The 144,179-nt window shown below is 41.1% G+C and overlaps 1 protein-coding gene and 2 long non-coding RNA genes across 3 annotated transcripts in view; 2 read left to right on the top strand and 1 right to left on the bottom strand.

Annotated features, from left to right (window-relative positions):
• LOC138819224 (uncharacterized) overlaps positions 1–6,189 on the top strand; it is a 12,793-nt gene extending 6,604 nt beyond the window's left edge. Inside the window, exons 2-3 of the long non-coding RNA XR_011369371.1 lie at positions 5,634–5,763; positions 6,016–6,189. This is a non-coding gene — a long non-coding RNA (uncharacterized lncRNA). The remainder of the gene's footprint in view (positions 1–5,633; positions 5,764–6,015) is intronic.
• Positions 6,190–37,739: 31,550 nt separating this feature from the next.
• On the top strand, positions 37,740–63,752 carry LOC138819047 (uncharacterized). The gene is made up of 3 exons (XR_011369290.1): positions 37,740–37,810; positions 39,931–40,056; positions 63,608–63,752. It is a non-coding gene; the product is annotated as an uncharacterized lncRNA (long non-coding RNA).
• Positions 63,753–68,446: 4,694 nt separating this feature from the next.
• On the bottom strand, positions 68,447–128,036 carry Ibtk (inhibitor of Bruton tyrosine kinase). Its single transcript, XM_070010815.1, has 29 exons — positions 127,872–128,036; positions 123,780–124,472; positions 122,203–122,299; positions 120,643–120,767; positions 116,801–116,911; positions 115,000–115,170; positions 113,171–113,288; positions 112,904–113,084; positions 110,577–110,700; positions 106,850–107,027; positions 104,710–104,884; positions 103,376–103,981; positions 102,597–102,683; positions 101,297–101,379; positions 101,180–101,217; positions 100,625–100,721; positions 99,794–99,895; positions 96,362–96,479; positions 93,210–93,270; positions 92,256–92,377; positions 89,156–89,268; positions 86,062–86,219; positions 84,596–84,759; positions 83,927–84,019; positions 83,032–83,169; positions 80,242–80,391; positions 71,786–71,854; positions 70,391–70,520; positions 68,447–69,696 (listed from the first exon to the last, which is right to left on the bottom strand). The coding sequence occupies exons 2-29, from the start codon at positions 124,098–124,100 to the stop codon at positions 69,565–69,567; spliced, it is 4,062 nt and encodes a 1,353-aa protein (XP_069866916.1). The 5' UTR covers positions 124,101–124,472; positions 127,872–128,036; the 3' UTR covers positions 68,447–69,564.
• Between the last annotated feature and the right edge of the window lie 16,143 nt (positions 128,037–144,179).

Below are 144,179 nucleotides of genomic sequence, written 5' to 3'. Positions count from 1 at the left end.
TCCAGTTTTCTGCTGGTTTATTGGAGATAAAAGTCTCATGGGCTTTTCCCATCCAGGCTGGCTCTGAACCACGATCATCTGATCTCAGCCTCCTGCATAGCTAAGATTATAGGCGTGAGCCACCAGCACCCAGCTAACTCCCCCTTTTTATAATGACCATAGCCATACTGGATCAAGACCAACACCAGAGACCTTCCTGATGTTCTTGATTACTTCTGCACAGATGCCAATTACAAATAAGGTCAAAATTTGAGGTCCTGGTACTCAAATTTTAATGAATTGCTTGGAGAGGATACAGTTAAACCCCTAACAAAGAACTCAGTTCATTAACAGCAACGTACTTCCTTTGAAGAGCATGACAGAATTAAGTGGTTAGGAGTTAGGGAAGAGCTCTGTCTCTCTGGAAAAGACTACTGCCTGCAGAACTTAAGGCAGCACTGGGCTGTTGTGGGGAAAAGGGTAGAGATGGGAGGAGTTTGTTCTCAAATGCTGAGAGCACCGTTTACAGGAAATGGGAATGTGCAGCCTGGGGAGGAGCAGGTTGGGGAAGTGAAAACTGCCTCAAATGCAAGATCCACGGGCAGAAAGCGGAAGCTGAGCTGTTTTCTACGGCTCTGAGACCAGAATTGGATGACTGAGAGAGACTGATTCCAGGACACGGAAAGAGGATTCTACAAAAGATTCTAGTGAACTCACAGGCAGTTAGGATTCATTGGAAATACTAAAATCTCTGCTTCGGTATGTCTTCCAGAAAAGGTGTAACAGAGAAGGAGGAATCAAAGCATTGACAATTAGCTTGGATCATGAATGAGTCTCTGACCATGTCATCAATAATTTTAGGAAAGGAGTTCTTTGTAGCAAAGTGTACGAATGCCCAAGTAGCCCATAATATTTTATAAGGAAATGGAACGTGCTAGCCAAAATTTAGACTCATTTTCTCTTAAAATGGAAAGAAAAAAGACAGAGAGAAAAGGATCACCTATTTTAACTCCACAAATCAAAAAAAAAAAAAAAAAAGATCTAAAAACCACTAACTATAGGCAGTAAGTATACAGAAAATCCACGAGCTCAAATAAAGGAAAATAGGAATTATTCATCATAGGAATTATAAAATGAAGTCATGTGACCAGTTTTAAAGGAGAAATAGGAAAGATCAAGTTAGCAAACAGGGACCCACAACCTTCCCTTAAACCCCAGGGGCACAGAGGAAATAGGAAAAGCCACTGCGGATCTGAAGTGATTCTGGTTTCCCTGGAGGAACTTGGAGAGTGAGAAAGGGATGGGGTGAGGAGGAGTCCACAGAAGGTGACTCCACGCGGAGTGGTCAGGCCACCTCAGTGGGAGGGCCTTGGCTCAGCTGCTCACCCACCAGCTGCACAAGATTTCACCAAATGCTGCTCTGTCTCGCCGCGTCCTCTGACTTAAGGGAAAGAAAACAAGGAGTCCGATGATGTTTTAACGATTTCCTTGTGCTGTTAAGTGGTGATACTGATGGACATCCACAAAGGGACTTCAGAAATATTTTAGTACCTTGCAGGCAGAGGAAAGTTCAACTTGACTAGGCTCAAAGCAAGACATGGGCAGTGCAACCACTAACACATTAGAATCGAAAGTGGGAAAAAGTGACATAACAAATAGTTACTGCAAAAGGAGATAGGTGCTGGTAAGCCGAAAGACCTCATACCAAGATCATCTCATAGGAGGTGGGAGAACACAAAGTCATCAATTAGCATCCATTTATTACATGGCTCCCTGCGTTAGCAATAAAATGGTTGGTGCTGTGTAAGAGGCTATTTACCAGTGTCCCTATGGACACACTCAAGTACCTAGCCTGGTATGATCTGAAGTTTAATATATTCCTAAGCCTGAGTCTGTGTGTGGAGCTTTGAGTTCAAAATAAGTCACCTCTCAGGGAACATGATGAAACGAAGACTCAACACACAGAAAAACATGTGAAGAGGCAGAAGCACCTGGAAAGAGTTTCAACAGATACAGAAAAGTTGATGCAACTCAAAAAAGGAGAACTGCCGAATAATGCTCAGAAGCCTAGACACAAGAAATAAAAGATCTGGGAAATTTAAAAGTGTCTAAATTCACAAGGACCCTCCCTCATGTTACAAATATACATTACTTTAAAAGAATTTGGCTGAGTATTTCAGAAACAAAGTGCTAAAGGAACAGAATAGTGAGAGGATAAACAGAAGAGGGGGAATCTCTGGGTCCTTGTAGTAGCAAAGGCTTTTGCCTGTGGACACCTGTAATCCTAGCTACCTAGGGAGGTAGAGACCGAGAAGATTGTGGTTCAAGGCCAACCCAGACAAAATCTTAGCAAGACCCTATCTCAACCAACCAGAGGCCATCGTGATTCAGACCTTTAGTAATCCCACCTATATGGGAGACATAAGTAGGAGGATCACTGTCCACTGGACCTGGGCAGAGATATAAGACCCCATCTGAAAATTAATTAAAGGGGAGGTAAAAAGGAGGCTGGAGGCATGGTTCAAGTAACAGGTCACATTCTTGCTCAGCAAGAATGAGACAACCTTTGAGTTCAAACCCGACACCATCAGAAGAAAAACAACAGGCTGGAGGATTTTGAGCATTTGAGTGATAGGTTCAGCTTGGCTTTGCAGCTGCAGGGGGGAAGGGGGAGATGTGAGCCAGAGCACTAGAAGATGAGCAGCGCAAGACACAGCCAAACAGAGCGAGCACAAGGAAGGAGCCTGCAGGGCTGAACAGGTAGAATGTGGTAACCAATGCGGCATTTCCAGTCCACTGGAGAGATAGTCACAGGGAGGGAGCACAGGAGGAAAAGTGGGTTTGGGGCCCAGGTAGAACAATTTGAGATGATCCCGGTGCGGGTGGCTCACGCCTGTGATCCTAGCTATTCAGGAGACTGGGAGCTAAGGATTGTAGTTCAAAGCCAGATCAGACAGGAAAGACTGTGAGACTCTTATCTCCAATAAACCACCAGAAAAACCGGAAGTGGTGCTGTGGCTCAAGTGGTAGAGTGCTAGCCTTGAGCTGAAGAGCTGAGGGACAGCGCCTAAGCCCAGAGTTCAAGGCCTACAATGGATAACAAAAAAGAAAGAAAAACTTTAAGATGACATGCAATCCCACTCCTGTCCACTAACTCTGCAACTTGAAAAGCCTATGTTTATAGAAAAGAACTCTGACGTACGTGGTTGTTTAGTAAATATCTTTTTTTTATGCTTTTATGTTTTTTTGGAGACAGTATCTCAATACATAGCCCATCCTGACCTAGAATTTACAGTGTAGACTAAGCCGGCCTCAACTTCATAACCCTCCTGCCTCCACCTCCTGAGGGCTGGCATTACAGACGTCTGCCACCACATCTGACTATAAATCTCTCTTAAGAGCATGAGGTAAAAGTCTGACTGAAAGAGAGCTACGTCGACAATCAACAAAGCACACAAGGCCCTAATGAATTCCCAAGTCATCTGCAAAGGATGTTCTAACCGGTGTCCTCTAAGCAGAGACTCCATCAAATGCCTTATGGGAGCAAAATAACTCTACATGTCACTCTTGGGTGATGAGAGTTCAAAGAATGGAAAGGCAAAATGAATTAATGGATGGATGAAAGCACACATGCATATTCCAGGATTCAGATTCCTAAAGTGTGCTGACTTTATCCACCTGGCTTCAAAGCCTTCCCACGTGTCGGTCTGTTCCCTTGCTTGTGGATGAAAGAATCAGAGCGTGACACCACTTGTAAAAAGGCCAAGTTCACTTCCCATTTGACGACCTAAGGCCAGACTCACCAGTGTGTGGGAAAGACATAGCCCTTGGTTTCACACTTATCCCACATCTTGGGGCTAAGAAGGCCCTGGAGTGGCTGCAGTACACATCGATAAGGCCAAGGGAGAAAGCAGACACTGTCACCAGTGTAATGCGCATTTGCAGAAGGCATCCGTGGGCAGGCTGATGGATGCTAACACATTGGGGTTGCAACAGCCCATCCTAAGTTGTCTCACAAACAGATTCGACAGTCTTGCCAAAGAACTTTATCCAAGCAGAACTGACTTTTGGAGAAACATCTTCCTGCCAGGTCCCCAGGGAGATGCCCCTCCCACCCCACTGCACCCCTCAGTTTTCACTGTCACTACCTCGGACTCATCTCTCAGATTTAAAGTTTGAGTGTTCTTACAGAGTGGGGGGATAGAAAAGGGTCAAAGGGTCTCAATGGAAAATGTCTGGGTGCCTCCACATGTCCCTAGTTCTTCAAGTTTCACGTGGCTTTGCTAAAATTCCTATTTGATCATGGCAACTCTGGGCTCCTCTTTGGAGAGAGAAGTCACGAGGTGAGCCAGAGCTCCAGACTGCTCTTCAGAGAAGCGCCCTTGGGACCCACTACTGGTCCCTGAGATCAAATGCTGTCATCTATGGGAGTAATGACTCACTCTTGTTTGTTGTTTGTTTCATCTTTAAGTCATTTTACAAAGGAGGTGCCATGTTACACAGCAGTTTATGACACAACGCATCTTGACCATCGTCACCTCTTCCACCATTCTTACCCACCCCTCCCTCACCCTTCTTCACTTTATACAATAGACATCGGATTCTTCACTGCATTCTCACCTTCTACTCCATCTTCGTTTGTGCACCCTCTCCCCTCTATCCCACCCCTGTCATTTATCCACTTCCTGGTGTTTATTTGCTGAACTTTGATTTTGCCTTTCTAGGGGACTGCACTATTTGAGTTCTCCTTTGCATCTACCATATTTCAGCTAATACATTTGTATACACTTGCATACCACCCACCATATTCACTTATACATTTATCAGCTAAATCTAGCCTCCACAAATAAGAGAAAACACGTATCCTTTGTCTCTCTGGGACTGACTTACTTCACTTAACATAATTGTTTCCAAGTCTTTCCCTTTCTTTACAACTGGTACAATATCATTCTTTCTGATGGATGAGTAAAAGTCCACTGTGTGTATATATACATCACATTTTCTTGATCCATTTATCCAGTGAGGAGCATCTGGAAGATTCTCTGCCTTGGCTGTGGTGAACAGTGTGGCAGTGAACATGATGTGCTGGTGGCTATACTGTAGCCTGGCTTGTCATCTTCTGGGTAAATGTCCAGCAGGGGAATTGCTCATTTATTCTTAAGGGATGAAATGGAGAAGGAGTCCTGGGCAGTGAGAAATAATAAATCAGGAATGGCAAGAGGAGAGAAGGACTATCCAGACACGTTAAGGAATGACTAGAAAATAGCAAGCAAGCTTGGGTGGGCTTCCTGACTCTTAGCTCTCACACAGTTAGCTAACGAAGAAAACAAATGCTGTCCAGATAAACAAGCTTGTACTGGCTTGGCCTCTTGAGGGAGAACTAATTGAGCCCCTGAAAGTTCTGTGGCTAAACTCTAGATAGATAGATAGATAGATAGATAGATAGATAGATAGATAGATAGATAGATAGATAGATGTGTGTATGTGTGTGCCATTTGTGTTCATTTGTTGCAGGTGGTTACTGTTAATCTTTCAGTTCTTTGCTAGTTTCTTCTCAGCACCGGAGCATGAAGCGATCAGAGCATAGATTGGGGGTACAGGGGGAGGCCAGGGGGTGGGCACTGACACTGCTTCATGTTTCCTTTGCTAAACAGAACCCGCATTGCTTGCCAGCAGATGAAGAGGCCAAGATGTTCTTAGGCCTCTGGCTCAGTCCACCAGTGGTCTCACAGGAGAATGCATCTCTCCCAGAAGCTCACAGGGGCAAAGGAAGTTTCCTGAGGGGTAAGCCTGAGAGCGAATGGCCTCAGAAGAAGGGGCCATGTCTCCATGTTGACAGCTTGGAAGTGGGGAAATGACACAGAGGAAAACAAAATGCCTTCTTCTCTGGAGGTTAAGATTTTCCAATTTTTCTTTTCCTTTTTTTTCTGCTGTAAAAACATTTTACTGTTCTATAAAAGTTTCCTATGGCCCTAGTTATATTTTAATTACATATATTCATCCTCATTTTTTTCTTCCTCTGCTAAACCTGGGAAGTCCTGAACATTGAGAAGAAACCACACATGAAACGAAACCACATCATTGGAATGAAGCCCCTTGAACGAGCATGTCTGTTTCCTTGGATGATGTTCACAGCGACCCCACGCACAGATCTCTGCAACTGCAGCTCTGAGGGGCTCAGGAGCCGAGCCTGTCTTTCTCTTCTGGAGTCTCATGCCCTCCTCTGCTCAGTGGCCAGGTAGGTGCATCTATGGTGCTGAGAAGAGGCAGCCGGTTTCACGACGAAATGGAGTAGTGACAGCCCAGGAAAGGTCTTCAATGAAGGCAAAATCCCAGTGAGAAGCCTAGTACCAAACATAGCACAGTGGCCAAGATGATAGACACACTCCAGCCCAGCCCTAGTGGCTCACACCTGTAATCTCGACTCCCCAGGAGGCTGAGATCCAGAGGAGTAGAGTTCAAAGCCAGCCTAAGCAGTGCTCTGAGGATCAAGGTTTGAAGCCAGGTGGGGAGGGAAAATCCATGAGCCACTTCTCTCTAATTAACCAGCAAAACACGGTAAGTGGAGCTGTGTCTCCTGTGGGAGAACACTAGCGTGAGCTTGCACGCATGACCCTCCTACAGGAGACAGTCTGTGTCTCCCAGGAGGCCACCGCTGCATCCTGCCTTCCCTGGCCTCTGCCCACAGCGTGGGTCAAGACGCCACTGCCCACTTAGAGCACTCTCTCCTTTAAAGTCCCAAGGGGATGTGTGACACCACGGGTGGGGATTGTGGGGACATGTGCTGCCGAAAGGGAGCAGAGAGATTCAGAAATAGTAAAACAATAAAGCCCAGCCAACAGCCAGGATTCCTCAGGGGGAAAGTTGGGGAAGGGGGGGGGATAATGGGAGATATAAATAAATCCTCGAGTACTATCACACCCTTCCCAGCTTTCTAAGTCCTAAGTACAACTTCACCCTTGTGACGTAGTGGGAGCAATCCGTTTCTACTGTTCAAGGCACCTGCATGTTTCTTCTTCATCTCTTCACTCTGTTCTCACTGCCCTTGGCCAAACTAGATGACCCCAGGCCCTCTGTGTTTCTTGCCTGCAGCCAGTACTACAAGGAAAGAAGTTGATTGAGCACATCTGACTCCCCTGGTCTGCATTTCCACACGTCTGAGCTCTGCCCAGCTTTCCTAGGGCCCCTCCACTAGAATTCCCCTGTACCCAGCTAGTAGAAACAGTATTTCCCCAGAGAGATGTTAAGTTTCCTCTCCACCTGTTCCCATATATCAGCCTTACATGATGATCATTGATGTCCTTATTAGTCAGAGTAGACGTCCTTGAGCCCAGTAACCATGTCTATTATATCCAATTTACCTTTTTTCATCTTAAAACAGTGCCTGGAACTAATGGATTTTTTAATATTAAAAAAAACTTCAAAAACATATGTTGAATACAGTCAGGAAGGACCCTTGTAGATCACTGACTCATGGAAGATGCCATTGATCATAGTCGAGAAACATCCAGGCAGGTTTTGCAAGGAGGTGGAATTTCTAACTGAAAAACAAGAAGGTGTTCATTACTTCATATATTATCATTTGATTTGGTTTGGTTTGGTGCCAAGGCATAGTTCTTGAGAGTTTTTTTTGCTCAAGGCTGGCACTCTACCAGTTCAACTTCCACTTCTGGCTTCTTGGTAGTTCATTGGAGAGAAGAGTCTCACCCACCTTCCTGCCCAGGCTGGCTTCAAACCAGGATCCTCATGCCTCACCCCCTTGAATAGATAGGGGCACAGGTGTGAGCCATCAGTGCTCGGCTGTACAATTGGTTTTACCATTAAATGTGGTGTGGTTTTGCCCCAGGTAGGTGCAGAACTCTTCTGTTTCTGCTATAATGATGGGACAGTTGAGAGTAAGACCTCTGTGAAGGGTTGAACTGCATTTGTCTGTCTCTGATCCAGAGGCTGCAATTCCAGGGCTGAGGCCCTGAAAAGGTCAGGAGGCTCTCCCAGCAGCATCCACGCTGAAGGAAGGGCCATAAAGGCCCAAGCAGGACAGTCCAGTGCCCAGTCACTTCCTACGAGACCCAGCACTTTATCCTGTTCAATGGGAACTGAAGGAATAAATCAGTGGGTAGTCAACGCAGATTCTGAGAAAATAACATTGCCCTGGAAGATAATTAAATCTAAGAGTAAGTCTTTTCATCTTCTTTTATTATCAAGGGGTTGCACAAAGGGGTTACATTTCCATAGGCAGGTTATGAGCACAATGTTTTTGTGTTTTTATCAATGTCACCCTTCCCTTCGTTCTCCCCCATTTCCCCTCCCCATCCATAAGTTATATCATTCAATTTTCATATAATGTATGTTGTACATAGTTCATGCATTGGTTCTCCCGTCCACCCTCCATTTCTGTGAATCTTAATAGAAAAATAGAGGATGTAGTCACACTATCCAATGCATGTCCTATGACACTAGGAAGATGGAGGGGGTGGGCAGGGCTGGGATAGACGGGAAGAATGCCTGAAGGGGTGATGTCATTCAAGCTGCATTTTCCTCCTATACTGACACGATGAATGGTAACGCCTTTGTACACCTGCTTAAAGATAACAAAAGTTCAATTTTTAAAAAATAAAGGTTAAAGTAAATGGACGTTATGTCAGGGCTAACAAAAAAACTTCTTTGCTAGAAAGAGAACTTTCCAGGCCTGCGGCTCATTGTTGACGGTAGGAACCAGAATGCAGGCTTCCTGGTGCCCAGCGGTGCCAGGACAGACAGTCCCTAACTCGCCCTCCCTGTGTGAGTACAGATAGTCCCTAACGCACAGGTGGACAGCACTTCCCAAGAGAAGCCCATTTCAGACCAGGTGTGTCTCGGAGCCCTAGGGCAGAGCTGAGCCCGTCAATATTACTGGCCCCTCAATGAACAAGTCCATCATTTCCATCCTATTTATGAAAGAAACATAACAATACAATATATCAAACAGCTTTAATAAAAGCTAGGTGCCAGTGGCTCACATTTGTCATCCTAACTCCTCCAGGGGTTGAGATCCAAGGGTTATGGTTCAAAGCCATTCCAGGCAGAAAAGTCCTCATGAGACTCTTATCTCCAATGAACCACCAAAGAGGCAGAAGTAGAACTGGGGCTCAAGGAAGTGGTGCGGTGGCTCAAGTTGTAGAGTGCTCACCTTGAGCTGAAGAGCTGAGGGACAGCGCCCAAACTCAGAGTTCAAGTCCCACGACGGACCAAAAAAAGAGAGAACTGTGGCTCAAGTGGCAAAGCCCCAGCTTCTCTCGAAAAGGCTCAGGGCAGTACTCAGGCCCTGAGTTCAAGCCCCCATACCTACATTTAAAGATAAATCACAGCAAGTAGAAAAATATTTTCCTTGAACCGTCACATCTTGGAGCAACCTATGTACAGGCCCATAGAGGTTTTTATTTCTACAACTTTTTTTTTAATTCATGGAGAAGAAAAGTCATGGATATTAATTGAAGAAGGATAAATGTAGCTGACATTGTCAGTGAACAAATAAAATCCTGCTTTGAAATCTGTGCAGGTTGAGGAAAGTGTTTAATTGCCAGGGAGAATCCGCTGGGTGATGTTATGGTCTTCATCTACTGAATAAAAGCATATTACAGACTGATGTCCTGCCCAGAATAGTCCCTACCTACCATACAGACAGAAAAAAAAATCCCAGACTTTACCAGAGTGAGCCCACAGCTGGGGGATGGGCAGGTCTCCCTGGGGAGCTGAGTTTGGAGGGAGACAATTAGTTGTTAACTAGTTGTGGCATGGTGTACCAGAGAGAGGAGACATTGGTGATGGACTGGAGAGCTGAGTGGCCCTGGGGTGTTGTATGGGGAAGGCTAGGGGGGGCAGGTAGAAATGTCCCCAAAGTCTCATCAATGATTCATATTTTAACAACAATGAATCTTGAAAGGCCCTTCAAGAGCTCATGTGCACAAGGAAAGATGTTCAGTAAAAAGCTCAGAGATAATCAAGAACTGTTTTCAATCTATCAGATTGGCAAAGAGCAAGAAGGTTGCACGGGGCGGGAAAAGGTGGAGAAACAGCCCTCTGCTCAGCTTTCTGGCAGGAGTCCTAACAAGCTTGGAGCTCTCTATTGAAGTCACAAACACACAGCACTGACCAAGCCCTTCCAGTTCCTCTCCTGGGCCCTCAGGGAATAGCACGGTCAGCTCTATTCATTTCAGTGTTATCTGCCACCGCAAAATGTCAGAAACAATCAAATAAGTAATGTCCTTTAGAAACAGGCTGGCTCCATCTATCTTGTTGGCTCAATCAGAGGGAACTACTTGTACATTACCAAGAGGAACTTCCTTATATGAAAAGGTCACCAAGATACACTGTCAGTACAAAACATTGTGTGCACATCATCCTTATGTAAGAAAGGAAGATGTGATTTTTTTCTGTAAGTATAAAATATTTCTGCAGTAACACACATACACATACACACACATACATACACACAGACATAAACACATATGGCTGGTTTGACTTAGGGGTAAGGATTAAAGAATACTTTCCAATGGACATTATCTTTTGTAAGCCTTCCCTAAAGTGTCTCTTGGAGTCATATAAGCAGAGCCAAGGCACAACAGGGTGAGACTGGGGCTGACAGGGAGTTGATGGACATAAGAACTTTCTAGAATTCTGGTGGCAGATAGGGAGAGTGATGAGGCAGAGAGGGGGAGGGGGTGAAGACAGATTCAAAGCCTCTTCCCACTGAGAAACCAACTCAAATTGTTCCTAGACACAGTCACAGAGCAGGGCATTGGCTCAAGAAGGAGCAGTGGACAGTGTGAAGCAAGGAGAAATGGGAGTTTGCAGAGTAGAGCATTTTCCTTTGATGTCTCTTCCGGTGTTTTATTTGCTTGTCTTTGTTTAAATCCACCCTCCATTGAATTTAGAATGTTGGCTTGTCCACGTGCAGCTCTCTAGCTGTTTATTTAAGCTAGCATGGTGAGATCAATGCTCTCTTCTTTCATTTCAGCCTCAACTGCCCAAAGAGTTCCTCTAGCAGTGTATGTCCACACCAATACAGGTGCTTCTCAAAGCAAGATCAGCACCTCGCCCCAAGCCCTGACACACATGTAAGAACTTTCAGGCCTTCCTGCCCTGCTGTGGAATAGAGCCTCACCAATTAGAGCCTCAGGGTTGCCTGTCCACTGGCCTGTCACCCCCCCCCCTCCCCACCACCACCACCACCTTTCTGATCGTCTTTAAGTGAACGGTCTGCCTTACACTCCTCCTAGTGGCAGGCCCAGGATGCCTTCCAGTGATTGAGAGCTGGCGAGCCCCAGTTGTGATGGTTGCAAGAATTATAGGGATATGCACCATCACGTCCTCCACAGCCTACATGGCACACCACCTCTGCCCCAGCCACCCCCGATTATAACCAAAGAAGTCCCTGGCGAGCAAAGTGTGTAGAAATGAATAGGTTGAAAGGAATGAGAAAGATTCATGAAAATGTCACCAGCTCTTCCTGGCTTTGTGAGAGGGAAAGAAAGTGCCAGGATGCAGAAAGATGCTAGACACGTTAAAAAGGAGGAGGGAGAGGAGTGTGGAATGGTCTAGATCTGCCTCTGTCTGCACTGGTGACCCCAAGCTGAGGCAGGTTAAATACTGCCACATTGAGCAGCTTCCATGTCAGGAGATGGAGAGGAAAGGCTCTGGTGGACTGAGAACACGGAGCCCACGGAAGAAACAGCCTGAAGACAGACAGGGGCGGCAGTGAGGAGATCACGTGGGAAGAGCTGGCGGGAGGGAGAGCACCCTGCCCGATTCGGGATAGCTGCAGGGCGTCGGTTTGGACAACTTTAAAGGTCAATTTGAGACCTGAAAGCTCTAGAGGTATTCTCTCAGAAAAAAAAAAAAGTGTCATTAATCCAGACAGAGGAACTGGATATCACTTAAAATTTAGGCTAAAGTAACAAAACATACCATTTTCATCATGCATTTGGGGAAGTTTTGTTTTGTCGGTTGTGGGGCTTGAACTCAGGACCTGGATGCTGGGCCTGAACTTCTTTTGCTCAAGGCTGGTGCTCTACCACATGAGCCACAGCACCACTTGCAGTTTTCTGGTGGTTCATTGGAGATCAGAGTCTCACGGGCTTTCCTGCCCAGGCTGGCTTTGAACTGCGATCCTCAGGTCACAGCCTCCTGGGTAGCTAGGATTACAGGCGTGAGCCACCTGCACCCAGCTGGGAACTATGTTTGTTTTTAAGCCAGGAACACAGCGCTGCCAACAGTCCTTACCTTCTCATGACTGCCTTGAGGTTTCTGAAAATGCAGAATGCCCAACAGGAATTCAAAACCCACTCACAGCCAGGAGCCCTGGGTGGGCACCCTGCCCTGTCACAGCCATGTCCCAGAAACACCTCCTTACCTTCCACCCGTCTACCCAACCTCCTACCACCATTTGTAAGACAAAGGCTGGAAATTCAAAAGTTGCCTGCGCTGTACAATCTCATTCCCAGTGACTTCCCAGGGCCTCTACCCATCTTCTCCTTAATTCTCAGCCTCCAACATCTGGCCTCCTTCTCTAGCTTCTCAGCTACATTTTCTCCTGGCATGGCACCTTGAAAATGCTGTCCGCAGTGACCCTGGCCCTCTCTACTTAAGACCCGCTCAGAGTATAGACTCAATAAACCCCAGGGGGAGGTATGTTTCTCCCTTGCATTTCTTTTTGTTGAGGGAACTATGTCTCCCCCGCCACCCAAGGATCTCATGGTAAATTTTAGTTGTGCCCTAACCTGTGACTATTTCTATGCTCCTTTTTTCTTGCTACTAGACTTAGAACCCTATGGCACCATAGATCTTACATTTCCTAATATGCAATACCATATCTTGACATAGTTAGAGACTGACACTGTGTATCTGTTAAAAAATATATACCAGGGCTGGGAAGGTGGCTCAGTGGTAGAGTGCTTGCCTTGCATGCCTGAGGCCCTGGGTTCGATTCCTCAGCACCACATAAGCAAAAAGAAAAAAGCCGGAAGTGGCACTGTGGCTCAAGTGGTAGAGTGCTAGCCTTGAGCTGAAGAGCTGAGGGACAGCGCCCAGGCCCAGAGTTCAGGCCCCACGACCGGCCCCCAAAAAAAAAAAAAAAAATATATATATATATACCAAAGCAATATACAAAAATATTAAGGTGTATCTCTAAGCTATGCATATTTTCTATTTTTCTGTTTATGTATTTTATGCAATGATGTCTTTATACACAGACAAAATGGGTTACTAGTAAGAGCCTAATTAGCTGAATCTCAAAGAAAATTGTCTCTAGTTACCCACACCAACTATGCATGAATGATAAAGGGCTCCAATTAAGAATACAAGTTATGGGGCTGGGAAGGTGGCTCAGTGGTAGAGCGCTTGCCTTGCATGCCGGAGGCCCTGGGTTCGATTCCTCAGCACCACATAAGCAAAAAGAAAAAAGCCAGAAGTGGCGCTGTGGCTCAAGTGGTAGAGCGCTAGCCTTGAGCTGAAGAGCTGAGGGACAGCGCCCAGGCCCAGAGTTCAGGCCCCACGACCGGACCCCTCTACCCCCCCCCAAAAAAAAGAATTGTACTCTTTATGGGGGGGAGGGGGGAGGCTGGGAAGGGATGTGAAGGGTAAACAAAGGAGGAGGCTGCAATGTTTGGTAAGAAATGTACGCATTATCCTGCCCACGTAATTGTAACTCCTCTGTACAGTATGTTCACAAATAAAATTAAATTAAATTAAAAAAAAAAGAATACAAGTTATGTAAAAGAAACCAAATCCCCTTCAATGCCTATTTCAGAATACAATTAAGACATTTTCAATCATCACTAACCATGTTTTTGTTTCTTTTTAACTGGTCCTGGGACTTGAACTCAGGGTCTAAGCTCTGTCCCTGAGTTCTTTGTGCTCAAGGCTAGCACTCTACCACTTGCGCCACAGCACCACTTCCTGCTTTTTTTTGAGTAGTTTAATGGAAATAAGAGTCTCACAGACTTTTCTGCCCAGGTTGGCTTCAAACCAAGATCCTCAGATTTCAACCTTCTGAGTAGCGATGATTACAGGTGTTAGCCACCAGCACCCAGCTACTAACCATGCATTTTATAGGGGAAAAAATCCAAGATATATTTCAACAAAGTGAAAAAATTATATTTATATATATATATATATATATATATATAACAATAAGCAATATAATTCATTCACTTAAAAGTACTTTGGTTGCTGGATGCTGGTGGCTCGCGCCTGTAATCCTAGCTACTCAGGCAGCTGAGATCTGAGGTTCACAGTTCAATGCCTAGGCAGGAAAGTCCATGAGACTATTATCGCCAATTAATTACAGAAAGCCAGAAGTGGAGCTGTGGCTCAAGTGGTAGAGTGCTAGCCTTGAACAAAAAACTCAAGGACAGTGCCCAGGCTCTGAGTTCAAGCTCTAAGACAGGCACACACACACACACACACACACACACACACACACACACACACACACACACACACACACACTTGTGTTTAATTTGTTTGAATTAAGAACTACTCTAGAGGTTAGGAGTATATGACAATTAACAAAAACTAAATAAATAAGTGCAAGACCCAGAGTTCAAACCTTAATGCCACACACACACACACACACACACACACACACACACACACACACACACACACATTGAAGACAGTACAGAAAACTATTTAGTATCTTCTTACTAGAATTGGAAAAAAGAATCAAGAAAGATTTTTGGTAAAAAAAAAAAAAAAAAAAAAAAAAAAAAAAAAAAACTGAAATAAAATGACGCCATTTGTGCAGGCTGATGGAAAGATCCAGCAAAGTTGGATGATGTAGAAACGGGAAGGGTGAACTTGGGCAAGGTGTTTGGTTCAGTTCGGGGTGTGAGGGTGTGAGGCAGCAGGGCAGGAGAGAGCGCTAGGCTGAGGGAAGCCGGTGACTTGGGTGAAGGTGGGATAGGCAGGTGGGTATCCCGGCTGGAAGACCACTGCATGCTGTCCTCCCAGAACCATCCATGGGAGGGTGAGGATGAGGTGAGGCAGAGGAAGGCGTGACAATGACGTCTGACTCAGAAAACAACAGACTATGAAGAAAGCCAATGTAATCCTCAGACCTCATCGCAACTCAGTTGAGATTTTTTTAACTTGGTTAAAAGGTGGTTCTATTTGTTTAAAAACACATTTCCTTTTCTGTGGGTTTCATCACATTTCTGCTTCTGTAGTAATACAGTTATATGGCAAGATGATATATATAATTTATTGCTTGTGATTTAGTGTATTCTAAGCCTATTCTTTAGTTTCAAAATTTAGAGGTCACATACAAAAAAAAAAAGACTATATAGAAGCCTAATTAAAGCCCTGGCAGAAAGAATGAGAAGAAAGTGGAAACTGGAAAAATTACACCTTTTCTTCCAAGTTAATAGATGCTGTGTGGAATTTATACATCAAAATACAGTCCTAAAGACTGCTACAGGAAAATACTAATAATGTATGACTTACACATTTAAGACCGTGATGAAGAAAAATAGAAGTTAAAGTCTTGTTTTTAATCCCTCATCTTACAAATCACTGGGCCAAGAGATCTTCTCTGATGTTGATAAATCAAGAATTTAGAGCATTTAGGATTACAAAAAAAGCTCAAGCCACAAAACTAACTGGAAGGGATGTAGGGAGAGATGGATCTGTACATGGGAATACATACATTATTTCCATAGTGTTTTTTATAGTTGAAATACTACCTGTCAAGTAATCCTCACAGGTTTTTATAATAAAGCTCTTGGAAAAATCTGGTTCTTTTCAACAAGTATACTCACATAAATGATTGGAAAGACACCATAATAAAATATTTTCTTGATTATTATAAAACATTTGTTGAGATATCTTGTTTGTTTAGGTTTTTGTGCCACTATTGGGGCTTGAACTCAGGTAGCTGGGGACTCTCTCTTGACATTTTTGCTCATAGCTGGCCACTTAAGCCAAATGTCCAGTTCCTGCTGAGTTTAGCTTGAAAATACCTGACTTAGAATTTGCTATATGGAGTTCTTAAAACAATGTCATTCATCTCAGGGCTACATAAGGCTTCTTTTCTTCTGAAAAGCTGTCTTGCTTTCTCCCCTGTAACTAAAATAACTGTTACTCCAAAATACGGCCTTTTTGACTGGAAATCAAGCTCAAAGCCTCATCCCAACCTTTATATTACCATATTTGAATGTTTTATTTTTTTCCTTTTGGTTCAGTTTCTAATCATATTTTTGTTGTTGTTGTAGGTCATGGGGCCTGAACTCTGGGCCTGGCACTGACCCTCAGCTCTTCAGCTCAAGTCTAGTGCTGTACCACGTGAGCCACAGCACCACTTCTGGCTTTTTCTGTTTATGTGGTGCTGAGGAATTGAACCCAGGGCCTCATGCATGTGAGTCAAGCACTCTACCACTGAGCCACCTTCCCAGCCCCTCTAATCATATCACTTACTTTTACTTACTGGTGATTTAATCCATGACAAAGATATTATTTTTGAATTAAGATGGGACATAAAAGTTTTTACATGTTGGGCACTGGTGGCTCACACCTGTCATCCTAGCTACTCAGGAGGATGAGATCTGAAGATAGTGGTTCAAGCCAACATGAGCAGGAAAGTCCAAGAGATTTATTTCCAATTAGCCAGCCCAAAAGCTAGAAATGGCTGTGTCTCAAGTGGTAGAATACTAGCCTTGAACAAAAAAGCTCAGAGAGAGAGTGCCCAGGCCCTGATTCCAAGCCCCAGGAGACACTCACACACACATACACACAGACACACACACATATACACACACACACACACACACACTTACATACTAAAATATATTTATTATCATAAATAAAATGCATAATCCTTCTACTTAACTGGAAAATTCACTTTGCCACTGGGTTATATTAGTTGGCTTTAGATCGTGGATAAAGTACAGCGCAGACTGTCTTCAAAGATTCTCAAGTGAGCTAAGTGAAAGTTCCTCGCTGACAGGCAGAAGGAAAGGTCACACGTGGTGAATGTGAACAAAGGCCAGTGGATAGGAACGTCTGTGGGTACTCAGAGGGTCGGCTGTTCTTCTTGGGTAGCCCCTGCTCGGCTCAAGATCCCATTCCCGCCTATGCTGGCCCCCAGCCCACTCCTGCACATCCCTGCAGAGAAGCTGAACTCCCACACCTGGCCCACCGCCCACACTCCTGCCCCCTTGCTGACCCTTGCTGACCCTCCGTCCATGCCAGGGACTGCTAGGACCACTGGCCTGAAGTACTCTGCAAGGACCTGGAAGGGTGCATCAGCTGCCCCGGGTGCAAAGACGTCTTGGGTTGCCACAAGGAAGGATCTCATATTAAAATGTCCCACCTTGGGCTCAGCCAAAGCTCAGTCTGGCTCCTGATTCCTGCAGCTCTAACACCTGCTCCTGACTCCTGACTCCTGCAGGTCTAATGCCTGCTCCATGGCTCCTGACTCCTGCAACTATAACATGTGCTCTATGACTCCTGCAGCTCTAACCCAGGCTGCATGGCTTCTGATACACAAGACTGCATGCAGGACCCATGCTGAAGCTGTGATGCTCATACCATAGCCACCCACGTTGTGCAACTGCTGGATGTGATCACTGGGTATGACCACTGGGTGAGACTGCTGAATGTGACCGAGTGTGACTGCTGAGTGTGACAGCTGAGTGTGACCACTGAGTATGACCGCTGGGTGTGCCCACTGGGGACCAATGCGGGGTGCCGGCATGGTCAGGAAGGCAGAGAGAAAGAACTCCAGGGAACTCAATCACTTAGGGAAGGATGCTGAGCAGAGCCTTGGAAGGTTTAGAGCAGCCCCACCCCCGCCCCGCAGGGGCTGCAACGAGGGCCCAGGGCCCGATACCCCAGATCTGCTAGCTCAGTTGCACCTCTACTGTTGGGGTGACAGCCTGGGAAACCAAAGTGGCAGAAAGAGGAGCCCCCCCATGGGGGGAAAAAGGCCCTTGGTCTCAGAGCCAAACCCAGATTCATCTCCATCACAGCCAGAAAAGCAATCACCTGTGAAACTCCATCCTTTTCCACGGGTTTGCTCTTTCATCGTTTTTCCTTATCTCCGTGAGAAGGCTGCATAGCTAAAAACAAACATAAAAACAAAAACAAAAATGCGAAATTGCAGGTGTTGCATAAATGATAAATTAGAAACTTCGGCTAAATGCATTTTGCTTGAGGACTCAGCTTCTCAAAAAACAAAGGTCATCATGTTCTTCAAATAACTTCACAAGCCTACCAAAAATGGCTTTATCATTTTGTGTTAGGATCCCAACAGGAAATACCATGCTAAATTATGCCAAATGTCTATTCCACAGTCATTAACTAAGGTCTTTACCTGTGATATAATCATTGCTCTACTAGATGCTGAGTACCATTCTAATGGCCATGACCTTTCCTTCTTTAAAGAGTTTAGTATTTCACAGTGCTTAAAACTTTATTAGGAAGATTAAACATGTTGTATGAGGTCCTAACAGGATTTAACTAATAACAGAATGTTGTGTTCCCCATGTCTAATTTAAACTTCTAAATGTTGAAGTGCATTCTGCAAGAGTTTTAAGAGTCTACAAAACCAATGGAAACTAAAGCTACCTGAGGAAGCTTCATGGAAAAAAATTAAAATAAAAAATAGGAAGTCACTGAGTGGAGGCAGACTATTTGAAAGACAGAAGAAAATCACATTGGAAACAGGTATAGAAATGAACACAAAAACAGACTAATAAAAGTGACTTTCAGGATACAGCACTAGGCTTCTTTTTAAATATGTCACATTTTAAACTCTAAATAGACATAAGCAATGTGATTGAAGTGTCAGTCACCCTCTGTCTCTATTTCTTCTAATAATTCCCAAAACATATGATTGACAATCAAAATCCTAATGTTAGACAGGCATCAGTGGCTACACCTGTCATCCTAGCTACTCAGGAGGCTGTGATCTGAGGATCCAAATTTGAAGCCAGGCATGACAGGAAAATCCATGAGACTCTTATCTCCAATGAATAACCAAAGAATGGAGTGGAGCTGTGCTCAAGTGGTAGAGTACCATCCTTGAATAAAAAAGCCAAGGGGCAGTGCCCATGACTTGAGTTCAAACCCCAGTGCTGGCACACAAAAAAAGTCTAAATGAAATTGAACAATAAGTATTATTGCTATTGGCTAGATAGATGCATAAAACAATCTCACTTGTCAAGAGTCACATCATCCTGTTATTTTTCTTTTAGCAATCAACTCAATCCGGATGGCTATTTGAAACCAACCTACTGACAATTCCTAAGGAGGACTCAAAATGATTTTTGACTTGACATTGTGAGAGTTGAAAAGACAGTGGGTTTGAAAATCCATAAAATTGTTTTTTCATTATCCGTGACAAAAGAGGGGCCTCTCATATTTCCCTTCCCTCAGTGTTCAATCTAAAAGATAAATTTTTTTAAAAAAAGAAGAAGAAGAAGAACATTTTGACCTGAAAACCAGTTACATAAAGCCAGGCTAATACACAGACCAATGGAAGTGAACAGAGTAACCTCAGCTCTTTCTTTCTTCCTCTCACTCAGCTTCCTACCACCTTCCTAACCTCTCATGCTCTTATTGTTTTAGTAGAGGGCTGTGCCGTTTCCGATCAAGGTGAAGCTAACCTTGAAGGCCCTTTGTGGAGTTCACACCCACTGACCTCTCTGAAAGGGCCGGGAGGGAGCCCCCCTGGGCCCCCGCAAGACGCTGCCACAAGTTCCCCAACCTGGAAGACATTCAGTCCTCCGCTCCCCAAGTCTGTGTGCCTCACCAGAGTCCATCTCCAGCCCTCTCCATTTCTGGAGTGGATGTGGTTGATTGGAACTCATCACCCAGAGCGGGTAGAGATTGTGATATTTCATGTAATAAGGTAAGATCTGAGCTGTTAGTGGGTCTTCCATAGTATTCTGTCTCTCCTGATCTCGTTATTCCTCTAGTTCTCAAGCTGGCCACTCCAAGAATAATCTGAGAAATTTATTTTCTAATTATCCATGCCTGTACCCACCCTCATCCCAACCACTTCAACCTGGCTCCCTGGGAGTGAGCTTTGGGCCTGGCACTGGAATTCCAGGATATAATCGCTGCTGGTAACCAACACGGTCAGTCACCCATGTGGCCTTAAGGAGAAAAACTGGGGTGGGTTAGAAGGCGAATCTTATAATGTCCTTGATTTTTTTTATTGGAGCAGAGGTTGGAGCCGAGGGTGTGGTGAGAATCTAAGGCTGTGATTGGTCCCCCAAAAAAGCAGAGATTTATTCCAACCCAATCATCACCCCGGAACAGCTGTGCGAGCTGAGGCTGAGTGCCACTGGCCTTGTATTTGCCAGCTGGTATTCTGTTCGTCCCTGCGGATCATTCCATGTTCTCAGTGTGGACTAAGGCATTCTTATCTTATTTAGTGCATTATAATCCATCAGCGCTCTATTAGATCCCTATTGTCAAATATGGTCCAAGCTGTTTCCTGGGTCTTCCTGACATGATCCCATCTTTTATCTTTAGCACTTCCATACACTTAGGTCCTCTCAGATGTTCTAGACTTAACATAAACAAGTTGCCAGGAATTGCACCTAGTCAAAAGTTCAAGACAGATTTCTCTCACTCTGAAGAAGCTAACTGTGGTATTTGTCCATCATTCTGTCTTTAGACAAGACACATAAACCAAGTGACACAAATCGTCCTAGGAAACTTTCACAATGAACTGATACTGTGCTAATGCCATCCAAAATGTTCTATCGCATATGGAGGCACAATTATGAACAATTATTTCCATTGCTGTAATTGAACACTGCAATTCTCACAAGAAAAGTATAAAGAGAAATTGGCTGATGTGCCCAGGGAATGTAGCTTTTGCCTCTCTCTGCTGCCTCAGATTACTAATCAGTGATTAAGTGTGGGCTGTTATTTTCTGAAAACACAATTATCATATTGCTAAGACACTATCCCCCAAATACCCTTTATTTCCATTAATTAAATGCCTCAGAATAAATATGAATAAAGGGAATGATGATATGCATTTCTTAGATGTAGAAACTAAAACATTAACTCATAAGCCTCATAAAATGCTCTCTTAATCTAAGTATGAATGTTTTAATTCCTGCTTTGATAGCATTCAATTTATTCCTCAATTTGAGTTTTAGTGCAGCAACACTCAGAAAAATATTTTTAATGAATTTTTCTTGCCTCTGTGTGTGTGAGAGAGAGAGTTTGTGTGTCAATCGTGGGACCTGGGTGCTGTCCCTGAGCTCTTTTTGCTCAAGGCTAGCACTCTGCCACTTTGAGCCACAGCACCACTTCTGTTTTTTGGAGGTTCATTGGAAATAAGAGTGTCACTGGGACTTTTCTGCCTGGCCTGGCTTTGAACTGCAATCCTCAGATCTCTGCTTCCTGAAAAGCTAGGATTACAGGCATGAGCCACGAGTACCCAGCTTCTTCTTTTATCCTTATAATTTCCACTCTACATTGAGAGGTCAGAAGGAAGGATTTGAGTTGACAGGGCTATTTGTGGTGGGAAATCCTTCCTCCTTCCTTTTGCTTTTGTTTTAAAATGTGTGCCACTTTTCAGCCCTCTTCAAATATAATCTCAAAGTATGATTGTGTAATGAAGCAGTTTTTTCTGACAAAATTTTTTGTAGCAGTTTTATACCTTAAAGGAACAGAAATAACTTTTAAAGATTCAACCAAGAACCTATTCCTAATTCTGCTACCTAATCATAATCCCACTACAGTATCTTAAGGTGTATCTTTCAGAAGGGGAGGGAACAAGTGGGAAAGAAGGAACAGCTGATGCTATGCAAAACAAAAGAAATGTACATATCACCCAAAGTGGAAGAAATAACTGTATTGCAAAGCTCATAGAACTCACAAATGTTATAGACCGTGATAGACAATTTGCTCCAGGAAAGTTAGAAGGTGTTTGTGACTTTAACTGAGCATCACTATCCCACAATGCTGTGAAATTTGGGAAATTATTTAACCACTTAATCACAATAAAAATGTGGGGAAAAAAATGGTGAAGTGGTATGTGTGTGGATGTGTGTGTGTGTATCTGTCTGTCTGTCTGTCTGTGTCTTTGTCTGTCTGTCTGTTTTCCGCTGTCCTTACCAGCATAGGTGCCTGTGAACCTCAGCCCCTCTGGGGCCAATGCATGTGAAATAACAGCCACTGCCAAGCTTTTGTAGAGACCAAGGTGAGCCTTGGATTTCTGGGACTAAGTGGGCCTACAGTTTCCTCACTCCTTTTGGCTTTCTGTACTCTGTATGACTGGGCACCTGACTCTGCGTCCTCATCTGTGTTTCCTATTTTCCACATCGGAAGCCTGAAAGCCAGTTCCATCTGGACTCCTCAGCTGAGATGGGACCAGCCCAATTTCTGTGGGAGTCCTCCTTCCCCCCCCCCCCTCCTCCTCCTCCTCCTCCTCCTCCTCCTCCTCCTCCTCCTCCTCCTCCTCCTCCTCCTCCTCCTCCTCCTCCTCCTCCTCCTCCTCCTCCTCCTCCTCTTCCTCCACCCCCCCCCCAGTGCACTGGCCTCTGAGGACAGACTCCTGGCCATGCCTCCCACCTGTTCAGAGTACTTCTGGGAACTTCAATCACAGCAACCCACTCACAAAGCCAGACACCCACACCACCACCACCACCACACACAGACACACACACACTGCAAAGGCTGAACTTCCTGGAAGCTTCTGCACTGTTTGCTGTCAGCTTCATCAGGAAACAACTGCAAAGTGGTTTTCCGTGCACATGGGGCCCAGCAGCTCTTCTTCGTCAGCCAGCTCTCTGCAGGCATCCCAACCTCCGTCTCATTGCATTTTACACAAAAGATTTCTATTTTCTGTCACACATTTGCAGCCATTTGCTTTCCTCTCCTCTGTAAAACCAGCTCCCTGGGCGCCCTGGTGTAGCATGCTGAGTTATTCAGACTGCGAGGAGGCACCAGAGACATTGTGATGAGTCACCTTGCAATGCTTCAACGTGATGAAAATTTACATCGAATGGAGAACTAATCAGGGAAGATTTATTAATATTGCGATTCTCCTTTCAAAGAGAAGTCAAAATAAGTAGTATTCTTTCGTCCACTCACGCAAGATGCCCCCTTTCTTGTAAGCCATTTCTCCTGTGTACTGGCACTATTGTGGCAACTTGAATATCAAATAACAATGGCTGTTTGGGATTATACAACAGAACCGTGTGCATTTTACAAGTACCCTTTTGTCCAAAATGATGTCTGTGACATGCGTAAGGAAAAAAAGAGCATACTTGTCTAATAAATAAACTGGGACAAATTCAAGAGGCCAACTTGTTTTGCAAATAGGAAAATTCTCAGGAAAGTGTTTTGTGGCTTGCTAGACCATGGCTGCCCTCATGACACATCTTCCTACAAGAGAAATAAAACTGTCTTTGAGATTGCTTAGCTAGTGAGCACGTTGTATGAAAGCAAGAGGAATGGTGGCCTTCTGCATGGGAAGGAAGCCATTTATTTCTCACAGGCCAGTGTGCCACCATCACAGGTAAGACTTGAACATGATTATCTCTCCTCCTCTTTCCGGCAGCCAGAGTCAGTAGCAGTTGACCATTGCAGAAGAGGATGGGCAATGGGTGGTCTCAAAGCAGGGGCTACAAACTCAGCCACACAGGGCCTGGGCAGGGCAGGGACTGGGGAGCCTTGTGGGAGAGCAGGGTCTGTGCCTCCACTGTACACCACGGACCAGCTGCTCAGCCCCAGCCATGGAGGCCTGGTGGGAATGTCTGCTCTATACTCGTAGAAGCTCTGCATGAGAAAATGGAAGGGAATCTTGATATTTACAAGAATTCCCAAGATTTTTCAATGTTGGCAAGTGACTGAAAGAATTTTCAAACCTCTGGCCAACCCCACAATATACACATGTGTGGGCCAGATGCACCCTCAGACTAATGCTTCGAGAGCTGCATCTCAGGGCATGAAGAAGAGGGGAAAGTGGGGAGGGGGTGGAATAGATGGGTCCTGCAGAGGCAGCCCCACACCCAAGTGACTCATGGCGGGCCAGGCTCAGAGGAGCAAAGACACTGTGACCAGATCAAACCATGCTTGAGTTGTTCTCAGCTCTTTGTTTATGATGAAGGAGGGAAGGAGGGAAGGAGGGAAGGAAGGAAGGAAGGAAGGAAGGAAGGAAGGAAGGAAGGAAGGAAGGAAGGAAGGAAGGAAGGAATGGAGGGAGGAAGGGAGGCAGGGAGGCAGGGAAGCAGGGAAAAGGAAGGAAGGAAGGAATGGAGGGAGGAAGGGAGGCAGGGAGGCAGGGAAGCAGGGAAAAGGAAGGAAGGAAGGAAGAAAGGAAGGAAGGAAGGAAGGAAGGAAGGAAGGAGGGAAGGAAGGAAGGAAGGAAGAAAGAAAGGAAAGAAAGAGAGGGAGGAAGGAAGGAAGGAAGGAAGGAAGGAAGGAAGGAAGGAAGGAAGGGATATAGATACCTACACAGATGATGGTAGATGCTTCTCTACTTACACCTCCTGATAAACCCAACACAAGTAAAACATGCTGAGTCTAGATGCATAAAATGTACATAATCCACTGAATGTCCTAGCTTAGTCTAGGTACCTTCAATATACTCCAAATGCCCATGTGAACATACACTAGGGTAAAATGGTCTATAACACACAGAAGAGAGTGTTTATCCCTTCATGAGCATGGCTGAATGTTGTAGATTGCTACCACAGCCAATATTAAAAGAAACATACTGCTTACCATGTATCTGAGAATAGATGAAAATATGAAGAGTTATTTCTGCTGAATGTCTGTGAGCTTTTCTCCATCATGAAGTCAGGCCATCATTAAATTAGAGACCATCAGTGTACATGATTTTAAACACTCAATGTGCATTGAATATTATATATAAAATATACAAGTCCTGTATACCAAGGAACAGTACCTATTCATATCTGCACTAAAAGATGTGCAACCTTGTTTGTTTCTACAAACAAAATGCTCATATCACCTTACACCTAGAAGATATCTTCTATTTGTTTGTGCCATTGCTGGGACTTGAACTCAGGGCCTAAATATTGTCCCTTGCCTTTATCGCCCAAGGATGGCACGCTACCACTTGAGTCACAACTCAAAATCTGGCTTTTTGGTTGTTAATTGGAGATAGGCATCTCACAGACTTTCTTACCTGGGCTGGTTTGGAGCCACAATCCTCAGATCTCAGTCTCCTGAGTAGCTAGAATTACAAGCCTGAACCACCAGCACCTGGCTGGCTTTCATCACTGTTAAGAATTGTTAGGAGAAAGATAACCTTGAAACTTGTCCTGCAGCTATTCTGTGCCCACATCTCCCCGCCCACAGAGACAGGGCTGCCGCCTGTGTAATTCCAGCCGCCTCTGCTATCTGTCCATCTAGTCAGAAACACAGGCCACAGTAAGAGTTCCAGATGCAGGCCCCAGTGGGAGTCCAGAAGTCATTGCTTTGAGGTTTCAAAACTACTGATTTAATATTTCTATATTTTGCATTTCCTCTATGATGATATAGGTGGTGGTGACAAGACTACTGTTTAAGAACCCTTGTGCGCCACCCAAATCCTGCATCAGGTTAGGTGCAAGACTTAGCCTGCCTATTGCAAAATAAAACACAGATGTCCACCCTGCACTTGAGCTCCTATGAGAAAGAGTTACTATATGGAAGAGCTCTCTGTCAGTTCTAACATACAAAATCAACTCCTTGAAGATAACATCAAGTTCTTACAAGATACCAAGCATGAGTTTTTACTTTGTAAATGTTAATTCCACTGATGCTTATACAGTCTGAGGAAGACTGGGCACTGGTGGCTCATACCTGTAATCTTAGATACTCAGGAGACTGAGATCTGAAGATCGAGGTTCAAAGCCAGCCCAGGGAGGGAAGACTCCCAGTTGATCACCAAAAAGCCCGAGATGGAGCTATGGCTTAAGTGGTAAAGCATAAGCCTTGAGCAAAAAGAGCTCAGAGACAGTCCCAACATTCAAGCCCCAGGACTAGCAAAAAAAAAAAAGAGAAAAAAATCTGAAGAGGTGGGGATGTTTTCCCCCTTTCCACATGAAAAGATTTGATGACCCAAAGCTGTCAATGGCACAGACAGGAATCCCAAAAGAAGGCTCCAGAAAAAAGCATTTGCCACAACCTGTAGACACTGCTGGGTTGTCCATTCCTCCCTAGCCATCATCACCAATATGAAAAGCACCAAGATAAAAGCATGAAAAATGTAGACAATAAAAGAAGAATATGACCAAGGCTGAGTACAGTGACTTATGTCTATAATCTCAACTGCTTGGAAGGCAGAGAATGGGACAACTAAGGTTCAAGACCAGCCAAGGAGAGGGAGAAGAGAAGGGAGAAGATTGGAGGAGAGGGAAGGAGAGGGGAGGGGAGGGGAGGGGAAGAGAGGGAAGGGGAGGAAAACATCAATCATATATAAACTCAAGCTACCAAATCTTTTAAGTCTATTCTTTTTCTTTCTTTTTTTCAGTACTGGGGCTTGAACTCAGGGCCTCATGCTCTCACTTGACCTTTTCTTTGCTCAAGGTTGGAGTCCTACCACTTGAACCATGCCTCCATTTCTGTCATTTTGCTGGTTAATTGGAGATAAGTCTCATGGACTTACCTCATGGACTGCCTGGGCTGGCTTTGAACACCAACTCTTAAGATCTCAGCCTCCTGAGTAGCTAGGATTACAGGCATGAGCCACTGGTGCCAGTCTTTTAAGTCTATTCTGGTAACAAAACAACAGATTAATTGGACCTTGGGGATGGACGGGAAAGCTTCAGTCTGACAATCAAGAAGATCTGTATTCAGAAAGACACTCTACTCACCAGTTTGTTTCTTGGTGAGGCCAACAGCCTCAAATATTAATTTGAATATTTTGATAGGATATTTTTATGCCTGATGTCAATTTTTGCTTTACTCTGAAGCTGCTTAGTGTGCTGAGTCCATTCAAGATTCTTCAAGATTCTCACTCAAATAATTCAAACACTATAAGACCTTGATTACTTTTGGATTTTCATGCCAATACCTTGATTTTGAAAGTCATAGAAGTAGCCATGCATGGTGATGCCTGTAATTCTAGCACTCCAGAGGCTGAAGCTGGACCACAGGGAGCTCCAGACCGTAGCCAGCTACATAGCAAGAACCTAGCTCAAAAAAGAAAAAGCCAGCAATGAAAAGAGGGTACATGGCAGAGATGTTTTGAATCCAACTCTCTTTATTAAAGAATATTTTAATGGAGAATGGACGGTATTGAGTCATTGTACTTCAGAATATTCCAGACTATTTCACCACCTTCTACTTCCTATGATCAAAGATGACCCACCTACTCCCTGTGTCCAGCCTCTGACCTGACAAAGCATCTCCTTACACCCACAGAAATGTATCAGTAGCCATAGTTTATCAGTTATATCATTGCTTTCAAAGAACCTGCTGCTACACTGGTTCTTAAAATAATGTCTCTGATGGTTCTAGAATGGGCGTTAAATTAAAGGTCGTCTATTGTTTAAACTAGAAGGAAAACATGTTTCCATGTTTGCATGGCATTGAGAAATTAGACACTAGTCTTTAACATCCAAAGGTATTCTTTTTTTTATATTGGTGCCACTAAAAAAAAAAAATCACTGCACGTGTCCTGTATGTACTAAACCATTACAAATGACTCTTAGCATTCGTTTCCTCGGTCAGAAGCCTCGCATGGGTCTCATTGGACCCAGGTCAAGGGGTTGGCAGCCCTCATGGGTTTCTGGAAGCCCTCGGGGAGAATGTGTTTCCTGCTCGTTCAGTTCTTGGCAGAGTTCAGTTCCTGTAGTGACAGGGTATAGGCCGAGTTCCTTGTTCTTTTGCTGGGTGGCACCGAGGAGTGTTCCCAGCTTCTACAGCTCCACCTCCAACATCTTCAAAGCCAGAATCTCGGCATGTGTGACTCCATCTCTCTCACCCATCCTTCATCATCTTGTGAGAAAAGCATGTTTTCTATCAAAGTAGTTTGCTTCCTTTCTGTTAATCTTGAGAGAATTGTTTTTCTAGAAAGTTCCTCCTTCACCCAGTTGGCTTGGCCACCTTGTTAATTACATTTTACTTACATCCTTTTCCTGCTGCATTTTGAGTAAGACATCCTGTTGAAAGGCTCCTTGAATATTGGTTGCCTACAGTTGATGAAGCCACCTCTCTGTGAACCCGCAGACTGCGAACCTGAGCTCCACCAAGGAGAGCAGAGGGGCGGGGCCTGACGAATGAGGGATAAAGTAGAAGCAGCCTGCCTGCTCTGTGCACTTGCTTGACAGAATTTCACCTGATGGCGCTCCCTTCTGCAGAAGTAAACTTGGCCTTGCTGAGAGTTCCGTTTCAGTTGTTGTCCTTACTCCTAGGTGATATCCCAGTAGCCCAAACTATTTCTAACAATCATCAGCTTTGGAAGGGCTTATATGAGTATGATGAGACCCCTGGAAAATCCAGCACCATTTCTCCTCTCAACATCACTACCTTCTTTTTTCTTCTTGTGGTGGTGAGGATTGGAACCCAGGGTCTGGCACATACCAGGCAATCACTCTACCCCTGAGCTACATCCCCAGCCCTCACGCCCTCTACCTTCATATCTTACAAATGTTCTCATGCTTTATAAGAAAACATGTTCTTGGGAATATATCTAAAAGAGTGTAAATCCATACACCAGAAAGACACTTTCTTAACTTTATTCCTGTGTTTATTGCATAACTTTATTTATTGTTTAACTCATAACTTTATTTCATATGTTTATTACAGCACTGTTCACAACAGACAAATGATGGAATTAGCCAAGGTGCCAACAACACTGGATAAAGATGTTATATAATATATATATATATATATATATATATATTACACAACCATAAAAATAAATCATGTTATTTGCAGGAAAATGGGTATCATTGGAGGGCAGCACACTGAGTGAGGCAAGTTAAGCTCAAAAAACAAAATACTCATCAGTGGTGACTAGAACTACACATATATTCATGGAAATATACATTCATATGTGTACCCATTTATATATATATATACATATACATATATATGGATAAATGCAGGACATGAATCTAACAAAGGGACCCTAACTGAGGGAAACAGGGAAACGAAGTGAACTGCTATTCTTAGAGGTTAAATAATCAAAATATATTCTGAAAGAAGATGAATAAGGTGACGATGTTTGAAAGTGTTAAACATTTTTCAAAATCTTAGCATATTGCTTGTTTATTGGCTTTATTATAAGATGAGAGCAATGGAATCTTCAATAACAGAGTAGCAGGATGGAACAGGAACAGGCAGAAAAATCAAGATGGCCAGGGCGGCAGGCAATGGCTGCATACGTGACACCAGACACAGAGGACACAGAGGACACAGAGGACATGGAGGAAGGACTTTGGTAGTCACATGACAGTAATACTTGCCTTATAGATGTCACCGTCCCGAGCTGAGAGGGGGGCACAACTTTCCCCCCTCTTGAATCTAGGCTGTCCTGCCACTACTTTGACTTAAAAAAATACAGCAAAAGTGATCATGGTACTTCTGGGCCCAGACTCCAAGAGCCCAAAATTATGATAGTTTGTTTTACAGACTTGTGAGTTTACAAAAGTCTGAGAGCTATATACATTCAGTACAAACTACAAATCAAATTTGGGTCTTTCCCCACACTCACCCTATGTGACAGGATACACTATCCCAATGCTAGCCAGCCGCAGTGAGGCCCAGATCCCAGAGAGTAACTTCGGGTGGGCCACCTGCTGTGCTGGGTGCTGTCGTTAAACTAATGTGTTCAGTAGGCGCTGTGTCTTAAATGCCCATTCCACTTACTGACGCCAGGGCGTGAGGACAGAGATTGGACGATTGCAGGTGAATGAATTGGGAAACAGGAGAAACCCAAAGGAAGAATCTAGATGGTTTTGTACTATAAACCAGCACCAGAGGGTAGGAACTGCCTCACTGGTCACTGGAAGACAATGTTTGAGCAGGACCAGGCCCAACTTCCTTATCCACTATGCCTGCCACTAAAAACGCCTTTTATTTTGAGCCCTCTCTTCTTTGTTCCAGTTGGAAGAACAGCAGGTCCAGGTATGTTCTTGTGCTTTGAGCTAATCCCACTGGCTTCGCAGTACACTGGAACTTCAAATTCACTGTTTGAAGAAATTGGATTCCCTGCCTCCCCCAACCGACAACATGTTTAACCCTCCTGCCTACATCCCATTTTTTAAAACCTTTACTTTTGCTCTCTTATTATTCCCTAATGATTCATCGCTCTTAAAATTTACATGTAATGATAAAAATCAAGATACAATATTAGAGCCTTACTCAGGCCAAGAAAAAACAGGATTATCTTGTGATTTTTGTCACACAGTACTTGATTTTCCATGTCCTGTGAGCGTGGGGTTCCATGTTGTTCAGGAAGCAGATGCCAACCTTCTCTTTGAGTCAAGGTCAAGTGTAAAGCCAGGCCTCCCTCAGCCATCTTGCATCCGGGCATTTCTCTTGGGGAAGAGAGGCAAAAAATAAACAGCAGCGTCCAGGAACTGGGCCTCATTATATTTGTATTAACACAGTAACTCTTTTAACGAAGCAGCATCCAAATTGGATAATGACCTCCCACACTGCTTTCCCTTGACTTGGAAACCAAACACCAGCTCCTTTCTCAATTAGCCATCTGAGCTTTGAGTCAAGCTCCTTCTGGGCTGCATAGCTAGCCAGATGTTGCTAAAGTCCTTCCTAAATATAGCTGTTTAAGCACATTAAAAACGCTTTAAGAAAAGCCACACAGCATTAGTATAAGATTTCACTGAGGAGATAGAGGGGATAGAGTGTATGCGTGTGTGTGGAAACCCCTCTGTAAAAAGGATAATATTAATAATAAGAATGAATCTTAATAACAACACAAAGTTTCACTGATGAGAATCAATGTTGACCACCAAAATGTTCTTTGCAAAATGTAAGTCAAACAGTCTTAACTTGAAACTGTTGACCTGAGGAGTATTAAAAGGTGAAAATCATCAGGGAATAAAATCTGGCTCAAGATCCTAACCCAGCATCCTTTATCCTAAGGATCCTTACACTAAAGGTAATTAACAGCAAGATGGTTACATATGAAATGAGCTATATTGTGAGGGGAAACACAATCTGCTTGTATTTTGCATTTAACCTTGTCAGTATTTAAATAGAAACCAAATATTTTTTTAAATAAAGGAAGAAATACCCTGAAGTAAAAACAGAACTGTGATTTCCATTTCCCATCCACATCACACACGAAGTCAGTCCTCAACAACGACTGGACACACTCCACTGTGAGGAGAGTACACTCACACAGAATCTGCCGCCCAGATCCAAGGCCCTGATCACACATGTACATGTAGGTGCGCGCGCACACACACACACACACACACACACACACACACACACACACACACACACACACACACACACACACACACACACACACACACTGAGCAGATTCACAGCTCTACCAGAACCCATACAAACGTATGGCTAAGTCTTTATAAAGTTCACAAATAAACAATGAGGGCAGCCTCAAGGACAAGTGGCAGAAAACACTCCTTTCATACCGTTCGAAAGTAAATCCCATCCCCGGGGAAACACAACAACACAGGATGCCTTCACAACACCAAGAATAATATCGAAGGATTCAGAAGCCCCCTGGCATATGGATTTGTATCCCACAAGGATTTGTATCTGAATGCAGGTCTTTAGATCTGAATTCAGAGGGCTCTGTCCAGGGACAGAACTCATTAGTGCAGCTGAGACTGAGCAAGTCACCAACACGCCCCAGCTGCTCCTTCCAGACCAGCTGCTCTGCCTGAACCAAATGCTCCTCCTTGACCTTGACCTTGACCTTGCACTTGCTGACCCTGATGCCTGTGCCTCTGTCGGTAGAGAGCACCACCTAATGGAGGGATTAGCAAAGTGGTGGTAGACAGCTCCAGGTGAAAATGGAGAAAGAGCCAAGGGAAGGAGCCACTGAAGGAGAAGCGAAGTTGAATGAGTTAGCCAGTACAGTGAACGAAAGAGGGCCATGATGGCTGGCTGGCCCCTGTGCCAGCTCCTAGCTGGCCGCCCTTCGCCCTGTCTGCAACGGGGCCCATGGTTGGAGAAGCTTTCTTCTGAGCTTTCTGGCCACAAGCAGCCCTCCACACAACTGAAGTACTCTTTCTGGGGCTTCATGGATGACTCATAAATTCATCTGACATTTGAAAGAAAAGATGATGGTGATGCTTTGACTACACAAAGTACTTTCTTGTTTTGTTTTGTTCAGAATAATGAAGATATTTGGACAGACCAAGGAAATGAGTCTAAGGAAAATGGAAAGAGGAGGAAGCTCCCATTAGAGAGGTGGAGAGAGAAAGAGAGAGAGAGAGAGGGAGAGAGGGGAGAGAGAGAGAGAGAGAGAAAAAGAGAGAGAAAGAAAGCAGGGAGGGAGAAAGGGAAAACTGTAGAGGAAAAAAAAGTAAGTAAATTAAAGGAAAGATTGGTAGGCAACCTTGGAATTTGTTTCTTGAAATTCCTGGGCTTCCTGCTAGCATTTCCTGTCAGCTGTCTGGCTCTCTACCAGAGAAAAGAAAAACCTCTTAATACTGTTCAATTGGGAATTTGAATTGTAAGTATGAAAAATAACAATTGTCCACAAGGCAGAGAAGGAAATGGTAAAATTCCTACATGACTACAGTTGAAAGATCACCAACAGTGTAAAAAGGTCATGTTTTTCCACTTCACTGTGTATAAGGCACAAGAATGGTCTGACTGTCCTGAAATACTTGTGATGGATTGAGAAGCAGGAGTGTCACATCTGGAAACATTACATGAGAGTTCAAGACTTGATTCCAAACCTAATCCTGCCCTATGGCACTAGACCAAGAGATTTAATTGATACAAGCCTCAGTTTCATCTGGAATGTAGGATGAGTAGCAGTTCTTCACTCATAGAGTGTCATGGATTAAGTTAATTAATGCATTTACAGTATTTAAAATAGTATCTGGGCTATAGTAAGCATATAATATGTATAATGTATATATTATATATAATTATCTATAATAGTATATACATTATATAAAATATATAAATATATAGTACACAATATATAAATGTGTATTATATACATAATATAATATGTGTGATTATATTATGCATTACATACAATTTTATATATTATATATTATTATGGTGATCATTGTATCATAAATAGTTATGTTACTTCCAGATATAAAGAGAAACCTTTCAATGTGAAAATCAATCTTGAGCCAAGCACAGAGGTACTACAATACCAGCAAATGGGAGATGGAGGCAGGAGGGTCTCAAATTCAGTGCAGCCTGGGCTTTCTAGTAAGACCTTGTCTCAAAACAAAAAAGTTTTTTTTTCAGCTATTCTGCAGTATATGTACATACATCATCCAGATATGCACATGACACATAAAATTTGATGAAAATGATCAGGTATTTTACCTTTTTATTCCTCAGTGCACATACATAAATTTAATTGTATTTTGGTTAATTGCACATCATTTATTATAATTAATAATTGTATATATTTTTCATCTTTAAACATGCAATTTTAATTTAATATTGCCAGGCTGTAGGTCACAGAGGACTCTACTGGAAAGAGATAGAAATAAGTGAGAAATGGAAGACAAAAATAACCTGATAGAGCTTCGGTTAAGTATAGCACTCGTGTCTTGCAATTCCATTAAAAATCAGGAAACAGAATTCAATAGGATCTGATTTGCCTGGCAGCCCTAGGCAAATCACACAAATGGTCAAACAAACGAATATTACTTTTCCTTCTGTTTTCAGGCTGTCTTTCCACTAATACTATTTCTCCCATTTTATTTTTTAAATTTCATTTTAAATATTGGCTCAATTGTGAAAAGTTTTTGAGTTAATCACAAGACAAATATATAAGACAAATGTAAATGTTCATAAAATAACTTCCATCTTACCCAAATTCTTTTCATTTTTGTATGCCATCAACTCTTCTACCTCTTTTAGATTAAAAAAAAAAAAACTCACTCAAAAGCCAGGCATGGAGCTGGCTAAGGGTAGAATACCTTCCTAGCAAACACACAGGCCTTGAGTTCAAAACCTAGCAACACCAAAGGAACACAAAGAAATAAAGAGAAGGCCAGCCAGGTGCTGGTGGCTCACAACTGTAATCCTAACTACTCAGGAGGCTGAGATGTGAGGATTGCGGTTCAAAGCCAGCCTAGGCAGAAAAGTCCATGAGACTCTTATCTCCAAGAAACCAGCAGAAAACGGGAAGTGGAGCTGTGGCTCAAATGGTAGAACGCTCGCCTTGAGCAGAAGAGCTGAGGGACAGCGCCCAGGCCCAGAGTTCAAGCCCTACAACCTACCAAAAAAGAAAAAAGAAAAGAAAGGCCAGATGTAGTGGTACATGTCTGTAATACCAGCACTCAGAAGGCTGAGGCAGAAAGATCAAGAGTTTAGGGTCAAAAATAAAAAATAAGGGCTGGGAATGTGGCATAGTGGTAGAGTGCTTGCCTAGCATGCATGAAGCCCTGGGTTCAATTCCTCAGGGCCATAAAAACAGAAAAGGCTGGAAGTAGAGCTGTGGCTCAAGCGATAGAGTGCTAGCCTTGAACGAAAGAAGCCCAGAAAGAGTGCCCAGACCCTGAGTTCAAGCCCCAAGACTGGCAACAATTAATAAATTAATTAATTAAACCTTTAAAATAAATAGTTTAGCTCTCAAAAAAAAATCAAATGAACAGAAAACCCTGTCATTTCTCTCATGGAGTTTACCTTAAATAAAAAGCAACGAATATTTTCTTACCTACCATAATAGATGTGAAATAGCAATAGATGTGAAATATATATATACACACATATATGTATATATGTGTGTGTGTGTGTGTGTGTGTGTGTGTGTGTGTGTGTGTGTGTGTGTGTGTGTGTGTGTATTCTCTAATCTTCCTGCTCTTCCTGACCTCTTAGGAGGTAGGCTCCAGCAGGTCTGGGACCAGCTCCTCCTAAGTTGTGAGTGTCCTAATGATCCAAAACAGCTTGCCATGTGGGCCCAGCCCACGGTGAGGCTGCCCTAGTTCAGATGACCAGGCTGGCTACGGCGTTCTCCTCCTTCCATTTCCACTCACTTCTGTTTCTCTGTTCCCTTCCAGACTAGAGTCAGGGCCAGAAAACTCCTCCATCTTTCCCTTCCTCATCCTGCCTGCTACTTCACAGTAGCTTTCTTATTACCCAGAGTAGGCAGCCCTTTCTCTGATGTATTACTTTCCAAAAAAAAAAAGGAAAGAAAGATGAAGGAAATAAAATGATTCATGATCTTGACCCTTGAGGCTGGGGAGTAATGTCTCATTGAGTGAAAAGGCAGCGACAGCACTGGAGAAAGTGCAGTTTATATTCCAGCTCATACCTGTGAACTTTCCAGCGCTCAGTGGAAATTATTGTGAAGGAGCGAGGAAGAATTTGGCCAGAAGACATGGAAATAGCAATAAAAAGAAAACTATTCTGTGCATAAAGGAATTAGGGAATGAAATTATTGCTAGTGCAGCCCCTAGCAGCGTGAATCATTGGTTCATTTACTCATCCACAATATAATCATCTCTGGGGGAAAATGTATTCCAAAATAGGACTCCAGATAATTCTTTTCTCATCTTGTTTATGTGAAGAACACTTAGAAATTCTACAACCCGATGACCAAAGTGTGAAAGTATACTGTAGTCAACTAAACCTGAGTGTAGGAATGAGGTCAAATTATTTTACCAGTCTCAATGTCAAAGTTCTTTTTCTATTGTATTTTTATGTGTTTGTATTACGGGGCTTTCAATTGGATGTTAGTTAAGGAGTACAACATATCTTCCTCCATGTCACCCCTTCCATCTTTCTCTCCCATCCCTCCCCCCTCAAGTGATCCGGTTCCTTTTTCACCTAGGTACATTGAAGATTATGACAGATATATATCAAATTTTTAAAGATTCATTAAATGGAGACCAGAAGAATCCATCAAGACCAAGTACAGCCACTCTCCTCCAGCTTTTTGCATTAACTATTAATTAATTTTCAATTGATGAATTAAGGTATTCCACACCTTGTTTCAACAGGGGAAAAAAAGTTCTATTTCTAAGTTTAAATCTGCCTTCCATTTTCTCCATGATATATTTTTAGAATCTGAGTCCTGGCCTTATTTACAAATACATACGTATTATTAGCACAATGCGGTGATAGAAGTAAAACACAGGACCTAAATGCCAGGAGGCTCACACTTGAGAAGACAAAGAAGTATGCCAAAATCATCAAGAAAATATATAAGGTACAGTGGTAGAGATTTTCACAAGGTCAGCACTGGCTGAAGGAAGGGAGAGTTTTCTTGGGGGTGGAGGGCGGTAAGTGAATCAAATGGATGAGATCTGGCAGACACGCTCCGTGGAAGGACTCACGTGTGCACAGCACAGGGACCCAGGGTCAGCATATGTGCACAGCACAGGGACCCGGGATCAGCAGTACAGCTGGGAAGGGCCCATCCTAGGACGCAGCACAGTGGCGGCAGTGTCTGGCCTGCGGCCCCAGGCTTCCTTCACAGAGCTGGGCCAGAGACACCCTGGCTGCAGCTCCAGCAGCGCATGGTGCTGTGTGCACGCAAAGACCTCGCCCAGACTCAGACTGTGCAGTTACCACCCTGATATGTTTAATTCCACATGTTTACATCTGCTGTGCCCCACAAACGATGGCCCCTTTCATTAAACAATTATTATTATTATAAAGTTCACATCTTTCTGGGGAAGAATATTATCAAGATAGAACCAAATCTGTCTTAGATTATTAGTGGCTTTTTGACATTAAAGTGTCAATCAATGACCACACAGGAATGCCGACAAGTTTCAAAAGAAGGAGAAGAAATTTCTGAGCACCCGGCTCCTGACCACAGGACTATGGGAAGGAAATCGCTCTGGGCCTGGGATTCTTGGTGGTTTCTGCTGATTCTTTCTCACACCTTTGGCTTGAAAATATTCTCCAGTTCGGCACACCGCAGTCTCCTGAATAGTCTCTGGGATTATCTTCACAGAAACCAAGGCTCCAAGTGGCACACATAAAACCGCTTCTGCGTTCTCTTTGCCAAAGTGCACAAATCTTCATTCCCAGACAACCTGTCTCCCCTTCAGAATCTTCGGACCAGGCCCCTGAGTTTCCTTCACATGTTCCTAGCACAGGGTGGTTTGTATCACTAGCCATCAGTGCAACAACGAATCCAGTTGTGATGATCTTGACAAAATTATTCATAATGATTTTATTGCTATTTTCTTTAAAAAAAATCCTGGGCCCTGAGTTTAAGCCCCAGGACAATCACAGTAAATAAAAAACACAAAAAGAGCTAGAAGTGTGATTCTAGATACAGTACTGGCTTAGGAAGAAGAGGCCAAGAGTTCATATCCTAGTACTGGCCATAATTAAATTAAAAGATAAATAGATACATTGTGCAATTTACACTGCATGTGGTATATAATATAGGGAACATTGTTTTTCTCAACTAATCTGTGAAACTTAATCTCCCTGTTTCACAGGTAATAAATATTTGTGTTGCTGAGCATCTTCGTTGAGATGTATGTACGTTGTTTTTTTTCTCCTAAGTTTTTGGCCGTTATGTCTTCAAATGCTGCTTCTCTTCCAATCTCTTTTTTCTGCTCCTAACCTTTGAAGGTGAGGTTCATACTGATGGATAATCCATTCTGCTTGTTCTGTTATCTTTTTCCTCTCAGTGCCTCGACTGGATCTTTCTGATGGATTTCATTCATTCCCTCTTCAGGACCCAGCGGATTAATCCCATCCGGTAAGTTGTGACTTCTGAAGTTAGTGCAATAGACACAGCACTTTGCTGTAGTTGCTTTCTGTGTGTAAAACAATGTGTAGAAAAGTCTTGCGGAGGGTACAAAGGAGGTGATTTGCCCCCAGATGGTATTTACCCTTTGCTCTATTACACAGAGAGGGGCCTTTAACAAAGAAGTTTTATTATTTGGGTTTAGCAGAGAAGCAGATCAGGAGGTGCCTGACATTGAAGGGTGTCAGGGGGAAAAAGCAGGTTGTGAGGAAGCATCCAGGATCCAGGTCAGTCAAGAGCAGAAGGAGAGGTAGTGGCTTTAATAGGACCCTGTCCAGTTTCTGATTCCCATGAAAGGCAGTGGGCTAGGCTGGGTCCACAGGCCCGGGATTGAGCAACATCAGCAGCCTGTACACAGAAGCTGCTCCTACTTGGGCTTGCACAGACAGGAGAATTGCAGTGAGCTCTGTTACCTGAGGTCTCAGAACTCTTGTAAAGTGGGGAATGGAAGCCTCTTGAGCCGACAGAACAGGCTAAGCAACGTGTAAACCAACCCTTGGCTTCTTTTCCTTGGCTTTAGCAATTCATTCAGAGAGCATGGAGCATACTTGGGCATGACCATCCCATCGAGTAAAACTGATCATAGAATTAATAATAGCTAATACTGCCAACATGTCCTGACACATTTCAGACACTGGTCTGGGCCACTGGTCAGCATGTTTTCTCTTAAAAGGTCCTAGAGAAAACTTCTTAGACTAAGAGGTCATATTGAAGGTCTTATCTAGATAGTATCTCAATATGTAACCATTTTACATTAACTCACTTTAAAAATGTAGAAGAAAAAGTTTGTAGCTGATAGATTATTGGAGGGCAACAAAAAACAAAAAACAAAATCAGCCTCTGACTCCCTGCCCCAGCCCCCGGGGTCAGTCAACAGGGACTCGAAGAGGAACTGACCTGAATGAGAGACAAACCAAAGTTGAGGAAGGAGACCAAGACAGGGTTCTGATCAAGGTCTGTTTATTGAATTTACAAGCAGGCTTATAGACTATAAATGAACGAGGAAGTGGTTGCAACATATTGGAAACACAGTTTTTTTACAAAATACAGAATGCAGGTGGGTGGGGTAAGTAAAAGATCAGTATCTATCTTTATGATAAATCTAAACCACAGGGAGGTCTGTTACAAAATTCCTTAATCCGATGAGCTGACAATTGGCTTTGTGGTTAAGCACTGTAGCAAACAATAGCTTTAGGGAAAGTTTTACAGTGGTCTCCGGCAAGTCCCCCTTCTTTTATTTATTTTAGAGAAGGGTCCTAAAAACAAATTGAGGCATTAATCTGAGAGGGGAGACAGAGGCACCAATCCTTCTGAGCAAACAATGGGATGTATGGTAGGATGTATGGTAAGGGGAACGATCCTGTGGAGAGAATCTCGTCCCAGACCTTTATACATCTCCTGTCGGTTTTTTGAAGGAGGGGATAGTGAGCGACACTTAACCCCTATGCTATGGGGCGTATCTCTCGAGGGGTCCTGTGTGCTAGCTTTACTAGCCCCTCTGCACTGGTTGTGCACCTCTTAAGCAGATGCCTTCACCCCAAGGGTGCGCGCCATACAGGACTGAGGCGCAGTTCCCGAAGGAGACCCTCTCTCAAGGGGCTCAACTAGGCCTTGGTCTGCAAGGTCTAGCCCGTGGTAATGAACCTGTATAGGTTTTGATGCTAGGGAATCAATCCGTTGCTGAATAAAACCAGTAAGCCTATTAAAGGCCCATAGGCCAAAAGCCAACAAAATTAGGGTGCCAACTAAAGGTCCGAGTAGGGATGGGAGTAAAGTCGTGAACCAAGGGGAGGTGCAAAACCAGTTTTTGTACCAGCTTTCCTCTTGTTCTGCTTTTTTCTCTTCTCTAACCCTTCCCTAACTTTGGCCATGCGGTCTCTAACGACCCCTGTGCGGTCAGTATAGAAACAGCATTCTTCCTTTAAAGCAGCGCATAGTCCCCCCCCCCCATTGTAAAAACAGGAGGTCTAGTCCTCTTCTATTTTGGAGCACTATTTCTGACAAAGAGGCTAGTGAGCTTTCTAAGGCAGATATTCCTTTTTCTAAGTTTTATATGTCCTCATCTATTGTAGACCGGAGTTCAGAGTAATGTTCATTAGAGAGGACCAGGGAGGCTACTCCGGTTCCTGCTCCAGCGATGCCTAATCCCAGTAAGACAGCAAGGGTTACAGCAGTAGCAGGTTCTCTTTTCCGTCAAGGTAAGGCTCTTATGTCGGTCTCCCAAAGTCCTGTAAATTGATCTTGAGAATAGTAAGTTAACCGTGGCACGACGTGCAGAATATGGGTTCTGGTAAAATTAAAGAGGTATACACACAGGAGGTAAGGCCATCTCTGCAGGCCCACCATGTATCATTTGAGGGGAGTAGATATTTGTGAGTTGAAGTAAAAGAATAGGTCTGAATACATAAAGGTTTATATCCTGGGGGGATAGAACTGCCATTACTGAAAATTCAAAGTCCAAGTCCCGTAACTTGGGCTATTGTCATTTTGTTGAAAGGTCATTGGGTCCAGCGACATTGGGCGGGGTCGTCAACCTCATAAATGTCGCCAAGTACAGCTATACCCTCATAGAATGGAGGGGAGGAATGATTGCAGAGCAAGCAAGATTCTACTAATTGTGGATTGCTATTGTTAATAGTAAGAAAGGTTTGATTAATAAGGGATAAAATAAGATTTTTGGTGTTAAGAGGTTTAAAAAAGGAGTCAGGCCTGTCTATAATAGAGGGAGCTGAAGGTTTGGGTTCAGATTTTAGGGTTGGTTCTATTTTGGGCAGTGGGATGAGTGCATTGGGTCCTACAGATTCACCCATGGGTCATTATTTGCTGATCCTGCTTTTAAGCACTTTAATCGTTTAATCTTTACCACCACCTGCAGAGTAAGTACCATTGTATTCTATGTTGGAGCTGGGGTATAGCTCAATGGTAGAGCACCCCCTAGCATGTTCTAGACCCTGAGTTTGATCCCTATCAACACATACACTAATAACAGTAATAATGATATTAATGATAATCACAAAGAAATGAAAAGATTGTGATTCCCTGAGAAGCATAACTTTTCTGCACTGCTGGCGATGAAACCCAATGCACTAAGCCAGTGCTCTACCACTGAGCTACATCCTAGGCTCAAGGTTAGACTTTCGAAGAAAACAAGGCCACATAAAAGGAAGGGTAAAGCAGCTCCTATTCCCTTTAGGGCTGGGCGGTAGAAATTGTGCAAGACAAGAAAGCCTTTTACTTAGGAGCTCAGAGTGCAGATAACAATACAACTTTCAGATGCTTGGATGGTACTTCCTACTTCCTGCTGCATTTAACCTGATGATTAGTACAGGGCCACCACGGAAGCTGAACAGACCCAGCGGTTTGTCTTTAGACCTGGCTGATAACATCACCTGATAACATCAGCCCAGTACTAGGAAAAACTGATGACACACACTTTTGCATGAGAGAAATTAAGCTTGATCATCTTCAAAAGGAAACGTCAGAGGACAAAAAGAAAAGAAATAAAATCCACACCCAAACCTGTCTTGGGATTCCCAAGCCTCTGACAACAATGCCCTTTCTGTCTGACATCCTGACTAGAGTAGATGCTTTTTTCTGGCTACTGGTGCAATGATTCTCCAAAATAGGTTTCATCTTCCCTGTGTCTTTAATCAACAGCAGAATCAAGTAGACAAAGCTTTGTTATGTGGATCATTAAATCAGATAGCCACTGCCTAGGTAATCATTACCCTGGGCACAATCCTTAAACATTAAGGACAAGGAAAATTCAAGTATTTTGATCACCTTTTTATTTAGCAAAAGCAATCAAGGAAGGTTCTGGTCAAATTACAGAGAATATTCTGGGCATAGTGACCAAGTACATATAGTATGTGAGGATTTCAAATTCTCAAACATTTCAGATTAATCAAGAGCTAAGATGACTTAAACACTTCCTCTAGGCAAGAAGCAGCATCACGCAATTCCTATGGATGTAGTTTCCTCCCAAGATATAAGCATGATGCTGACAATTCACAGATGTTGGAAGCTAAATGTATATATTAATCACAGGAAGCTGCCAGTTTTAAGTCCAAAATGATTGAATCTTGGTGATTCTTTGTATTCTAAATAGTATAGAAGCTTTTACTATATGGGATAGCTGCCATATTGTTGCTAAAAATTAACTTGTCAGAAGACGCCTTTGCTTCTCAATGGATAAATATCCATTGAGAGCCCTACATATCTGGAAACCCACATATCTAGACCATATCTAGAAGCCTTCTTGCTTCTCCCTCGTTAGTTCAGTGACTTCCCAGAGGGCAGGTGGCATTTCCCCCTGTGAGCTTAAACAGCTGCTTGCTGCTGAGTGGAAGGGCTGAGCTGCAGCTGGTGAAGAAGGTCTTCAACCTTCTCGAAAAGTCCCCTTAGGAGCCACAGTGCGGCCATAGCCATGTGGCTTCTGAAGAACCAGGCTCAAGATCCACCGGTGAGAAATCTCAGCCTCCAGGATTACGGTGCATTTGTATGGAGAATGACAGCATGGGCAACTAATGACCTGAGATTCTGCTTGCAAAGGGTTTGCTCCAACCACCTGAACCGGGAATGCATCCTACTGCAAAGTAACAGACGCTTCTTCCATGCTGGTAGAGAATACGAATTTAAGTGAGATTTTGTTTTTAATGCACATGACAGAACGACAAATTACTACAAGAGCTGCAACCTAACATAGAGTTATAGTAGCAGAAGGTAGAATGGCCTTGCAGGGCGGTGGGGGGTGGGGGGGGGAGGAAGTAAGCTTAGGAAAATGTTGGTCAAAGGACAAAATTTCAGTTAGGAAAAATGAGCTCAAGATCTATCTATTGCATGGGCTGGGAAGGTGGCTCAGTGTAGAGTGCTTGCCTTGCCTACACGAAGCCCTGAGTTCGGATTCCTCAGCACCACATAAGCAGAAAAAGCCGGAAGTGGTGCTGTGACTCACGTGGTAGAGCGCTAGACTTGAGCTGAAGAGTTGAGGGACAGTGTCCAGGTCCAGAGTTACAAGCCCCACTACCGACAAAAATAAAATCTATTGCATGGCATGGTGATAGTTATTAATAACAGTTGTTGTACCTTAAAAATCAGCAACACAAGTTGTATGTTCTCATACTTCTTACCAGTACTGAGGCTTGAACTCAGGCCCTTGGCACTTTCCCATAGCTTTTATACTCTAAGCTGGTGGCATTCTACTACTTGAGCCATAGCTCCACTTCTGGCCTTTTGGTGAATAATTGGCAATGAGTCTCTTGGACTTTTCTTCTCTAGGCTGACTTTGAACCCTGGTCTTCAGAGCTAAGCCTCCAGAGTAGCTAGGAGTAGAGGGGTGAGCCCCCGGTGCCCAGCTGAAGTTATTTGAATCCCTTTCACAATAAGCAGTTTGGGCATACCCACCCTGTTCCAGGTCTCATGGGTCTCCAGGGTGCCACCTTCTTCTTTCCACAGTGCTTCGGTAAAGGTTAGAGCCCCAGGTCCCCACCCCCAGGAGGCGCCAAGGTCCTACACTGGTCTTGTGACATGATTTGGAGACCCTGCCTTCTTGTTTCTCTTTTCTCTCTTGGATGAACCCCTCCTTGGGTGCATGTGAAGCAGAGCTGAGATGCAGCTCCATCTCTCCCATAACTGTGCTCTCCTCGTCTTTGTAGTTTTACTGTCCATTAGGCCCTTCCCTCCATGCAGGGCTATTCAAGGGCCCAAGGGGCAGAGCTGGGGGGAAGGTCACAGGAGTGTGCTGGCCCGTTCTCATAGGTCACAGGCCAGCCCAGAACTTCCTCCCAAGGGGGAGGGCTTGTCCCCTCATGTCATGGTGGGCAGCCTTAGCTGAGAAGAACTGCCTGTCTCAAGGCTGACTTCCTTGAAGGAACAGCCCCCATTCCCATAACAAGCACATGGGAATACACAGAGCTGGTTCTTTCCTCTCTGCTCAAGGAAACTGCGGGAGCCATCCAGCTCTGGAGACCCCATGAGCCACGCCTGTAACCCTAGACTCTCAGGAGGCTGAGGTCGGAGGATCGAGATTAGAAGCAAAGCCAAGGGTAGAGGTGTGGCTCATACTGTAGAATGTCAGGCTTGAGGGGAAAAGAGAGAAAGCTCAAGGACAGTGCAAATGCCCTGAGTTCAAGCCCCAGGAAAGGTAAAAGAAAACAAAATATTAAAAAGATAGCCAAGGGCTGGGAAGGTGGCTCAGTGGTAGAGTGCTTGCCTTGCATGCTTGAGGCCCTGGGTTCGATTTCTCAGCACCACATAAGCAAAAAAAAAAAAAAAAGCCGGAAGTGGCGCTGTGGCTCAAGTGGTAGAGCGCTAGCCTTGAGCTGAAGAGCTGAGGGACAGCGCCCAGACCCAGAGTTCAGGCACACTACCGGACCCCCCCAAAAAATAAAATAAAATAAAAAAGTAAAAAATAAATAAAAAGATAGCCAAATCTGGCACCTGAGCTATAGTTGGATAGCCCTTGTTCTGTAGCTACTTTTGTAAATTAAGTCAACCCTGAGCAACGGAATAACTGAATATGAGGTTATGCCACATGATGGTTACTTCTGAAGGTAAAATTGTTTGCACTGAAGTCATCATTGGGCAAATCAATAATGCCATTGCCATTGTCAATCAATCATTGCCAATTACCAAAGCCATTCACATACATTTAAACGCGTCCGTTTAAATGCAGTATTTCTTTTTCTTGAAACTTCATTTCAACGTTGCTTTGGTTGTTTGAAGGCCAAATATCCTTGACACATGCAAATGTCACCTGACAAAGAGAAATATTATGATGAAACATTAGTAGTGGTAGTAAGGGCAGAAGGTTGGAGTTGTAATTGGAGCGATGGTTTTCTCACATTGAGTTTCACACAATCTTAAAGCCATCTTCAGAAAGAAGGCTAAGAACAGGCTCACTTGGAACGTGCTATGGAAAACGAGCTACGTGACATTGGACCACTGAACCCATTCAACTTGTGGCCTTTTATCTACTCAGTGGCCACAGAGACCTCAGGATGCTGTCCATCTAAACTGGGAAACTGGACACTTCACCTCTGGACACATCATGAGTAATGTCACATGGAGGGCTGAGTATTTAACTATGTGTGCTTGTCAGTAAGTGAATGAGTGAGAAACTTGGGGGAAAAATACCCAGCTGAAACACTCCTCTGATTTTATTGTTTGCCCCCTGCTCACACTTCAGTGATTTAAAGATTTTTTGTTTGTTTGTTTGGAGGGAGGTTTTTTGGTGCTAGTACTAGGGCTTGAACTCAAGGCCTTGTGTTCTTGGTTGGCTGTTTGTTTTTCCACTCAAGGATGATACTTTGCACTTGAGTCAAACCTCCCTTCTGGCTTTTTGCTGGTTAACTAGAGATAAAAAAAATCCCATGGCCTCTTCTACCTGAGCTGGCCTGGAACTACAATCTTTGGATGTCAGCTTCCTAAGCAGCTTGGATAACAGGCATGATTCATGCGCAGCCAGCTAAAGTTTATTCTTCATTGTGCCTTTGCCATTAATATCTAAGTTAACATTTTCCTTGAAAATAGTCTGCCAGTTTTAGTTTTATATTACCAAAGCTGATTCTCTTCCACAGAACGCAGGAGTCGCATCCTAAATCAGAATTTAGGATCACATTTCGAATCAGACTCTAAATGAGAATGAAATGTCCTAGAGAGAAAGATCCAGAATAGGCGTGCATGATACAATAACTCACGCCTTCCTATTTTCCCTTCTCTCCTGTGGCAATGGTCTGTTAGAGGGTTTACTCTTAATCTTTTACTGACACCTGAAGGAAAGTCAGTGAGGATAGATGCTGGGATGCTTCTAAGCATACATACGATCAGTCAGAAGCTTAAAATAACTTTGGGAAGCCATCACTGTAAAGACTATGGTTATGCTGAAAATAACACAATACAATTTGAAGGGGTTGCATGACTGTGGTTGAAGCCAAGTTCTTGCTTTATTGCAGGCTTACAGGCAGAGCTCAGTACCCAGTCAACCTTTGTGAAGGGTTTCTCACAGGCCTGCTCCAAAGAGCTTGTGGGATTTCCCATTCTAAATCTCCTCGGAAGCTCTTCTTCCTGGAGTATTTCATCTGACATCTCCATTGGAGCCAAAAAGATGGACTGTCTCAAACCCAGAAAGAATACATCACGTGAGAGTTTTTCTTAAAACGATGCCTATGTTTCTTTTCCACCTGGCTCAGCAGCTGCCCACAGAAGCTGAGGCTCACAGCTGGTGGAATTCCGAGGTGAGCAGCTCCCATGAAGGCTGTGGTCACTGAGAAAATTTCACTCCAGCCTGTGTAGCTGGGACATCAGCTCACAACCAAGCAGTGCTCCATAGCCCTTCAACCTAAAGTTTAACACAGAAGTATTATACCAAAAATTAAACTAAACCCTTGTAGAAGGCCACCTTATTATTATTTAGAATTCTGATTGATTAGTAAAAAATCAATTATGATTGGTTACTGAGCCTTTGAGTCTGCTCTTTTACACTGAGAATTTCAAACATGAGTTGAGAAATCATTATTTAGGTAAAAGAAGACCTGATTTGAAATAGTGGTGTTGCACATACAATCTAATTCATAGAGTCAAGATACAAAAAGAAATGTGCTTGAGACGGGGGTTGAGGTAGACGAATGGTGAGAGGAAGGAGGGAGAATGCATCAGGATTCTCAATGGACTCATGTGAACATGGAGCCTGCTGGCTTGAGGGGAGGGGTGGGTTGGGAGAGGCGGGGGAGAAAGATGGGAGGGGTGACATTGAAGAGGCATTGTACCCGCATGTGTTGAATTGTAACTTCTTTGTGCATTGCTTGACCATAATAAAAAAAATGTAAATAAAAAGGAAATGTGAAGCGTATGAGAGATTAAGGGCACAGTCACTGTGTGGCTGATCATCCGGGAGATGTGTTTTGCTTGCTATGGGAGATGCTGCTGTTCAGAGCCCTTCCTCATTAATGGAGAAGTATGCACGGGCTGGTGGCTCATGCCTGTAATCCTAGCTACTCAGGAGGCTGAGATCTGAGTATTTTGGTTCAAAACCAGCCTGGGCAGGAAAGTCCATGAGACTCTTATCTCAAATAAACCACCAGAAAGCTGGAAATGGTGCTGTGCCTCAAGTGGTAGAGTGCTTGGCTTGAGCTGAAGAGCTGAGGGACAATGCCCAGGCTCAGAGTTCAAGGCCTACGACAGGAAAATTTATGGCCATAGTTACACAAAGCCATTATTAAGTCCTGTAATCAGTTTCATTGATCTATATATGTCCTGCCCTCAGCCAATATATAGTACACTGCCGTGGCTACTCTAAGACATAAATCTTAAAGTAGGCATTATGATTCTTCTAATTCTAGTCTCTCTTTTTAGATATTTTAGTTTCTTTACATTTTCATATAAATTTTACATGATGCTTATAAATAGCTACAATAGCTTATTGGGTTTACTGATTATTTGAAGTGTTACTTTTTCCATTCTTTTATCTTTATTCTTTTTCAGTTTAAAATTCTCCAAGAAGAAAAGGCCTTTAATAATGTTTAGGCTGATTCCAACATTCATTCCACCATAGAGCAAAGGCAATCTCTTTAGAATTGATTCTGTGAGGCTAAATGACTAGATTGGTTATTCGAGATGTTGATTAGCATCCTTGGCCTCTAATTCTTTGTTCTATAGGACTTTTAGTTTGACATTTTGTGACACCTACTGGATTTTCCGTTACCAACATTCTCTCACTTATTTGAAGTGATTGTTTAGGATTTTGTGGCTATGTGCTAGAGGGAGCATGGTCAAGTACATAGTCACTTTAGAAATGTTAAATGTTGGGCTGGGAAGGTGGCTCAGTGGTAGAGCACTTGCCTTGCATGCATGAGGCCCTGGGTTCAATTCCTCAGCACCACATAAGAAAAAAGAAAAAAGCCGGAAGTGGCGCTGTGGCTCAAGTGGTAGAGTGCTAGCCTTGAGCTGAAGAGCTGAGGGACAGTGCCCAGGCCCAGAGTTCAGGCCCCACGACCGGACAAAAAAAAAAAAAAAGAAATGTTAAATGTTAAATGTGCAGGTTTCGGGGCTGGGAAGGTGGCTCAGTGGTAGAGCGCTTGCCTTGCATGCATGAGGCCCTGGGTTCGATTCCTCAGCACCACATAAGCAAAAAGAAAAAAGCCAGAAGTGGCGCTGTGGCTCAAGTGGTAGAGTGCTAGTCTTGAGCTGAAGAGCTGAGGGACAGCACCCAGGCCCAGAGCTCAGGCCCCACGACCGGACCCAAAAAGAAAAAAAAAAAAATGTGCAGGTTTCTCTGTAGCCCTGGGCCTGCAATGCCAACTTAGTAGTTAATTTGTTTAGTATCTCTGTGCTTCAGTTTCCTTATGTGTGACTTACTATGAGAATAAAGGAATCTATACCCCCCCAAAAAAAGAAGTATGCATAGGCTAAATACATGCATGCATGCGCACACACACACATAAAGATGTCCAGGAGACATGACAGGGGTTGGCAGATGGAAACAAACTCCTCCCCTTCCACCCTCTCTACTCTTTTTTACTGTTTGCAGCCACTGAGACCGCTTACAGTCACAAGGAACAAACACTGAGCTGATAGAGGCCGGGACACAGTGTAACTGCCCAGCCCTGGACTGCTCCCTCTGGATTCTTTTCTGAGAAAGTAATGTCCTAGGTAAAGTTTTGGCAGTGTCATCTGACATGAGAGATGGGTGGAATCTATAGCAGGTGGACTCACATCTACGGGTGAGGGGCTGGAGACCCTGCTCAAACTTAACTGAGCAGCATCAGAGCTGACACATAGGAGCCACAATGCAAGCTTTCATAAGTTTCCAAGGAGCCAATTGTATTTACACTATTTTTTTTGTCTCTTCTCATTACCACTGCTTCCTCAAAGGACACCTAGAGCATAAAATATTTTCCTGTAATTCAGAACTTTGAGAAGTTCTTAAAACGAAATCTTACTGGGCACTGGTAGCTCATGTCTATAACCTTAGCTACTCAGGAGGGAGAGCTTTGAAGAGGGCTGGTTCAAAGCCAGCCTGGGCAGACAAATTCAAGACTTATCTCCAATTAACCAGCAAAAGGCCCTAAGTATAGGTGTGCCTTAAGTGGTAAAGTGTCATGTCAGAGTTGAGAAGAAAAAGCTAAGGAAGAGCACGAGGCCCTTACTTCAAACCCCAGTATTAGCAACAAAAGAAAAGTGAAGAGGAGAAGAGAAGAGGAAAAGAGGGGAAAGGAAGGGAGAGGAGAAGAAAGAGGAGGAAAATGATAGGAGGGGAATGGGAGGAGAGGAAGAGAGAGGAATAGAGGAGAGAGGGGAGAAGAAAAAGACAGGAGAAGGGAGGAGGAGGGAGAGAAGAAGGGAGGAGAGGTGTTTTATGGTATTCGAGAAAGCAAACATGTATGAAGAATGCAGTCAGCAACAAAATAAGAACTTTTATCATGGTGCTATGCATGCCACGAGTGCAGAGCTGTAAGTAGGCATTGCATCCTAGGCTTTAAGAGATCCACATTGGCCTGCTGCGGGTAGGAGAATGTGGTCAGTTGTGTAATCACTGCCTGTGATGATCTGAGAGGATGAGAAAAGGTACTTAGCTTGTATCCAGAAGACCAGCAGAATGCTGCTGTCTGTGCAATCACAGAAAAGTCCTTCAAACAGACCCTCAGCATCCTCAAGTAGAGCATGAGACTAGCAGCATGTTTACCATCTTTCAGGATTGTGATCGCCAGGAGGTAATAGTAAGAACACAAAAACAGTATAGTATTTGTAAGAATAATTACATATATAATATAAATAATATAAATAATAACTATTATATATATATATATATATATATACATATATAACTGAATGTTAAAACAAAGTACTGGAACCTGTTCCTGATTATGGCAAAGATCCCTAAATACCAGAGTCAACATAGCATGACAATGATGATTCCTCTGTTTGTTAGCTTTTCCCTCTGTGACCAAATACAGAGGAGAACAAACAAGGACGAAGGGTTAGTTTTGCTCACCATTACAGAGCTTGCTCCCTGACTCCGCGGCTGCATGGCCCCATGCCCAGGGCATGGCAGTACCAACACGAGGGAGACCCTGTTTCCCTCATGGTGGACAGGAAGCAGGGGGGAGGAAGTGCTTTAGACCAGGCATGACCTCACAAGGCCCAGTGACCATCTTCTTCCAGTTAGGCCCCAAATCCTAAAGTGCCCGGACCTCACAAAATAGCCAGGGGCTGAACACTTAGCCCAAAACCCCAGAGGACACAGCCCAATCATTCCCAAGCCTGTAACTCCAACCTACCCTTCTTCTCACTTCAGAACCTTGGCTGAAGAGTTCACAAGACCCAACTCAAAATGCCAAACACACAACTCAAAGCAATTCTACTTCTGTTTATTATTTTCCTTATGAATCATTTAACCATCCATTCCAAGAAACAACAACAAAAACAAACTTTATAGAGTTTCACAAACAGGAGACTTGGGAGGTATTCTACAGACACCTTCCTTCCATTAGCTCCTAAATCATGAGCACAAACAGGATTTGTATCACATCATCATTGCCTCAGTTCATTTCTTTCTTCTTCTAGCTGGTCTTCTAACTATTCTCTGTTGATTCTTTCTCTAGTTTTCTGTATGGCCAATCCACATGCTAACTTTCTAAACTTCAAATCCACTTGTGAAACTCTTGGAATTCTTCAGTGGTTTGTCATGGTTCTCCATACAAAATCAAAATCCTTTTGCAAAGTTCATAAGCCCTTCAAGACTGGCCCCTTCTTTTTCTCAGGATGTCTCACTTATTTCTCTACCTGTGCCCCCAATTTTAGATACACTGACTCACAGTTCCCCAGATGTTTAACCACCTCCCCATCTTTACCGACCCACGTGCCGTTTCTGGAATAGTATTAGAATTTAGGTTACTCTTACATATTTTCAAGGCTCAGGTTGAACACTAAGTATCCCAACAAACCAGCTCAGATCACTCCCAGGACAGACAGACAGACACACAGACACACAGACATGCACACACATACACACACACACACACACACACACACACACACACACACACACACACACACACACACACTCTTTATGCACACAACCTTCTATTTCCATGGCCATAGTCTTCCCTACCATTCTCCGCTTCTTCGCTATCTGCTTGCTTGGCCCGAGGAGCTCCCTGGGGGGCAAGTGCAGAGACTTCCCTTGTTTCCTCTCCAACAGCTCCCTCTGCCCCTGAAGAAGAGAAAGGGTTGATTCTGAGGCTAACTGGGTATGAAGAACTGAGAAGAACCATCCACAGAAAGAATTTTCTTTTGAATTGCTGTCCGGACAGGAAAAGGATCTCTTTAATTAAGCATGACCTTGAGGTTGGCCAGCAGATGGCTAAAAACAGGCTGACAGTTTACTAATAGGTCCTCTCGTTGGCCAATGACATTTGAAAGGAATGTTCATGCTTCCAGCCTGAAGAGCACCGTGGCGAGCACAGGGCTCCCTCTTCCTTCAAGGCACCGGAAGTCCATCCAGGAGCTTGTTCCCCATGCCCAGAACAGATTTTACACTTCAGGGAAGAGTGACAAGATCACCAGTCAGAAGAGTCAAAGTAAAAACAACCCCCCTGTGGTGTGTTCTTCAACCCCTTCCTCTTTGGTTGGGGGCGGGGGGAGGACCAGCTCCCAGCTCTGCAGGCCAACACAACACCTGTACTCCCGGGGAGCAGGGGCGGGGGGGGGGGGGGAGGACACCCTGTCCCTAGGGACAGAGCTTCAGAACCTCACAAAGCAGCAGCAACAGCTGGGGACCAAGCCTTGAACCCTTCTTTAGAAATCTATGCCTTGCTCAGCAAATAAATCTACTTGATTAGTATTTCCTCAGAAACAACGCGTGTCCTTGTTCACATTGTTGATATGTGATATCTGCAAGCACTTCAGAGAAATACCAGCCACTGTGCTGTCCTACCCACGTCAGACCTTGCTGTTGAGGAGCAAGGTCTCCATTCTGAGAGCCATTCTCTGTCCAGCCTTGACACACCTACCATTCTCTGTCCATTGACATACCCACCATCCATCTGCTCACGGGTCTGTGCTGCAACCAACCACAGAACCAGAATCTGTCAGGAAGTCTACACCAGCGCTCCTCTTCTAGCTCTGTAGAGTGGACAGATAACCTGCTCCATTATTAAAAAGATAGGCAGCAAGAAAAATGTTCTCAACTTAAGGGCTGCAGTGTGGGTTTTTTCCCCCTTCTTTCAACTATATTTCAGGCAAAGAATCGAGATTCTCACTTAGGTACACTTGTCCTTCAGTAAGCAACCTGTAACTTCCACCTCTTTATCGACATTTCGGAATATCATTTACAGCCTAAAATGTATAGCACTGGAAATGTTTCTGGATTTTCTTGTTCTAGATTTGTCTGTAGACATTCTTCTTTTTTTCTTTCTTCCTTCCTTCCTTCCTTTCCCATTTTATTTTGTGCTAATACCAGGGCTTGAATTCAGGACCTCCCATTCTCACTCAGCTTTCCTGCTGACAGGTGGCACTCTACCACTTGAGCCACACCTCCACTCTGACATTTTGCTGGTTTATTAAAGATGGACTTTTCTTCCCAGGCTGGATTCAAAACTCAATCCTCCAGGTCTCAGGCTCCTAAATAGCTAGAGTTACCGGTGTGAGCCACCTGAGACCAGTTTTTATTCATTCTTCTCCACACAGTGACTCTAGAAGAAGAAGGCAAAACTGAAGGAGGTCAATATTACTTGTCAAAAACATGTGATTTAAAAAAATTTTTATTTACAATACTTTGATTGGAAAACACTCATATTTGCTCCAGTTCTATCAGGAGTTTAAGAAATAAATCAATGATGATGAGAATGTGAAACCCTCTAAGGTACTAAATTGTTTTTGCTGTTTGTTCTCACTTTTTGAAATGTTTTTGCAATGGACAAAATATCCTAGGGTTGCTCTATATTATTAGGTTAAGCAAATATATTAGCAAATATATTAGGTTAAGCAAACAAAAATAGAATATCTGTAATTCAGTTAAATTGTGATTTCATTTTTTTTTGATGTCCGAGACCAGAACTTAAACTTGGTACCTACTTCATTCACTGGCTAAGCACTCTATCATCTGAGCCACAACTTGTAATGTCAACTAAACAATGAATACTTTTTCTAATAACACAAGCAAGCTTTGGGAAATACATGAAAGAAATATTCACTATTCATCTAAAATTCACATTTAACTATGCATCTTCCATTTTATTTGCAATCCTACACATGGTGACAGTTTAAAAAACAATACCATACAAATGTACAAAATACCAGTTACAGCCAGGCGCCGGTGGCTCATGCCTGTAATCCTAGCTACTCAGGAGGCTGAGATCTGAGGATCGTGGTTCAAAGCCACCCCAGGCAGGAAAGTCCGTGAGACTCTTATCTCCAATAAACCACTAGAAAACCGGAAGTAGCGCTGTGGCTTAAGCAGTAGAGCACTCGCCTTGAGCTGAAGAGCTGAGGGATAGCGTCCAAGCCCAGAGTTCAAGCCCCACAACCCACCAAAAAATAAAAATACCAGTACAGTCCTCTCCACAGGTGAGATTTCTGCTGAGTTTTATTTTCATAAAAATTTTCTGAAACCTCCAAAGTTCCTTATAGAACTTTTACATTGAAAAAAATAAAGCTAAAACAGTATCTCATTTCAAAAATGTGCTGCCAGGAACTGGTGCCCCATACCTGTAATCCTTGCTACACAAGAGGCTGAGCCCCAGAGGATCATGGTTCAAAGTTAGCCTGGGCAGAAAAATCTACAAGGCTCCATCTCCAGTCAACCTGCAAAATACCAGCCTAGAGGCTTTGGTTCAAATGATAGAGTGGTCAGAATAGTAAAGTTCTGATTTTGTTTGTTTTTATCATGAAAGTATGCTACTCAAAAAAACATTCATTTCAAATTTCCTAGCACATTATTCCTTTGTTGTTATGTTTGCACTTTCATCCAATAACTTTTCTCTAAATTCCTCTTCTTTATCCTATTTGTGATGAGTTAACAAAACAACTTCACATCCACATCTGCTCCCTTCACTCAGCATTACAGGCCATATAATACACTGAGGCCTTTAAATTCATGAGTATTTGAGTAAACTTTCTTTTTTATTAATGACAAAAAAATCAGTTACTTTTTTCTCCCATGACTGACGAAGTAGCATCAAAGAACTTGCATATTCTACTTAAGTCACAATTAGTCATCAAAGTTGTTAGAGTTCAATTCATTTTAAATTATGTTCACTTCTTGGAATGATTTTTTTTTTAATTTGGTGATCTCGGTGGTTTTATAAATAACCCAAAGAAATGACTCCTCAGAGTGGTTGGGATTTGTAATCAGTGTACGTGATTCATGACGATGATTAAAGGCTACAAAGAACTTAACATGATTAATATTAAATATATGTTGTGGTAATTCTCTGTTCCTTTGCAAAGCTAATTTTGCAGAGAGCTGCAGTGAATGAAAATGACAGGCGTCATCAGGGGAGGCAGCAATGGGGCTGGGGTGTGACTCAGTTGGTTGCCAATGAGCAAAAGCAGCAGGTACAGGTTTGAGTGCCCATCTTGGAGAAAGAAGGAAAGGGAAGGGAGAGGAGGGGAAGTGGGGAAGGAGGAGGAAGGAAGGAAGGAAGGAAGGAAGGAAGGAAGGAAGGAAGGAAGGAAGGAAGGAAGGAAGGAAGGAAGGAAGGGGAGAGGAAGCTATGGGCTCCACCTTCAAACTCCCATCACAGTTTCCTGACTCCTGACCAGAGGTTCTGTGTACAGCAGAGGTCAGCAGATTTGAAGTGAGTAGGTGGATCTGATGGGCACCTGACCCACAAGAAAGAAGCTGTCCTTCAAGTCCTCAAGTAACTTGATGTAAAACAAGTTCTTTTCTCACTGCCGACTATGAGTATAAACACAGTAGAGTGTTCACAAACAATAACCCACACTTTTCCTCCTCTACATACTTTTATAGCAGTCTTAACTTATGTTATTTTGTTAGCTAAAAACAGTCACTGAGATGCAGTAAGAACCACCTAGGAACATATAATTAATCATAACTATCCACTTCAAAATATCATGGAATTTTTCAATCTGGTTGTTATCATGAAACTGTGCAGAAAATGGAATTTGCTATTTTATTTATTATCCAATCTACTAAGAATAAGGAAAGTCAATGGGAGAAGGAGAAGAGGAGGAGGGTGTCTATAAAGACCACAGTTGGGAGCTAATTTGGCTGTTGAAAGTACGTACACAATCTTGGAAAAAGAATAATGCATATGGCTTACAAATATCTTAGGTGTCTAGGTTTTTTTAACTTCTCTATTATTAAATCTAGTCTTCAGAGAATATGAATCTAGTTGCCCAATCCTCAAATTGGTGTTTTGTTTGTTTGTTTGTTTTTAAGATAGCTGCCTCCAATCACCTCCTGTATCCCATTAAGGCATAGCTCTTTTTAGGAAAAAATAGCCCTTTCTAGCATATGTGGACAAGAAATTTACTACACACACACACACACACACACACACACACACACATGCACACCCATATACACACTGGAAGTCTGTGTTCTGAGAGAAAACATGAGACTGACCTCTTCATTTTTCTTTTCTGAACCCGGCTTATTTCCCTTAACACAATAATCTCTAGTTCTAGTCATTTTCCTACCAATGACATTACTTGATTTCTCTTTATTCCTGGATGGTGCTCCATCATATACATGAGCCACATTTCCTTGATCTGTTTATCAGTTGGAACATCTAGGCCAATTTCATGGTTTGGTCACTGCATGAGGAGGTGTACATTGACTGGTAGAGAGAGGTGTGGAATGAAGTCCATTGTGGGCATGCAAGGATGGCATGAGAGCTCTCGGGCAGGAATGTGAATGTCATGCCAGAGAAATCATCAGCATCATCAAGGTCAATTCCAATTAATGTTACTTGGCCAGCTAGAACCAGATACACTTCCATTGGGCGATCCAGTCCTCACCTCCATAAGAAGTCAATTTGTATTGTGAAAACCAGTCTTCTGGCTTTCGACGGAGACATTTTATTTTTGTTTTAGAAATTCCTAAAAATATTTATAGTTCGGCCACGCTAATTTAAAACACACAGTGGAAGCATGCTGTGTCTTAGGTTCCCTGGGCTACGGCTGCAGGTGGCTGCTGGTCTTCCAGCCAATGGGCAGGCCCGTGCTGTATGAAGCCATGCACTCTGTTCACCCAGACTGGTGCACAGATTAGATCGCACCTCCTGCTCATTAGCAAATGTCTAGCTGGGAAATACAATTGTTTCCTGACACATTTTCTTCCGATGAAGCCTAAAGTTCTGAGGCATTTAGCCTTCAGCAAGATCCTAAGCTTATCCCCAAATGAGGTAGTCATTTTTATTTTAATCCTGACCTAGAAAAAATATATTCCTATCTATTTCTTAATCTAGGAAAAGCTGAGTCTTATGCTTAAAAAAAAAAACAAAAAACACCTAAAATTTGATTAAACAAAGCAATTGGAAAAAGATTTCCTTTGTTCAGCTAAGAAAATTCAAATTTTGTCTGAAAGCCACAGGCCGCCCAGCTATTACGAGTCACCAGAAAGATATGAAAACAGACCAGATGTTCCTGCATCTTTTTCTGGCCCATCAGTAGAAGAAGTGGTTAATTATCTTCTTTAATTTCTAGGAACAATGCCAAAAGGTCCTCAAGCTTCCAGACAAGATGAACTTTATTAATTGTAGGCATACTGGATGTGTGTGTGTGTGTGTGTGTGTGTGTGTGTGTGTGTGTGTGTGTGTGTGCGCGTGCGCACACATGCAACAATCCTGGAGCTTGAACTCAGGGCCTGAGCACTGTCCCTGAGCCTCTTTGTGTTCAAGGCTAGCACTCTATCATTTGAGCCACAGTGCCACTTCCACCACTTTTGGTGCTTAATAGGACACAAGAGTCTCACAACTTGTCTGCATAGGCCAGCTTCAGGCTACCATCTTCACATCTCAGTCTCCTGAAAGGCTAGGGTGACATGAGCCACAGATGCCTGGCTAAACATTTTTATTTTACTAATTTAACAATGCTTCTTGTGAAAAACCTATTTAGTCAGAAATTAGAAAGGGCATGTGTGGAGAAATATACTTTTTTCCCCCTCCAAAATAGTGAAAAAGAAAATGGAAATATGTGTGTGTGTGGGGGGGGAGGGGACCAGTGATCATTAGGAAACAGGAACAAATGCCAATCACATTTACTCCGAACACTTCCTTAAGCAGATGATGGGTTTAATGCTGCATTTGATACACACGTCTCTTGATAAAAGCAAAGAAACAAAATTATAAAGTCATTGCGTCATCACCATAAAGCAATATGCAAATATGGCTTAAAATAAAGTTCTTAGGATCCTGGAGTATTTCATCCACACAGAAGCAATTACTTCATTGTCTCCTCCTCCTCCTCCTTTTTCCTCTTCCTCTCTCCTCCTCTTCTTCCTACTTCTCTTCTCCTTCTTCTTCCTCCTTCCTCCTCTACCCTTTTCCACCCTCCTCCTCCTCCTCCTCCTCCTCTTTTTCCTCCTCCTCCTCCTTTGCTGGTGCTAGGACTTGAATTAAGGACCTGAACCCTGTCCCTGAGGTTGTTTTTTGTTGTTGTTGTTGTTTCTCAAGGCTTTACCACTTGAGCCACAACTCCACTTTCAACTTTTTGGTGGTTAATTCAAGATCAGAGTCTCACAAACTTTGCTGCCTGGGCTGGCTTTGAACCTCAATCCTCCTGAGTGGCTAGGATCAGAGCCGCCCCTCATCGCTGGTGAAGTGAATACCTATTAAGTGCAATCTTGTGAATGTGACATTTAACCAAGAGGGAAGGGCGCCCTCCAGAAAGGAGCCACTGGGCTGAGACTGGACAGCCACATTCGCCCGCCCTGAGTCACACAAGGCCCAGTGCACTGAGATGATTCATCGTGTCCTTGAGAAAATAACGAGGAGCGAGTGTCTTGGGTTCTCAGGGAAACTCAGTCCCCCGGGGGGGGGGGGAGGGCAGAGTTCATTAGTCCTCATCGCAGTGAACGCCATCCTGCGTGAAGGGGATGAGGTGCTGGGGTGAGAAGTGCGTCCCAGGCGGAGTGAAGGCCGCAGGGCAGCTGTGTCCTCAGTTGGCAGCAGGAGAAGACATCTGCACTGAAGTCCCTCGGAGGAGGATGTGAAATGATTTCTCCAGGAGGCTGCACACAGCTGGCAGCAGATAAAACATTTGGAATCATTTTAGTTGAATGGTACCTAGAGGCAAGCGTTCCCTCGGTGAGGCTGGCTAAATCTAAACCAGGCTGGCCATCCCAGACGCTCTCATGAAACCTGCTTCTCATAGGATGTCTCCTTCTTGGAAATAGTATGTGATTCCCCTACCAAATGGAAGGGAATTTGAAGCAGGAAAGACACACACACACACACACACACACACACACACACACACACACACACGGTAGGAATGTATTGAGAGGAGGTGGGGTCCAGTGGCTGCTCCCAAGAGCACTCTGAGCGCTGACTCACTCATGGAAAACCCACAGGATCTGATTCCCTCAGCTGCCCCCGGGGAGACCAGGAACAGAACATGAGATATTATAAATATTCCCACAGAATCACAGCTTCAGTGGATTCAAAGGAAACCAGGTTTGTCCTGTCCTCCGTGCCAGTGTAAGGTGATATGCCCTTCATCGCCAAAACACAAAGCCAGGCACCTGTCATCCTAGCTTCTCAGGAGACTTGAGATCTGAGGATCATGGTTTAAAGCCAGCCAGGGCACAAAAGTCCGTGAGATTCTTTTCTCCAAATTAACTACCAGAAAACCAGAAGTGGAACAGTGGTTCAAAGTGGTAGAGCACTAGCCTTGAGCAGTAAAGCTCAGACAGCACCCAGGTCCTGAGTTCATGCCCCAGGACCAACCAAAAAATAAAAAAAAGGACACCATACATATGCCCAATACACACATCTCAAGATGTGATCATCTCACTGAGTCCATACTATGCTGTGCTTGAATATTAATGGAAGCCTTAAAACCTCCTACTATGTTATGATGCAATTTAAAAGCTGTCAATATCATGATATTGCCATCCGTAGGCCAAGCATGCATTCCAAAGCATTCAAAGACATTTAAAAGCCACGTTTAAGCAAATGTCAGGATGTTTCAGCTTGAAGCCCAAACATGAAAGCTCTTTGCAGTTGGTAACTGAGGGATGCACTCACAGGGATTACAGCTCACAGTGGCAAGAACACCCCATCTTTAACTTTTACCACATGCCTTGATTTTGCTGATGACAATGCTACCGCTTCCCATCGTTCTTCTTCACGCCTGGAGTTGGTTAGCCAAAGAATGGGCTGCTATTTCAAGGATACCAGGAAATATGCCCAGGATTCTACCCAATTTGTAACAGCGCTCATCAGTGTACACATGTGCAAGAAGCACTTAGCAAGCTTTGTGCAGTCTGAGTTGCCTCCCCAGATACCGCAGGGTGGCTCGGGAGAGGCATCTCAGGGTAGGTTCCCAGATGAAGACCAGACATCAGACACTAGGCCATCCCTGAGCCCTTACCAATAAAGCTGTGGTAAGAACTGAGAAGTCTCTGGCTGCTCCGCGTATCTTCATGGGCTATTCCATCAGATTGGGAACTCAAGACCTTGAGTTGGCTGAGCTGGCACTCTTACTACTTGAGCCCATCTTCCTGCTCTGTGTTTTGCTGGTTATTTTCTGATCCATCTGCTCCCAGCCTCTCAAGTAGCTAGGGTTTCAGGTTTGGAGCCACAGGCCCCTGGCCTTAACAGATTTGTTTAAGTCATGCATGTTAAATTGTACAAAGAGGTTTCATTGTGACTGCACATAAGGTACTCGAATCACATTCACCCCCTCTAGGACTTTTCATTAGCTTCCTTTATTCCATCCCATCAAGTGAAGACCCAGAAATAAAGCTGTAAGCATCTGAATGTTGGAGAAAAGAGCTTCCTCAGGAAACGGTGCTGGGAGAAGGGAATGTCCACATGCAGAGACCTGGAAGTAGAGCCCACCAGTTCCCCTGTATACGTATCAACTCAACGTGTGCCTAATAACCTCATCTAAAGCCTCAACGTTTGCAACAACTACCGGAAAATGTGGAAAAACCCTTGACAGTATAAGCATAGATATTTTTCGAATAGAACTTCAACTGTCAGGAAGTGCAAACATTGACAAACAGGATTGTATCCAAGGCAAAAGCTTCTACCCAGCAAAGGAAGCAACTGCCAGAACAGAGACAATCCACAGAACATCTGTATAAGCACTTCAGAATATATCTACAATACAGAAAAAACTCAAAAGCTTAATCACCAAAAGAATAATCCAATTAATGGGTCAATTGATTTTTACAAGAGGAACATTCTAGTAGAACACTCATAATACAATAAACTAGTATGTAAAACAGGCTATCTTGCATATTAGTATACAAGATCAGGCACCGATGACACTACCTATAATCCTAGCTACCCAGAAGGCTGAGATCTGAGGACTGTGGTTCAAAGTCAGCCAGAGCAGAAAAGTATGTGAGACTCCTATCTCCAATAAATCACCAAAAAGTCAGAAGTGGATCCATGGCTCAAGTAGTAGAGTGCCAGTCTTGAGTGAATTCAAAATCTCTTCCTCCTTCTCCAAAGGGGAAAGAAAGGACAGAGACCCTGAAACACACCACCCTTCAGTCAACCTCACCCTTGAAGAGACAGAATGGCTTTGGCCACCCTGTGTGGCTTCATTCCAGCTAACTATAGCCTTACATTTCTTAGTAAATTGGTATTTTAGTTCTATAAAAAGAAATCTAGTACTTTACAGTCATTTCTTAATGGGAAACATGTGCAGGAGATGTAATCGTAAAAGAAAGGAGGTAAGATTTAGGATTCCTTGGGGAAAGGAACGTGCTTATTTTCTCCGTGTGCCTGGACTCTTAACTGGATTTCCATTGTCTGCATCCACTGTCTTCTGTGAGCTCTGGTCTGCCCCAGTTCCAGAGATCTTTCAAGAACCTGTGCATTTTTTCTGCCTTGAACACTATAGGATTCGGTAATAAAGTCCCTCTGCCCAGCAGGTTCCTCTGCTCAGAGCCTCCCTGCTGGAGCCTCTCTTCTTCCTTAAGTCTGCCTGACCTCTGTGTTGCTCGTTCATGTCTTGTCTGTGACCTTGTTTTCAGGACTGGGGCCGAGACTTACCTGTTGTGCCCGGTAGGCTCTCTTTTAAGACTGGAATGAAGGGCCCTGTTGGAGAATGGATCCTGACGAGCAGGAGCATGCAACTTGCCTCCGATAATCCTTAGCACCTTACATTCTCTCTTGGAAAAACACTAGTGCTTTCAAGTAATCATAGCTGCACAAAAAGATGCTAAAATGGCAGAGCTCCCCTTAGCTTCCAATGTTTCCTTATTTTAATTAAAGCTTCTTTAATAGTCAACATATACATTTTGTGTGAACTTAGGGTTTTCTTTTCTCTAAGATAGATTTCCAAGAGCATGGTAAATGCATACTCAGTTTTCCAAGAAACTGTACAATTTCACATTTCCACCAGCAAAGTGGAGACTCAGTTTCTCTGTGTGTGATGGTTAATCTTGTCAGTTTGAATTACAAAATGCACAGGAGCTGGGTACCTGTGGCTCAAGCTACTCGGGAGGCTGATACCTGAGAGTCATGGTTTGAAGCCAGCCTGGGGAAGAAAGTCTGTGAGACTCTTAACTCCAATTAATCACCAAAAAGCCAGGAGTGGAGCTGTGACCCAAGTAATAGAGTTTTTAGAAAAAGCTCAGGAACAATGTGCATCCCCTGAGTTCAAGCCCTAAAACCATCATGAGAGACAGACAGACAGACAGACAGACAGACAGACAGACAGACAGACAGACAGACAGACAAAGGCATAAGAGTAGTATATCACACCACACCTCTGGGTTTTTCTGGGGACAATTTCCAGAGACAATTAGATCATGAGTGCGCTTTTAATTGGCTCCGGGCTGCTGGAAGCAGTGTGTGGTAAGGGATGTGGTCTTGGGTACCAGATGCTGCCTTGGCCTTCTGTTACGGGGTCCTCCTCCTTGCTCCCTCTGCCACGTTATCCCACCATACTCTGGGCCCAGAAGCAACAGAGCTGGTCTAGATGCACTGCCACCTCCGTAACCACGAGCTAAAATGTCTTTCCACCTTTGCAAAACGTTTTGTCAGGATGAGAAAAGCAACGCATACACCATGTCCTTGCCAACATTTGTGATTTTTTTTTTTCCATTTTAAACATTTAGTAGATGCTCTCATACTTTCCCTATAGACAGTCCTTCTACTTCAGCAGCCATGTTCTCTGCCTCATTTTTTCTTTTAATTTTTGGACAGGGTCTTGCATTTTTAATTGTTTTAAAAACCATTGTGCTTTAATATATTTCAGATGCAGTCTGTGGCTTCTTTCAATAAGTCTGTAGCACATTTTCAAATCTACTTTTTAGAGAACATTATGCATGATGCTTTTGATGTCCTATCTAGCTTTTCATGAGAGACACTAAGGATGTGTATTTGTCTGTGCTTGAATCTACATGAAAGAACTGGAAGGGCATCTAGCAGAAGAGTACGGACAGCACCTGCTGGAGCAGGAGGATCTGGGCTGGGGAAAGATGAATTTTCAACTTTTTATGTTTTTTTCATTTTTGAACTACAGGAATGCATTACTTTTAAAAGCAGAGCGTGGGTTTTGGAGGCAGATCAGAGTCTTAATACAAGCTTAGCATATTAGTTTTTGGACCTCAGGAAAGTTCAATTTCTCATCTGTAAAATTAAGTGTAAAAAATAGCTACCAGACTCACCCATTTCTCTATGAAAATTAAATGAAGTTGTGTGTGCAAAAGTACTCAATTTAATAGTGACTTATGAACCAAGGCAAAATGTATAACTTAGTATAAAATGTATAAATTTCGTCTGTTATAACACAGCTGTCTTTGGTGACATATCACTCAGCTTTTCCAGGCTTGTTCTGCTCAAGAATTATATTTGCTGCATCTGTAGTCTGTATACCATCACTTAATACTGCATTGATGTGTATTTTTTACTCTTACAATAAGCTATGGTCTTCATAAGAACTAGCAATATCTAGTACTCAGATTAGGAATTATGATTCCTAAGACACAAGCAAGAACCCCAAAACTTGAAGACATAAAGTGACTTTAATTCCAGAGTTTTTCTAAATCAAATGTCAGTCTGATGCAAAATAATCTCCCAGAGAATTTCATTCCATAGAGCTAGTGCTCAAAGAAAAGGTGTCATTGGTTAAATTCATTAATTACGCATTTATAAACAAAGCAGGCAGCCAAAGTCTTGCAGTGTTCATTAGCACAGTAGAGATTCCAAGGAGTCTTGTAAGGAGAAGTCTTTGTTTAGCAGCAATTAACCAGATTAATTTTACCAGTTATTTAAGCCAGTCAGCGCTCCTCTTGGCCAGTGTTCTCATTTTAGGGAGCCCTGAGCCCAGCACACATGTTGGCCAGTTGAAAACGCTGCTGTTGGTGTAAACCATCCACTCCTGACATGATTAGGACCCGGGGAGCGTTCACGGACTCGTCTGGTGCCTTTGCATGGCTTTAAGCGCATTACTAGTGAAGCTCAGAGCTCCTTAGGCAAACTTGGTGAAACTATAACCTGCATATTCATAAACTATAAGTACAATCTTTTTTCATCTTTCCCCCTTTTTAAAACAGAGCCTCACCCAGACACCTATCTAACCACAATCCATTTACAACAGGTTTCCCATCCTCCGTGGGATCACAGGCCTGCCCTGCGTCCATCGTGGAGATGGACTCTCAAAGGCCTGGAACCAGAGTCCTCCCAACCTCAGCCTCCTAAGTGGCTAGAAGTACGAGCACGAGTGTCTGCCTCAAAATACTCGTTATATTCCTGAGTTTCATTTTGATTCTGCTATCCTGCAAAGTTTTAAGATAACAAAATCCAAAATAAATGTTCCATATACTCCAAAGAAGACATTCCTTCCTTAAATCTCAGTCACGGGCCTTAATTCTAGCAATACTTTATCTCTAAATGGCTTTCAGAGAATTCTACACTATTCTTATACTATTTCCTACCCTTTGCAATTCAGTCCCTGAATCCTGCAGCCATTTAAACAAACTCTTGATAATGAGCATGGTGATGGTCAACTAAAGAACACAAGGTAATGCACATTTCTCTAGCATGCAATCAACCTACAGGCTTTTCTTCTGCAAGTTTTCCATTGCTGATATGAGTCAAGATTTTACAGTAGCAGCATCAAGAGTAATGAGAAAACCTCAGCTGGTCACTGCTGTTATTCATAGAAGGAAAAGGAAAATTCGCCTTTTCATTCCAGCTTACTGGCATTTCCATTTCCTGGGGTTGAAAATAGAGGAGTAATACAGATATAAAACCAGAATGTTTTTCTATTGATAAATGCAATTAATAACTTGTTTTTAGACATATGTTTAAAACTCATAAATGATTTCAGTGACATATGAACTAAACAACATGTGAAAGACACAATAGCTATAAACTTCACTTTATCTAAAATGTAAATGAATTCCCATTTGAGCTAATAATGAAGACAACACTTTGGTATTTTAATAGAATCACCAGCAATAATGGCCTATGGAATACATTAAAAGGTTTCAACTAAGGCATTTAAGAGTATCAGGCATATGTTGTTAAGACTTGAACTTAAGATGCTTTAATTTCCTAATTACTTTTGCATGTTTTGTTCAAAGTTATCCATCATGCCTTTTTCTTCTATGGTTAGGATATCAGTACCATTTTTTTTTTTTTTTAGCTTTCTAGCCATTAAAAAACAAATTGGTTATCACAAATATTCTAGTGTCTTACTATTCTGTTTATAGATGCAGTGTCTCCATACCCGTTTAGACATGAATCATATATTATTTGAAGCTTTTTTCTGTTCCTTAAAATACCTGTCTAGTGAGTTTATCATTTTTTGTGTTTTAATGTTGTACTATTGGTGACTGAACTCAGAGTCCTGGTCACTCACATGGCTTTTTCACTCAAGGCAAAAAGTGGTAGACACTTGAGCCACACCTCCACTTCTTGCTCTTTGCTGGTTTAGTGGAAAAGGGTCTCAAACTTTCCTGCCTAGACAGGCTTTGAACCTCCTCCATCCTCAGATCTCAGCCTTCTGAGTAGCTAGGATTACAGGAGTGATCCACCAGCCCAGCTCACACTGCAGGTTTTAATGGTCCTCGGCTGTCCACTCATTCACGAGGCTCACAAGCTGAAGCACTATGGAGGAAGAGGTCAGGCTTGGAGGCTTCTTTCAGCTGGCAAACTTCCCCCTGCAGCGGCTGGAAAACCAAGTGGATTTTTGTCAGGGACCTGAAAATGTCGGCTGTTTTCCACGGTAGGGCAGTCCCATCTCCTGTCAGAAGTCAGCTTTCTGAATGCAGGCAGGCAGAGATGTGTGGTCCCACAGGCGGGCTCCTGGGCCTGGTGATACAAAGGCTGACAACTCCATTTCTTCAACCTCCCTGTCTTCTGCCCGTGGGACAGAGCTCTGTGTGCCTACATGACTGAAATCCCCTTGTGTCGTATCCTATGCAATCCGATTTCAGCCCTGACTCTGGGGGGACACGGCAGCTGAATTCTGAGTCTGGGCTCCCTGAGGCCAAGTCTGCTCACTTCCTTAGATTCCTCCGGGCTCCACTGGGGTGTTTGTGGACTGTCCTCACTCTATGAAGTGATCTTCTTCCCCCATATATCATGTCTTCCACTTTAGTCCAGCCCTGGAAATACCCACCTTGATCAAAGATGAAGTGAGATTTCTTTCTTCTTGTCTTGAGGTGATTGTCAAGAGTCTGAAGATGTCTTTTCTGTCATCCTCAAACTAGAAATCTTACTCCATTGCAAACACTGTCTCTACCATGGTGTTTTTTCTAAGCTTATCACCTTCAAGTCTTGCTTTCATCATTTCAAAGTACAAATAAAGGCAGTGGAATTTCCTTAAATTTTTTCCAGCCTAGTTTGTAAAAGGTGTTATGAATACTTGCCATCTATTTCAACTGCCATCTATTTTTAAGGGAGCATATTTATCAAATTTTATCATTCAGTCATTCCAAATAGTCTAAAATGAAATTCCAGTTAAAAGACGTTAGAAGCATTTTGAAAAATATCTGGGTCATAAAGTCATATCCAAAACAACAATTTAAAAAATGTATCCAGTTCCTTGTTCTCTGTACAAATGAAACTCAAAGAAAATTATCCCATGCATGGGACCTAAAACATACACACATATGTACACACACATGCACACAATACATGCCTATGCAGTCAGTTGTATAAGATGGGCAAAGAGACTGTAAAATAAAGTACCTCATTAGGGATGTCCTAGCAATTAATGCTGTCATACACATGGAGAGGTGAGTTTGATCCCACAATGTCATCCCTGTCTTTAGTCTGAGCAATTCTATTTTTATTGCTTTAACCTAATTCATTGATAATTAAGACTTACTAAATTAAAGGTGCTCAAGGAAATCTCAAGTCTTTTTAAACATTACCAAGTATTTGAGATTTAAAATTAAAAGTACAGAGGGGCTGGGAAGGTGGCTCCATGGTAGAGCGCTTGCCTTGCATGCATGAGGCCCTGGGTTCGATTCCTCAGCACCACATAAGCAGAAAAAAAAAAGCTGGAAGTGGTGCTGTGGCTCAAGTGGTGGAGTGCTAGCTTTGAGCTGAAGAGGCTGAGGGACAGCGCCCAGGCCCAGAGTTCAAGCCCCACAACTGGACCCCAAAAAATAAATAAATAAAAGCACGTAATTTACAAACATCCTTTCATGATCAATTAATGAAAAATTCTCCCCATTTGGCAATAAAATCTGAGGCTGTAAAATTTGTGTAGCTAATGTTTTCCACTTTATCCCAGATCCCAACCCAATGACTACAATGCTCCTGAAAAAGATCATTTCCCCTTTCTGTGCATCTGAACTACCTGGGGGCTCACACACTACCTAGCTGCACCCCCAAGTTTCTGATGCAGAATTACTGGAAGCCCAGGAACATATCTCTCACATGGTCTCTGGGAGGCTGATGTTGCTCATCTGGGGACTTAAGTTTGGGAACCACCAGTGTATGAGACTCTTCGCAACCTCTCCTATATACTTTAAGAAAAGTAGTACTTCTTTGCTTTCCAAGTTTACTCTGTACTCTGTGCCCTCTTCATGCCCATGCTGCCACCATTTCGTCTCTAGTATCTCTAGACTCTTGCTGAGCTCTTGGTCCCTCGCTCTCCCCATATGGATGCGAAGACTGCTCTCGACTTCTAAAGCCAAGAACGAAGTGCTCATCTCCCTGTGGCTCCCGCCTCAGGGTTCTTAGGCAGCCATTTCCCCACCAAATTTCAATCTCTTCTACAAGTCAGATGTTTAAAAACAGGGCCTTTTCATGTGGTCCAGGCTGGCCTTGAACTTGTGATCCTTCTGCCAAGTAAACTATCAGGCAAAGTCATCTGTGAATCAGCTAACAGTCCCAGCAGAAAACAAATAGGATTCTTGAGTTGGGTGTAAAAGAGTGGCCTGGATATAAGAAAACCAGATCAGAGTGTAGGGAGCTGAAGAGGTAGAATGAGGGAAAAATCTTTGTCATTCTTCAGAGGAATAGTGAAGGGGATACAACATTCCCAGAAGCAGGGGGGCATTGAGTGAGGCCAGTCACCTGAGTTATGAGTCACAGCAGCACCATGAATGTGGGGAACAGGAACTAACACCACCAACACTAAGCAAGTAAAACCTCAGTCTCCTTCCCCACCAAGTTATATTGCTAGAGCTCCAAAATGGCTGAGACAACCAGACCCCAGAGATAAAGGAGTTGACTGGTAGTCTGAGAGTCTACACCTCTTCACGCCATTCCACAGAATGGTGGGATTTCCCGACTTGAGTGTTAGAATTGCTGAGGTCAATCTTTAAGACCTCTCCAGCCCACAGACATTGGAATGGCCTTCTATTACATTTGCTTCAATTCTATTTGGTTTTTTTTGGAAGGTCACCGGATTAGAGATGAGGAATGATACTGCTAGGAAGATACTGTGCTTTGGTGATAATGTATCAGTTGGTATCTTCGTGGACTCATTCATGAAGTAATAAAGCTTATAGCTGGGTTTATCATTCATTTCCTATTGAAAGCATTACTTTTCTCCAGATGAAATTTTAGATAATAGCCCACTATATCAAACAGACTACAAAGCAGAACTGCCTTGGCCAGGGTTTGTAAAAGACTAAAGCCTCACAGACACACTCTGTCCTTCTTCTTCCTCCCCCATATGCAACAAAGACCCCAAGGGTGCCTGGGCATCCTGAAGGACAGCAAAGAGACAGCCACTTACAGCATCCAGATGTACAAAAGGCGCCACATGCACACACCAACAAAACCAACCACATCACTGCAATACCAATCAAACAGCACACAATTCTGTCTCTAGAATCTACTCGACGAACAGACAACTTTTTTTTGGAAAACTGTCAGTTTTTAGTATCAACTTACCTATATATTGGCTATTAATATAGCATACCAGAAGGAAATATTAGTGATACAGTACAAGATAGCAAACACACATTAGTGAGAAGTGGATCAAGATGACTTTTTATTGCACTTTTGCTTACATGCCTGCTGAAATGTTGAGCTCGTTTCAGGCATTGTTCTGGCGACTGGATTTTAGCAATGAACTGCCTCTATGTTCCCCTAGATCCATGTTCCAGAAGTACATCAACCTTCCCACTTTTTCTACATACTAGAGGACAGTTTTAACATTCATTTTTTAAAACTTTAAACACTCAGAAAAAAACCAGACAGCACACTGTAAACAAAATAATGTTTATATGTGCGGTACTCACATAATCAAGGCTCATAAACTTCTGATTATACAGAATTATAAAGAAAGCTGTAAATCAATCTTCTTTCTAACTACTGGAATCTTCTATGTATAATTAAATATTTGCTTTAGAACATTTTAACACTTTGACAAATTGATTCTTTCACAATTAGGCTTTTGTAATGCCCTCCCTACCCTAAGAAGCAATCCACAATGGCTCCAAATTTTAAAAGCAATTATTTTCTTTGATAAAACTATCCGAAATTGAGTTCTTATTTTCTTTCTACTGTAATCGATCACCTACTACAACACAATGTCTTGTCCAAAGTGAAATATGGCACTTAAGCAAGCTGAGCTTTCAACAGACCTAACACACTAACAGCCTCACTGAAAAAAAGCAACAAGAACGGACACAGCTAGCATGGCAAACTCTGGCCATTACTGGTCAGAGGTGAGGACTGATGTTTCTACTTTAGGCTCATCAACATCAAATTGAAAAAGCAGAGTGACAAGTGTATTACTAAACCTCCTAAATTATTTAGTTCAAATAAAAGTTATTTTTAATGTATGACTCTTCAATCTTAGACTTCACTCATCTTTTCCTTTTTAAGATTAGTCAGAAGAAACAATCCAATGTATCTCTAATCTAGCTTTTCTTTAACACATTTCACATAAGTTACTAAAATCACAATTCTGACAAATTTATTTTTAGTCATGGAAAAACAAGCAAGCAAACAAAGAAAAACCTAGAGTACAGCAATCAGAGCCTTTCTCATCCTGCCCGTCTATGTGGACTGCAAGCACTCCTTCCGCGGTGGAGGTGCAGCAGTCACCGTGTGGGACACACACCTCCAGTCTGCAGGGAGCTAGCACCCATGTTTGTTCCACATGGGCACTGCCAGCGGCCCCTGCGGCGCCCTCTCAACAACCACAAACTCGTCAGGATTGCCAGAGGCCTCATAAAAGACCATCAGTTCTTGTATCGCACGTTCTTCCACCTGAAAAGAGGAGAGGAAGAAGACATGCTTCAGTGGATGCTGAGCAGGTTCTTAGCTCTGCAGTTTCTTTGGAGGACTCAAGAGTTTGCATGGATACAAGGCAGCAGAATTGAATCCCAGTGGCAAGGGCAAACTTAACCTGAGCTAGAATAACCAGACATCCACCTCCCCAGTTTGAATCTAAGCAGAGAGAAAAATAAAACAAAAGTAACTGAGTCCATCCACTCCAGCACTGCATGCTGCGGTGTGCTTTCCGGGTCTCGCCTGGGCTCTTTACACAGGCACTCCATATTGGCTACACCCAGCTCTCTAGCATTTCAGCTAAGACTGTGGAAATGGAACATTCCTCAGGAAAAACTCTTTTCCTTAACTTATCAAAGTTGGTACTACTGGGTACATTTAAGAAAGTATTCTTCCTCATATAGAAATCAAGTATAAAGCACTGGGTACTGCCAAATTCTCTATTTACAGCTAACATTAGAATAATCCAGAGCCTCAGAAAGCCAAAATATATACTTCATCATGTTAGTTCAAAGTTAATTATTCTGAATACTGTCAATTAATACTTAAATTCTTGGATATGTCAGTCTAGTCTTAAGAGTTTAAATTTAATTTGGCAGATAAATGCACTGTCAAAAGAAAACCAATATTTTTTAAGACCAAAGAGTGAACTGCACTTAGGTATGTTGCTTACCTGGATCAGAGCTAAGGGTTTTTCTCGGCTTCTGATGAGCGCGGCTTCCTGCTGCAGCTCCTCCTCTACAATGGATGCGAAGGTGACGGGGGCCACGGCGGAGGGCGGGGTCAGTGAGGACAGCCACGGACTGCAACAACAACCACAGCCAGCTCTTTCACTTCTCTTTGTTGCCTTTTTTTTCTGTTGCTGTTCATGGGGCTTGAACTCAGGGCCTGGGTGCTATCCCTGAGCTTTTCTGCTCAAGGCTAGCACTCTACCACTTTGAGCCACAGTTCCACTTTTGGCTTTCTGGTGGTTAATTGGAGGTAAGAATCTCATGGACTTTCCTGCCTGGGCTCGCTTCAAATTACGAACCCTAGATCTCAGGCCTCCTGAGTAGCTAGGATGACAGGCATGAAACCCCAGTGCCCATTTTTGCAATGTGAAATTCCCCCAGAAATACTCTTTAGCAATGCTGCTCTGACTGGGAATAAGTTAGGGCTACAAAAAGCAGTGAGACAATGGAGGCATAGAATTTCATTGTGTGTGTGTGTGTGTGTGTGTGTGTGTGTGTGTGTGTGTGTGTGTGTGTGTGTGTGTGTGTGTGTGTGTGTGTGTGTGTGTGTGTGTGTGTGTGTGTGTGTGTGTGTGTGTGTGTGTGTGTGTGTGTGTGTGTGTGTGTGTGTGTGTGTCATTTTCTTGATCCATTCGTCTACTGAGTGGCATCTGGGTTGGTTCCATATGTTAGCTATGGTGAATAATGCTGCAATAAACAATTGTGCTGGTCTGGTAGCTTTAGTATGACCTGTGTGTGATCATTTGGGTAAATGCCTAAGTGGGATTGCTGGGTCACAGGGGAGCTCTATGTGGAGTCTTCTGAGGAAACTCCATAACTGCTTTCCAGAGTGGTTGAACAAGTTTACACTCTCACCAACAATGCAGTAGGGTTCCCTTTTGGCCACATCCCCTCCAGCATCTGTTGTTATTAGATTTCCTGATTATAGCCATTCTAACTGGGGTGAGGTGGAATCTCAGTGTTGTTTTGATTTGCATTTCTTTTATGGCTAGAGAAGTTGAGACAAGTAGTATAGCAGTGGTGGCTACTACTCGCTACAAGAGATCTAGTGGCCCTGTGGAGATTAAAGAATGATAAGGTGGGAAATAAAAGAATTATTACTTTATTTACATGTCTTACAGAGTACATTTTAGAAAATAACAAACTGGGATGGAGCAGAAGTAATATAACTTGGAATAAAAGGAAAGCCAAACTTTGAAGATGAATACTCAAATAATACATTCTACTTAAATCATAGTATTTCTAATCTACTTAAGTCATCATAGTATTTCTGATTTCTTAATATCTCTATATTGATGCTAAGCTTAAGAGGCACAATGCTATGAAATGAATCTTACTTGGGACTTTCTAGAAGTGGTAAATCTGAAATATGGCTGCCTTCTGGTCCTGGGGCAACATTCGAATTTCTGCAAAACAAATACCAAATTTGAAGATTAAAGCTCTAGTATTATTACTACCACTGCTAATTAACAGCTACAGGGGAGGAAATGTAAGGTCCTGGCTCAGGAGACAAGTTAATGTATGCCATCAGTCCTATCTTAAATTATAACTAAACAAAATAGTCTGTGGCTAGTTATAAACAAGTCTTTTTTTCAAATATTCAAAAAGGGATTTAATACGTTATCACATACATATCAAAAAGTACAGGAAACTTTCCAAAGAATGTTTTACATTAATACTTCAGGAATAAAAAAAATTTAAATGAGCACTTAAGTCTCAACATACATTGAAACCAGATACTTACTAGTCAAATTTTGTAGGTGACTAACATACTTTGAGTGACTAACATACTAGAGTTCAGATGTAACAGGAATTCAAAACATGATCTGTTAAAGTTCTTAAGCTAGATGAGGAAAAATCTTAAGTTCTACTGCTATTTAAAAAAAAAACCAAAACATGTCATTTGAGAGGGACTCAGGAAGAAGACAGAACTGGAAAGGCAATAATAAAGGTATATATATTGGAGGGGGACAGGAAGAGCTATAGTAAATGGAAAACATGATTTTTGTTTTTTAAGAAAAGGAACTGGGGCTGGGAAGGTAGCTCAGGGGTAGAGCACTTGCCTTGCATGCCTGAGGCCCTGGGTTTGATTCCTCAGCACCGCATAAGCAAAAAGAAAAAAGCCAGAAGTGGCGCTGTGGCTCAAATGGTAGAGTGCTAGCCTTGAGCTGAAGAGCTGAGGGATAGCGCCCAGGCCCAGAGGCCCAGAGGTCCAGAGGCCCAGAGTTTAGGCTCCACGACTGGACCAAAAAAAAAAAAAGGAACTATAATTATTTGGACAAAGGACAAAAATTTAGAGCGACAGATTTTCTAATCAAATAATGAGCAAAGACTTAAAATATTGACTTCCTGATTTGTTTATGCATATTTTCCGGGCATGTGTCAGTACTGTGGTAGATGGTAAAAATCAAGCTAATTAAAACTCAACTCCTACCCTTCAAAAATTCAGATAGGGAAGATTTTAAATATTCTATGCTTAAGCAAAAAATAACATTGGAGACTACTTATGTACAAAATGCCAGGGGTCACAAGAGACAGTAAAGAGACAGGTAAGAGGCTGCACAATCAAGAGCCTTCCCAGAGGACACTACAGTGAAGAGGAGCTCTGAAGCAGAGCTCTGATTACACAAGGACATGGGGAACTGTCAAAGATTCTGATGGCTTGTGTAAAGGCAAGCTGTTTCAATCCAAAAGAGAGTGAGGAAGAGATTTAAAAGTGAAATGAAGATACCAACAATAAGGGCCAGACTATAAAGCCGCTGAAAACAAATGTCAGATCTTGATATATGGACAAGCAAGTCTAGTGAGGGCCAAGTATATTCATGTACATTATCTCTTTCAATCCTTTGTGATACTCTTGAAGAAAATATACTATTTTCATTATTCAAATTAGAAAACTAAGGTTAAAAGAATCTAATATAAATGTGCTTGGCTTACAAATTGAGTTAATAGGTAACAGAGAAATAATTCAAATTCAGCTTTTTCAGAGTAGAGAATGTTTTCTATAATGACACAGATGTCTTATTTCTACTATTACAAATATACAATGTATTCCCTTAACCTAGAATGTTCAACTTCAACTAACTTCTTATTAAAAATTTTCAAAAGCTTTCAAATGAAAATAGAAATCCAGTGGCCAGTGGCTCACATTGTAATCTTTTTTACTCAGGAGGCTGAGATGTGAGAATCAAAGTTCAAAGCTAGTCTGGGCAGACAAAATAAAAAAAATCTGGAAGTAGAGGTGTGGCTCAAGTAGTAGAACATCAGCCTTGAGAGAAAAAACGAAGAGTGCAAGGCCCTCAATTTAAGTCTCAGTAATGGGAAGAAAGTACTTAAAACTAAACCAATTAATCAACCAAATAAGGATCTCGTGTGTGTGTGTGTGTGTGTGTGTGTGTGTGTGTGTGTGTGTGTGTGTGTGTGTGTGTGTGTGTGTGTGTGTGTGTGTGTGTGTGTGTAATAGGAAGAAAGTACTTAAAACTAAACCAATTAATCAACCAAATAAGGATCTCGTGTGTGTGTGTGTGTGTGTGTGTGTGTGTAATAGTAGGAAGAAAGTACTTAAAACTAAACCAATTAATCAACCAAATAAGGATCTCGTGTGTGTGTGTGTGTGTGTGTGTGTGTGTGTGTGTGTGTGTGTGTGTGTGTGTGTGTGTGTGTGTGTGTGTGTGTGTGTGTGTGTGTGTGTGTGTGTGTGTGTGTGTGTGTGTGTGTGTGTGTGTGTGTGTGTACGTACCCAAGGCTGGTTACTTTTGAGGAATGTCTTGCGTTAAGGGCTACAATTCTTCTCCCTGTGCTTCCTGTGATGCTGGATGTCCTAGTCCCATGCAATCATGTCCAGCAGCTGGCTGAGAAGTGGTCTCAACTACCTACCATGCCCCAGCTGGCCTTGGACCACAAGCCCCAATCAGTTGATCTCTACCTCCCAAGCAGCTACCATTACCAGCTTGCGCTACCTTTTTTTTTTTTTAAAGACTGGCTCCATATCACCTTCTTTCCCCTCCTTAAAGAACCTAATCACTCGTAGAAAGTTGATTCACACTGTCTCATTATGGCTCATACATAGCCTTGAGATCTTTTTCATATTGTTATACTGTACTGCAACTTCCTTCTTATTCTGTCATTTACATATGTGTGAACTGAGATTTATCAGTAGAAGTTGGGCTTTTGTGTTATATTTTCATACATACCCAACAGAGGTGAGTAAAATGTGTTATTAGGTATACTATAATTTGGTGAATAAACAGCTTACTTTGCCTACAAAGTTTTGTATTTCCTTTGTTATAAAAGCTACCTTATAATTTATATACTTTCTATGATGAAATAAAAACTGGCAGGCAGGCTGGTTTTCCTTTAGTGTGAATGGCCACAACAGACATAGCTAAAACAAGGAGGGAGTAGCAATGTTCGGCAAGAAATGTACTCTTTACCTCATTTGTCTAACTGTAACTCCTCTGTACATAACCCTTACAATACAATAAAATTAAAAAGAGAAAGTTTAGCAAAATAAGACATCAGGAAGTGGGCACACGAGAGGGGTGGGTCACGGGGAAAGGGGACAGATGAATGAAGAAGAGAAGGGGAAAATGCAGACAAGAATCCAATGTAATTCCTACAAAAATTAAAGAGTGAGAGAAGGGGTGAGTAGAAGAGAGAGGGGTGAGAATGTTGAAAAGGGGAGACATTGATCAAGATATATACTGCATTCATAAAAGGCCTTGTTAAATGGTAATTTCCTTTGTACAAATACTAAAAGATAATAATACATTTTAGTGCAAAATATAGACATTGGAAACAGTTATTACAAACAGCAACTCCCATAGCCATGAGCTACTGATACACGATCCATGGACTCTTTCAATTTAATCTCCAAAGCAGTACACTGGCAGTTTCCACAGACTACTGATGTTGTAGCACACTCTAGTGATCAACTATGAAACCACAGATCCTTCATATTTTGTTTCATAATACTAACTAATCCAAGGAAAAAATAACTAAAAAATATTAACTTAATATTTTAAACAAAAAAATGAAAAAATGAACTTAATTTTCAGAGTTTTTAATTTATAAACCGAGGTAAGCAGTCTAACTATATTAGAAGCAAATGTTACTTGAAACTAAGCTACAGTTTTCATGCATTTATTTCATTTGGTCATCTACCAAACCTTTACTGAGTGCTCACTCCCTGGTAGGAACCAAACACTGGTGATAAGACATTTTCCTTGCTCTCAGGGAATGTGTGGTTAAGTGCCAGAGAATATTAGCAACGGGCAAACCTTAAACTATAAAAGAGAGCCAGGTACCAGTGGCTCAAAATGCTGCGAACTAGGATCAGTTTGAAGCCAGCCCTCGCATGCAAATTCAGGAGATTTTTTTATCTCCAATGAACCAGCAAAAACAAATCAAACTGGGGGTGAGCTCAAATGGTAGAGCATCAGCCCTAAGAGAAAAGGCCAAGTAAGAGTACATGGTCCTGAGTTCAAATTCCAGTATTTCTGGCACAGACATAAACGCTATAAGAGGAATGATGGTTTTCTGAGCCACTGAAGGAAGCCAGACTTCTCTAAACCATGAAGGAGTCAGAGTTAGTCAAAGGGTAAGAGAAAGAAATAAAGTATATTTGGAAACAACGAGGAGGCCAGCAGACTAGAACAGAGAGATCATATTGCAGGATAAAGCTTAGTGGTGGCAGGATTCAACAAGTTCTCAAAGGTTGAACTTAGAATTCTATGAAGGCTTCTCAAAAACGAAAAACAATTACCACATGACCATAATAGACCCCCCAACCCCCCCGGGCAGATATCTGAAGAAATTTCAGTCAGTACACAATAGAGACACTGGCAATCTGATATGAGTAGCGGCACTATTCACAACAGTCTATAACCATGGAAACAGTCTAGATGTCCATCAACTGATGGGGAAGTAAAGTGCACTATACGTACACATGGATTATTTCGTCTTAGTAAGAAGAATTCAATTGTTTGCAGGAAAATGTATGAAACAGGATTATTGTGCTAAGTGAAATATAGCTAGATCAAGACACCAAGAAACACAAACATTGCATGCTGTCTCTCATATGCAGAATCTAGACCTTAAAAAAAAACAGCATAAGTGTAAAACAAGAGATTGTTTGGGGAGGGGAGCCACAGAAGTGAGGAAGATGAACGGGGAGGGCAAAGGGGAGTGAATATGATCAAAATACTTCATATTCAGGGATGAAAATAGATTCAAGCCTGTTAAAAAAATTGCTCACAAAAGTAGAGAGAAAATAAGGAAGAGGGAGTACTATGGGAGGTGGATTTGATCCAAGTATGTTATATGTATACGTGGAAATATCACAATAAAACTCCCTTATAAAATATACATAAAAATGAGAAAATAGTAAAAAGAGCAGTTATTCTTCCCCTGGAGATGACCTGCTTTCAGTCTATCTGTTTCCTAATAAACTTCCCTACCATTTCACTACCAAAAAAAAGAAAGAGAAAGGAAGGGAAAGGAGGAAGGAAGTTATGATGCATAACTAAAGCCTTAAAATAGGAAAGGTTGAAGTCAGGAAGCAGAGCTGTGGCTCAAGTAGTAGAGTGCTAGCCTTGAGCAAAAGAGCTCAGGACAGCACCTAGCCCTTGAGTTCAAGCCCCAGCACCAAAAAAAGCTAAAACAGCCAATAAACTCACATTGGTGAGGAACACAGAGGTGACAATGACTTGCGACTGCTATCTACCAGGGGAGAAATATCAGGAAGAATGGATTGTTTTACATTTTGTTTTTGACTTTGGTTTAATGAGAGTTATGAGGAATATTATGTTTGGTTTTAGACATCTGAGTTCCTGAACATCCAAAGATGAACAGCATGGTATTAACATGACACTGGGTAGAAGAGATAAACTCTCAAAGGCAAAGCAAGGACATACAAATAGAGGCAGGTTGGTCATCTCACAGGAGCAAAGTAAGGAAGATAGTATGTCCTTTCAACAACACAGATGTCCCTCATATACCTTATACTACTAGTAGAATATTCTTCTTATACCAGAAAGTTGTGAAGTATGTTTTAAAATCCTACTGTAATATGGAAAGTGAGGACTGGAGTCAGAGCAGAGGATTTATTGGTACTCCCTGCCATTTCATGTTCTTCTGAAATACATTTTTAAAGCTAATAAAAATATTCAATCAATATTTTCGTACAGTGCAGATTACCAGCATGTTAGCTTCTAGTGGCAAGTTAATCCACTTAAATATAAATTTAGGAATAAAGCTTCTTCTACCATCTCTGTCTAAATGAAGAACATTCTTAAAGACTTAAGAGAAGTTGGTTTTAAAACATCATTTTTAACTATTTAAAATGGATGTGAAAATAAACCAATTATCACTCTAATATACTTCTTTTTTGTAATGTTTTATAAACTATAAATTTAATGATCTGTTTAGGTTTTTCTTTCTTTGGACTGTCAGTACGAGCAATATTAATTTTGTTTACTTAACTGTTTGATATAATTTCTGATACAAAGATGACAATAAACATTTGTTTGCCAACTTTAGGATTACAAAGCTTTACAGTACTAATGGCCCAGTGTACAATTTTGAGACAATCAGGAACATTAACATTTTAACTTGGAATTAATGTCTAAAAATGCTTATATCTGTTTTAAGAGTTCCATTTAGGACTTTTATTTTAAAATAGCAGTCTACTACTAAAAAAAAATTTTTTTTTTTTTGAGTCCGGTCACGGGGCCTGAACTCTGGGCCTGGGTGCTGTCCCTCAGCTCTTCAGCTCAAGGCTAGCACTCTACCACTTGAGCCACAGCGCCACTCCCGGCTTTTTTTTCCCTGCTTATATAGTGCTGAGGAATTGAACCCAGGGCCTCAGCATGCAAGGCAAGTGCTCTACCACTGAGCCACCTTCCCAGCCCCTACTAAAAATATTTTAAAGTATAGAGATAGAGCAAGACACATCCTCAGATTCTAACTTCTGATTTTCCGTTATATAAAAACAGCCCAGGGCTGGGAAGGTGGCTCAGTGGTAGAGTGCTTCCCTTGCATACATGAAACCCTGGGTTCGATTCCTCAGCACCACATAAGCAAAGAAGCCGGAAGTGGTGCTGTGGCTCAAGTGGTAGAGTGCTAGCCTTGAGCTGAAGAGCTGAGGGACAGCGCCCAGGCCCAGAGTTCCGGCCTGATGAACGGCCAAACAACAACAAAAACAACAACAAAAAAGCCCAACAAATTTGCTTCTAAGTGTACTAATAACAAAACAATATAAAAAGCAAAAGTATGTATACACATCTGCCCTCAGCCAGGAGCTCCCAACAAAGTTGTCAGAAGTCTTTAGTTTTTGCTCAGCTGTGCTGGGGCAGGTCAGGTTCAGCTAAACTGCGTGGGTCCCAACCCCCTCTTCTTCCTTTAATCTGAGTCTGTCGAGGGGGGAGGATGCATTAGATAAAACAAAACATTAATCTGGTCATAACTATCATGGTTAGTTGCATTTTTGTTTTGTCTAAAGTAATATTTTGGGGAGATGTCCGATCAGTAGAAATAATAAATCTTCATTTAGTCAACCAGCTTGAAGAAGTTTCTTTTCTTCTAGTATTAGTATTCAAAATGATTCAACATGTTTGATTTTGAGTTATGTTTACAAGGGGGAAGCTATTTTTTAATAATGCTTTAAAAATATTATACTTAATATTTACAAAATACTTTTTCATGATTCCTATAGGCACTTAAAATATCAAATATCTTTAAAAAAATACATCAGATCTTTAAAACCAAATCAAACTAGCTAAAGTTAAAAACTGAAAACAAGCCGGGCGCTGGTGGCTCACGCCTGTAATCCTAGCTTCTCAGGAGGCTGAGATCTGAGGATTGCGGTTCAAAGCCAGCCCGGGCAGGAGAGACCGTGAGACTCCTATCTCCAATAAACCACCAGAAAACCGTAAGTGGCGCTGTAGCTCAAGTGGTAGAGCGCTCGCCTTGAGCTGAAGAGCTGAGGGACAGCGCCCAGGCCCAGAGTTCAAACCCCACGACCGACAAAAAAAAAAAAAAAAAACTGAAAACACTCAAACTTTCAGATTTATGACTATGTATATTGTGGCATATCCATATAAATGCAGCAATAAAATTGAATCAACTACTGGCATACTTCACAGCATGGATGATCCTGAAAACAATTATACTGAATAGAGGAAGACAGTTTTTATGAAAGGTACATATGGTAGGGTTCCACTGAAATAAAAGGCTAAAATATAAAAGCTATGCACTGACAAAAGCAAACTGGTGATTTAAGGAGGGACATGGAGCTGAGTGTTGGTGGCTTACACCTGTAATCCTAGCTACTGAGGAGGCTGAGATCTGAGGATCAAGGTTCAAAGCTAGCCTTGGCAGTAAAGTCCTGAGACTTTTATCTTCAATTAACCACCAGAAAACCAGAAGTTGTGCTGTGGCTCAAAGTGGTAAAGCACTAGTCTTGAGCAAAAGGAGCCCAGAGATAGGACCCAGGCCCAGAATTCAAAGTCCTAGGACTGACCCCCCCCAAAAAAAAATGGGAGGAAAGGGGGAACAAAATTCTGCAAATGATGATTTGAATATGATAAAGATTTTGAGGGTATAGACAATATGACAAAGCTTTGAATTATATTTCACATGCATGCAGAAGGCTAGCTCAGTAACTGTTTTTAAAAAGAGGGAGGAAAGATGCTCATTTTAATTCTAAATGTATAAGAATGCATAATCTGCTTCATAAAAATTTTTAAATGATTTCAGAGAAGATTATATGTTAGCTTTAAATTTACTTTGTTACCTTACAACTTTTGAAGACTGAGAATTTTCAATTCCTTTAAAACAAACTTTTTTGACATGGTCTCCTGAACTATGGCCAGTAACAGACTTTTTTTCTTCTAGCACGAAATCCCGGAATGACTTGGATGAAACTGAATGTACAGAAGATGCCCTGTAAAACAAAGGAAAGATCATGTTTAAAAATCCATTTTGAGGGTGGAAGGCTTGGCTCAGTTGGTACAGTGCTAACCAATGAGACAAAATGGCAGGTCCATGGAGTTTGAGTCCTGATCTTGGACACTACAATACAAAAATACTATCATGTAGTTTTCAATGAGGTAGGTGGCCAGAGGCTAATGTATGTAATTTTAGCTGTTCTGGAGGCTGAAATCAATAAGATCATTGTTCAAAGCCAGTTGGGGCAGAAAAGTTTGAGAGACTCCATCTCTAAAGTAGCAGAAAGCCAGCCAGAACTGTGGCACAAGTAGTACACCACTAGTCAAGCAAGCAGGTCCAGACAGCACAAAGCCATGATACCCTAAGTTCAAACTCCAGTACGAGAAATACAAAAGAAGAAGGAAGAAGAAAAGAAGGAAGGAACAAAGGAAGGACAGGAAAGAGGAAGGGAGGAAAAATAAAAAGGAAATAATGAACACCAACACTGGATTATAAACCCAGATGTCAAAATTAGTAATGATATTCAAGTAGCTATTTCAACTATGCCTTGAATAACAATAAAACCTATACCAAGAATGACTTAAGAACAGGCAAACTCTGCAAAAGGAACTAAAAAAAAATCCAAAATGTTATTTCAAGACTTGTAATACGTTTAAAATGCAAATTTACTTGCATAAACTTAGGAGACTCAACAGTCCATAAACAAAATAAAGCAGGGGCTGGGAAGGTGGCTCAGTGGTTAGAGCGCTTGCCTTGCATGCCTGAGGTCCTGGGTTCGATTCCTCAGCACCACATAAGCAAAAAGAAAAAAAAAGCCGGAAAGTGGCGCTGTGGCTCAAGTGGTAGAGCGCTAGCCTTGAGGCTGAAGAGCTGAGGGACAGCGCTCAGGCCCAGAGTTCAGGTCCCATGACCGGAACCAAAAAATAAAAAATAAATAAAGCAATAGAATTTTTTTTTTAGAAATTTTTGAATCTTAAGAAATGAGTAAGAAAAACTTAGGTCAGCCTGGTGAGCTGAGCTGTGGGACCTGAAGAGGCTACTCATGTAATTGAAAACACAGAAGAGCAGTAATGGCAGACAAAAGTATTTTAGAATTGCCCATGTAATTGTAACCCCTCTGTGTACAGTATTTTCACAATAAGAAACATTAAAAAAAAAAAAAAAAAGAAAATAGGACACAGACTTAAAAAAAAAAAGTATTTTAGAAGACAATAGCCAAAACTTTCTCACGTTTGGTGGGAGACATAAGGATCTTGGGAGAGTGGGACTTTAGCTCACACCATTTAAGAAAACTTAAAAGTCTTCTCTTTAGAAAACCTGGCATCCACTGGAAGCCTAGCAAACACACCACCAGGCCCCAAAAGACAAAAGATACTGCCAAGAGCTACAGTCACATGTGGTCCACACAGCACAGGGCACTCCAACACAAGGGTCAGAGAATAATGAATATACATTGGTGCCAATCAACAGATACTTTAAACTTTCCATTAATGGAATAATGTAATATGATTTTTATTTTTCTGGTTGGTTTCTTTGTTCAATATTATATTGCTGAGATTCAAATACACTGCTTTATTATTATAGTCATAATGTATTCTTTTACATCACTGTATAAAGTTCTAGTATTTTAGAAAACAGTCATATTTATTTCCTGGCAAAAGACATGTAGGTTGTTTCTAGTTTTTAGCTATTACAAATGATAAGAACATTCTTATTCATTTTGCCTACATGCATGTACCTTTTTTTCCACTGAGGAGTGGTTCCAGGGTGTGAAATAAGGTACCCAGACACTCACTTGGCTTCCCTGTTAGGCTGGCTCCCAAGAAACCATGCCTCCTGTCCCAACTTCTGATGGATACACATTTGAGTGAATGCTATATCATACACGATCTATGACATTACAATACTGAATAGAATACCACTAGCCAGGCATTAGTGGCTCATGCCTAGAATCTTAGCAACTCAAGAGGTTGGGATCTGAGAATCATGGTTTGAAACAGCCTGGGCAGGAAAGTCTATGAGACTCTTATCATCAATAAACTACCACAAAAAAAAAAAAAAATGGAGGTGATGTTGTGGCTCAAGCAGTAGAGCACTTGCTCTGAGCAAAAAAACAACAAAAAAACACATAATCCTCAACCCACACACACACACCAAGAATAAACAAGAAAACAAAAACATTTCCATGGATATAAAATCTCCAAAAATGTATTCTTTATCAGAAAACAACTGGTGTCATAGTACTTGGAAACAAGGAACAAACCAGAGAGAAAGCAGAATACAGGAGACGACTAAGCACTAGAGGAAAGGAAAAAAAGTTCCCAAAATGGCAGCCAGGAAATCACTTGAACAAAGGAAGCGGTAGGACAGATACCAAGAGAAAATGACATGTACACATGAAAAGTAAATAAACATTTGAAAACTACTAAGTTCATATCAACACATCCAAAATTAGAAGAAAAACAAAAACAAAAAAGCCATTGTTTCTCAAGTTCTAATGTTTAACTAAAATCAAGTGGGGAATGAAATATTTTAAAAGACTTGAGAAACAGGAGTCACTTTATAAACATAGAAATCAAGAACTATCTTAAAAGCTACCAGAGCTATGCCAATTTTAATAAAAGTAAAATCATACCATGCAGGTTTTGGGGATTTTGAAGGCGCAGTTAAAACTGTTTCCATGCCACTGGCTCCTGAACTGTTTTCTTTGGTGGTCAATGCAATCATTTTCCGCTGCTTCTGGGAAAGCCTGACTCCATGGGAAATTACTTTTCTAAAAATTCAATTACAATAAGCAAATTAGTTCACTGGTTTCACTAATTCTGAGAAAGTATTTTATAAGAAATCATTTTGCTAAAATTAAACCAATTTGCATCCCTTTCTGCTCAATAAACATTTTTAGATAATGGTATTTCTGATTCATCTGGTGTGATTTTACTATTTGGGAATCAAATTGTTCACAATTCCAACAGTGAAAATATCAGTCTATGTTGTAAGTGATCAAGTAATAGCTAATAGATACATTGCCTATGTATCATACTTTTCAAAAGCAACTTGAATCACAAGGCTTAAATTTTTAGCTTTTGTTCAGAAATAGATTACAATGACCATTTAGAGTCAAGCTTCTAGTATGTAATCTGTATTTAGCAAGAGCTGGTCTACCAATTCAATTCAATCTTTAGCACATGTTTAACAAAGGTTATAAAGGTTAAATTAAGTATAACAGGGCTTATAACTATTACAATAAATACAGTTCTTCAAGGGAAAAGAAAACAGTAGCAGTATGGTCTCTTTATATTTTTTTTTCTTGCCAGTCCTGGGGCTTAAACTCAGGGCCTGAGCACTGTCTCTGAGCTCCTTTTGCTCAAGGCTAGCACTCTACCACTTGAGCTACAGCACCCCCTCTAGCTTTTACTATTTATGTGGTACTGAGGAATTGAACCCAGGACTGCATACATGCTAGGCAAGAACTCTGCCACTAAGCCACATTCCCAGCCCTGGTCTCCTTTTTTACATGATGTTTAACCAACCCTAAACTTGACTTTGGTGTAGTTCCACATTTTTGTCTACTTTCTTCGATTTCCATGATGGTTCTGAGGTCCACAACAGGAGGACTGACAGGACTAAAAAATAAATAAATAATTAATTACTTTACAAAGCATTTGATTACCTACTAATGTTAACTACAAGACTAACTGAAACTCAAATTACATATAGAATTGATGAAGCTTAAAACTGCATTCTTTCCAATCTACTTTAACAAATAAAATTCTTACTACTATATTAGGCAAAAACAGATATTCATTAGAAAATTGGGGGGAAACTGAACAATACTGGAGGCTCTATCAAAGAGCTGTACCATAAAAAAAAAAATCTATGACCACTCGAAGCAGTTTCTTTTTCTTTTTCTTTTTGCTAATCCTGGGGCTTGAACTCAGGGCCTGGGCACTGTCCCTCAGCTCTTCAGCTCAAGGGTAGCGCTCTACCACTTGAGCCACAGCACCACTTCCAGCTTTTTTCTTTTTGCTTATGTGCTGCTGAGGAATCGAACCCAGGGCCTCCCTCATGCATGCAAGGCATGCACTCTACTACTGAGCCACCTTCCCAGCCCTAGAATAAATATTTTAATATGCATCATTGAACACTGGATGGGAACTTGATGTTTTAAGAACAAAAGTACAAAACAGTGAATACCCTACCTGAAAGAGCCAGAAACCCAACTAGAAGAACTTGTGGTATCAGCCCTGTTGCTGGGAATGGACTGTGGAGCAGTTATTTGAAGTACTGACGATTTTTCCCATGGTTTTAAATCTTCCCTAGTATATGCAGGAGGTGTACCATTACTATAAGGTTTAACTTTCGCCTGTGGGAAAGTAAAACAAAGAAAAAAGTAACAGCAGGCATCTATTTCAGCAAGCTTCATACTAAAATTTTATGACAATAAATTACCTAGCATTTTCAATTCATGTTCTATAGTTAATTACTTTAACCAATTCTGAAGACATATCACTGACTATAATTGTTACCTTGAAGAGTAATTGGTAGGGCAGTAAGCTTAAATTCCTATTTATAAAAATAAAATGTTCATACACAAATGTTGCCTATGTAAGCCATAATATGGGTAAGTTTACAATTAATGTCCATGACATTAAATAGAAAACAGAATGAAACTTCCAGTAATTGTGAAAATAGTTAAAATATTCTGAAGAAAATTAAAGTCAAATACTATTGATTGCTCAAAAGGGTCCCTGAACCTGGTGCCGCTGGGTCAAGAAGTGCGTGCGGCTCTGTAATCCTAGCTGCCCAGGAATCTGGAGGACTGCAGCCTGAGTCAGTCCAGGCAGAAATGTTTTCTAAAAGACTCCAGCTCCAAAATAACCAGAAAATAAGTAGGCTGAAGGCATGGTCCAACTGGTAGAGCAAGCAAGCAAGGCGGTTAAGGGTGAGGTCCAGAAATCAAGACTCAGTACTGACCAAGGAGAAAAAAAAGTCAAGTAAGTGACTAAATGGCCTTTGCACTGCAAGGCTTGTCCTCTAGTATTGCAGGACTAAATTTAAGAGAGCAAGCATTGCCTTCTATAATCTGTGTTACATTATAAAACTTAAAAGAAAATTCAAGCCTTGAGGAGGCCTCAATCAGAATTAACTGATTCTATCTCTTAGTAAGGTAGACATTTCTACCACTAGTGATTAAGGACTGTGGAACAAAGTGTTAACTGATACCTTCCCAAGAGTTAATCAGACTAGGAATACTGCAGCTAATGTCAATTACATTGGATTCAAAGAACTCAGTCTTCCCAAACTGTCTGTCTAGTCAACACCATGAAAGAAAAAGACTACATATTGACATTTGGCTTATTTTCAAAATCTACTTGGACTGACATTTCCCTAAATGTATTTCAATTATTTAACCATACATACATTCTTCAGTATGTCAATATTTAACATAAACATTATATTTCATTTACTGAAAGATTAGAGATAATATTAAACGAAGGACTCAAAACCATACTGGTCACATGAATGTGAGAAAATGAACCTACGTAATTTCATGCTTTCATAAATCGACCTAGAAAAGTATTGTAACTCACAGCAAACATGATGAAAAACTAAAGGTAACTTGTCTACAGAAGTAAAAACTAAAAGGTAAAACGGCTTTACTTACAAAGCAAACCTCCATCTTTTCAGAATGAGAGCTGGTGGTGAGATCAGGGGACTGAGACTCTCTAGGACTACCCACTCCGGCACAGCTTCCTTCAGAGTCTGAGGTCAACAGCTCGGGAAAAGATTCCACAGAATTGGTCTTACCAGTCTTCAGTAATCCTAAAACGTGAATTTAAAAGAACAAAGAAATAAGCATTAATCATATACATATTTATAGTCAAGAGGCCACCAGAATTAAAGTACATTCACTGCACAAAGTCTTATTAAGTTCAGCGAAAAAGGAAACCATTTTAAATGAAAAATGTATGATTATGTGAAAATGATTCTACTACATATGAGGAACGTACAGTTTTGGGGATTGCTCTGAAGAAATGATTTCCGTTATTCCCCATAAAACACAAAAAGGAAGAAGAAATCAGTAAGCTCCACGCTCTCCCCTTCCTTTTCCCATCTGCCTTCTGGTGGAAGTCTACTCTCAAGGAAGGAGACTGCCCTGCTCTGTGGGAGGAAGCACTCTAGGGCCTGTCTGCCCCTTATTTACCCAGCACATCAGCCAGGAACAGAGCCTGCAGGAGCCAGTTGTAGCCTGTTTCAGAACTCAGCTTTTGTTTCTTTTTTCCTGTAAAAAGAAAGTCTCTGCCAAGGGAGAGCTATTTTAATTAACTTACTACCTGAAATACCTGAATTTTTATAAAAAAAAAAAATATATATATATATATATACTATTTCTTCTGTTAGTTAGGCAGCCTAAATGCCTGCCTGTCATACCTGTTATCCTGTCAAATACAGATTACAAAGTAAATTGAAATTGCTTAAATTCAGGTGAGTACTACTCACATTTCAATTTATTACAACCTACATGAAGTGCTAAAATAATCCTTAAAATAAAGATATTATCTAAGTTACAAAAGTTGTATAACTGATTTAAAAATAAGTAAAACATATGATTTCTTGTAACTTAAGTATTATTCTTTTAAAATAAATCACTGGTCAATCTATATGCTTCTTTTGCTATTATTATTATTATTACTAAGGTACAATTTAGTATAACAACTTTCCCCCCACTCTTATTTAAATTCAATGTTCACAGAAGAAATTTTATTTAACTGAAGCGTTTTTAAAAAACCAATCAGAATTCAGAGAAATAAGTGGATAATTACAGGGTCCAACAATTATCTTTGGTCAAAACCACAGAATCAATGGTCCAACTTCTATGTCCAAGTTATATGTTAAGCCTTCACCTGACTGATGGAATTAAGCTTAACTAAGAATTTTTGAACCCCAATTAAGTTTAATCCTTTAGTCATTATTGCTTATTGTAGAAAGAATGACACATCAAGACAAATATGAAACTAGAATAAAAATAAATTCTATTTCTTACTGTTACTACCTCATATCACTTAAGTTTCTGGATTGTGTTTCCTTATGTATAAAAATAAAGGACATAACATTATTTCTTTACTAAAATCACTCCATGCTATCATTTGGGTAAGAGGAAAATCACTCATTTAAAAAATGACTTATTCATTCTTCCACTACTCTACCTATGCCTTGTCCTACAGTCTAGGTAGTTCATACAACACACAAATAATCCCAAATCCCAGAATTTTACATTTGGAAATGCCCTAAGACATGTTTTTTCCCATTTACTAGGTCTTCTGGTTCCTGTCTTCAGTACATAATGAATCAACTTAATTATATTACCTATCCTTTTTACATCTTTTAGCTTTCTAAAACAATATTTGAGGTTTACTCTTTAACTGAAGAGACAAAATAATCCTCCTTTGCCCTACATAATATCCATCTTTCTCAGAAACACAAAACAACAGTCTTCTGTTTTTCTCCAAGTCATTCTAATAGAACTATGTAAGTACTTATAATAATTAATAATTGTCCCAGGTTATACCTTACTGCATAAATGAACATACCTCTCATTCTAAGTGAATCAGTTTTTAAAAAATCTCAGCCAGGTACCAGTGGCTCACACCTGCAATCATAGCTACACGGGAGGCTGAGATCTGGGGATTACAGTTCAAAGCCAACCGGGGCAGAATAGTTCATGAGACTCCTATCTCCAATAAACTACTCAGAAAAAGCTGTGGCTTAAGTGGTAGAGCCTTGAGCACAAAGAGGCTCAATCGAAGACAGTGCCAAGGCCAAGTTCAAGCCCTAAGAACAGCAAAAAAAGTTGTCTCTCTCTCTCTCTCTCTCTCACACACACACACACACAGACACACAAAATGTGGGCAAGAAAAAACAAATGCAGTACAAAATTAAAACTAAATCTGAATAAAGAGTACATTTTCATGGTATTTATTTTTCTTCTTTTCACTAAGTTAGATAAAATATTAGGAAGATTTGAGAACAATTATATAACCTTTACTTCCAAACTTTACTAGGCTCACATAATGCCTTGATACAAAATGTGCTGTCTTCTACTACTAGTCTTTTTATACATATAAATGGCCTCTCTTCAGAAAACTGACATATTTTAATTGATTCAACATAATGCTATCCCTGCCATACTCTGCCCACTTCTGATCCTCTATGCCACTGGGCAGGGTGGTTATTCAAAACATAAATATTACCTAGTCATACCTTATTTTAAAAATTTACCAATTAGCTGCCTGTAGTCATTAGAATAAAATCCAAATTCCATAAAGACTCTCCAAAATCTGACCCTATCAAATCTGACCCTCTCTGCACATACACTATGTAGCTGAGCCATGCTACACTACACATGCAAATGATGCTTGCTCATTCTAAGGTCACTCCTTTTCTGAGTATATCCATCTTCATCTTTGTCTTGGCTAATATTTCTTCATTCTTCAAGATCTACCTTGGGTATCACTTAGCTTTAAGAGGTCTTCTTTGATCTCAGATTACTGGGAATACCTCTTCTGAGCTGCCAAAGAAAATGTCAGAATACTTATCACAATATGTTAGCATTTTCTGTAGTCTTGTAAGAACTATCTTCTACTTCAGTAGCCCCAGATAATAGCATGTAGTATTTAAAAATGTTAGAGGAATTTGATAATAAATAGAAACATCAAAGATCAGAAGTGACAATATATGCTAAAACACTAAGCACTGACCTGTAGATGGCAGGCTCTGAATAATATCTGATAGGTTGTAACCTCCAGAACTATCCGAGCGTTTACGTGGCTTCTTTTTCGCTTTAGCTTTTGCTTTCTTAAACATAGTTTCCCTAGGAAAAAGCAAATGTGAAAGTGATTCTTTTCATGAATGAAGTTAAAAATGAAACAGCAGAACAACAATGCATGTTAGTCAACAGCATATAGTCTTGTGGTCAAGTAAAGCTCTAGTGACATCAGCAAATGGTCTGTGTGAGCTATCACTTGTTTTAACCCTAGAATTTCAAAGACAGTTTGAAAACAAGATGGTATAGAGGAAAATACTTAGGAAAACAGAACACTGACTTGTGCCATAATAATCACTGACGAGGCACAGCCAGGATCTGCCCCACCCCATGACTGTGGGAATCAATGTGGTAACAACGCAGGCAGGAATAGAGGCAGGGCCAGGCACACCAGGTTCATGGAGATGTGATCCAGGGAGTATATGGCTTTGTCCCTCATCAAGCACTCCCTGGAGTGACATAGGGTATGTCCCTCTGCAGCAAAGAGACCTTCATGCTTACTAAGAAACAGTAGCAACGTAAAAGGAATTGAGAAGCACTGAACAACATCCTGGTTGCTACAAGGAAAACTGTTACCAGGAAGCAGCAAGCACTCTCTTCCTTCTATGAACAGTGAAACAGTTACAAACAAAAATAAAAAATGGAACATTATTTATACAAACACTATTCTTTCTATTCTTTTTGGTAGGTTGGCACTGTACCAATTGAGCCATGCCTCCAGCACTGCTTTCTGTTGGTTAGTTAGGAGATTCAAGACCAGTGAACTTTCTGCCTGCGACTGCAATCCTCCAGATCTCAGCCTCTTGAGTAACTAGGATTAGAGGTTTGAGTCACATACTATTATTATGACCTTCAACTAAACATATTTGGTGACAGTTTTGTAAAGCATTTCAGAGAATGTTTAACTCCATCAATAATCGGGAAATAAAAAATTAGTATCTGTGAAAGAAAGAAAAATAAATAACTGTGCTGTTCCACCGAAATAGTGGAGATCCTATTACTGATTTATACAGTTCATCTGTAAATACTATTATTTTGTAGAGAATTGGAGTCATTTATATGCTATCTATAATTTTAATACATGTCATTAATCTAAGGCAGCTATGTCTAAGTTCTGGTATCTCAAATGCTATCAAGCACTAGAAAAAGTTAAAATTATATTTAAAACAATATTTCTGGAACTCTGAGTTTTTCAGTGAGATACACAGTTAATTACAAATAAATGATCTGAGAACCCAAAGATTTTACTTTATCAGGTTACTCATCAAGCAAAATGAAAGCACGTCTGTAATCAGTTGATAAGTGAACCTAAAAGGCTGAGTCGAAATTCTCATTAGAGCCCTCTGAGCACCAATGGCTCACACCTATATATAATCCTATAATTCTAACTACTCAGGGAGCTGAGATCTGAGAATGGGCAGTTCAAGGCAAGCCCAAGCAGGAAAGTCCATGATACTCTTATTATCTGCAATTAATTACCAAAAAGTCTGATGTAGTCTGATGTAGAGCTGTGGCTCAAGTGGTAGATTGCTTGCTTCAAGCAAAAACTCAGGAACAGTGCCCAGGCCCTGAATTCAAGCCCCAGTACAAGGACAAAAAAAGAACCCATTGTAACAATGAGATGTACAAGACACTATGTTGAAAACGAACTTTATAACTTGCTGGGGGGGGAGGGAGGGAGGAGTTGGGGAGGCGGTGAGGGAAGGGATGGTAGGGGAAAAACAAAGGAGGAGGTAACAATGCTTAATAGGAAATGTACCCATTACCTTACTTAAGTAACTATAACCCCTCTGTACACTATTTTTATAATAAAAAACATATTTAAAAGAATTTTTAATCAGGGCTGAAATTGTAAGTAATACTGCACCTGCCTAGCCAACATGAGGCTCTGATTTCAAAGCCCAGTACCACCAAAAAGAATTTTAAAAAAGAAAGAAGACATTCTAATCGGAGTCCAGGGCCAGGCCCATGTGCTTGCCAAGAAATCCTACGATGGGCTTTTCAAATGGTAGGTCTACCTTTGCTGTTTCTTTTGGGGGGGCTGTTTCTTTTGGGGGGGGCTGTTTCTTTTGGGGGGGCAGGGGGTGCAGTGGTCAAAGATGGGTGGTGGAGATGACTGGATCATGAGGACCCTGACCTCATCCATGGCACAGTCCACCAATGATCTATCTTGTAACTCAGTGTAAGAGGTGGTGTCCTAACTGGATGGCAGCAGTATCTGGGGTATTTGAAGGTTGTATTGTGTATCTTGTCTCCTCACTTGCTTCCCGGCCACCCTGAGGTGAGCAGCAATGCTCAGCCACTTTCCCACCATGATGTTCTGCCCTGACACAGTAATAGAGCCAGTCAGCCACCAACTGAAACCTCTGAAACTGTGAGCCAAAATAAACCCTCCTCTTTCCATCCATTTTTCTCAGATATTTTGTTACAGTGCCAAAAAACCCTGCTATTACCCAGTCATCATTTATTGAAACAGTCATGGTCTCTAGAGAGGAATTTTTTGAAAAATAGTACCTCATCTATGACTCATCTGCATAGGGCTCAGGAACTGACCACAGACCCAATGGCCCTGAAATTCAAGGACTCACCCTGTCTTCATGAACCCCTCGGCTACAGATTTGCTTATTCTTCAACACTCATACTCCGCAACTACCTTCCTGCTTCTCAAACCATTAACACCTTTGCGTACTGTCTGCTCCTTTCATAGTCTCTATGCTAGGGCAATATGCCCTTTTAGTATCTTTTCCATAATCTCAGCAGGTTTGGGAGAGGTAGGTAAGATAAATGTACTTACATAACCTGTCTAACCCGATCACTATGTGACATTCTTTTCATGTTTATAGCTTAAATTTGTTAGAGCTAAAAGTAGCAATTATGCACAGTATATATTAATTACTTTGTCTTATACCAAGAATAAGAAGAAACATACATATTTATGGCATTAGAATTCCTCAGTCTATTATTTAAATGCAAATATGTTTCATGTGTTCCCAAACTGCAATAAAAGGAGGAGAATAAGGAAGGAAAGTACTTACGAATAATTTTGTTCCATATTTATTTCTTCTTTCAAGAAGACATCTCCATCTTCTAGTTCCAAATAACTAATATCTGGTCCTTCTTGATATGGTGTAATGACTCTCCTATCCATGGCTGGAATCTGCATAATTAAGAGGGTCACATTTCAAATCATAATTTTTACAGACTTTACAAAGTTAACAGAATGTGTTGTTCATTTCAAAATAGTGACATTAACTAGAAAGGCTCTAGAATTCATGACTTCCTAAATTCACACAGGAAAAACATTTTCTATATTCACTAAAAAGTTCATTCCATTAATATTGTCAAAAACAAAACACCCACTAGGCACTGGTGGCTCAAACCTGAAATCCTAGCTACTCAGGAGGCTGAGATCTGAGGATCAAGAGCTGAGGGTTCAAAGCCAACCCACTCAAGATAAGAAAGTTTGTGAGACTCTTATCTCCAATTAACCACCAAAAAAAGAGAAGTGAAGGTATGGCTCAAAGTGGTAGAACATTAGCTTTGAGCAAAATCAGCTCAGGAACATCATCCAGGCTGTGAATTCAAGCCCAACCAGCAAAAAAAAAAAAAAAAAGAAAGAAAGAAAAATTGTTGAAAAGGATTGATACTAACTGTATCATTAAGTAACTTCAATTTCAATTATCATGGTAGTTATGTACAGATTTAACATAATTCTATATTCTTGTTTCTTTTTTTTTAAGTTTTAGCAAGGATTATAACAGAGTAGAGTGTCCAGAAATGGAGAAGAGAAAAGATGTCCTAATACTCACACTGCACATGGACTTACACTTCATAAATTCTTACTAGTAAAAGAATTCTCATTTCTAAAAGACTCCATGTATTTAAAAGCCACAGGAAATTCTTTTCATTATGAAACTGAATCTAATATGGTATTTTACATAGCACTATTATGGTCACTGAATTCTTCACTGGAAACACAAAAATCTTACCATTTTCCAGTAAAATACAGAAAGATCCTTCAAAACATCTTCACTTAAAACATCAAGAGATCTAAATAGGATAAGAAATAAAATTCTATTTCAAATGACTTAACTGCTGTTAAGATTTTTAAAACAGGTAAAGATAATAGAAGCAGCCTAATAAGAAACACAGTTACTTTTCAAGATTAAGTTTACTAACTGTTACAATGTACTTTTGGAAACAGGAAGATTTCAAGTAAATAGCAAGCATTACAGGAATACTTTAAATAAAACCCAACTCTTATAATAGAATCCCTTTTTTCACAGTTAAGTAGCAAGTTTGCATTTTCTAATCTTCATTGTTAACAACCACAGAAGGAGTACAATACTGAAACTCAGTACAATACTGAAGCTCGGTACAATACTGAAACTCAGTACAATACTGAAAGAACCCAGATTCTATCAAGAACCATCACTGCTACCAACAACCCTATGACCTTTGTTTTTCTGGGCCTTCATGTAGAAAATGAGGTTTGAACTATAACTATATTTCTCTCAGGTTCCAAAGAAGTACAATTCATATACATAAATACATTAATGTATGCTTTTTTAAATTGTTTCTAGCACTAGTCCAAAACAACTTGCACATTGCATCTGTGTCTCATCAGTCTTCAATAGGAGGATAACTGATACATTCACTTATGAGGATGAGTCAAATTTGGTGCTCTGTAGTGATACTTGATTAGGAACAATTAAGTCTATATAAACCTTTGCTTTAACTTGTACATGTCTACTCATGGAAACTGTATTTGACATTGCTGAAGGTGATGCCCGTAAGTGGCTGACATAGCTGTCTCAACATAATACTTGAGACACATCATCACACTCAAGTGCAGCATTTTAAATAGACTCAGTGTTTTATTTTTTGATTGCATATTTCATCTGACAAGGATAATGATATTAATGTGGCAATACAGAGTAATGAAACTGTTACCAGTAGTATTGGTAAAACAGTATCATCATGAAATTAAATTAGTCTAAAAACCTAACTAAAATAACATTGTCTCACCCATATCATAACATTAGTTTGTACTTAAAAGCATTTGCAAAATTACTAATAAAAACTAACAAGCAAAAGAATTTTCTCTAAATTGAGCTCTACCTGACAATTTCTGAATTGTCATTCAGCTCCAAGAAATAGTAAAATACCTTATTTCAATCATGTCTTCAAATTAATTTAATTCAAGATGATTTTGACTTTAAAATGTGACTTACTGGCCTGGGAATGTGGCTTAATGGTAGAGTGGTTGGCTACCATTCATGAACTCTAGGTTCAATTCTCCAGCAGCACATACAGGAAAAAGCCAGAAGCGGCACTGTTGCTCAAGTGGTAGAGTGCTAACCTTGAGTAAAAGCAGCTCAGGGACAGTGCGTAGGCCCTGAGTTCAAGCCCCAGGACTGGCAAGAAAAAAAAAATGACTTATCTGAATACTACTGGCTCACACCTATAATCCTCACTACTCACGAGGCTGAGAGCTGAGGATATTTCAAAGCCAGGTGGGCTTTGAAAATCCCTGAGACTTATCTACAATTAACCACCAGAAAACCAGAAGTAATGCTGTGACACAAAGAGGCTCAGAAACAGCACCCAGACCCTGAGTTCAAGCCCCAGGACCTGCCAAAAATAAAAAATTAAAGAGTGAATTATTAAAAAGCTGTTAACTTTATAACAATAAGACAGATGAAGATTTTTCCAATTTTTGCCCAAAAGAAAGGAGTTTCTGGGGTTTTTTTCTTATCTGCATGATAAATGTTAACAGACTTTCTTTTGCAAAGTTTCCATGAAAATTATGGGAATTAATTTACATTCAACTTTAGAAAAATGCCCAGTACTCATTATATTCTAATTATCATAACCACTGAAACAAAATACAAAAATAACTACATAGTAGCACTGTTTTAGTTGTTGCCATTATTGTTATTATTGCAACAAAATACAGAAATAAACTGCACAATAAAGCTTTCATATATAAACTGCGACTAAAGATTCTGATCTCAATCATCCATGTTCACTAATATTGACTCATTTTTCTTCCCACTGATGTTATAGTGAGTAAAAGCAACACTCTGATCAACATTTTAACATGTCTTAAGCCAGGCACTGGTGGCTCACACCTGTAATCCTAGCTACTCAGGCGGGTGAGATCTAAAGATCCTGGTTTGAAGCCAGCCTGGGCAGGAAAATCCTTGAGACTTTATCACTAATTAATCACACACACACACACACACACACACACACACACACACGATCCTGGTTTGAAGCCACACACACACACACACACACACACACACACACACACACACACACACACACACACACACACACACACACACACACACACACACGGAAAATCCTTGAGACTTTATCACCAATTAATCACACACACACACACACACACACACACACACGGAAAATCCTTGAGACTTTATCACCAATTAATCACACACACACACACACACACACACACACACACACACACACACACACACACACACACACACACACACACACACACACACACACACACACACACACACAAAACAGAAACAGAGCTGTGGCTTAAAGTGGTAAAACACTAGCCTTGACAAAAGAACGCAGAGACAGCACCCAGGCCCTGAGTTCAAGCCCCATGACTGACCAGAAAACATAATTTTTAAAAAATCCTTACCCGTGGCTCACGCCTGTAATCTAGCTACTCAGGAGACTGAGATCTGAGGTTCACGGTTCAAAGCCAGCTTGGGCAGGAAAGTCCGTGAGACTCTTATCTCCAATTAACCACTAGAAAACCAGAAGTGGCACTGTGGCTCAAGTGGAAGAGCACTAGCCTTGAGCTGGAGAGCTGAGGGACAGTGCCCAGGCCCAGAGTTCAAGCCCCACGACCAACAACAACAACAACAACAAAATCCTTATTAACCAAGTGTAGTGACATATACCTCTGTAATGCCAGTCCTCAGGAATCTGAAGCAGGATTATCAGTTTTAAGCTAGCAAGTCTATAAAACTCACCTTGTCTCAAAAACATAAAATAAAATAACTGATAAAAAAAAGACTTTACAAATTTTCTATTAGAAATATTTATGCATCTGCTCTTCTAAAACATATAATATATATACTCAACCAACCTTGCTTCAAGTACAGCTGCCATATTCAGTCCAATAAACTGTAAACAAGACAGTTTCAGCTGTTCAGCATTATACATTGCTGCAAATTCCAGCAGCATAGCAGCATTCTTAAGGGTAACTAAAAAGAAAGAGTTGCAAAACTTGAAGAAAGGCAAGTTACTACAACAAATAAGACAGTTATTTTGAAACTTGTAAGACTAGAAAACTTAAAACAAGGAATACTTAAAAGCATTTTCTTATCAAAACCAACTTATACTGGAACAAATATAGAACTCATGTCCTATCACAATAGCTGCAGTAGTTTAAAAAGACATGCTCAGTACTGGTGGCTCACACCTGTAATCCTAGCGACTCAGGAGGCTGAGATCTGAGGATTGTATTTCAAAGCCAGCCCAGGCAGGAAAATCCGAGACATCTCCAAATAACCACCAGAAAACAGGAAGTGGAGCTGTAGCCCCACGTGGTAGAGTGCTAGCCTTGAGCAGGCCCTCAGTTCAAGCCCCACAACTAACCAAAAAAACCCCAAGAGACACACATAAAAATCTTGAGAAAAACAAACTGCAAAAGGAGTATTAAGTATCATCTAAAAGCAAACACTATAAGAAAAATATTCTTCCCAACAAAAGTATTCCTTTTGAATACTTTTTTTTTCATTGACAACTTTTCATTTATGCAGCACCAAGTAGTTATTCTCTCTTGTATGAAACTAACATATTAAAACTATGAGAAACTGATCAAATAATTCTATAAAGTATTGCCTAACTAATCTATCAGAATATATATGTATATATTTGAAAAACACATCTTAGTCTTACCATGATCTGTGCTAGTACAGCACCTAATACACACTGAAAGAATCTGAATTTAGCAACAATCTTATTAACTTATATATGAAGTGTGTATTTTGCTAAAAACCCTCCAATTACATTCTATCCATACGCCACTAACTACAGCTCTCTGAAACTATTCTTTTTCACACTGAGTCTTCATCCACAGAGGAACACAACTACTTTCTATATATGGCTGCTTCTTTTTCCTCTGAATATTGTCCAAAGTTGAAATTACAGACAATAATGGGTCTCGGTTTCAATCATAACTAACCTCGTTTCAAATGATGATGAAAACATCTTACATCCCATAGAGTAATAAAAGTGTATCATAGAAAATTGTTGAGTAGACTTAAGACCTGAACTTGCCCAACAGTCCATCAAACTATTTTTTTCTAGTTTCTAGGAAGACCATGGAATTCATTCATAGAGACAACTGTGCAGAAGGTGTAAAGAAAAAATATCCAGAGGTCTGGAAAGTCAAATTGGTGAAAAACATCACCTGTACGCTTATCTTAAACTATTATATGCTTATATTTTAATATTTCTTTTCTTGGTCATAAAAGATCAAGGGTATTGTCTTTCTGGTAACTAGCAAATTAGTAAACATTAGTCCAGTTTATAGAATTATTTCATCAATTTCTATCAGTGATCACAGAAAAATAAGGAAGACAACAGAGCTATGCAACTCTTAGCAAGAGTACATTATAAAAATTTAGTAGTAACTTCTTCATGCGTCCTAAAGTAACAAAAAGCAAAACAAATATAAATTTTAAATATCTAAGCACAGAGAAGATATAATTACTCCCTGTATAAATATTAAAGAAAGTAGAAGGATGAAAAGTATTTAAACACTACTAAGACACTACATAAAAGAACAGCGTCATCCAGGCACCAGTGGCTCATGCCTATAATACAGGTAATTCAGGAAACTGAGATCTGAGGCTCAAAGTTCAAAGCCAACCCGGGCAATTAACTACTCAGAAAGCCAGAAGTGGTGCTATGGCTCAAGTAGTAGAGTTCTCGTCTTGAGGTGAAGAACTGAGGGATAGTGCCCAGGCCCAGAGTTCAAGCCCCATGACCAACAACAAAAAGAAAGGAAGAAAGAGAGAGAGACAGAGAGACAGAGAGAGACAGAGAAAGAGAAAGAGAAAGAGAGACAGAGAAAGAGAAAGCGAAAGAGAAAGAGAGAGAAAGCGAAAGCGAGAAAAGAGGGAACCCTGCCCTCAGCAGAGGGACAGTGGGAACCGGAAGGTGGGAAATGTGAACAACACAGTTGAGACAATTTTGACTGTTAAAGAATCTTGGCACAAAAGAAAAATAACAAAAACACAAAATTATTGTGGATTTCTAAGTTGAGTGTTCAGGAGAATAGCCACAAAATTAAGCAAAATAACAGGAAAAAAAGAGAAATACATATGAATGGAACAAAGCTGTGGCTAACACCTGTCATCCTAGCTGCTCTGTAACCTGAAATCTGAGAGTTGAGATTTGAAGCCAGCCCTAGTAGAGAAATCTGAGAGACTTTATCTCCAATTAACCCTTAACCAGCAAAGAGCCTTAGAAGTGAAGGCGCAGCTCTGCTGGTGTAGTACCAGCTGTGAGTGGAAAAGTCCACGGAAGCAGGAATGCCGCGTCCTGATGGTAAGCCTGACTACCAAAAAAGAAACAGGGGGGTAGGGGGACTGTGAGAGAAAAAGGAGGGAAGGAAAGAGAGGAAAGGAATGAAATTGGGGGAGGAGAGGCAGAGAGAAGGGAGGGAGGGGGCACAAGAGGGAGGGAGTAAGGAAGGGAGAGAGGGGAAAGACTGTGGGGGGGGGAGGAGACACTGCAAGATAGAGAAAGAGGGAGGAAGGAAGAGAAGGGAAAGACTGCAAGAAAGAGAAAGGGAAAGAAAGAAAAGAAGAAAAGTAAAGGAAGAAAAAAAGAAAAAGGAAAGGAAGGAAGGAAGGAAGGAAGGAAGGAAGGAAGGAAGGAAGGAAGGAAGGAAGGAAGGAAGGAAGGAAAAAGAGAAAGGATTACAGCAAATAATAGAAACTAAGCAGCTAAATGCAGAGGTAACAATCAAGATGAGAATAAAGATAAAAAGAATCTTGCTTTCTAACACTTGAAATTCTCAGGTTGGTAACATATGGGTATTTGGAGGGGGAGGGTTGTTTTTGTTTTTTTTGTTGGTAGGGGGGCTTGAACTCTGGACCTGGGCGCTATCCCTCAGGCTCTTCAGTTCCTGGCTCTACGACTTGAGCCACAGTGCCACTCCTGTTTTCTAGTTGTTTATTGGAGATAAGAGTCTCACAGACTTTTCCTGCCTGGGCTGGCTTTGAACCGTGATCCTCAGATCTCAGCCTCCTGAGTAGCTAGGATGACAGGCATGAGGCACCAGCGCCCAGCTTCAGTTTGGTAACGTTTGTAGTCATGACTTTATGACACCTTAATAAATGCTATGAGCAAGAATATGAGACCAAGTTTAAGTCCTGGGACAGGCACATAGTAATAACAACTATTATTATTATTACTGCTGTTTTACTATAATGAAAAACTAAAGTCAATAAAGTAAGCTTGGTTCAATCAGAAAATATACGGATTCTAATTTAAAATTACTCACGTTTCTCAGTTAGTGCTACTTCACAAACCTCCTTCAATCGAATTATGAGAAGCTGGTCAGCTACCACAAGAACACTACAAATAAAATCCACATTTTGAGATTCTAACAAAAAAAAAAAAGAAAACAAGTATTACTCTCTTTACTTTCTAGACATTATACTTAGTAAAGAAAAATAAACTAAAAGAAAATTAAGACATTAGTAAAGAAAGAATTCTGATTACTTCTTTCCATATATTGAAATGACTCCAATAGAGTATGGCTAGAAAATATAGATGACAGATAGATATACAGATAAATATGATTTATAGATATACATAGGTGTATATGGATACAAAGGAGTTCTCTAGACTTTCTTATTTAAAACATTATTTATCATCTAACACTTCAAACAACACTAAGAAATCTTTAATTCAAAACAATCTTCTTACTTTCAAGTACTACCAATTGACTTAAACCTGCAAATCTATTATAATCAAAAAGGAAACAATATAAATGTGGGGGGATAGGAGAGGAGAAGGGAAGAGGAATTGCTGACATCACACAGGTGAACCCTGAAAACATGTCCATAAAAGAAGTGCTAGACACAAAAGGCTATGCAGTTTGATTCTATTTAGAAAAAAATATCCAGCACTGGCAAATCCAAAGACAAAAAGAACAGTGATTGCTAGAGAATTTCTAGTGATGGTTAGAAGACAAGATTATTTTGAGAGGTAATGAAAATGCTCTGAAATTACTAAGTAGTGATGGCTGCACATTTGAAATTGGTTAGCTAAATGCTCAAGTATATGAAACGTCATAAATCTTGTCCTTAGTTTAAGCTCTTTTTAGTACCTTTTATCATCACAGCTTCATCAGTATAGAGGTAGTCCAAGATAACTTTCAGTATTTCAGAATGCATTGGCATTTCCAGAGATGCACAACTGGAAGCCTAGGCAGAGTAAGATTACAAAAAAACAAAATAATTCATCTCAAATAATGCAATACAAATAATTTCATTTGAGTTATTAATATGGAAACTTTGGACAGGAAACTATTTCAAAAGCTCAAAACAAAAACCTTGTAAAACGGAGACAAATATAATTCTAAAGTATTCTATAAAATAGAAATATATACCAAAAAAATAAAATAGAAATAAAGAGCAATTCAGAAAAAACATTGGTATTCCCAGTATAAATCATAAAAAGGAAATTCTGATTTCATTAGCTTCTAAGCAATGACTTTAACTTTCAAAGATTGCTATTTTCTAGAAGGCTTTAGCATAAATACAAGTTTAATACAAATGAAAAACCAAGTTAAAATATTAATTTCTAATTCTGAATTTCTTTGGCATATAATTTCCCAAAAGTATAAAGTACAGTTATTAGACACTTTCCATTGAAATCTTACCTCAATCCATGAGCTACTCAGCATACTATGGAAATACTCTGAAAGGAATAAAGTTCAAAACAATAAGAATGAAGCAATACTAACAAGTAAATCAGGTGCTAACACAAAGTGACCTACCCAGTCTAGCGCACAGCACACATTTGTGACAGGGAAACTCCTTCCCATCCACTGATTTCATGGTCACATCACACAGAAATGAACTGCAAACAGATGTTTAATTTAAAATCAGAGAAATTTCTTTATATATGTACATCAAATTTATTAAAGGACTTGGTTCAACTTAGCTAAAAGAAGGCAGAATTAAAACCTTGTAGATATACATACAAATACAGTACTTCCATCTCCCTACACCTCAGGTAAGTTAGTAAGTTTGAAGGGGACAGAGTTAGATATACACTTAAAAATATCTTTCAGCTGGGCACCGGTGGCTCACGCCTGTAATCCTAGCTAGTCAGGGGGCTGAGATCTGAGGATCACGGTTCAAAGCCAGCCCGGGCAGGAAACTCCGTGAAACTCTTATGTCCAATAAACCACTAGAAAAACTGGAAGTGGTGCTGTGGCTCAAGCAGTAGAGCGCTCGCCTTGAGCTGAAGAGCTGAGGGACAGCACCCAAGCCCAGAGTTCAAGCCCCACAACTGACAAAAAAAAAAAAATTATCTTTTGGCTGGTTTTCCTTTCCTCTACCAGATAGGGTTATTAGTGACAGTTAAGAGATATCATACTTAACTCTTATTTGTACCAGGCACTGATTAGAAGGCCCCATCTCCTAAGCTTTTCACCTCAATGTACAAATACTTAACAAAAAACTTTTAATAATATATGTTTAGAATACTGTTATCTATTCCTGGAAAAAATTACACTGAAGGAAATAATCATAATGAAAATAATCGTTTCATTCAGTGGTCTGTATCAAATCCTACTTAAACCAAGAGAAAAATTCAAACAAAGAAAACAAAAATTAAAATTTCTTCTCTTCATTAGAAAGTAATCACAGGGGCTGGGAAGGTGGCTCAGTGGTAGAGTGCCTGCCTTGCATGCATGAGGACCTGGGTTCGATTCCTCAGCACCACATAAGCAAAAAGAAAAAAGCCAGAAGTGGCGCTGTGGCTCAAGTGGTAGAGTGCTAGCCTTGAGCTGAAGAGCTGAGGGATAGTGCCCATGCCCAGAGTTCAGACCCCATGACTGGACCCCCCCCCCAAAAAAAAAAAGAAAAAAGAAATAAACTTCTTCCATGTCTTATTGAATAGTTAATGTTATTCATTAATGTTTTCCATTAATATTATTTCAACATTTAATAAATAAATATTAGAAAAGGTAAGAGAGGGTATCTATCTACATATTTGGCTTGTGGGTAAAAACTCTATTCCCATGCTTATGCATTAAGATATGAAAACTGTATCCTCACTTCCCAACTTACCACTTTTTCTGATTGAGCTTCAGTTTATTACCAGTTTTCTTTGCAATAACATTAATTTTTTCATTTTCAAATCTGACACCATCTAACCTATCAAGAAAAAATATAAGTTAACAATCGGTGGATTTATTCCCCAACCAAGACAAAGTCTCAAAAACCATGCTAACAAGTTTAGATCTAAACTTAATTATATTGCTTCCTGAAAATTCCTCAATGCAATCTCATTCCCAGATAAAATAAAACTTCAATTTTGAATAGAATTCAAAATGTTAAATAATTATTACTGACAAAACACAAAGCCAGAACACTATGTGCTTCACTGTTTACACTAATATATATCCTTCCTGCTCACCACACAGGTTTATACTGCCACAAGCAACAGGTGCCTTGGAAATTAAAAATCAAAAACTCTGCTTTCTGTGACAATACTGTTAAGACATTTACACATTTAAGGAGACTTGTATATCTATTATTGTATATACTGTGAAACTGAAGAGGCAAAGGGATTTGCCCCAGCCAGTAATAGCAGTGACAGAAAGAATATACTGTACAGGTTTAACACCAAAGATCCTCCCAGTACACAGTAACACACCTCCTATCCATGAATATTTGATCTAGAAGTTCCAGAGATGACTCCCCCAAACAAAGCAAATACACATCCATGTATCTCACCCAAAAAGAGGTAAGAAGAAAGATGGGGGTTAAAAAAAAAAGAAAAAAAATGATTTAAAAGGAGAACTTAGTGAGGAAATTATAGAATAGATATTAAGGAAAAGTCTTACCTACTACTCAAATTACTGAGGCCAAATTTCTTTGCAACATTTTGCAACAATCTTACAGGATCATCCTCCCCATGGCTTTTTCCTTTTTTAGAAGATTTCAGTTTGCTTTTCTGCCTTTCACTAATTGTATGGGCTTGATTACTTTTGTATACTGCATATGCTGACTTCTGATTATCATCTTCATAGCAGTTTATTTTGTTCACATCAGTATTCAGAGAGCCCTGATACTCTTCTGACTTTTTGTTTAAGAGAATTCTTGGTTTGAAGCCATGAGTTAAAAAGTCACAAGTATCCGTATATATAAATTGCAAAAGGTATTCAAACAAATCAGGATGAACTTTATCTACCACAAAGAGATGACACCCTGAAGAATCTTCATCTTTCCGGTAAACATCTGTCAATTCTGAAGAAGTAGTACTATCTGAAAGAAATAATTTCTGAAAAAAGTCAGAGCGCACTGCCAGGACGTATTTATGTGCAGGGAAGATTCTATTGCCAACTTGGAAGGTCACATCATGGATGTTGTCCATTTCATCTGTTTCCCTTAACAGTTTGCCAAACTCTTCAAAAAAGGATGATGAAGACACCACTGGAACTTCATAAAGGCTAGAAATAAAAGTACAGTGTTACTTTAAAGGCTATGAAGAGGAAGCACCTCTAGCTGATTCTCTTGAACATTAATTTTTTTATTAAACAGAGACCTTAATTTGGCATTTTGTAAAAGACAAGAATATCACATCAAGTCTTACATATCTTATCATCTTCTAACTTTTCTTATTCCTTTTCATATTCATGTATTTTCTCTCATATTAAAATGGTAAGAATTAAATTTTCCTTTGAAATCAATGTCCTCTTTTTCTAAAAGTAAATGTTAGAACAAATTCAGAAAACTTTCATTAAAAAAAATTAACCATTAAACATATAATTAAAACTATTCGAAGACAATGAAAAGTATAGTTCCCTAACTTTTCTTCTTTTACCTATCTTTTATTTCACAAGAAAAACAAACTGAAGACCAAGCAAATACTTCAAGTCTCAGATCAGAGAACAGGATCACACTAATCAGTTTATAGCCCTCATTCTTTCAGTACTGTAAGAAAGCACCACAACTGCCCACCTACATGTCCCCCACAAGCAGGGGGACAAGCCTGCCTGACTCACTGCAGAATGTGGGTTTTTTTATTAGATGCTTAAACCTGGGCAGACATGGGCAAACCAGGATGGATGCCAGCCTACATTCTGACATTCCCTCTTCAACAGTACCCCTGACGTTTCTATTAGTCTACCTCTCTACTTAAACATGACTCAATAACATTTAAGAAAGAAAGTTATACCTTGCTTTAGGATCCGACTGCAGAATTGCAAAGTTGCATCCACTTGGATCTGTGCTGACACTAACAGCTCTGTGGGCAAAAGTAAGTTTCTCAAGTCGAATCCTTTCATACATACTATTTGTATCAGAGACACAAGACACTTCTGATGAGGAATGATGTACATTTGATAAAATGTCTGGTAAAAGAAATAGACTATCATTAATTAAGCTTTACAGACAGTATTAAAATAATCTGAAAGTAGAATCAAAAACAATTTTTAAAATATGGAAATAACCTTTCATATATATTAAGTCTGCAGAACCTCTATCTTCAATGCATTAGGCACTACCTACAGGGGATTGTGGTGAGCAAATATTAAGCCATAACTTCATTTCGGTGAACAAACACCTCTATTGTACAATTAAAGTTAGCCTTTTGAAAGGTAAATCTATTCACATCTCTTAAACTTGGCAATGTGCATTAAAAGTATATAAATGTACTATCTTTATAATCTGCCTGTTTCTTCCTTTCTTCTCTCCCTTTCTTGCATTTATCCAGCAAATACCTGATAAACATAGCATAGTTCTGTGATACAGTGATTGTCCATCTACCCACAGAGAAATAGCAGTGACAGAACACATCCCTACCTCCATCAAACCCACAACCTAACAGGGAAAATAGCATTAAACAAATGATTGCATTACAAGTCAAACCCAGGCTATAAAGCAGAACATACAGGGTTCCACATAGACATGAAATTTGTAAAGAATGGATTCTGGCTGTAATGAACACCAGGAATCTACATTATTTTAGGTCCAGAAAAGAATAACTGTGATACTATTGAGGTAGCAACAATCATTAACTGGAGGAAAATGTAAAGATTTTAAACATTCGTAATACAAACAACACAAAAACCCGTGATGACTGATAAGATCAACAGAGGAGGAATAGGGATGATCAACAGCAGCCCTTTACAGACAGGAAACTCTAAAAAAGCAGATGTGAGATCATGACGTCATGACCTCAGTTTCAGAGCACTTAAATATGACTAAAACAAAATCCTAAGGACTACCAAAATCTATAAAACTATTCTGATACGCTCTCATATTTACTATCATTTCAGCATTACGGGGCTTTACTACCCTTGCCCGAGCACCCAGTTACTCCAGTTTCTATGATTCTAAGAAACTTATTATGTGCATATTAGTCTTTGTCTCAGTGAACTGTAAGGTTTAAATACATGTAGATTATTGCTATATAGATTATCTCTATAAACTTAGGAGTAGGTAAGAAAAGGGGTTCATCATATATTTCTGTATTATTAAAACTTTGTCCTTATATTTTCAAACTTGAGTATCTTTAAAGAAATACTGGTATATGCAAAAATTGGAATTTTATGCAGCCACTAGGAAGAACAAAATCATGTTATCTGCAGGGAAATGGACAGATCTGGAAAATACCATACAAAGCAAAGTAACCCAAGACCAGAAACAGTAAGGATGCATGTTTCTCTCACATGTATATGCAGGAGTGACTCTTCACTCAAAATTTAATGAGATTGTAATGGAGAAGGGGGACGGACGGACATAGTGAGAGGGTAGATGAATGGAAAAAGGAAGAGGGACAAATATAGCAAAGACTACTCAATGTACATATGTGATAAGAGAAGTTGTAAATGTGAAATGAGTCTGGAGAAATGGAGGAAAATGATGAAAGGGGTAACTGATTAAGAACCAATGAACACTTAGATGGATGCATTAAATTGTAATCCCCTTGTACAATCTTTTGAAATTCAGAAAATAATAAAAATGAAATTTAAAGAATTTAAAAAATGAATAAACTATGCAAAACTAATTCTTTTTTACTTATGATTTAAGAATATAATTTTTGATTAATCATAAATGTTTTTAATATGTACTTTCACTATATAACTATTTTATTCCTTCAAGAGATAATTCAGTGAGGAGATACAATGTGCTAGAAAATATACCAAATGCTAGAGACCAGTAAGATATTCATGGTCCTTGCCATTGATCAGTGTACAAACAGTCTAATAGGAGACAGGAAATAAACTCATGAAAAAAAGTACATAAATGCCCAAAGGTAAACCTAATAATAACTGAAGGGTACTTTTGTGTACTGTCCATCTACATAAACTGACCTTTCTTTTCAGAATTCTTTCTTTTTTCTTCGAACCATTTCCCTTTAAATCCTTCCCCATCTTGTGTGACAAACAGAAGTTCATTTCTATTTAAGGCAATATCAGAAATTAAGACTTGGCGTGGATATGCCCATCGACATTGCTTAAGAGAACTGGTAGCTGATCTCCAGCAGAACACCTAAAAAAAAAATCATACCACAATAAAATATATATATACAGCTTCCAAACCAAGAAATAACAGTCAAAAAACTATTAGTGTATTTCAATGATCATTCTTTCACAGAAAAGATAATACACAGGTCAAAATTATTTTAAAGAGTACTTTCAGGAAAGTACATTTAGCAAACATGAAACATTAAAATGTATGTCAATACATTCTTCTTAAAGGGATGAAATTTTCTGCTGAGTGCCAATGGCTCACACGTGTAATCCTAGCTACTTAAGAGGCTGATCTGAGGATTGCGGTTCAAAGCCAGCCTGGGCTGGAAAGGCCATAAGACTCTTATCTCCAATAAACTACTTGGAAAAAGCCAGAAGTACACTGTGCCTCAAAGTGGTAGAGTGCTAGCTGTAAGCAAAAGAAGCTCAGGGACAGCACCCAGATGCTAATTCAAGCCCCAGGACTGGCAAAAGAAAGAGAAATATGTAATTACTTCTTTGGAGCAAACAATTTTGTTACAATGCTATAGAAAACCAAAATTTTAAACCAAAACAGATAGCCGTCAAGGCCATGAAATGTCACAAAATGCACTTACACACTACTATCCATACCTAAGTGTTAACCAAAGGTTTCATTTCCGCTTTAGGTGAGAGTCAAGGAAAGATAAGTTTAACTTACCCACCCAGGTCACTAACCCATGATAGGACAATGTAATAATCCATCAAATCTCCTCACTCCTGGGACAGGGTCAGTGTCCCTAATTCTGGGGACTGGCTTCTGGGGAGGGGCTTAATGATAAAATAAAAACGTACAATAAAAACTCTTACTGGAGGGGCTGGGAAGTTGGCTCAGAGGTAGAATGCTTGCCTTGCATGCATGAGGCCCTGGGTTCCATTCCTCAGCACCACATGAGCAGGAAAACCCAGAAATAGCGCTGTGGCTCAAATGGTAGGGTGCTAACCTTGAGCTGAAGAGCGGAGGGATAGTGCCCAAGCCCAGAGTTCAGCCCCCAAGACAAAAAAAAAAAAAACCTCTTACTGGAGTAAAATAATTATCATTCTTACCCTGGAGATTATTCACTTTCAGTCTGCTGAAAGTGTGTTCTTTTCCTAATAAACTTTCATATCATAAGAAAGAAACAAACATATGCATAACTCAGTCACGTAAGTACAACAAAATTATAGAAAAAAAGTAGAAAAATTGTCCTGAGAGTTCAACGGCTGCACATGGTTGTAGAGACCTTAGTACTCAGAGACAACTGCTTAGATGCAGAGAACTGCTAGGCCTCCCATCCAGTCTCATCCACCTCACCCAGAGCAAGCTTGCAATCACCCATTCATTAGCATTACATGCCTGACTTTTTTACAAACTGAAAGTGCTCAGTCTGTTCTTTGTTTTGAGATAGGGTCTTCCCATGCAGCCCAGGCTAGCCACACGCTAGCAACCCTCCTGCCTTCTGTCTCCTAAGAGCTATGCCACCTGTCCACAGCTACCAGCAAAAACGAGGGATTTTTAAAACTAAAATGCCCCCATAAACCAATCTGTAAGAATGAAAGCACAAAATGGTATCTGCCAAGGTTAAACTAAAGTTATACATACATACATACATAGATACATACACACACACACATATATGAAAAATAAATGGCAATAAAATTTGCCTATAATAAACAAGTATATGGAGCTTTAAGATTTATTCAATTTTTTTTTTTTTTTTTTTTTTGCTTGTCCTGGGGCTTGTACTCAGCGTCTGGGCAATGTCCCTGAGTTTCTTTATGTGCAAGGCTAGCACTCTACCACTTGAGCCACAACTTCACTTTCAGCTTTTTCTGTGATTAAATGGAGATAAGAATCTCACAGACTTTCCTGCCTGGGCTGGCTTCAAATCACAATTCTCAGATCTCAGCCTCCTGAGAAGCTAGAATGATAGGCATGAACCACCAGTTCCCAGCTTTAATTCTTCAATTACTTTTTTTTTTTCTTTTCAGTCAGTCATGGGGCCTGAACTCTGGACCTGGGCGCTGTCCCTCAGCTCTTCAGCGCAAGGCTACTGCTCTACCACTTAAGCCACAGCACCACTTCTGGCTTTTTCTGCTTATGTGGTGCTGAGGAATCGAACTGAAGGCCTTATGCATGCAAGGCAAGCACTCTACCACTGAGCCACCTTCCCAGCCTAATTCTTCAATTTCTAAGATGACAAATTTCATAGTACTTTAAAGAATATCATAAAAGGTTCTTTGTTTATAAGCAAAAGACAAAAAAGGTGTTTTTAGCCTGTGTCTAAATAGTTCAATTATTAATATAAACCGATTTTAAAATATAACTTCAAATTTAAATATTTAAACTTTACTAAACTGTTTAAAAACACATTTATAGTTTAGCAACGTATCAATTTAAGCATGCATTTAAATATAAAAATTTGCCGGGTGCTGGTGGCTCACGCCTATAATCCTAGCTACTAAGGAGGCTGAGATCTGAGGATCATGGTTCAAAGCCAGCCCAGGTAAGGAAAGTCTGTGAGACAATCTTATCTCCAATAAACCACTAGAAAACCGGAAGTGGTGCTGTGGTTCAAGTGGTAGAGTGCTTGCCTTGAGCTGAAGAGCTGAGGGATAGCGCCCAAGCCCAGAGTTCAAGCCCCACTACCAACCAAAAAAATGTATATATATACATATATACATATATATGTATATATATATGTATATATACATATAAATTTTTAATTTTCAACTTTATTAGAGAAATGCAATGATGTATTTTCACAGGGAACTAAAATTGGAACCCTAATGAAAGAGCTAAGAGATTAGCATATATACATAGAATGTCAGTATTTATAAATGTTGAACATATATATCCTAAGTCTGAAAGAAAATTTTTCCAAGTATGCATCAAATTTGTAATATTGATGGTTTCCTAATTTGTTTTTTGGTTCTGTTTTGGTTTGGGTGCTGCAGCCTGGTGTTGAGCTCAGGGCCTTCACACTACTAGAGAAATACCTTCAGCTCCTTTCTGTGCTTAGGGTTACTTTCTAGACAGGGTATCACTGTCTGCCCAAGCCAGTCAGAACATCAGTCCTTCGGCTCTTGACTCACCGTGCATCAGGGTTGATGGGAATGAGCCACACACCCAGCTGGGTAAGAAGACACCTTGTCTCTTGCTTGGACTGCCTCAAATGAGATCTCTGCCACCCAGAGTAGCCAGTATCACAAGTGTGAGCCACTACACCCAGCTCGCCTGTTTACAAGTAGTTACAAACCTCTTATCGATATAATTTAACATCATTTATCAATATTGAATGTACATACCAAATAATTTATTCAAGTTCTTCATGTAGTTGCATAATTCTAAATTTTACTTTAATAGAGAAACCCTATGCAACATTAAACCATTGTCATATTTTTCCTGAAATACGAACTCCATAGTAATTAGTATTGGATAGCAAAAATAAGCAGCAAAACAAAGTCAACAGGAACCATCACTGACATGATAATCCTCTTTTCTATGATTGGTTTCCTACAGCTGTCACCTGAGAATGGGATCACAACACCTGCACATAAATATACACACCCTTCCAGCTCCATCCATCGCGAGAATGCAGATCTTCTGACCCCCATTTTCTTTCAAATGTTCAGGATCAACTTTGTATTCCATACGACCCCCAGACACAAGAATCTTTTTCAAGTTCAACTGTCTGGATTAAAACAGAAACAAAACCCCTAAATTACTGTTTTCTAATGCACACACCTACACTTAATTTTTAAGAAATGGCTATTCAAATAACCATCAATAGGTAATTAGGACAAGTAAAGGAAAGTGGTACTGTTTCTGGGACCCCCAACCCCTCCTTTCCTCTTCAAGCAGCTGTTTCGTCCACATAGGCCAACTCCTATTCTCTCAGCCTTTTATTTGCACACACAGATACATTCAATAACTAAATCCCTTTACTACCATTCATTTGGAGGCCAGATGGTGGGTAAGGTTATAAACCCCAAGTGTGCCTATTTTAACAACAACAACTTAAACTTCAAAATGAAACTGAAATGCTATCTTCAAACATGGCCAACCCTAAATACAAGTAGCCACACCTACCATGAAAGTCATCACTATTGCTAATTAATAACTCATCCATTAGGCCACACTTCAGCATATCTGATGTGCACAAAAGTGAGCCCTGCCTGCTGCTAGCCCAGTGATTGTCCTCCCTTTCAGATAGTTTACCTGCATTAAAGAAAAACATTCCTTTCAAATTCCTATGCCATAATCTACTCATAAAAAAAGAATTTTTTAAAGCAAACTTGGATATAATTTGTATCTATGTAATTTAATGCTAGAAGGGAAAGTTTTATAAATAACAAAAATGCAATTAATATCCCACAAAGCAATTCAGACTCAGAAAAAAAAAACTATTAAAGTCAATTCTAAAGTCAATTCTAAATGTTCACATTTCCATACATTCAGTTGTCTTTATAACTAAAATGGGTTCTACAATTAATACAAGTAACTTTCTGTTAAGCAAAAGATAATTATGAGCAAATGAAGTTTGATACTTTCTGCTTAAAAGTTAACTTAATGAGTAGTACCTGTTTATGAAGTTACTATCCCTTTTGCACACGCAAAACATAATTGCATTTTGTGTGTGTGTGTGTGTGTGTGTGTGTGCGTGTGTTGTGTGTGTGTGTGTGTGTGTGTGTGTGTGTGTGTGTGTGTGTGTCAATTGTGGGGCCTGAACTCTGGGCTTGGGTACTGTCCCTGAGCTCTTTTCTCAAAGCTAGACTAGCACACTACCACTTTAAGCCACAGTGCCACTTCCAGTTTTCAGGTGGTTAATTGGAGATAAAATTCTCATGGACTTTCCTGCCTGGGCTGGCTTTGAACTGCATTCCTCAGATCTCAGTTTCCTGAGTAGCTAGGATTGCAGGCATAAGCCACTGGCGCTCACCTCAAATTTACATCACTAATTGCTTTAAAAGTTAGATGCTGCTTCCTCAAATTCTTTCCTACAACCATTCTCTTTCAATAATGAGTTCTATTTGTACAAAGGCTTATTTCTGTTCTTTTATTATGGTAACTAAGTAATATAATCAAATATTGGTCTGAAAAAGGAAACTTTTTTCTATAGAAATCAAACTTTACAATACAATAGCAAAACACTGCAGTAAATGAAATGTGGATCAATCCACTACAGAAGACTGAAATCCATTAAAAATATAAGATTCATCACAAATTACCTTTAAGCACTTGTTCCTACATTATTTGTCTGTCAAGCACAGGTGAGACATTTTGAGTATGGCTTATAAGCTAAAGACAGTGAACTAAAAATTGGCAGACCTATGCATACCTACAATTTCATGATGCCTTTTTCAAACTTTTTGACTACCCAATCAACTATGAGTTCACTGCATACCACAGTAAGATGCTTTCAGGTAACAACAGTCTACACAAGTATATAGATAAAACATGCACCAGTTAGATATAAACACTGGATCTGAGCAGGGTCTTATGATGCACAACTGTGACCATATACAATTACTTCTTTAAAATAGTGGATAGTACATAAAAGGCTAATGAGAACTGTCACAAACCAAGATTATGATTATTTTAGTACAATGTGCCAGATACTTTAAAAAAAAAAAAGTCTGGTGAGCCAGATACTTAAAAAAAAAAGACATTTAACTATGTTTTAGGTACTATTTAACCATAAGTTAACTATATCTCAGGAATACTGTTTTATAACTTACAAAGAAATCTTATATTCACTGGATCCTTGCCAAAAGATAAAAATCATCTGAGACAAAGATTCCTGACTTTCTTCCTTTTCAATTTTTTTTCACTTATCATTTACAAAGAACAGCCTAGCTGGCACTCAGATGCCTGCTGGAAGAGTAGACACATACTTGGACGCCATCTTCTTGCACTGGTAGTCCGCAAGTAAGTAAATGTCTCCCCTGGTGGTGACACATACTGTTGCTCCGTCACCTGCTGCCACCAAAGACAGGCTGATGTCCTTATGGTGAAGGGCAGAGACTTGGCGGGGGGCGGTCACACACTTTTCTCCGTTGGGATCTAGAAGATAACCTAAAACATTACACAAAGAAGTAAGTCAGAAAATAACTGTTTTCAGGCCAATTTATTCTGTAGACACTGGCCTGAAAGATTCTTACCCAGCTGTCCACCATTGAGTCCCATGGTATAAACTGCCTCTCTGGTCCACAGTACCGTATGAAACCGGCCGGCTGCGACACCAACAATTGTCCTTCCTTTCAGATATTTTGCCTGCATCTATTTAAATAGACAAATAAGACTGCAATTGATTATATGTGTGTCACCAAGTACCATTTTTTCAAAGATACAATATCAAGGGTAACAAGAATTTGGTAAAGATGCTACCTCCACCCTCCCGAGCACTAATGCAGTCGCTGCTACCAGTTGCCCACACTCACCCTGACACCCAAACCCCTTTCACAACACAACATATCCCGGGGCAGCCACTTTCAGTCAGCAGTTTTAACACAGACCATTAAACTGGCCTGCTATAAAAACCAAAGCCTTGTACCCTGGGTTATTTTCTTTGTTTCTTTTGCAATACATGAAATCTTTCAGGAAATACAGTACTTTTTAATTTAACATATTCTGGATCTAACAAGTCATATCAGTGACATTTCAAGACAGCTTCTTTAGTATGATGGAATACCTTCAGTGATAGGATGCTAAGCAACATACCTGGACTCTACCTGGTCACTGGCCACAGCCCTATCATTCCACTCTGTTTTCACAACTAAAACGATCTCCAGACACTGTCAAGTGGCCCCGGGAATCTAAACGGCCTCAAGTAAAGAACACTAGACAGGACTCCAAGGTAGCTATATAATGAGAATAAAAATGGGACTAACACCTATTTGCCATTCCTAAAGACGTCTACAAAATGATTAAATATCCTCAAATTACAGATTCTTGGGGAATGTGTATCTTCTAAAGGGATTATCAGAACCACAAGAAGAGCATGGTTCAAGTGGGTCCATCCTTGAGCAAAAAAGCCAAGCAAGAGTGCCAGGCCCTGAGTTCAAGCCCCATTACTGGTACAAAATTAGTTAATCAATTAATTAATTTTAAGAAAGTACAAGATTGGAGATATTCCAAAATAATCCCACCGACTCCAAAGTAAGTGGGTTAAACATCTAATATAAATGTTTATCTAATAATAGGAGGACTATCTAAGTTGAAGAGCTTTGTGAACTAAAAACACTTTTCTCATGTGTGGTAATTTTAAAAATTAAGCTCTAATATACTATTAATTCTATGTATAAGACCCCTGGGAGCTGAGACACCTTGTGTGGCCAGCAGTGGGAAAGCAGAACCAAGAATGGTGAAACCAAGTCTCTTAATATCAACTTACCTGGTATGACATTTATACAGAAGTAAATTTAATGAAGCAAATAAACTTTGTTTCTCTGTGCCTCACCTGCACAGGCACAGGTAATACTAGTTAAGTTTCTTCTTTCTAAGTTTTAAGTAGTTGCACACAGGTCCTTTGTTTCCTCAGCTGTGGGCCTTCAACTCAGGGCCTGGGAGCTGGCCCTGGGATCTTCTTGCATAAGGCTAGTCCTCTACCAGTTTGAGCCACAAAGCCACTTCCTCATTTCTTTTTTAAGGAAGATCAAAAAATTGTTGGTAGTATTTCCTCGCATTTGGGAAGCACTGGGTTTACTCTCCAATACCAGTAATAAAGAAAAAAGGTGAAATCAGGTTTTCTCTCTGTTTATGAATGCTTTAAAGTTGGATCCTGGGTAGGCTGGTACCTAATTCCCCAACTGCTCTCCTTCTTACTCCAAACAAATGCCAGTTTATACTATATTTTATTTTTCCTACCAAAAAATATGAAAAGTATGTATCACTGAAATTTAGCTAAGTAAAACAGTTCCTCAGTCAGTCACTTGTTTTGTCCACATAGGGTTTAGAGTAAATAATCCCCTGATGATAAAAGAGGGTTTACCTGTCTGGGCACATTACAACTGGAAGGTGGAGGAATAATTCCTAGTTGATGAAAAATATTTAGGCCAAATGTATAAACACAGCCGTCTTCAGTTAATACAACAGTATGATCCTTGGCAGCCGCCACCTGGGCACAATTATGCCCACTCAGTCCTTCCACAAGCCTGGGAACCTGAAAAATAAAACTGACTTTACTACCATGTGTTTGCATTACACACTTTCATAAAATGTAGATAGGATATGTTACACGCAAAAAGGTATGGAGATATATGGCTGTATTATAAATAAACTACAGTTCAACAAAGGGCAGATAACTTTAAAGTGATATGGACATTCACGCAAAAAGGTATGGAGATATATGGCTGTATTATAAATAAACTACAGTTCAACAAAGGGCAGATAACTTTAAAGTGATATGGACATTTGATTTATGAACAAAACAGATATAAGGCCTGTAGGAAATGCCAATGGATTAATTAAAATGCTATCCAAGCCCTTACCATATACTAACTATATGCTGTGACTACTGAGAGTGTCATGCTAACAGAGGGAGAAGGGGGAAAAGTGATGAGAATACACGCATGTCCTTCAGTGAGTAACTGAAAAATGTAATATCACATTTCTTTAATCATCTGCCTCAGGTTCAACATTTATTTCAGCTACTTAGGTAAGCCATTTGATCCCAGTCAAATTTTTAACTTCTCTGTACATTTTCCTTATCTGAAAACAGTCAGCATCCTCACCATGTGTAAAATGAAGATAATGCTTACACACTTATACTTCACCAGACTACTGACAGACAGAAGGTAATAATACATAATAAGCATAAACAATGTGTGTAACTAATCTATTATTGTAGCTTTTTCCCCTTTTAAAACAGCCTTTGAGAGATGATAAATATACTAGGTGTCCACCCCCCAAAATAACCTGGTGTTTGGATTTTCTGATACATAATTAATTAGGCTTCTTCTAATTACCATTAACAAAGTTTCAGTATGATAAAAATTAGTTTTATAAGTATGTAATAAAAATACTGTGTCAGGGGCTGGGAAGGTGGCTCAGTGGTAGAGTGCTTGCCTTGCATGCATGAGGCCCTGGGTTTAATTCCTCAGCACCACATAAGCAGAAAAAGCTGCAAGTGGCACTGTGGCTCAAGTAGTACAGCGCTAGCCTTGAGCTGAAGAGCTGAGGGACCGCACCCAGGCCCAGAGTTCAGGCCCCACAACCAACAAAAAACAAACAAACAAAAAGAAAAACTAAAACTACTGTCTCAATTTTTAGACCATAGATACTTTAGTGAAAAATTAACCTGAATTGGGGCAGGTGACTCATGCTTGTAAATGCTCTTAGCTACTCAGGATGAGCTCGGAGGACTGCAGTTTGAAGCCAGCCCAGGCAGGAAAGGCCATGAGACTTCTACCTCTAATAAACTACTTGGAAAAAGCCAGAAATGGCACACTGTGGCTCAGAGTAGCAGAGCACTAACCATAAGCAAAAGAAGCTCAGAGAAAGCACCCAGGCCCTAAGCTCAAGCCCTAGGACCTGCAAAAAGAAAAAAACTGCAAAGCTCGATTATATACTTGTCTAACTCAGTATTCACTACACGTAAAATGTATTCCTTTGACACTAGCTTTATAGCTAAATCCTTAAACATTACATACCAGGAAATTGATGTGTTTAATATACTACCAATTGGTGCATTATTCTCCTGTTAGTTGGGGAAAACTTTCTAATTAACTGAAGCTCTCAGATTGTGAAAGCTTTGCTGAAGCTACCTGACCCATGAATGGCATTTCAATTACCAGGCATGTCTGCTCATCTCCATGGCCCAACCGTCCTCCAGGACCATGGCCGCAGGTGTACACTTGGCCTTTCTGAGACAGAAACACCGAATGAAATTTACAGAGCACCACCTATGGGTAAACGAGAATGCTATTAAGCTTCTAGGAACAAAACTTTTTTGTTTTATAAAAATGAATATCACTAATTGTCTAAGCTAAACAATGGGCATAAGACAATTCACTGTACTATTATTACAACTTTCCTGTAGTAAGAATTACATATACACACATATACATCTTTTAAGTTATGCCTACAAACACTGATATTGACACAGAATGAAGTATGTTACTGTCAGAACACATTAATTTTAAATCTTTAAGTGTCCCTCATTTTCCAATTTAATGAAATACCAAGGAGCAAAAACAGAGCAGAGTGCAAAAAGAGTAAGATTACCAAATAGTAATATGTTATTAACAAAGTAGAAAGAAGATCTACAGTATCTTTTTTAAATAATAATTCTGCTGGGCACCAGTGGCTGACACCGGTAATCCTAGCTACTTAGGAGGCTGAGATCTGAGGACTGAGATTCAAAGCCCTAGGACCAGCAAATCATCATCATCATCATCATCATGTCACTGATAACATAGTGAAAGGATAGTATGTACTTTTTTGCTTTTTTTGGTTGGCCATGGAGGTTGAACTTAGGGCCTGCGTGCTGTCCCTGACCTCTTTCACTTAAACCTAGGGCTTTACTACTTTGAGCCACAGCGCCACTTACAGTTTTTCTCATGGTTAATTGGAAATAAGAGTCTCAAGGGGACTTTCCTACCTGGGCTGGCTTTGAACCATGATCCTCAGATCTTAGCCTCCTGAGTAGTTAGGATTACAGGCGTGAGCCACCTGTGTCTAGCAGTATATGCTTTCTATATATCTAGTTTTAGTGACTATATCTCCAATACCATATTTTGACTTTAAGCAATTTTCAATTTATTTTCAAGCTTTTCTCTTTCTCACTTCCTTTTCTCTTATCTGCCTTATTTTCCGGGCTCTGCCTGCCTTCTCATATAACCACAGGACAAAGACACAAAAAATGGTGGAAGCCAGTGACAAGAAACCATACCACTTATGATTGTGCTTCTACTTACAAACCTAACCCCAGCCACAGATTCCTATTAATGCTTCTGGTAATTCATTGTCTCACACTACTTTGATACAGTTTAAAATCCTTCTCATTTTAAAAATTATTTCCACTATTACTTCGTATATTAGAATATGAGTAAGACTGGGCACTGGTGGCTCATGACTGTAATCCTAGCTACTCAGGAGCTGAGGTCTGAGGATTAGGGTTCAAAGCCGGCTGGGACACAGAAGTCCATGACACTCCTATCTCCAATCAACCACTAAAAAAAACTGAGAAATAGAGCTATGGTTCCAAGTAGTAGAGCGATAGCCTTAAGCACAAAAGCTCAGGGACAGCACCTAGGTGCGAAGTTCAAGCTCTAAGATTGACCAAAAGAAAGAAAAAAGAAAAAGAAAAATATATATATACATATATATTAAAATATTATCCATAGTCAAGATTCTTTGGAAAAGAAAATTATAAGAATTATAAGCTCTAAATATTTAAACATATCCTTAGACCTTTTAGAGAGTTCGATAAATGTTTTTATCAAAAAATAAAAATAGGGGCTGGGAAGGTGGCTCAGTGGTAGAGTGCTTGCCTTGCATGCATGAGGCCCTGGGTTCGATTCTTCAGCACCACATTAGCAGAAAAAAAAAAGCCAGAAGTGGTGCTATGGCTCAAGTGGTAGTGCGCTAGGCTTGAGCTGAAGAGCTGAGGGACAGCGCATAGGCCCAGAGTTCAGGCCCTGCGACTGAACCCAAAAATAAATAAATAAATAAATACATAAAAGCAAAGGCCATTAGCTCATTTAGCAAGTATCTTGAAAGAAAATATAAAACACCTCCATTTACAACTACAACATAAATTTCTTAGGTAGTCACTTTATGAATCAGAAAGAATATATTTTGCTCAATTTTGTTCATTATTAGAATGAATTGTATTTAAAACAAGCAGTGAGTGCTTCCAGAGTTTAAGTCTTCCAAACTTAAAACCTCTGACTTTCTGAAGACCATCTCTGTACCAAGACAACTGGTTACTGTACCAAGCCCAGCTTCTGCTAAAGCTCTCTATCTACCTGGTGCTCAGCAAATATTCTCACCTTGCTTCTAGTCTTCTGGCTAAAATGTATGGTTTTCCTTCTCTCAAACGTATCAAACCTGCTTCACTCTCATTCTGAGGTAAATAAAGCCCCTCTGGTTTCTGTCACTTCATAAAATAATACAACTTGGCAGTACTGGCCAGGGCGTGCACTACTCCACCCCTCACACCATCACGTCGCCACGTGGGCTATGAAGTTCTTTACACACACCTTAGATCATCAGACTCAGCTTTCCTAACCATGCCATTATTCCTTCACCCTTGCACAAAAATCCTTGCTCCTTACAAGTTCAGGAAATCTGGTTCTAACCTTCTCATGACCTAACTCTTGTCGCTCCTTAATGGCTGCTAATAATCATTTAAGAAGAATCCTGAGAGGAGCTCAGACTCATGTCTGTGCACATAAGTGAAATGCAACAATGGTACATATAGTAATACACATGTAACTATACATTCCATGAGCAACACCTGCCCTCTGCACTGCAGCACATGGCATTTGCCTCCTGGCTCTCATCACTCCTGCCCTCACATCCACTTTAGACTCTGACTCCTGTCTATCCCAAGTCTTCTCTCACCCTGAGTGTCATGTAGGTCTGCTGAGATGGCTTACAGATCACAGATCCCTAGTTTTTATGCCAATACTGTGATTCTCCAGTCCATTTTTGTTCCTAACCTCCTGCTCCTAACCTCTCAAATGTAATATTCTCTAGAATTTAATTGTTCTTTTTCATGTTTTTAAAATTACTGATTATCATTGTATCATGGATTTTTAAAAACTAAAATTGTGTAGTATTCTACAGCAATCTGGTCATATAATTTATCAAGATTTCCTATAATTATTGAATTATACAAAGAAATCTAGATAAACCAGAACTGTCCTAGGTAAATCAGACATGGAGAGTTAAAAGTAGTTGTAAGACCTGACCATTTAATCTCAAAACCTGAGCTAACTGTTATTTGGACATAATATGTGAAACATTAGGTGAGAGCTGGTATGTTTCAGACCTACACTGATTCGAAAAGCGAAGAGAGAAAAAGCTCTAAGATCCCATTCTGGTTCAAGAGCAGCTAAGGGGCAGCTATGTCAACAGCAGAAGAATCAGGAGTAAAATACATCACCCAGCAGCAGACTGCAAAGACCAACATACCAGTTAAAACTATCCACTTACTTACATTGAAGAACCTGGTTTAATTATCACAAGTAACATTTAGCTTCCACAAGCATGCTTAAGAAAATAGGAGAAATACTATTTTTTTAATGTAAAGGAATTTTAATTACACAAATGCACATAAATCTACAGAATATCTGAGAAAAGAAAACCAAGAAACGGGTTACAGATAATCAGAAATACTAGTTTTTCTCAAACAGAAATAAAATTATTTGCCCACTTAAAACATGTACATTTTTTTCATTTCTACTATTCCTTGCACAAATTCTTCATTGTATAGAGTATTGTGAACAGTCTAATACAAGGCTAACAACATTTTTGAAAAACTACAATTACTAAGTTTCTGAGAGATTTCTACATTGAAATACGTTATTGGACTTTCAGAACAGTTCAGTTCACAAAGCCCAAATACACCGCTGCAGTGTCACAGGCAGCACTTCCTGTGGTCTGGCACATGGGGCGGCGGCGGTACCTGCTTGATGGGGACCCCGGTCCTGGAGAAGAAGTCCACCAGCTCTGGGTGGTGCTTGCTATTCTGACTTCCATGACCCAGCGTGAAATTCGTGTTATCTCCCCAAGTGTACACATCTGTAGGATCTAACATGAAAATGTATTTTTAGATTTCTCTATTTTCAAAACATACCAGTTTAATTCTAGACATATACTGCCTATCAGTTTATCTAAAACTTGCCTCCTGACAAGAATATAACTACAGTAGTCAGAAACATGACAACAGCTTTTAAAGTATTCATTTATCAATATATTACAGAATTCTAGGAAATTCTAGAAATCAGAAAGCCCAAATAATTTTTTCAAAAAAAGCCTGTCTACAATGTAAGCAATCAAGGATTTTTACTTGTTTAGCCATTGAATCTTAACTGCTAAGTGAATACACGACCACCAGCTACCACCAGCTATATTAACTTCATTTCCATATAAATATGCATAATATATTTTCAATAATTTGTTCTTGATGAGCAAAAATCACAGTAATGATTTGGGTAAGATCTCATTATACTGAGATCAAACTTAAGCTACACAAATTTTCATTTTCATCTTGAATGCTGATAAAGACCTAAAATGGAATATGGCTATTACCTGAAATATAGCATTCCACACACAAATAAAAATGACTGCATCCTTACTTAACTTAGATGCAAACAATGCAGTACCCCACGTAAATCTCTTCTTTTCTGCCAACTCCCATTTCTAAAACCCAAGGGAAGAAACAATTTGGAGATAAGCGGAATTAAAATATGTGGGTAGATCCAGGTGGCTGGCCAGGCCTATAATCCTAGCTAGCTGGGAGGCTGAGATGGAGAAGATTATGTCTTCTAAGACAAAAAGTTAATGAGACCCCTGCTCTCGACTGAAAAAAGCTGGGTGTACTACACCAAACCTGTAATCACCTAGGCCAGGAAACATAAACAGGCAGATTGCTGGCTATGTGAAACCCAAGGGATTAAGTGCAACCCTATCTCAAAAAATAACCAGAGCCAAAAGGGCTAAAGGCATGGCCCAAGTGGTAGAGTACCTACCTAAACTCTAGTACTACAAAAGAAAAATCAGGGGGAGGAAGGAAGGTCTGGGTAATACCACGTATCTGGAAGAGTGAGGTAAAGGAATATAGGGGAGTATATGAACTTGTTCAAAATATGCTATATGCATCTACAGAATTTTCACCATGCCACTCCCTGTGCTATCAATATGTACTAAAAAAATAAGTAATTTTTTTTAATATGTGGGCATAATTACTTCTCTTTTTCTCCATCTACCTCAAATGCTGATACTATTTTCTGGATGTTCATTAATTATAATAGCTACAATTCTAACTACCTGGTTTTTACTGTTGTAGACAAATAGAAATTGAAAAACAAAAAATAAACTTTTCTGAATATAAAACCAAAATAAACATATATCAAAGTAGAAGTTCTTTCAACATAAAGATAAGTCTCCCCTACTATTTCAAATAGAATAAAATTTCATTAAAATTCTTTAAGCTGAACATAATATATTGGTAGACTTTTCTTACCAGTATTCTTGAATACTACATGAGCTGGTCTATCCTTCATTAGAAGATCCAAAGGTGACAGGCCTTCTTTATCTTGCATATACAAACTAACGCCATGCTTTAAAAAAAAAAAAAAAAAAGAGGTAGGGGAGAAAAGTGTATTTTATCAATTTAACTATAATTAATATCTTATTCTTAAATATCAAAGTCATGTGGCCAATAAAACCATTGAAATAAGAAAAATAAAGACTCCCATAGGCTTTTCTAGCCAGGCCAGCTTTGAACCATGATGCTCACTCAGATATCATCCTCCTGAATAGCCAGGATTATAGACTATGGGCTCCCAGCAGGAATTTATTACTATAATTCAAATAAGAAACAAAAATATTTTGTCTTGGGCTGGGAAGGTGGCTCAGTGGAAGAGTGCTTGCCTTGCATGCATGAGGCCCTGGGTTCGATTCCTCAGCACCACATAAGCAAAAAGGAAAAAAAGCCGGAAATGGTGCTATGGCTCAAGTGGTAGAGTGCTAGCCTTGAGCTGAAGAGCTGAGGTACAGCACCCAGGCCCAGAGTTTAGGCCCCACGACTGGACGCCCCCCCAAAAAATATTTTGCCTTGCTTGCTCCTGTATTCCATTCATCCCATCATGGAATAAAGGAGCCAGAGAAAGTTACATAAAATATGCATCATTATTACAGCTTTTCATAAGCAACAAATTTCTTCTAAGGTTTCATGTCAGGAGGGTCTAACCTTCTAAGGTTTAGTAATCAGTACCTGACAGTATATATTTGTTGTACTGTACTTTGGCACTTAAAGATTTTATAGCTTTGAAATTTTATCAAATCTAAGTTCACTTAAATTTTCTATGTGTATATGGTCTCTTAATGCTGATTCACAATACCTGAAACACCGTATAGATAACAGGTGTCATCTATAACATGAAAGCCCTCGATGAAGAACTAGCACTGTGCTCCTTCCCATGACAGGTGAGTTGGAAGACAAAAGAAAGATGTACTGAACAAATCAGACAGCCTCCTTCCAACATGAGAATACTAAACGGGTAGAAGAGGCTTTTGTGGGAACACTTCAACAATAGAAGTCACCCACTGCTGGGGTATCTATCTAGCTAAGATGCTGAGAATGACTAAGAATCTATTAAAAGGACATGAAATTCCAAAGGAAGGGAAGGACTAAAATTCAGGCCAGATCACAATCATTTCAAAATGAAGCTCTGACACATGAAAGGCAACCCCTTCAGCAGAAATATTCAGAGATAAACGAGGTAGGGGATAATAACATATGACAAGAAATGTACCCACTACCTTACATATAACCACTCTGTACATCACCTTGACAATAAAATTAAATTTAAAAAAGGAATCATTCACTAGATACTATACACTTGGACATTACATTTCTAAAAGCTTAAATAAAAAGGATGTACAGAATTTTAGTTCCAAAGATGAGTTACAATACAAGGATTTGTCAAGCACGGTAAAAGCAAACACAACTCATGCTTAGAAAGTGGGATATACGAAAAAGACTGAGAAAAAGATACACTGCACTAAACATGCTTCCAGTTTTAAAAATGACATTACCTTCAACAGAGACCAAGCACAATCAATATGTCCATAAAAAATGCTTCGGTGCAGTGCGGTCCAGCCGGACTCCTTGTCCCTCACCAGTGGGTCTGCTCCTTTCTCCATAAGCCAATCCAACACTCCCTTCTTGCCACAGGAGGAAGCAAGGTGGAGGGCATTTCTGCCAAAGGCATCCTTGGTAGTCGCAGCATTGTAACAGTGACTGGAGAGAAAGGCCTTGATCTGGTTTTCACTCCCTTTTGTTATAGCAGAAAGGATGTCCAAAGCATGCTCCAAGGACCGGCATCGAGCAGTGCAGTCAGGGACGGGAGGATTCATCCTAACTGTCTGTACACTGACTACTTCTTCAGAATAGTCACGGAAGACTGATTTTTTTTTAAATGCAAAAGAGGGCACAAAGGTGCTATTTAGGAAGAATTCTAGAGAATAAATGACTTCTCTCTTTGGATTATAATTTAAGTTCTTACAATAGTATAAAACTATATATCTCTGTATGATCCTTTTGGCACATAAATCAAAACCTATAAATAGTTGTATAAAGTTTATATCAAATACAAGTTCTTTATTAAAAAAAACCAATTCCACAGTTTGTAAGTTATTCCTACAGTGGAGCACCAAGGGGGAGTGAGGAGGGGAACTCCCCCTCCACACCCTCTGAGCCTTTTAAATCTCCATAATTGCAAGGGTGACCTAGAAGAGGAAGAAAGACAAAGTGAAAATACAAATCTCTCGTTCTCCTCAAGTACTGTAGACTCTAGGTATCTATGGGTGCGTGGCTCCACGCAGCCCAGAACTGAAACATCATGAATGCTCAGAAGGCAGCACTGGTCTGTGGTGGCTGTATATGCATCTTCCCCATACCACCTCCCAACTAACTTCCACTACAAACAGGCTGCCTTTCAAATCCTAAGATGTTCACTCCATCTCTTAGAGTACATGATGTGCTTTAGGGGTCTTGCGGTGGGAGGGGGGAGCAGTACTAGGATTTCAACTCGGGGCCTTGTGCATACCAGCACTGAACTCCACTCCCAGCACTGTGTCTCCTTTAAGAGGACCTGAAAAATCTTTATTTCTGAAATTTCTTTATTATCTTTTGATCACTTCATCAAAACTTTCCATAATAAATCTACAGAGAAGGTAGGCTTACTTGACAATAAAAGTACCTCTAGATTTAAATGCCCTGAATTCTTACCTTGAAAAAAGCTATCAACTTTTCACCTTGGTGTACAGTATCTGCAGTAACATCAGTCACCCTCACCCTGCCTTTTACCCTTTGTGGCTAAGGTTAACCTCCACATCTGTATCTCTCTTGCTTCTAGAACCTTCGTTCTCTGTATTTTTATGCTCTACAAGCTATCCCTCTAGAAGCTATTAACACATAAGTCTACCCCTCAAGCTCATAATTCCCAAATCTGCTTCCTGCCCTAGATGTATCCTAACTCCTAGCTCCACATTTATAGTGCCTATTGTAAGTCTTCTTTGAGGGTCAGGTGCTGTGGCTCACATCCGTAACCCTATCTACTAAAGAGGCAGAGATGATGTTCAAGGCCAGCCTGTGCAAAACAGCTCACAGGACTCCAGTCTCAACCAAACCATGTTAGGAGCAGAGGCGTGAGTGCCTGTCATCCGGGATCCTCAGGAAGGATAGTTAGGGAGGTTGAATTCCAGACCCACTGGACACAAACACAAGTTCTATCTGAAAAGCAAAAAGGGCTAGGAAGTGGCCCAAATGGTGGAGCACCTGCCTAGCAAGTATAAGCCCCCAGTACCGTTAAAGGGGAAGAAAACAACGAAAATAAGCATTAATCTATAATATGCCTAGGTATTATGCATCACAGCAATTAAATCTCTAATTAAATCATCTAAGAAAGACACTAGAAAAGAGGTCAGAACCAAGCAGCCTATCCAAAAATCACACAGGTGGAGTTCTGTAGGCCCTATCTACTCTGCACTATCTCACTACTCTCTCAAAATGCAGTTAGGAAATTTCCAGTAAGTAATATACTGTAGCAGAGAAAAATTACCTTTAAAATTTTGGTTATAAGAACTGGAATGCAGTCTGGCCACAGGTGGCTCATGCCTGTAATCCTAGCTACTCAGCAGGCTGAGATCTGAGGATCAGTCAGAAGCCAGTCTGGGCATGGAAGTCCATGAGACTCTTATCTCTAATTAACTACCAAAAAGTCATACATGGAGTTGTAGCTCAAATGGGAGAGCCACCAGCCCTGAACAAAAAAAGTTCAGGGACTGCACTTGGGTCCTGGGTTCAAGCCCTAGGGCCAGCATACACAAAAAAGAACTGGGATGCAAAAGCTATAAACCATGACAATCTAAAACTAATCCCCTTATATCCTTGATTTGTGAAATGACAGTAATGCCTTAGAAGTGTGTATCTTGCCTACCTCCTTGAGGGGAGGTACAAATGGCTTACCCCAGACTTCTCACAAAATATAGTAGGTAGTTAATTGTTCTTTAAAAATGGATTTTAAAATGCAAACACAATTTTAGGCAATTAGTAATTTAGGTTTATTGATGTATTTTCTTCAAATGCTTTCTCAAATAGTCCGTGTATGAGAGTCACAAGCTTCAGTGCAATGCTTTACCAGTTCTGTACCTAGTTTTACAAGAGAAAACTGCTCCAAATCATAGGGACTAAGCATACCTAAACATGGTTTAAAAAAAAAAGGATCGCACTAAGAAAGAAAACTGGTTTTATACCCTTTGTAATAACAAGTAGTACTGTGCTTTTTTATTATCTACTGAATTTTATAGCCCTAGATTTGGGGAATATGCAGTAAGTCAATACAGAATTTCACATTAGATCTTCATACAACTTAGTTTTTTTAAGTTTCTTCATACAACTTAAAATTTTTAAAATTTGTCTTCAACAGTGCAACTCAATTTTTGTAAATATCTGTAATATAATCCTATAGTTTCTATCCTCACCTACCTACTACACTTCAGTTTGTAAGACAAAATTCAAGGAAATCAAAATAGAAAAAGGGAAATGATCGAGAAAGCCTGTAAATTATGGGCAGATACACTAACCACTTGTACACTCTTTCAGTGTACTTTGTTTCTTGAAAAAGTATTCTTACTAAATAACCTAGGCTGGCCTTGAACTCTTGACCCTCCTTTCTGAAACTGAAATTACAGATGTGGGCCACCCCATGTACCATCCTTTTAGTAAATTTTAATTCGAAGTATAAGATATACTGCTCAGTCTCTGCTTCCTGAAAAATATCCTAATATCTGGCTAACACATATTTGTGTGTGTGTGTGTGTGTGTGTGTGTGCGTGCGAGCACGCGAGTACAATCCAGGTGGTTGAACTCAGGGCCTGTGCCCTGTGTGCTGTCCCTTAGTTGTTTTTTTTTCTCTCAAGGCTGGTGTTCTACCACTTGAGCCACACTTCCAGTTCCGGATTTGCTAGTAGCTGACTGAAGCTAAGAGCCTCGGGAGGCTTTCCTTCCCGGGGTTGGCTTCCAACTGCGAACCTCAGATCTCAGCCTGCCTCTCGAGTAGGTAAGATGACAGACGGGCAGGACGCTGGGCACCCGGCTCCACCGCCCAAGTTTTACGGACTTTGGAAAGCAGGAATTGCTGGGGTTATCTCGTGTCGCTCCCATCTGGATGAAAACCATTTCGACCTGCCGGCTGACCACCACCGAACGGCCCCTCTCCGCTCTCCCGACCCCCTCCCCGCAGAACCCCGAGTGCGCTCAAAGTTTGAGAAACTAAGGGCTAGGTAAGGGGTGGGGGGACAGGGGCTCCGAACCCCAGGCTCGTGAGAGGGAGGGCGGACGGCCTCCGAGGAGGGCGTGTCGGGCCGCCGCCACGTCACCCGGCCCCGGGCCCCGCCATTCATCAGCGCAGGGGAGGCCGGGACACCCGGAGGGGACGCTGGAGGCCGGGCGGGGAGGCCCGGAAGGGAGGCCAGCGGACAGCCCGCGTGGAGGGGCGCGATGCCCTGGGCCCCGCCGGACGCTGCCCCCTCCGGGCCCGCGCCCTCGGGAGCCCGCAGCCCGCCCGCACCAGGGGCTGGCGGGAGGCCGCCGCCTGCGCGCGCTGGCCGCGGAAGCCCCCTCACCAGTCGCTAGATGAGGCGGCGTCGCTGGTCCCCGCGGAGTGGGCACGCGGCCGTCCGGGAGCTCATCGTCAGTGGTCGCCGACCGCGAAGCCGAAGGGCGCCAGGCCGTCCGAAGCCGTCAACGTGGAGCCGCCGACTCCGCGAGCGCCCGGACGGGGGAGCCGGGATCGAGAGGGGGGGTCCGGGGGCGGTACTCCGGAATAACACGCGCGTTGATTGGCAGACGCTCTTGTATACGTCTCGGTGATTGGCTGAGGTTCGTGTGTGCCTCGCGGTGATTGGTTGGCGCCTGCCCACAATGCCTAGCGTGGCAGCACCAGCCATTCTCCGGCGCTCCGGAGGAACTTGACCCCCCGGGCCTGAGCGGGGATGGGGGACGGACGGGGTCGAGGGTAGGGCAGGGGTCAGGATGTGGGGGGGTCGGAGGATTCAGAGATGACTGGGGCTTTAGGGCGGGCGAAGGGCGCATGGGGTGGTGGGCCCGGGGTCGGGCGCGGTGTCCGGGATCCGGGCCGCGTTCCTGCCCGGCTCCCCCGCGCGCGTCTCCCCCCCTCCCCCGGGCCCGGCTGTGGGGTCCCCGGAGAAGCACGGGTCGGGTGTTCCTCAGCACGCCCCGGGCTCGCGCGTGCGCCCGGCCTCCCCCTCGGTGGCCTTGGTGCCCGCCACCAGCCGCTGCCCGGGTCACGGCGCGCGGTGCCAGGCGCCAGGCTGGCACACTGGGTTCGCTTCGTCTCCCCGGGAATCAAAGGGCCATTTTTAAGCTGCTGGGGGCGGGAAGGGGGGGAGGACCGAGCGGAGACGCCGCCCCGGGTGGCACTCGGTAAACACCGGCCCGGGGCAGGGCGGTGCCGCGCTCGGGAGCCACCCTCGGGAGACTGGAGTGGGCTGCGCCTCCGCCGACCCCGCGTCCTCCCCGCGCTCCGAGGGCCGGTCCCGCGGCGTCCCTCGTTTTGTAGCCTTCGCGGCCGACCCAGAGCTGCTGCATGGCTGCCTGGCCCTGGAGCAAAGGAGATGGCGGGAGGTGACCAGGCCGGCGCCCCTCTTCTGTCCAGCACGGGGGTCTCTGCTTTCCTCTCCTACTCCTTCCTGGACACAAGGAAACCCCATCCATGCCAGGCGCCTGTAATCCTAGCCACTCAGGAAGCTGAGCATCTGAGGAACTCGATTCAGAGCCAGCCTGGGCAGGAAAGTCTGTGAGAGACTTTTATCTCCAGTTAACCAGCAAAAAGCTGGAAGTGTAGTTGGGGTTCAAGTGGTAGAGCACCAGCCTTGAGCTAAAAAGCTCAGGGATAGTTCCTCGGGCCATGAATTCAAATCCCATAGCATCAACACGCACACACGCATACACAACTAATATAAAACTGAACAACTAATACAAAACAAGTTGAAAAGAGGCATACAAGAAGCCAGTAATGATAATAAGAATGTAAATGAATTGTGTGCAGATATTTTTACTGGTCTCTTGAATCAGGGCAAGTTAATTCGCTTTTCTGGGGCCTCAATTTCCTCATTTGGAAAGTGGGAACAATAATACATGGGGGGGGCGTTAAAAATGTAGTGTAATAAGATATATAGCACTTAGTGAAGTGCCTAGCACACAGTAACACTGACCAAACATTTGTTTGAAGTTATTTTCTTAACAGCCCAGTTATTCCGAGTTGTCATTTATTCATCTAAAACTTGCCAGTTGTCAGGCCCTGAAAAGATTGAATAGCCATAATGCAAAACAAATAAATTGCAAGCTTCACAAGTATGCCAGAGCCAGGTACAGGTGGCTCACCTGTAACCCTAGCTACTCTGGCTGAAATATGAGGTTTGCAGCCAGTTCGGGCAATCACATCCAAGAGACTCTTATTTCCAGTTCACCAGCAAAAAAAAAAACCAACACTGGAAGTGTGGCTCAGCAATAGATTATCAACCTTGAGTGGGAAAAAAACAGGGGGCGGGGAGGAGAGAAGAGGGGAGCCCTGAGTTAAAACCCCAGGGCTCAAGTGGTAGAGTGCCAGCCATGTGCAAAAAAAAAAAAAAGACTGAGAGCTGAGGCCGAATTGAAGCCCCAGCCAGACATGCACATGAACAAGTACAGCTTGGAATACACCCAAAACAAGATTTATTCTGTGCTGTGAGATTATGGGCAAATCTTTTATTTTCTGTCATTTTGGAACTTTACAATAATTATTATTTGCTTAAAGTTTGGAAAAATAATTGGGATTTATAAAATATACTTGAAGAAATAAAACTAGGGATGGCTTAGAAAGTTGGGATGATTTTTATAAGAGTTGGTGGGAGGGGGGTCTGGGAAGGTGGCTCAGTGGTAGAGCGCTTGCCTTGCATGCATGAGGCCTTTGGTTCAATTCCTCAGCACCACATAAGCAGAAAAAGCCTGAAGTGACGCTGTGGCTCAAGTGGTAGAATGCTAGCCTTGAGCTGAAGAACTGAGGGACAGCACCCAGGCCCAGAGTTCAGGCCCCACGACCGACCAAAAAAAAACTTGGTGGAAGGAAGTCAGTCATTAAATAGGGAGCACAACAGAAATGATAAGCCACACCACATCTGTAATAAACTCCCAAGATGCCATTTTCTCAGGTAAATGAACTACTTCAGTTTTGAAAATGCAAACTCATATACAATATTGTACCTCAGGTTCTGTAGGGGAGCAGAGTAATGGTGCCCTACCTACTTCAGCTAAGCTGCAGAAGAGAGAACATAAGAACATGCAGAAAATCCAGACCTCATTAGGAAAGTCAGTAACTGGCCTAGAAATGACCAGAACTTTCTTATTAGTTTTAAGCCTTATTTTCTTCTCCATCTCCCATGGGAGAGCACTGGGCAAGCTATGGCTTTTCTGGTGCACACTTGGGCTTTGTCATTAGCAAAGGTAATACTACCACATGCACAAAATCTGATTGTGATTGGCTGGGATTTAAAGAGGAGTTCAGGCAGTCCTCATTGCGAGTCTCTATTAGAGTCATACAGATGATTCAGTGAGTACTCAATTCCCCTCAAGAAGGCAAAATAGTAGGTGAATCATAGATGGTACTTGTCTATATAATGAGCACCCTTCAAATTCTGTCTTTTAAAGAACTACCTCCTATCAAGTCTAAATGAAGCCATCTCCAATGGCACTCCATACTATTGTAACTGTGGTGACACCGTTTTGATTTTAGAAGTGAAACAAATGTTTTACACGTAAATGTGGTTAAAAACAAACAAACGAAGGACCCCAGAGACAAGCTATCAGATTTTTAAGTGCTAGTCCTATTCTTGTAGCTATAAGACCTCAAAACAAGTTACATAAGCCTCCTCACCTTTAAAACAGGCTTAAGAAGTACATCTTTCATAAAATTAGTGTGAAGCTTAAATGGCATATAGCTTTTAGTGTTCTGTTGACATAAATTCTTCTGACTGGATTGTTTTCTAGAAACATCTCTTGGATTCAGTGCAACATTGTTTGCAAGGTAGGATGGGGAGACACAACCGCCACAAGATGGCAGTGTTGTAATACAACATTCAAACTACTCATCGTGAACATGTCTTAGGAAACGAAGGCAACAAATACTGGGGAAAACAAGCAAAATTGAACAAAATCAATTCAATCAACTAGGGAGGCAAAATATTCAATTGTAATCAGAACACTCTGAACTCCCAAAACTCTTGTTGACTAGCTGAGTTGTGTTCCTTTCTCAGCTCATCAAATACAAAATTGCTTCTATTTCTTCTCTACTTAATTAAATGTTGGAATGTGAAAGAATGGGAATGAAAAGGAGAAGGGAAGGAAGAAGAGAGGGAGGGAGGAAAGGGAAGAGAGAAAAGAGAAGAGGGAAGGAAAGAAAAGAATCTGAAATACACAGATAAGCACAAAACCAAGAATCACCAAATATTTGAGGCAAACCAACCCCGAAAGATAGAAATTTACATTTCTAAAGCACCGTAAACCTCGGGATAAATGCAAAGTTGACTGTGTCTGGAAAAATCAAAATCAGATTGCTGGAATGCAATCAAAGGGAAATGGAAACCATTCAGATAAAAGTATTACAGAGAAAAGGAAGAGTGATTTGAATCACCAGATTTCATGAAGACAAATGACATTTTCAGAGAAGCAAAAACTAAGAGAATGTGTCACTCCCAGAACTGCCCCACAAGAAGTGCTCAGCGAAGGCCTTTCACCTGAAGATGTCCTTTCGCTTCTAGATGGAAACTGGAAATTTCAGGCTGGAAGGAATAGAATAGTAATGGAAATGTTTGGTTCTCTTTATTCACAGATACCTGGTTTCCAGTTCTCCCATTTGCCACCTTTTTATTTGTAACCCCCAAATGAATATGCAACTGGAACTTTTAGATGCCCCAAACCCAAACTCCAGGAGTTCTACATGTCATGTTTGACCATTCTCCCCCACATGACAGAGAGGCATGGGAAAGAGCAAAGAAAGACTTTATTACGTGGCACCACAGTTCAGCCCATCTTCTTCAGCCATCTTCAGGGTATAGACACGGAAGGGGGCAGGCAACAAAGAGAAGCAGAGTTAAACAGTCCAAGTTGGGCCTGGGTGATGATCATTATCTCAGTCTTTGTCTCTGGTCAGGTTGTGGAAAATTTGTCAGCACTTCATTACTCGAGGGGAATTGAATCCGTCAGTCACCCTTGCCTGGTGAATGGTCTGCCCTGAGCTTCTAACTCTCCTCTTCGTTAGGCACAATTTTGCCTTTTGTCACAAGCTTACCCTAGGAACACACTGCCTTTCTAAGAGTCAGTCAGCTTGTGTCACAAGCTGATGGCAAAGCTACCTCAGGAGAGAATGGCTCGGGTCACAATGGACATCCCAAAGCAGGGGCTGAGTGTCCCACTAAAAGCAACACAGGCTTTCCGTGAATTCCTAGGCCCAGCCAAGCAGTTTTTGAGCACCTCTTACAAATTCAGCCTTGCACAACAGCAAAATAATTGTCCAAGCACACATTGCCAGCACCTTCCCAAGGAGAGGGAACAAGGTGAGGCTCTCTGCGTCTCCTTTGTGTCACACACTGTATACTCACACATCTTCTCGTCTTCTCGTGGGCTGTGAAGTGCCACGACATTTGCTTTTTTGTGTGTGCCTTTTCTTGGTGATTTCTCTCTTTAAAGTAGCCCTCAGCCTGCTCTTCCACTTCCGAGAATGAGGAGCAATGCTTACAAAATGGACCCGAGCAGGTGTCTGGAGACACGTGACAGCTAAAAAGCAATACATGGAAGGCAAATAAAGGGAAAAGGATATGCATAGCATACTAAAAGTTCAGGAAGTCATTACAGAAGAAATGTAAGCTTTGAGACCAAAACTAACACAGGAAAAAAAGATATGATCTATCAGAACAAAAGTGTTCATCTTTCAAGAATAGTTGGTATATGCCTGGTAACCAAATGTCAAAACACATGGAGCAAAATAAAATCCACTGTACCATAAATACATAAATAAACAACTTAGTCATCCCCTCTCTCTCTCTCTCTCTCTCTCTCTCTCTCTCTCTCTCTCTCTCTCTCTCTCTCTCTCTCTCTCTCTCTCTCTCTCTCTCTCCCTCCCTCCTCCTTTGTGTGTGAGGAAACTTTAGTCTCACTGTCTCACACTTCCAGTTATAATACTTCTGTCTAACCCCAGATAGACAGCAATAAAGCCAACCAACTACCAATCGAAGCCTGGGAACCCCTGAGCTAAATAAATCCTTCCTCCTGAAAGTTGTCTTTTGTTTTTTCACACTGACTAAAAGTAATGAACACAGTACCCTATTTGCAAACCTACCAGGTTCCCCAGCACGGGCTCTCGTGGATGCTGAGCTGACCCTAGACAGATTAGTTAATGGGAACAAAAGTGTTTGCAATAGAATGCAGGCAAGCCTGCTCGTTGCCCCCCCCCCCCAACCCAATCTTATCTTCATAAAGCCAGAAAAACAATGAGCCTGCCCTCTGCTCCACAGAGAGCCCCTGTCACCACCTCCCAGTGCCCTGGAGTATGGTCTGGACTTGAAGCTACGCCCCATCCCCTCATCCCCCTAGTACTGTAGGGTAGGATCTCCCAGAATGGCTCATATATTGGTCCCTACGCCAGTGGCACCATTTCGGGTGGTTGAATGAACATGGAGAGAGCATCTGACTGGAAGCAGCAGAGAGGGCCAAGAGTATGTGGTTGGAGGCATACCTCATCCCAAGCCCTTCTCTGTCTCTCTTTCTGCCTCCTGCCCACCTACAAACCATGAGGTGAGCCATTCGTCTTTAACACATGCCTAGCTCACCATTGCCCACCAACAACAGAGCCAGCCCTGAAAATGAGCAAAGGAACTGTCTCCTACTAAAGTTGTCAGGTTTTTTTTTTTAATTACAGTAATGAAAAAAAGTCTAACACTATTTGATATACAAACCCATCTTCAAAAGAAAAATCCTCTAAAAATGTCCATTAATGTCTCTGATCAAAAGATTTGCATTGGGGTGCCAGTGGCTCATGCCTATAATACTAGCTACTCAGGAAGCAGAGATAGGAACTGGTGGTTCAAAGCTAGTCCAAGCAGGAAAGTCTGTGAGACTCTCATCTCCAATTAGCCATTCAAAAGTAGATTAATGGCTCAAGTGTAGATCAAAAAAAAGATCAGTGGGTTTAAGCGAAAAAGTAAAACGCTAGTGTCTAGGCCACAAATTCAAGCCCTAGTACCAGTACACACACATTCATGTACACACATATACACACAGGTACACACCTACACACACAAAAAAGATACAGAAATTTGGAGGCCTATAGATAGTTGTCTCCCAATAAAGCACCAGCTAGCAATATCATAATTAAAAGTAATTATTACTGTAGATCCTATGGACATTAAGATTAAAAAGAAAAAAGCCAGGCATCTGTGGCTCACACCTATCATCCTAGCTAAATTGGAAGCTGCGATTTGAGGATCTGGGTTCAAAGCCGTCCCAGGAAGACAAATTGATGAGCCTCTTTTCTCCAGCGAACCAGCAAAACAATCATAAGTGGAGCTGTGGATCAAGTGGTAGAATGTCGGACGTGAATGAAAAAGCCAAGAAAGAGTTTGAGCCCCTGAGTTCAAGTTCCAGTATTGGCACAAAAAGAACAAAAAAAGGGAGTGGATCCTTTGGAGTCATGGGAGACAGAGCCTGACAGGAAAGAGGTTTGAGCAGTTTCTGAGGCATGGAAGATGTACAGTATAGGTATAGAATATGTAGATAAGTGAATTTGCCAAGACAATAAATCTACAATTAAAATTTGTGTATTACATGATATGTAAGTTTTATTTCAAAAGGAAGAAAATGTAAACAATAAGAACCTTAGTGTTATTTTTATGTCAAACTGTTTAAGACAAGTTGAAATTCACAACATTACGAAATGCACTTAGAAATATAAGATGAATAAAGGGTAATATATACTCAGGTAGATATTTGGGGGAAATATATTTGCAATAATGGTGGTTGGTATATTGTTGGCAGATTATGGAGCTGTGTATAATAAAATTCTTCCAGAATTTTTTTTTTTTTTTTTTTTTTTTTTTTTTTTTTTTTTTTTGGTTGTAGGGCTTGAACTCTGGGCTTGGGAACTGTTCCTCAGCTCTTCAGCTCAAGGCAAGCACTCTACTGCTTGAGCCACAGCGCCACTTCTGGTTTTCTAGTGGTTTAATGGAGATAGAGTTTCTCGGACTTTCCTGCCTGGGCTGACTTTGAACCACGATCCTCAGATCTCAGCCTCCTGAATAGCTAGGATTACAGGCGTGAGCCACAGGTGCCCGGCCCAGAATTCTTATACACTTAAAAATCTCAAACTAAAAGATTGGAAAATAACCACTTTAAAATAGGTAAATCAGTTACAATGTATGGCCCTTTGGATTGTGATTTAGTCATATCAAATGTAAAAAAATTAATTATGGGATACTAGGGAAAATCTGAACACTGCCTATTTACTAGCTTATCACTTTTAAGCTTATGTGGATGCTTTTGGCCCAGCTGTCCCATAATCCTTCACTTTACACTTCAGTAAATACTATCCAGAATTCAGCCACACCAAGACTTGTATTTATTGATTAACTGTGCCCACCCTGGGGCTTAAACTCAGGGCCTGGGCATTGTCTCTGAGCTTTTTTGCTCAAGGCTAGTACTTTACAACCTGACCCACTTCTGGGTTTTCTGGTGGTTCATTGGAGATAAGAGTCTCATGTACTTTCCTACCCAGGCTGGCTTCATACTACAGTCCTCAGATCTCAGCCCCCTGAGTCGCTAGATTACAGGCATGAGCTGGCGGCACCAGGCTCTTTTTTCTTTTCTCTCTTTTTTTTTCTTTTTTAGGAATTGTTAATGTTTGGCAAGAAATCCTGAACTATTTACAGATAAAATTACACAATCTGGGACTTGTTTCAAAATACAAGTGATGTTGGGAGACTGACTGGAGTTTCACTGAAAACAATAGCAGATGATGAGAATCACTGGAGCTCGTGAAAGACGTGGGGTTTGTGTGCTGCCGTGTTCCCTCTGGGTTGAAAATGACCTGTAGGAACTCATATGATAAAGGAAGATCTGATAATAGCCTCTATGACAGTGCAAATAGTGTAATTCTTTAGAAAAACTATGTCAAAGCCCAGCAAAATAAGTACCAGGAAATAGGTACTTGCAAGAGGAAGGTGAGGCCAGGGAGAGAGAGGTAGACACATGAAGGGGGGGAGGAATAGAATGCAGGCAAGAATACAATGTGTATACCACAGAATTTAGAAAATAAAGCAAGGGGTGGGGTGGTTGGGATGGGTGAAAATGTTGAAAGGGGAAACATTGATGAAGATGCCCTGTATACTCATAAACTGCTCTGTTGAATGGCAACTCCTTTGTACAACTACTTAAAGATAACAACAAATATTCCAAAATAAGTGATCAAAAAAAGAAAAGAAGATTCTGTTAGGAGATGAGCACCAATTGTTGCCTGGAATCAACCAAGCTCACTCATTTAAGTAAGACAATGATTTAAAAGGTGAACAAAAACAAAGCTAGGTGTGGTGGCACATGCCTGTAATCCCAGTTCTTGGGAGGCTGAGGCAGAAAGAATCTAAGTTCGAGGCCAGCTTGGGCTCTATTGAACAATCCTGTCTCAAAATTCAAATGCTACATCTCCTCTCTCATAAGTGCAACTCCAAAAGGTCTATTTCACAGAAGCAAAGAATAGACTAGCCATCTCTAGAGGAATGGAAGGGAAGGAGGAGATCAAATGAGGATGGGTAACAGATGCCAAGATACAAATAGACAGTATAGACAGTGAATAGTTCAAGGGGTCTGCAGCATAGCAGGCTGGCTGTAGTTCGAAGTTCATTGTATTTCTTAAAGAATTAGATTACAGAAAATATATATAAAGTACTCTAAAACTGGGAAATAAGACTGGATGCTGGTGGCTCATGCCTTAATCCTAGCCACTCAGGAGGCTGAGATCTGAGGATTGAGATTAGAAGGCCAGTCCAGGCAGGAAAGTCTGTGAGACCCTATTTCCAAATAACCAGCAAAAAACCAAAGGTAGAGCTGAGTGACAGAGCACCAACCTGAGTGCAAAAGCTGAAGGACAGTATACAGTCCTCAGTACTGACACAAGAAAGTGTGGGAAATATTCATTTGATCATTGTACATTGTACACATGCATTCAATATATCACACTCTGTCCCCTAAATGTGCAATTACGATGTGCCAATGTTGTCAGTTAAACTACTTTAAATGAAAAACATGAAGCTCGGAGGGGGCTTAAGGTCATGGAGGTGGTAAAACGATTTCTCACCTCCCATATCAGACACAGCATAAGGCAACCTTCCTCTTTAATACTAACACATTAGCACAGAAAAAAGAGCCCTGAGACTTTTCTCTAAGCGTCTTGTATTAGCTGACTAGCACAAATTGCCTTTTACTTCTCAAATCCCTCCGTACTTGCCATCTGCAAAGTGCACTTGAGATTTTCTTCCTATTTTGCTCTAAGTGTTCAATAAGTGAATGGGTGAATGGTGTGTGTGTGTGTGTGTGTGTGTGTGTGTGTGTGTGTGTGTAATTCTCCAATTAAATGGCATGAGTGTTAGTTATATAGCACGTATCATGCTTATAAAATTGTTTTGGAATTTAATTAGATTAGATGATAGTATAATAGCAAGGGAAGTATAGAGTTTGGCTCTAAGCAGATAAAAAAAAAAAAGGAAAAACTTAGTGGAAATAGGCCCCATACTTTCTTGTCTATCAACTCTACTGCCCTGGTTTTAACCATTCTTTTGCCAACACAGTTACTCCCCTCATCTCTCTGCTGTACATAACACATGCAACCAGAGTTCTACACCAGCCAGAATTCACGCGGATGAAGAAGAGTCAAACACAAACACCGAAAGAGTTAACCTAGAGTTGTCCAAATAATAATGTGTCCTTGAATGGAAAAGTTTAAAGGTAAAACAGACTCTGAATGAGGCTTGATCTTGTAGCTCAAATGATCTGAGCAAAGTCTAAGTTTTTTGTTTTGTTTTGTCTCTCTATTCTGCCTTCTTTCCCAGGCTTGCCTCATTCTCAGACCAGTTAACAAATCTTTCTGCATATACAGTCAGCAAGCAAAAGCAAAAGTGTGTGCCTGTATTCAAGGGAAAGGTCTGGTTCATCTGCCCACCACTGAAACCATCGCTCTAGCCAGGCAGATGGGATAACAAGCTAACATTCCATCGTATGTTCCCCACCGGAGCTGGGAAAGGAATCAGTTCCCCTAAGATCATATAGATTCCCCCAATGGAAATTAGCAGCTACTGGAAAGAGAGGAAAGATGCTGTAGAAATAACTTGCACACATCCTCTGCTTTCCTGTAGCGTAGCTGATGGCTGTTAATAGAGGAAATCTAATTGGAGTTCTCCAATTAAAATTCATGATCTCCGGTGTCTACTGGATTCCTTCTGACATTGGTTGTTCTCTCTCCACTTCCTCTAGTGGACACTTCTCCTCAGGTTACCAGCTTGGCCAAGTATGTCTCTTCATAAAAATGAAAAGAACAATAAAGCCTCCGGAAACCTGTACCCTTCCACTATAGCCTCGCTCCTCCACCCTCAATAGCTACAACTTGAAGTCCATTTACAATGCAAGCCATGAAAAGTGAGTTCAAAGGGGAGGTCATTACACACTTCACCAAGCAGTGAGGGTTGTTTTGGGCTTGACTACAATCCAGAAAAATATACGAGTGACTGCTGTTTCATCACTAATCTTTAAATCTGTTCTTCCTGTAGATGAGCTGTAAGGAGATGTGAGTCAGAGCCCTGCCCTTGCTTGTTGATAGTAAGCCCCCAAACGACCCAACAAGCTCACATCTAATAAGTAGATTCTTTGTAACATGTTCTTTTTTAAAAAAATTGTAAAGATACTGTGCAGAGGGGTTACAGTTAACATGAGTAAGGTAATGAGTACATTTCCTATGGAGCATTGTTACCTCCTCCTTTGTTTTCCCCTACCATCCCTTCCCTCCCCATCTCTCCAACTCTTCCCTCACCCCCTCCCAATCTCACCCTACCAAAGTTGTAAAGTTCGTTTTCAACATAGTGTCTTGTACATCTCATTGTTACAATGGGTCAACCTGTATCCCTATTTCAGTATTTTGTTATTCCTTTCCCCTCCTCAAATATACAAGATGCAGGGCACTGGAATCAAATACAGTGAAAACAGGGGTTATACCATGTAATAGGTTCTTGATAAATCACCCCTCACTTCTTCACAATGAATATTCTCTCTTCCTACAATGAACAATGAACCCACCTGGTTCAACTAAAAAAATGGATTCCTACTGGTCTCTGACTGGAGAATGTGAGCAGTCCTTACCAAATCCACTGAAGGATGCATTGGAATCTACTGGAATAGTCTTCATTTCTTTTGTGGATGATTCAGTTATCCTCTAAATGGTTTTCTCTACACACAGCCTTACTCCTTTCAGTTAATGTCCCAGAGTCCTTTCCACCTCATTTTTCTAAAGCTGAGATGTGATTGCATCACCCCATTCATGCCTTTATCTTCTTAAGATGAAAGGCCAGCTGTGTCAGCCCTGGCTATGATGCCTTAAGATTGGGGGGTCTCCCAACCTCCAAATTAAGGTTATGACTCCCCTAATCCACCTCCACCCACAAGCTTTGACTCGCAACTCTTCCAAATCAATTTCAGAACAATGGCTTTGGACCTCGTGGAAGACTGGAACTCCTCATCTGGCTGAATCCTACTTGATCTTGAAGACTTGACTCCTGCATTTCACACTCCTGTGCTTCCTCCTCTGAGAAGCCATCTTGATGATCTCTGGGAAATACTAGTTTGTGTTTGTCTGGCAGCAACCGCATCACACTTCACTGTATTTACTTCTGTCCACTCCTTATGAACTCCTGAGGTTCAAAAGCTTTTCTTCATCTTCCAGGTGTCCTTTGGCAGTGGCTTTCGGGCAGAGGTCCTCTGCAGTGCTTAAACGGAAAGGTGAAGTCAGTTCTTCTGCCACCGCTGGAAAGTTGAGCACGTGAGGACCAGTGGAATAGAACTGAAGAGCCAGACATAATCCCACAGACCTACGGCCACCTAATCTTTGATATGGGAGCCCAAATATCAGATGGAAGAAAGACAGCCTCTTCAATAAATGGTGCTGGCAGAACTGAATGTAGAAAAGTGTAGAAAAGTGTATAAAAGTGAAATTAGATCCTTATATATCACCCTGCACCAGAATCAACTCCAAATGGCTCAATGGCCTCAAGATAAGAGCAGATACCCTCAAAATATTACAGGAAGGGATAGGGGATACACTAGGGCTCCTTGGCACAGGTTGAAACTTCCTAAATAAAGAGCCAGAAACACAATAAATCAAAGAAAGGCTGGATAAGTGGACTGCATTAAACTGCAGAGCTTCTTCTTGGCAAAGGACATAGCTAATAAGATAAATTGAAAACCCACAGATTTGGAGAAGATCTTCACTAGCTATACAACAGACAAGGCCCTCATATCTAAAATATACTTAGAGCTCCAAACATTAAGCCCTCCAACAACAAATCCTCAAAGAAAAACCACCCCATTAATAAGTGGACTAAAGAATTAAAAATAGACTTCCCTGGAGAGGAAATAAGAATGGCTAATAGACACTGAAGAAATACTCAATATCACTGGCCATAAAAGAAATGCAAATCAAAACAACATTGAGATTCCACCTTACTCCTGTTAGAATTATCAAGAAAACAAATAATAACAAATGCTGGTAGATTTGTAGCCAAAACAGAGTGCTACTACACTGTTGGTGGGAATGTAAGCTGGCTCAACCACTCTGGAAAGCAATATGGAAGTTCCTCAAAGGACTAAACATAGAGCTCCCCTATGACCCAGCAATCTCACTCCTGGGCATTTACCCAAACAAACAGGAAATTAAAGCTACCAGCACAACAATGTTCATTGCAGTATTATTTACCATAGCTAAGATATGGGCCAACCCAGATGCTCCTCAGTAGATGAATGGATCAAGAAAATGTACATACACAATGGAATTCTATGCTTCCATCAGAAAGAATGACATTGACCCATTTATGAGGAAATAGAAAGACCTGAAAAAAATCATATTAAGTAAAGTAAGCCAGAACCAAAGAAACATAGGCTCATGGTTTCACTCATTTGTAAAAATTAGTAAACGTCTAGGATAATCCTAGTAGAGGATCACAATAACTCAATAGCTATGTATATATGACCATATAAAATGATGCTCATCAAAATGAACTCCAAGATATGGAAACAAGAGGTTTTGTTGTTGTTGTTGCTGTTGTTGTACTGTGTGAAGTTATTTCTTTTTTTTTTCTTTTTTTCCCCCTTTGGGTTATCCCCTGTTGTTACTGTTTTCGATTTTGGCACCCTGTGTTTTGTATATACGTTTATCTGATTTGGAGAAAGGAAGGGGAATAACAAAATGTTGAAACAAAGGACAAAGGGACAACGGTGATACTCACAAGACACTGTCAGAAATGAACTTTACAACTTGGGGCAGGGGACTCAGGGGGAAGGAAAGTGGGAGAAAAATGAGAGGGGGGGTGACAATATTCAATAAGAAATATACTCATTACCTTACTTACGTAACTGTAACCCCTCTGTACAACACCTTTACAATAAAATTAAAACAAGAGCAAAAACAAAAAATGAAGTTGGGTAGGGAGGTTAGACTGCTCAGGGATGGAGACACATCTTTGTAGGTGGGACCCAACACAATATATGTCTTAAAATACAATAGAAAGTCCTATACAAAGCACTAACTCACCCAAAATACCAATTGCATGTCCATTAGGAGTCACCATAGGTTGTTTCTGTTTTGTTTTGTTTGTTTGTGTGTGTGTGTGTGTGTGTGTGTGTGTGTTTTCAGTGCCAGTCCTCTGGCTTGAATTCAGGGCCTAAACTCCGTACATTAGCTTTTTCACTCAAGACTGGAACTCTATCATTGAGCTACGGCTACACATGGGGATGGGGAGGGAGGGTTAATTGTACCTAAGAGGCTCATGGACTCTCTAACCCAGGTTGGCTTCAAACCTTGATACTCAGATTTGAAGCCCCCCGAGTAGGTGGGAATCCAGACATGAACCACCAATGCCTGGCTCACCATAGGTTCCTACAGGTGATCGCTTAAGAATAAATGAAGGAATGTAAATGGTACGTCAAATAAGGGAAAAAATGAAAAGACTCAATTAATGAATTAGTAAATGGCAGAAAACATCATGAACTGAATTTGGAGATAAAAATATACCTAAAAGGAAGGTGCCAATTGGAAATTCAGGATGCTTTCTTTTGTTTGTTTGTTTGTTTTTTTTGGGCAATATTATGTTGAACTCAGGCCCTTGAGCTAGGTAGACAAAGTAGACATATGCAGGTTTGGACAATGGGAAATTTTTGTCCTGTTTGTTTCTATTCTTTTCCCTTTCCCCCTGTAGCTGGAAGTGCAAAGCCAAAGTTGAAAGAACTGATTAAAATGTTAAGACGCCGATGAACACCTCTAGGATGTGGAGTAGCAGCCGGGTTGTGGACATGGGGAGGGGAGGCATCTCCATAAGGCTTCTCAGACCATTTAACCCATGACTTTTGCTTCACCTCTTTTCAAGGCACCTTGGCTCCTAATTCTGCCTTGAACTTGATGTTCATCCATTTAACCTAAGGCCCATTACTTGCAGTTTATTGTTGCTGCAAATTAAAATCCGCAGGGAGCAGACATGCCCTGTGGTTTTATTTGCCAGTGTAAGTACAGTGTGACTCACTTTCTCCCTTCAGGGGAATCTTTAAGAGGTAAAACTTTTCCAGGGCTCAACTTTTCTTGGAGTCATTTTATCATTAGAGATATAATCATTGGATCAAAAGGTAATTGCATCAACACTGCTGGTAATTGAATCTGGAATTCTGTACCCATTTATGGCAGAAACAATTGATACTGTTTTTTGTTTTTTTGTGTGTATTTTCCCTGCAAGGACTCCAACTGTTTCCGAGTCTCGATACAATCATTTCTAGTTTTGAAGGCAATATTTTAAATTTCTCCAATCTGTTCACATACCCAAATAATGCTAAGATTTCAATGTAATACCAGCCTGGAAGTAATAGGTGGACGTAATCTTGTGTTTCGAAACTAAAAGCCATTATTAAAATCAGGTTTAATATTTTCTAGCCTTCTAATTTCACCAGAGAAAATATCACTAAAGCCATCTCATTCTAAGAATGGCTGTCACCGAGGGCGATAGCTCAAGCCTGTAATCTCAGCTAGCTATTTGGAGGCAGAGTTTGGGGAATTGTGGTTAAAGGCCAGCCCAGGCCAAAAAAAAACAACAAAAAACCAAAAAACCATTTGGGAGACTTCATGTTAACCAATGACTGAACACAGTGGTGTGTACCTTATTCTCAGCCACTTAGAGAAGTGCAGCCCAGGCCGGGGTGGGCTTGATCCCAAGACCTTCCCTTTAAAATATCCAACATATTGGGGCTGGGAAGGTGGTTCAGTGGTAGAGCGCTTGCCTTGCATGCCTGAGGCCCTGGGTTCGATTCCTCAGCACCACATAAGCAAAAAGAAAAAAGCCAGAAGTGACACTGTGGCTCAAGTGGTAGAGCTCTAGCCTTGAGCTGAAGAGCTGAGGGACAGTGCCCAGGCCCAGAGTTCAGGCCCATGACCAGACCCCCCCCCAAAAAAATATCCAATATAAAGAGTCTGAAGGAATGTCTTAAGTGGAATTGCACCTACCTAAGCCAAGGGCCTGAGTTCAATTCCCATTAATGCCCAAAGAAAAAAGGGTGACTACAAAGGACTTCAGTATATCTTTACTGACTAC

The sequence above is a fragment of the Dipodomys merriami genome, unplaced genomic scaffold (genome assembly GCF_024711535.1).
Source record: "Dipodomys merriami isolate MVZ:Mamm:240054 unplaced genomic scaffold, mDipMer1.0.p SCAF_8, whole genome shotgun sequence".
In the NCBI taxonomy this organism is placed as follows: domain Eukaryota; kingdom Metazoa; phylum Chordata; class Mammalia; order Rodentia; family Heteromyidae; genus Dipodomys; species Dipodomys merriami.
The sequence above is the reverse complement of the archived record's forward strand: the minus strand, read 5'-3'. Positions and strand labels throughout refer to the sequence as shown.

Coding starts and splice junctions, on each gene's coding strand:
- Ibtk (XM_070010815.1), bottom strand. CDS start 124,100: ATGAATCCTCCCGTCCCTGACTGCACTGCTCGATGCCGGTCCTTGGAG. Junction 107,028..110,576: donor CGATGGATGGAGCTGGAAGG/GTGTGTATATTT, acceptor TTTTTTTTTTAG/GTGTTCTGCTGGAGATCAGC. Junction 100,722..101,179: donor TGAGTAGCTCATGGATTGAG/GTAAGATTTCAA, acceptor TACTCTGCCTAG/GCTTCCAGTTGTGCATCTCT.